A 144,179-nucleotide genomic window follows, 5' to 3' on the forward strand; every position below is an offset into this window, starting at 1 on the left:
AATACATTATGCAGCAAACCCTGAGCTATTTGAAATCAATTGGAAAGACTGAATATCTTCTTAGAGTACTTTCTGATAATGAGGTTTATGCTATCTTCTTTGGACTGTTAGTGAGAATCTCCAAGTTAAATTTGAGGAAACTCATAGGAAAAAGTGTCTATATCCTGTTTGGGTTGTTTATTCAACTCCTCCTAAATTTCCTGGTTCTGCATTCTTTTTTTTTTAGGAAAGAAACCAAACACTCACTTATTTTTTATTCTATCTGCCTCAGAAAGCAGGAACCACAGACACGCTGCCCAGCTGGGTGGAACACACGAGGGCACCAAGACGACTCATTTAAGTTTCTTCCTCTTCCTCATCCTCTTCATCCTCCTTGGAGCTGAAGGTGCCATCAGGCAAGCTGTAGACTCGGATGACCTGCTTGTTGGGGTCCTTGAAGATGAGGTACTTGCCCTCCTCCAGCTTCATGCAGATGTCAATGACACAGTGTAGGATGCCCCAGGCGTTTTCTACGCTCAGGTTGATCTGGCTGGCAAACTCATTGGGCATAAACTGCTGGGTGCCCAGGATGACATGGCGCGAGGAATCTTTTACATGGTACCGGGACACATACCCGAGCTTCAAGTACTCAGATCCGGCCAGCAAAGCACAGCAGGTCCGGCGGGCCAGCTTGTAACTGTTGTTCTTCAGTTCAGTGGCGATGACAGCTCCGCACTGAGAGTCCAACTTCTGCCGCCAGTCAACGCCATTACAATGCCTGGAGTCCCACTCATTGAGCGTCTTGATGTTGATGAAGGACACTTCCCCATTGGCTCCAGTCATGACACCATCATGTTCACAGCGGACGATAAGGTCAATGTCCTCTCCAAGTTTCCACCTGCGGTAACGGTAAGCAACGGAGGCGATCTCATTCTTATCCATGTCATCCTCCACAAATGGGTTTGGGTTGGGGAAATTGTACCTTTCTCTCCCTATTCTCAGGCATTGCTGGGAGAAGTTGTGGTTGATGTAGGTGGCCTCCATGGCCAGGTTGCGGGGTGAGTTGAAGGAATTGCCTTCATCTTGAGGGGGTTCATTGGCTGTCTCACTCACAGTCAGCAGGTCGAAATCAGAGTTGTCCCTCTTGTCAAAGAAGAGTTTAGACCCAACTCTCTGCACAACAATGTCCCAGGAGTACACAGAGCGCGTGCAGCTCATCAGTGTGGCCAGGATGGCGTCAGTGGCAAACACATTGCCCTGCGTTTTCGCCAGCTTCTGGATGACAGGGTCGTCTGTGGTGGTGACGATGTGGAAGATGCGCTTGATGCTCCACAGAGGTTTCTCACTCCGCGTAGTGATGCGGTCAAAGGCTTTGTCATAGTACTCCAGCGCGCCAAAGCACTCAATGTGTTGAGGCTCTGACACTTCCAAGTAGCGCATCTTCATTAGCTGAGGTAAGTCCATCTCCTCTTTCACCTCCCAGTCACTGCGAACTTCAACCGAAGAGTCTCGGGGTTTCTGTGACTTCTGGTCCCACTTCTGTCGCACTCCAAATTGCTTCTGGAACTTTTTCTGCAAGCGAATTCGTTCTCTTTCTTTCTGCTTGACACTCTTGGGCAGTGTCTGTAGATTGAACTGTACCATATTCCGGCGGTCTTTGTCTCTGCGGAGGTTCCGTTGGTAGGCAGTCTTCTGTGTGCGTGCCGTGTCTACCAGCTGGAAGCTTGTCTCGTCCTCCTCATGGAAATAAGCATACTGATTTCCCCCACCAAACTGAGAGGAGTACTTGTTTGTGTACCTCTTGTCCTAGTATGTGGCCCCTGTCCAGTCGGCAACCTTCCCCAGCCGATCTCCTTTGCTGAACGGCTGATAGGGCATATCCCTAAACTGCTCAGGAACGGCACAGGGACCCCAGCCTGAGGGGTTGTCCTGAATCACAGGAGTCATGAATTTTGCCATCTTCTAAAACCTGCAATGGGCTCCGCGGGCCCGGATGGCGACAGATGGCACGGGAAGAGATTCCGAGATCCTCGGGACTCCGAACCTGGTTCTGCATTCTTGATGGAATGATGATGCCAATGTTCTCAACTCAATTTTACATAAGGAAATTAATAAATATGTGTAATGTGCCTGCATCTAAAATACTAAGAATTTTCTTGTACACTGCTAATTTTGGAAATTTTAAGTAGAGGTATGGTTCTAATAAATTTTAAGTTAATCAGAATGCACTTGCTGGCGATATTTGACAGAGACGTATAAGAAACACATAAGGAATTTGCTTTATTATATTCCTTGTATATTAAAACCTTCATTGATGAACTTAGAAAAAGCAGATTAATACTATCAATTTAGAATTCTTTGCTCTCATAGATTGTTGGGAAATAGTCATGTGACATCTGCCTCTGACAGATCACCTAGTTTATTCTTGAGGTGATAATATTTGGGGATATATATATATATATATATATATATATATATATATATATATATATGACAGTATCCCACTTCTCATTGGTCCTTATTGAGACATAGTGAAGACCCCTTCATAATGTTGGCATTGTTATGTACTGAACAACCAAGCAGTTAAAAGAACTCACTGTGTGCTCCATTTGGTTTTAGGCACTGAAGGTATATAAATGACTAAGACAGAGTTACAAGCAGACCACAGCTGTGTGCCTTTGAGCCATCATGTGAAATAGTAAAATGAGCATTACTCATGTTGTTGTGAAGAAATAAGCCTGTGGTTTTAGACTTTCTGCCATATTGTGATGGTATAGGGAGAAAGGGAATTGGAAATGCAAACGGTATTGGGTAAGGAGAGCTGCATATTTAGACTGAAGTGATTTCTTTAGATTAGCAATCTCCTTTGGACTGAGGGCATACTTTATTTTTAATGTTAGACCTGCTGGTGAACAGATGAGCCTACTTAGCTATTCATGGATGCATTTTGCAGTTTAAATATTTGTGTTGACCAGTGGCAGTGTTCACAATAAGAAGTAGTAAACAAAGATGCTCCACTGCACTTCCATTGCGTTGAAAGAAAGGGGTAAATGAATTCAACAAATTAAAAACATTTCAGGCTCAGGTCATGCTGTTCCTTATCACATGATAGGGATGATTTAAGAATACAGTTATCACAACTGCTAGAAAAGTTAAATGTTAGCAATTACTGAAAATTTAAAAGTATAAAGTTTATTCTGCATAAAGGTGCATGCTCCCTGTTCTGAAGTAGATAGCTGTCTTGATGTATTTACAATCAGTGGGAAAGGCAAACACCGAAACAATGTGCATATTGGGGTCTTGATTCAGTTAAAATATGTAATACATAGAATTATGTAAATAAAGGATGAATTTTAACATTGAGCAAGATTTCAAATTTCGCTGTTTATAAAATTGACTGGAAATATGTTTCTCTCTTTTCTGTATGTGTGTGTGTGTGCCATATTGAAACTGTAGTGAAATCTATACATCAAACTAAGTTTAATCAAGGTGGCATAATTGTTGCCGCTCATGCTTATGCATCTTTTCATTTATCAAATTTTGAATAATAAAGAAGTACTGGTTTTCAATATGAAAAAAAATTAGTCATCTATTTTTTATATGATGGTATGTTCATTTAATGAAAAACCATCAACCAGGCAGTGGTGGTTTATGCCTTTAATCCCAGTATTCAGGAGGCAGAGGCAAGGAGATCTCTGTGAGCTCAAGGCAGAGGAAAATAGGCCTGTGGTTCATAGGTCGTCAGCAGTTCATTTAAAGACAGCACAAAGTTATCAGCTGGAGGACAATACTGAAGCCTGGACCAGTGAAAGGATTGCAGTGGATACAGAATGACCCAGAGTCCTGGAGCTGGCATGAATGAATGCGTTGCATTGCTGATATGTAGCAACAAGCGCATGTCATGTTAGGCAATGTATAGCCAAGAGATTTTTCAATTTACACGTTCCGTCGTTTTCCTCTACTCTGTTGTGGTCGGTAAGAGGATCAAGTCAGGGAAGTGTGATATTTTCTGACCATCTTAAAATAGTTGTCACTTAATTAAGCACTTCAATTTCAAGGGTCCTTGCACAATGTGCCAGACAGTGTAAATAGTATTCTGGAGCCTATTTAGAATCAGCATTTAAAACGGTGACAGCACAGTATCATCCATCTGTGTTATGCTTTCCCAGACCTAGGAAGTGACTAGGAAGTGCTTTCTGTCGCAGACTTGAACCCTTGTGATTAAAATATTGCAATGGTGAAGACGATAAAAATTTTTCGGATGTGTTCTTGGAAACCATTGAGGAGATTTTTATTGTCAAAGTTTATTTAACACCGCTTGTTCAAAAATTAGGTAACACAGTCTCGCTGGTGGTGAGTGAGGTAGGAGCTGCTATTTGGGGAACCGGTGAGGGACAAATCCAAGGTCAGCTTGCTTTTCCTATTGATCAGGTATTCTTGGGCACCCTGGCAAGAAGCCAAGCTCATCTTGAATTTCAGCCAGCCAACTAGGGAGGGGCCGTGTGCCCAGGAGCAGGGTAGTATTTCTAGCAGGTGGGGCTAGCAGGCATGTTCGAAGTTCAGGAAAAGCTGACACATGGAAGCCTCCTCCCTCACGACAGCGAGTGCTCTGTTGTTCGACAGACTACAGGCAGGCTTTTAGCTCACCTCACGCCTCTCACAAAGATTTTATGTGCACTGAGATACTTTCCCTCGCATCCAGCTGCCGAACTCTGCCAAGAGAGAAGGGATTGAAACATAAATCTCATCTTATTACCAAACCTAATTTGTTCCCTCTCATTCTGTCTGAATGCCTGATTCTCGCCGTGTTCCCCTGGCATAATGAATTTCTTAACCTAGAGTTTCGATAAAAAGTCCTCCATAATTTACTTTTATCTTCGCATTTGTCATAAAAATGCAGTGACGAGGCCCAGCCCAAGGTGGCGGGGAGTGAGTTGCCTTGATCTGTTTGTATAGATGGAGAAGCACTTCAGCTCTCCGGTGGGAATGCTGACTGGCCTCTTTGTTCCCCCAAAAGAGCATCTATCAGTTCCAGCAAGGTTTCAGAGTCGGGAAATGCATAGAAGTCTTTTTGCACATAGCAGCTGAGAAATTCTGCCATTTGAAAATTTACTCATCTCGGTTAGTCTGCCTGTTTATTTCATTTGGTGGAAGCTTGACGCTAACATTTAAACAACTAAGGAAATCATGGAGGAGAGGAGGCGCTCACATATGTTCTTCTGAGATGGCACAGCGCGAATACTATTTTTAGAATAATAAGCTCAGTGGTTAAAGTGTCATGCACTGAAGATTAAGTACTGGAGGAAATTAATCGGGAGATGAGCAGAGGGTTATGAGGAAGAAATCTCAGTCTCTCATTAGTGGAGTCAATCAAGAATTTTCAAGGAACGGTTTTTATCCCTGGCATAATCTTGGGGTCCCTATCTTAAACTTCAGGGGATTTTTTAACATTTGTTATATTTATATCCTTTCTTAATTAAAGATCTCAATTCTTGAAGGATACAAAATTAGAAGCATCTCCGAGGTTTTTGGCACCCACGGGAAGTTTTGGTGTTTCAACTGGGTCTGAGGGCTTTCACCCTCGAGGACCCCTTGACATGGAGTCTGTCAAGTGAGACAGATCAGCGACTGTCGCTCGGTGTGTGCTTTAGTAAGAACGAAGGCAAAAGGGAAGAGAAAAAAATAAAATGGACATACAACCAGCACAAGGATGGCTGTTAAGCAAAGGCCAAGGTGGGAGGGTGTGGAGAGGAGTCGCGGGCAACAGATGATGATGCGGGCCCAGAGGACTTTCTTTTCTTCGTTGTCTACAGTAGTTCGTTCTTTATTCTGCCTGACTTCCTTTCTTTGCAATGAACGTTTCTAAACTATTCCTGGGGACTTCAAAGCAGATTAAATTTGTTTGTCACTGAGAAACACATGGGTGATTGTGAAGAAACTGCTGAACCACCCTGAGTAAATTATGCTGTGTTTACTTAAAATGGTTTCAAGACTTCCCTGCTGTATTTATATCATTGCTACCCCTCTGTCAACCCATCCAGCTCCTTCCAAGTCTCTCCTTAAAATTCATGACCTCTTCTTCAGTTATAACACACACACACACACACACACACACACACACACACACACACACACATTTATAAACACAGCCTGCTGAATCCATCCAGTGTTTCTCATAAGTCTATGTGTGTGAGGTTGATGGCTTCAGATTGGATAACCCATCAGGGTTCATCCCTAGGGAAGACTGTTTCACTCTCTTTCATCACCATTGATTGACCATAGCTCTTCATCTAGGGTGGACTTAGCTGTGAGATTTCCCTTACTCCTGTTGTCCATTAATGGTGTCATCATGAATCCTATTTAGATAAGTCTATTTTTGAGATGTAATGGATGAGCCTTCCCTGTCACAAATAGAAGACATTTTCTTATAGTGGACATCCTGGTTCTCTGCCTCTTAACATACCCTCAAGGGTTCAATAGTGACATTTACAACTTGAGGGTAACCAGCAGCCACCTAATTAGACTTTAGACCCACTTAATAGGAGGAGTGAATTCGAGCCTGGGTCTGTAAACTCAGTCAGTTACGACAAGTGAGGTCATAGAACTGAAAGGGAAGCTTACTGCTGTCTCTTTCCTAAATTAGCAGGACTTCCATCTGGGTCTGAATACTTATCCTCATACCCACAGATTAGTGAAGCACTCACTCCTCATCAGTGAGGCGACCATTGCATAAAGCCGCAACTTTTCAAAATAAATAGAAACCCTGATTGTGAGGGTGCCCAAAGCCAGCTGATACATCTGCAACACAACCCCTACAACAAAGGCTCAGGAACATCCCAGGAGAGGAGGTGGGGAGACATCTCTGTGTTTACCTATGTGACTCATTCAAATCAATTCTGTCTTTCAGAAGTCACCAAAGGAACCCAGGGTGAGAAAAATATGAAAGCTAATTAAAAGTAAGGGTAGTTCTGGGCAGGAGAAGGATAGAACGGTGAGGATGGTTGACCTGCCTTTGCCTCGCACTGTTCTCCGGCTCATCCATCCACCAAACAGAAAACCCTCCTCTCTATTGTCATGAAAGAAGACCGTGAACACAGAGCATGCACTAGGCTTAGCTGTTCTTTTTGAGCCTGGCATTATTTGCAATTTTTCCTTTCAGGCAGGTACTCTTGATTTTCTCACCGAAAATTAATAGCTACTATTCCTAATGCCTGCGGGCCAAGTTTTCTCTGTACAGTACTACAATTTCTCAGCATTTCACAGCCAATTCCCCATTACTTGAAAATTCATAGCAATGTGTCTTTCAGTTTTCTTCTGTCTGAGGTAAAATAGCCATTATAGACCGTCAGGAAAATTATCTGAAATAGAGAACTAAGCAAAGGAGAATATTGGGAGTCCTCTCTGAGTAGAGAGGAGCATTGCTTTTCACTTTGAGGGATTGTTAAATGTGCTGGCAGAGGTTAAACTGTATGTTTGAGTTGATCAGATAAGCCCCTGGTTTATATTCGGGGCTCTGGTGAACAATAGTCAGTTTTGTGTCTAAGTCAACAAACTAATATAGTGTATGTATCCATGTATTTGTTCGTGAAGGCAATCTTCTTAAGTAAATTTGGGGCTGGTTTTATCTGCTCGCTGGTTTCATTGTCTGCTTGTCCAAATGATATGATTTTACCAGATTGAAAATTACTCTTTGACAATAGATAGCAGAAAACAAGTAGTCTTTTTGAGAATCAGAAATTTATATGTCAAATTGTTAATCTGATGCTGTAGAGTTTTAAACATATTTGTTTGTTTACATTTTAATTTATTTATGGCGGTTATACTGGAAGAGACTTAGTTTCCTTATATGAAGATTGCAGCGGGGGTCCTAGGATTCAACAAAGACTTAATGTCATTTGAAAGCAATCGGAATAGAATTATTATCATTTATTATAAAGTGGAATAGAAATTATGCCATAGAGTGACTAGTCTTATTTCTTGTCAAATTTTGTGGATTTTTAGCCCACTGAGCTATCATAACCATAGGAAAACAACAAAATTAGGCGAACCAAACTTAGAATAACTGGACAGAAATTGAACAAACTTTTGTAGACATGAGAGAACCAATGTCTATTCTCATAGCCAAAGAAACACACAAGTCATTTAAACAAGCCAAGTGCTGTGCATAAACTCCCTGGTATTTGTTTTCATCAAAAGTCTACCTGCAGCGGGACCGGATATTCGCGTGGCAACAGACCCTGGAGGGGCCCATTGTCAGCAGCAATCAACCTGGTCCTGAAAGTGAGCACTTGCGGGCTTCGCGGAGCTCTGGCCACATTCCAAACACAGACTTAAAAACTGCTGTGGTGAGAGCTGTTCGGAAGAAAGGGTTGAGTGTGCACAGCAATTAAAGGCCGTCACCAGAGGCTCTCCATTCAGGTGGCAGGAACTCAGGCAAGCATTCCTCCATGGCCACGCGAAAGACGCTAAGGGTCTCCATTGATGTCATTGCCTGCATGGGTATTTGTTCTTGCCTAGAATGTCTGAATGATGGCTCATAAAAGAGTGAAGGAACCTATTTTTCTTAATGGAAATCAATGCAGTTTTTAATTTTTTACAATAGCCAGAATATATTTGAAGATGTGATTATTTTAGTTTTGAAAGCCATATTACTGAGAGCAGCAGTGACAACTTCTACTCTCACATTGCTGGGAGCAATACAGTGTTGCTCTGATGTACCCTCTAGTACAATCAACTCGCTAGGCCAAATCCACTTTCTAGCAATAACCAGGGGGAATTCAGTATTTTTTAGTCTATCTCTTTTATCTACATTGCATGTGGTTTGTCTACTATAAATTAAGTACAAACTTCACCTAATCTATCACTTATCTAATTCTCTTCGAATCCCTCCAGCATTCCCCTCTCCACCTGCCCCCTCCCTACCTGCAAAATCAATTTCCCCTTCCCAGGGAAATCCATGCGTTCCTTCTTCAGCCCTCCTTGTTACTTAACTTCTCTGAATCTGTGAATTGTAGCATCATTAATCTTTACTTAACAGCTAGTACCCACTTTTAAGTGAATATATGCCTTGTTTTTCTTTCTGGCTCTGGGTTACCTCACTTGGGATCAGGCACAGGGGTGGTGGAGGGAAAGAGTACTGGGAGAAATGACTGGAACTGGGGGACATTTGGGGGGGGGGTGATGTGGAAATCTTGTGTAATAGAAACTCCCTAGAATCTACAAGGATGATCCTAGTGAAGACTTATTGTAACGGAGAATATGCAGCCTGAATTGGCCATCTTCTATAACCAGGCAAGGTTTTCAATGATGGGACTGGGGCATCAACCCAGCCGTAAAACCTTCAACCTACAGTTTGTCCTGCCTGCAAGATGTGCTGGGGTAATGTGCAGAACTTGTAGGAGTGGTCAACCAATGAATGGCCCAATTTGAGGCCCATGGCATGACAGGGAACCCATGTCTGGCACTGCCTAGATGGCCAGGAACCAGAGGCCAAAGACCTAGGGTAGAACCAAACATGACTGGCAAAAAAAGAAGTAAACAAAATGGTCCCTAATGATATTCTGCTATACTCATAGATGGATACCTAGCCCAAACATCATCAGAGAGGCTTCATCTAGCAACTGTTGGAAGCAGATGCAGAGACCCACAGCCAAACATTAGGCAGAGCTTGGAAAATCCATGGGAGAGGGGGGAGGAAAAATTGTAGGAGCCAGAGGTTTAGAGGATCCCAGAAGAACACGGTCCACAAAATCAACTAAGCAGGGACCATAGGGGCTCACAGAGACTGAAGCAACAATCAAGAAGCCATTATGGGTCTGAGGTAGATCCTATGCATAAATGTTACAGTTGTGAATCTTGTTGTTCTTGTGGTGGTGTGGATGAGGGTGTCTCTGACTCTTTTGCCTGCCCTGGAGACCCTTTTCCTCCTACTGGGTTGTCCCATTCAGCTTTGATATGAGGATATTTTCCTAGTCCTATTGTAAATTGTTATACTGTGATTATTTTATATCACTGGGAGGCTTGGGGAACTAGATGAGTGGGTCTCAGGGAGAGGAAGGGTTGGGGAGAGCGACTGGGAAGAATGGCGGGAAGGGAGGCTGGAGTTGAGATGCAATATACGAGAAAAATTTACAAAAAGAATCCCTTCAGCATTAGCATATTTATGCTTCAAGCCCTTCCTCTGCATTCTGGATAGGCAGGAATCTTACCACCTGTTCCTGATATAAAGCAGACGCACTAATGAACCCTGTACGAGGAGACATGGACTCTAAGCATCACGCTGTGCTGTGGTGACTGTGTATTCAATAGAGCAATGTGAACTGTAGTGGGGGTGACTCGGGGCAGTTAGTTCCTGGGGGTGAGGTGGAGGACAGCTCACCGGTCACAGAAAGAGATGGCCTGAAGTGTGGCTCCTTTCAGTCAATTCTGAGTGAAGAGCAGCTGGACAGCCGGCACCAATTAGTACCTGGTGCATGAAGTCTCCAAGATGAGGAGCTGGCTCATAATTTAGGGGATGGAGTCCCTGAAATCTAATCAACATGGGGTCATCTGGGCCGAGACCAAGTTGCTCAGAATCATGTAAAAGCGGCTTCCAGGTGCTGCCTGTCCCCTCACAGCAGGAAAGGGGAGGAGAATGTCATTTTTTTTTCTGTCTTTGTTGGTGTCCCAAAGCCACAGGTACTAGGTCGTCTACTTAGATTCAGTAGGGTTCTCAGCTTCCCTCCAGAAATCTTTAAATCATGCTCATTCTGTAGATCAAGGGCTCACCATGGATTCTGCAGTGGTCAAGAGTGGCAGATGTCAGGTTGTCTGTAACAACAGCAGAAGCAACCCTCCTTCCCAGCTGGGCTCTGCCACAGTTGAGACTTCTTGCTCTCTCTATTTGATCTTCTAGAACTTTCTATGAGGGCCTGTAGCCAGCTGATTCCAGTTCAGCGCGCTAATACTTGGTCTTCCATGCTGGTCTTTCCTAATTTGTTCTTGTTGATTAGTATCAAAAGTGTGGCTGGAGACCCCTTTCCCCACCTAAGACAGTGACTGACTTTGGGTCAGTGGTTCTCGACGTTCCTAAAGCTGGGACCCTTTAATACAGTTCCACATGTTGTGGTGACCGCCAACCATAAAATTATCTTCATTGTTCCTTCATAGCGGTAATTTTGCTACCGTTGTGAATCGTAATGTTTTCTGATGTTCTTGGGTGACCCCTGGGAAAAGGTCATTCCACTCCCCCCTCAAAGGGTGTAGTAACCTACAGGTGGAGAAGCATTTCTTTAGGCACTGACTGCTTTCAGTCTTCTCCCCACCCAGCCACAGTGTAACTGACACAGACCCTCACTGGGGTTAGGGAAATGTTACTTGGTTCACATTGTAAGCCCCACTCAGCACAATTTCCTAAGTTTCTGTGGAGTATTTACCCTTCAAATGTGAAAAGGAAATACAAGCAACTTCGAAACTCCTTTAAAGCCAAATTGGAGAGGCTCTTTCCAGCCATTAAAAGGATGTCATTCTGTGATTTGAGTAATCAAGGTGACAGGCAAAATAAGCAGGGACGTCTCGTATTTTCTTTCCACAATTACGTGATTTAAAAAAATTGTCTGCTAAATTTTCCAAGGTCACACAGGAGTTTGATTTTAAAATATTGTGGGTTATGCCAGTGGAGTCCTCCCCTGATGGACGGAGAAGAGTGTGTAAACGGAGAGACTGAAGCCAGGCAGATTATTAAGCATAAAATGTGATCCTGCCTTCCTTTGGAGATTCGCAGCGCCAAGCAGCGGTGCCAGGAGCCTTTCGTGAGAAAAGACAGACATTCCCATCAGGTGACACGCCAGCACAATTCACCTTGCTGTTCCCACTTTCATTTTCTGTAAGGCAGAATTCCCAACAAGGACTTGGTGACGTGTGTCCCCGGAGACAAGGTCAAGCCCATCTACTTTGATTTCCAGTGGTGAACAAATAAGCCAGTGTTTCCAAGCAATTAACACCGGTCTGCTTTGATTCCGACGTGCGAGCTGAGCAGCGGTGAGATTAGGTCAAAGTTCCGTGTTGTGTGTCTAAAGGTACGGGAACCTCAGAACTCCCCTTTTAAAACTGGGGCAAATGTTGATAACAAAGACTGAAAATAAATGAGAACGTGTTTCCGTAATGAAGGGAGGAGGACTCCAAGGCACTCTTCCCACAAAGGAACTGGAAAGTATTCCAAAGACATTGAATAAACAGTGGGCAGGATAGGGCTTTTGTCTCCCCAGCAAGTTGGCACCTTTTTTTTTTTTTTTTTGATTTTCAAGACAGGGTTTCTCCGTAGTTTTTGGTGCCTGTCCTGGAACTAGCTCTTGTAGACCAGGCTGGCCTCGAACTCACAGGGATCCACCTGGCTCTGCCTCCCGAGTGCTGGGATTAAAGGCGTGCGCCACCACCGCCCGGCTAAGTTGGCACCTTTTGTTCTTAAGTCATGGTACTGCAGAGTTTGAGGGGATTTCTGGCTTTCCTTTGGATTTCACGAAGCTTTCCCAATTACTAACACATTTCTGGATCAGGTACAGCGTAGGCAGGTGTCAATGAGGAAAATCTGAGCTCAATAAAAGATACTGACAGAGGGAGAGATTCTTTCATATGCATGAAACAATTAGACAAACCAGTGAGTAAATTTGAGAAAATTTCCTCCCTAATTTTGCCCAATCAAAAGCATGAGTAGGTTTGTCTCCAGGACAAGTTGAAGCTGGGGAGAGGAGTGGACAGAGACAGTGATAGTGAAGAGGGGCAGAGAGATAGTATGGAGGAATTTGAGCGTATAATAGACTTGACTGCCAGCATTGCTGTTAGCCATGGGGGACCCCTCAGCTGGGCTGTTTCATGCATCAAACCACACTCCATGCACGGCTGAAATAAAGAAAGAATAGTTCCTAACTTACAAGGATTTTTGAAGACGGACTGAAATAACACTAAGAATTCCCAGAGCCCATTGCCTTGCAAGGGCTGGATAGCGGTTGATGTTATAACTGAGTTTACTGCCATCCTCGTCATAGCAGAGACGGTCTCTGATGAATTTAAACCCAGTTCTTGTTCGTCTCTTGGTTGTGAGTCTGAAGTGCTTGCTGGAACTGCAGGTTAAGATTTGGGCTGCACGGCAAGGATGTGAGAAGTTGTCTGAAAGGTAAATTTGTCCCGCTGAGCTCACAGCCTCAAGGTCCTCAGCTTCGCCAGTTCATCAGCTGGGCTGCTGTACAGCCGAGGTCTGTCTTTGGAAACAAGGTTTCACATCTTCCCAGCTTTCTTTAGCTTTCTATCCGGGGTAAGCCCCACAGGATAGTTGCTTTATTAGAAACACAGGGGTCATTTGATAAATTCTGAGCCCTGATGCTTCTAGCAAGTTGCACTGCCATGTGGTGAGCCAGCTTCCTAATGTAAGAGGAATATTGCCTTCTCTTTGCCTGGCTCAATGAGGATAAAGTGCTCTAATGGACGTGAAGCACAGGACCCAAGTGCTAATCACATGTCAGCTTCCTGTGTCTTCTACAGGCCAGAACAAACAGCAGCCATGGACCCTAACATGGGCCGAGCAAATTCTCAAGAATTCATGTCATTCGGGAGCTTGTCCTGACAGATAGTTTAGGAGGAAAAACATGTCAACATTTGCTCATGTCTATTTTCTCTTAAAAATGTATACCTGCCAGGCTTAAGGGTAAATAGCTTTGCTGACAGAAAAAAAAAATCACTCTGGCTTTAAGGATGAACAATACTTAAATCTCATGAAAAATAATACAAAATGTGATATGGGAATCTGTTTTATTCTAATTAAATTGGAGAAACCACCAGATTATTATATTAAACACTACCCTTAGAAGCCAAGAAGAATATAAATCCTAAAAGCAATTTAGAGGTTTCACAAGGTTGACCGTTTTCTGGCTTCTTTCTAGTTCTCTTCCTAGTAGCGGTGGGAGCGGCTTGCAGAATCAACACTGTGGCTTGATTAGCAGCAGACAGCTTGGCTGCCTCTCTGGGCATCTGCAGCTTTGACGGAATTCTTGACCTACTTCTGAATTCATGCTTTTTCCCCTAGTAAGTTCAACCTTCAGCGATTATCTTAGCCACAGATATTTACTCCAATAACTGCTCAAAGATGAAATGTGTTTGGACCAAACCTAATACACTCCAGCCACATGGTTGCTTTCACCTTTTAGGACCACATCAGTTACAGAAAGCCAAAAATGATAATGGTCTTAAAAATTAGGTGATGGTTTGTTTGTGTTTTAATTGGCGTTTGTATTTTGGGGGAAGTATGCTAAATAATTCTTCTATTGTTTCCTCATTAGCATTTCTTCAAATTAGATTTTCTACCAGACTACCAAAATATGACAGGATGTAATTACTCATAAATTAAATGCTTTTTAAAAATTCATGTGTGTATACTTAAGAACAAAATATGCCCATGATTAATAGAGCTATGTTTCAAGATTTAACACCCTTCTCAAGGGCTTTACTCTTAATTGGGCTCCCTTTGAAAGCTTTAACTTTAACACATACACATGTAAGAACCTACAAAAGGGATATTTGGGCTGAAAAAGATCATAGAGCTCAAGTTTTAATATCTGCCGCTATACACTCTGAGCAACAATCAACCTCGCCCAAGGATACCATTCAGAAATAGAATCTTTCGGAAGTTGTGCTTTATATGAAATACAGAAAAGGAAAAGAAGTGACTGTTACTGAGAGCATGGCATGTCTTGGACAGAATATTTTGTGCTGCTTTCTGCTTTAGCACAGTGAAGATATTTTGCAGTTTAGGTGTCTAGACTTGGTTTAAGTCTCAGTGCGATGCAATGGAACATGGAGGATCATGAAAGCTAGGAAGTGGTGGCTGGCGGTCTAGGCCTATGTAACTTCACAGGCACATGCTGTCCTGGCACATGAGGAAGGCGAAAAAACTGTTTTTGTGAGCTGATCATTTTGTTCTCGTCTGCAAAGGAGTGTCGGTAAACTGAAATACTCTTAATGCGGTTTCATCCTTTTCTGCCTGTGAAAACCTGCATTCACCGATCTGTTTTCTTACCAAATGTTTACCGAGTGCTTACTGTCTCTGTGTGTGTTTACAGGTGACTGTCCCTCACAAACCCATGCAATGAGCTTGCTAGGTGGTGGATATGCTTGCGGAAGCGATTGCATCCTGACCACCCTGATCAAACGATGGCTTTATCTCTTGAATAGTCATAATATGATGACACTATGGAGAGAGGATGAAAATTGAAAGAAGGACTTGGATGTAGAAAATAGGTCATTGGGGATGTGCCATGGGCAAGCTGTATCCTGTCTCCTGACTTCCTTCTGCTGCTCCCTGACGACCTCAGCTCATACATTCTTGCCACCCTGATATTCTGCCTCAGAATATCAGTGCTTTCATGTGAAAGCACGGGATTCAGCTGAGCCAGGCCTGGGACCTCTGAGATTATGAACATAAATAAATCTTTCTTCCTTTCAAATGTCTTCCTCTGGAACCACTCACAACAGTAGGAAAGTCTCACTACCATTGTATCCTTCAGGAGCGATTTCACAATGTGGGATTTAGTGAACAGCATAGATAATATTCTGGTCAGACCTTCTAAATTTTGCTGCGGGTGTTCAGCAGAACATTAGGGTAATGTTGAGTTTCTTATTCTAGCATTTCACTTCTTAGGATCCTCAAAGTTTATTTGACACAAAGCTACAAAGAATAAAAACTACAAGTCCCAGCATGCCTGGCAACTTGACTGAGAGAACAAGGACATCTGGCTTAGTGTGACTGCTTCAAGGAAATGTCTTCCAAATGATGCTATCGAATGCTTTGCTGTCTTTCCTCTCTCCTGCTTTGTGTTGCTCAGGATTCAGGTACAATGGCCAGGACTGTCTCTTGGAAAACTGGACCAGGAGAAGGCCACGACAGCAGAGTAGAAAGTTGGAAGGTTAACGGATGGCAGAAGACTTCCCAAACCAACTTTGGATTACCAGTCAAAACTATTTAGGCAAAGAGAGGCCAAGCTCTCCCCAGTGCAGCAAGCTGTGACAAACAGGGGATGGCTGAGATTGAACTTGTAGTTGGTTTGCTTGTTTCTCTTTGTTCACAGTGCCTGTGTATGTTCTCCTCTCACCAGCACTGCCCCCCCACCTCCCCACCCCCCACCCCCGGCTTCTAGATGTCGACACAGTTTTCTCAGGAAACGTGCCTTGACTCCTAATCCAATGGTGCTTGAACTGCCTTCTATCAAAGCTATGGTTCCCGCACATTTCATGTGCTGTTGTGTAAACCATTTCCAGCCCATGAAGAACTCGTTTTTACTAAATAGTGTGCATATATATGTTCTTTCTTATGCTCATGTTTGATCGATGTCCTGAACAATATCAAATGTGGGTTAACAGAAGACCCTAGTGTGGGGGGGCACTACATCTCATTCTCCCATTTCACAGCAGATCATCTGAACTGCAGGGAAGCTACATGATTTCTTTGCCCAAGCCTTAAGTTCTAGTCAACTGCAAATTAAATTACACTTCTTTCCTCTAAGTCATCTTACTAACTGCACATCTAAGCTGACAATTATGTAATCAAGTATGCCTTTCATTGCATTAATCATACTAGAATACTTACCCTTTAGTGGAAAAAAATAAGATATATAAGTATATATCTTATTTTAATAAGCAATTTGTTATATATATATAAGAATACAAAGAATTTGAATAACCTTCTTTAAAGTCTTATCAGATAATACAACAGTAAAGGATGCCACACCAGAGTTCAGTTTCTCTGTGTGGGACGGACTCCTTGAAGATCCTTTCTTACATGTTATCCAGCCTGGGTTTAAAAGTCCCGAATGTGGAGGCCTTTAGCCTCCTTTGGAAGGTTATGTTGCACCTAGCAGATTGGCATGCACCAGTTAACTGCTGACACCTGGGATCTCAGTAGTGACTGTCCTTTGTAAGACCAGTTCTCTCTCTCTCTCTCTCTCTCTCTCTCTCTCTCTCTCTCTCTCTCTCTCCAGACAGTAGTTTTCTCTTTTTCGTGAGCACCCTCCATGGCTTTCCTTTTTATTTTTGCTCTTACCCTTGAATATTTTGTCAGTTGCTATCGGTATGTATTATATGAATTGCCTCTTGGTAAATACATTTGACTCACATTGAATTCTAAACACTTTGTAAGCAGTTGTGAAATATTTGATTTGAATATTTCATACTTTGGAGTTAGAAACACTTTTGTTTCTTTGTATAGGTAAAAATTTGATGCCTGGGGATTACCCATCTAATTACAATAACCAATTATGTAATATACTCAACACACACATGTGTGTGTATACATATAATCTATTATGTATGTTTATATAATAGATTTTTTCATACAGTATATCCTGATTATGGTTTCCCTCCCTCTACTTCTCCTAATTGCTCCCCACATCCCCTCCAATTCAGATCCATCTCATCTCTGTCTCTACTTAGAAAGCCAATAGACTTCCAAGAAGAATCTAGCAGGAAGGGTGAGAGGACAGGAAGGGAAAGGAGGCAGTATGGAGACAACTAAAATTAAGGGTCTTTTGAGGGGTGTTATAGAAATTTAACACAATAGAAACTTTCTAAAACATATACATATATGAAATCACCAAATAATGTGGGAGACAGAGCCCCAATTGGCCATCTATTGTCACCAAATGAAGGTTTCAGGATCAGGATTAGGTTACATATAATTGAGCTATCACCAAGGGGTTCCCATGGAAGTCCCCAAACAACCCAGGGTGTTGTCAAGATTATAAGTTGCTCTACATAAACTGATAGCAAAGTCCCATTGCTGAAGACAATTTGCACACAATTCATTAAATATGGAGAAGTTAAGTGGAACCTACATAGAGCCTTCACCCATACCTCTGGTGCCTTTGCTATATGAAGATAGTCTATATGCTACCCAAAGAGAAATATAAACACCCACGAAGCCAATAAATCCTTTGCTCTATAATTATGTCCTTCCTTCAAGATGTGCTAGGGCATTGGTAGCAAAAAAAGTCTTGTGGGAGTAACCAGCCAATATCTGGCTTGACCTAAGGCTCACCCCACAAGGTGGAACCCATATACAACACTGCCTGGTTGATCAAGAACCTGAGACTAGATAGTTCAGAGATATATGGTAAAACCAAATAATACTTCATTTATATTGCCTTCATCTGTGTATATATTTAGGAAGTTCATTATTGTATTATATTTCCATATTACTACTCAAATGACCTTAAGTTTTAGCTGTCTTTCTCAGTATTCCTTCCTAATTCTCCTCTTCCATCCCTCTATCTGCTTGACCATCCCATTCCAGCATAACTATCTATTCTATTTCCACTTTTATCTCCCCCAATCCACTATTCTTTACCTAACTTCTGTGATCCTATGGATTTCAACCTGGTTATCATTGACTTAAACAGACAATATCCATCTATAAATAAAAACATACTCTCTTTGTCTTTCTCAGTCTAGGTTACATTACTCGAAATTTTTTTTTGTTTCATCCATTTACACATGAATTTCATGATTTAATTTTTTATTGCTAAATAATATTCCATTGCATAATACTTTACTCATCCATTTATCTGATGACAGACATCTAGATTGTTTTCAATTTCTGGCTATTATGAATAGAGTTTTGATTAATATTGTTGAGCAAATATCTCCGTAGTAGGATGAAGCATCATTTTGGTATACTGTCAAGAGTGGTATAGCATGATCTTGAGGTGGATCAATTTCCATTTTCCTGAGGAAATGTGACACTGATTTCCATAGTGGTTATACAAGCCTGTAGTCCTGCCAGCAATGGACAAGCGTTCCCCTTCCTCCACCTCTTTACTAGCATGAACTGTGAAGATGTAATTTTAAAGTTGTTTTGCATTTCCTTGATCAATAGGTGTGTTGAACATTTTCTTTAATGGTTTGTCAGTCTTTTGAGTGTCTTCTTTTGAAAATTCTGTTTTGATATGTATCACATTTTTAAATTGGATTGTTTCCTTAATATGCAGAATTTTGAGTTCTTTGTATATTTTGGATATTAGCCCTCTGTCTGATGTGAAGTTGGTAAATATCGTTTCCCATTCTGTAGGCTGATGCTTTGTTCAAATCATGGTGTCCTTTTCCACATAGATTTTTAATTCCTTGAGGTCCTATGTATTGATTTTTGCTCCTAGTGACAGTGCTAATTGCATTCTCTTCAAAATGTCTCTTCCTGTGTTAGTGAGTTCAAGATTATTCTCCAATTCCCCTTCTCTCATGTTCAGTGTATCTATCTTTTTGTTGATATCTTTGATCCAATTCGAGTTGAGCTTTGTGCCAGGTGACACATATGGAATTATTTAGATTCTTATACATACAGCCATCTAGTTTCACCAGAATCATTTGTTGACGATGCTGTCTTTTTATTCTGTGTGTATCTATGCCTTCTTTACTCAAAAATTAGGTGCTCATACGTGTGTGGACTTATGTCTGGGTCTTCAACTAAATTTAATTGATCAGTCTATCTGTTTTTGTGCCATGAACATGCTGTTTTTATTACTCTGTAGTACAATTTGAAGTTAGGAGTGGTGTTACCTCCAACAGTCCTTTTATTGATCAGGATTGTTTTAGCTATTCTGAGGTTTTTGTGTTTCCATATAAAGCTGAAAATTGTTTTTTCAAGATCTGTGACGAATTGTGCTAGAGTTATGGTGCGGATTGCATTGAACCTATAGATTGCTTTTGATAGTATTTTTATCATATTAATCCTACTGATCCAGGATCATGGGAGATCTTTCCATCTTCTTAAGTCATTTTCAGTACTTTATTTTATTTTTTATCACAGTCTTTCACATGCTTGGTTAGAGTTACCCAAGATATATTACATTTTTGAGGCTATTATAAAGGGTGTTGTTTTCTTTTTTCTTTTTTTTATTACTTATACTGTTTTTTAAAATTTATTTATTTATAAAAATTTCAACTTCCTCCCCTCCTCCCAATACCCTCCCATTCCCCCCACTCCCTCTCCTCCTCCCTCTCCAGTCCTAAGAGTAGTCAGGGTTTCCTGCCCTGTGGGAAGTTCAAGTTCCTTCCCCCTCCCTCCAGGTCTAGGAAGGTGAGCATCCAAACAGACTAGGATCCCAAAAAGCCAGTCCATGCAGACGAAACAAGACCCAGTGCCATTGTCAATGGCTTCTCAGTCAGCCCCCATGTCAGCCACATTCAGAGAATCCGGTTTGATCACATGCTCGTTCAGTCCCAGTCCAGCTGGCCTTGGTGAGCTCTCATTAGATCAGTCCCCTTGTATCAGTGGGTGAACGCACCCCTCGTGGTCCTGACTTCCTTTTTCATGTTCTCCCTCCTTCTGCTTCTCATTTGGACCTAGGGAACTCAGTCCAGTGCTCCAATGTGTGTCTCCGTCTCTATCTTCATCCATCGTCGGATGAGGGTTCCCTCTGATCCTGCCTTCCTTGCTTGTTCTCCCTCTATCTGCTTCTCATTTGGATCTAGGGAGTTAAGTCCAGTGTTCCAATGTGTGTCTCTGTCTCTATCTCCATCCATCACCAGATGAAGGTTCTATGGTGATATGCAAAATATTCATCAGTATGGTTATGGACCAAGTCCAGTTCAGGCACCCTCTCCTCTGCTGTCCAGGGAACAATCTGGGGACCTCTCCTTGGGCCTGGGAACCCCTCCAGAATCAAGTCTCATGCAAATCCTAAAATGGCTCCCTTAGTTGAGATATATACCTCCCTGCTCCCACAACCATCCTTCCTCCCTCCTCCCATCCCATTCCCCCAAGCTACCCCCAATCCTCCTCTTCTCCCTTCTCTCTAGCCCTCTCCCCTTACTTCCACCCCTCCCCCCTCCCCCCGTGCACCCAAGTTTGCCTGGCAATCTTGTCTACTTCCAATATCCAGGAGGATAGCTATATGATTTTCTTCAGGTTCACCTTCTTATTTAGCTTCTCTAGGATCACGAATTATAGGCTCAAAGACCTTTAAGGCTAGAATCCACTTATGAGTGAGTACATACCATATTCCTCTTTTTGGGTCTGGGTTACCTCACTCAGTAAAGCGTTTTCTATTTCCATCCATTTGCATGCAAAATTCAAAATGTCATTGTTTTTTACCGCTGAGTAAAACTCTAATGTGTATATGTTCCACACCTTCTTTAACCATTCTTCTATTGAGGGGCACCTAGGTTGTTTTCAGGTTCTGGCTATTACAAATAGTGCAGCTATGAACATAGTTGAACAAATGCTTTTGTAGTATGATAAGGCATTTCTTGGGTATATTTCCAAGAGTGGAATTGCTGGGTCCTGAGGGAGGTTGACTCCCAGTTTCCTGAGAAACCGCCACACTGATTTCCACAGTGGCTGCACAAGTTTGCATTCCCACCAACAACGAATGAGTGTTCCCCTCACTCCACATCCTCTCCAGCATAGGCTATCATTGGTGTTTTTGAGTTTAGCTATTCTGACAGATGTAAGATGGTATCTCAAAGTTGTTTTGCTTTGCATTTCCCTGATCGCTAAGGAGGTTGAGCATGACCTTAAGTGTCTTTTGGCCATTCAAAGTTCATCTGTTGTGAATTCTCTGTTCAGATCAGTACCCCATTTTTTAATTGGGTTAATTAGAGTTTTAGTGTCCATTTCTACTTTGTGTATACAAAGGCAATTGCTTTTTGTAACTTAGTTTTGTATCCAGTTTCCTTACCGAATGTGGTTGTGAGCTGTAGGCATTTCCTGGTGAAATTTATGGTCACGTATGTATACCATCTTATTTTTTAAATGTGTTTATAAAAGTTTTATTTAAACATTAGTAGCCCTGAATCTTTCCTGTGCCTAATGTTTTCATTGAAAAATTTAAATTATCCTTGTCAAGGTCAAAAATTATAATGATAATAGCTGATTAAATTTTCCAACATTTTTCCCATTCTTTTAAAACAAACCCAGCTCCTTGCTATAGGCTATGCGTTTTAACTTATGAGCTAGCTTGTTCTAACCATGCCTGTTTTTACAGTATGATGTCTTCCTCCATTTTCACAAAGAGGATATCCTAAAAGTTATGACGTTACTCTTTTCCTCTCCCAGCCTCCCAATCACTTTCCCACTGAGTACTTTTCAGGCTTTTTTTCCAGCCTCTTCTTGTCCACTCCTACCCATTTGCCACGATGAATGTTCTTTTCCGGTTTTACTGCTGAGCTGAACTTTGGTATGGGATTACATGCAGTTTCTTTTTTAAACAATTGATATTACTATACCTCTGTCATTCTGTTTACTTCACATTGTGTTCTCATAAATGAAAAATTAATACACAGAAGGCATTACACGAGCTTCGAATAAAAGAAAATAGATGTTTGTCAAAAATCCATGTTATGTGAAATTCCATTATGATAACTAGTTTTTATATGGTCTCAAAGAACCATAGATTATTGGATCAAGTAACTCACATTAGCTTGATCCATTAATTTTTTTTTCTGCATGAAAAGCTGAGCTGTAAAAAAGACTCAACTTGTCAAAGGCCACGGAACACCTATCACTAACACTGATCAGTCTGCTGAGTGACCTTTTATGGCCTATTGATGCCTATGCATGTCCCAATATGCTAACTTTTGAGTTCTTCACTGTTAGTTACTGCATTATATATATCTTAAAAATAATCATAGGCTTAACAAGAAGCTTTAATTTTTCACTGTGTCTCTACCTCCCAATCTTTCCAGGCTTTAATGTCATAACATGATGAGTTGCACACCCCTTGCATATAGTTTTTTGTTAAATATGATTTGGTGAAAAAATATTTTTCTCACAATAAGCTGCATTTTTAAAGTTGACCTTGGCATTGAAAAAGCCTTCCTTCTTTAAGTACTATTCTGAGACCTTGTCTCCCGTTCCTCTACTTCCATTCACACCTCCTTCAGACATGGTGTAGCTCCCACTATAGAGGGAAACAAACCAAAAAGAAAGTTATCAAAGCTTTGTGTATCCCTAAGTGAAATAAAGCATTGTAGGTGTGGCCAGTAGAAGAGGAAGGAATGCTTGCAGAATGTCTAATGCCTGGAAACTCCTTAGACGGGACATATAGCATTTCACGCTGTAGACAACTCGTGAAACCATTTATTGTTTAAAACCACTTTGAGCCTGGGAGAGTAACTTGTAAAGTTCGATAAAGTGATTATATTTACTCTGAGAAATAAAAGTGGACTAAGGATGATTTGGAGAGAGTGCTGTGTCTTAGAGACAGAGTATCCTCCAACATGGAAGAGTTTAAATAATGTCAAAATATGTGTAAAATAGTAAAGTGTCTAGAGCTATTTAATTGCTTTTAAACTTTTAATAAGTCCATTCTGGTTTTATTTAATGACCAGTTAGGGAAACCACTCTTACTGAAACATTAGGACAAAGACTCATAAAATAAAGCCCAGCTTCTTGGTGGATATAGCAATATTGCAAGGCTTGATGAGGATAAAGAGAGTCTAAATTAAACAATAATAATTGGGGAGCAGGATGTTTCCTGGGGATTAATGACGGGCTGGATGGAGTTGATGGGCCATGGTTGTTCTGTGGTCCATTACCCTCTGTTGATCATTAACTCCCAAGAAATACCTGATGGTGAGGTCATTACAACAATTATCACCTTATAGAAGAGAAGGATTGTAGACTCCAGAGTCATGAAGTCAAAAGGGTGGTAACTATTCCATATAATGTGAGTGTTTCACAAACCAGAGGGTTGGTATGAGCATTTCACAAATCAAGGTGCTCTAAGGTCATTTGGATTCTCAGTTCCGAAAGAAGAACTTGCCATTCTTTCTATAGATGTTTCAGGGATTGTAGGGCAAAGAGTTATGGCAGAAATGCACATAGTAATAGCAAGGGTGTGGTTTGCTTATACAGTATTTGTTTAACATGTATAAGGCCCTAAGATGAAGATGTGCGCACGCGTACACACACACACACACACACACACACACACACACCACTAAAAACAGAAAAAAAATAGTAAAGACAGTTTGTCTAAACTTGTCCTTCCTCTTGAAGAACAATTTATGTGTTGAAAATATTTCTACTCATGAAATATTTCCAACAATGGAGGGGTTTGCGTTTGGCATAGGTACTGTCTCATTTACACCAGTTTTATTGAGTCAAACTAAATACATAGGACAACCCGAAGCAGGCTAGGAAGAGCCTGAGATGTCTTGAGCGCTTACATTCTCCAATTTTCCTTGACTATCGTGATGTGGGCATCAGTATCTCTCAGTTCCAGTGGAGCCCTGGGGGTGAGGTAATAGATACTTAAGGAACCAAATATCTTAAAGTGAAGTCCTCCCATAAATTGTGAGAAAGCTTCTTAGGAAGATATGCAGCTGTTTTTGTGGGTGTAAGTGGGGCTTCCTAACTCAAATTATTGATGCTATTTATTTTGAGACTGACTCATTCTTGGTTCTGGGATTTGAGTAAAACAAAAATTATTTAAATGGCAATCTTCCACTGTTTTAATTGAAAATTGACTTAAGGAAATCCTACAGGCGTCTGGTTCCCTGCTGTCCTGCTGTGAGAGCCAGCGGTGCCAGAGGGTGGCTAGGATGCTGGTGATATTTCAAAGCCCAAAGTGTCTATGCCTAGATGGAATTTGAACTGAGAGACTAAAGCTTAGACACAAGGGCTGAAAATTGCATTCTTGAGTTTTCCATGTTGACTCATGTTCTAAATCGTAAACTCTTGTGCTAATTTCAAATTTCTTAGCCACTTAGAACTGTCACATTCTTTAGTTCAATTATCTCTTCTTCCAACATTTGTCAGCCACTTCCCACGTGCCAGGAACTGTGCTCTGTGTTGGTAGTCTAACAATAAATAAGACATCGTTCTTGACTTCTAAGAATCACTCTCTCAGGGACATTGACATGAAAGAAGAGATGAAAGCCTGTGAGCAACTGAGATAAAAGAGGCAGATGCACAAAAGGGAAGTGGTCCATCCCCATGAGAGATATCAAGAGAGCCAGGCAAGGCACCCTGAAAATCCTTGATCTGAAGGTAAAACGATGAATGGGGGTTGTGTTGTGATCCATACAGGATGTAGCTTTCTCCTTAAGAGCACTAGAGAACTGAGCACATATGTGAAGGGCAATTAATTCAATATGAACAGGAAAAAGAAAAGGTGACTGGAGATGAGACTCAGTGTCAAAAGCTTTGGATCATAAAAGGCTTTTTATAGATAATGACAGTGACTTTGGACTTCATGGTAGATTTACTGTAACATTACATATTTAGTATGTCATGAGAGTAATTATTGATCAGATCAGAGTGATTGTAACACAGAGTCACTTGCTAAGAATGAACTAAAATGTGTTAAGCGGGAAGTGCTGTGCACATATGTATGTATTTAGGACTGAGCACTTGGGTGGAATAATTTATCAGAGGGCTTCTCCTTAGAGAGTACTAATTCTCTCATGCTCAGTAGCTATTAATTACAAGGAGCTCTTCATCAAGAGTGGGTCCATATGATCTCGAACCCATCCATATGCACACACCAATTGATGTTGTTTGTGCGTGTCTCATTTAGGTACCTATACTGCTGAGACGTGAAGGGTGTAACTTCTTTCATGTCTAAGCAGCACTGTTACTTAAACTTTCATGTTTAGCAGATGCCCTAGTACCCTGGTTTGTTTCCTATTTCTTCATGGCTCCTGATTTTTAGACATAGTAGTTACGTTGTAGTTGTATCATTTGGGGTTGTGCACCCCAAAGTCAAGTCTCTGGATTTTGACCAATTGTGAATCTCTGTAGTAGACTTCATATGCGATTAAAAGAAACTTAGTTGATGATTGGAGAGAGTTAAGTTTATTGTGTGCATACGAGTAGTCGTTAAAGATCACAATTAGAGATTATATTGGTTGGGAAAGGGAAAGCAATAGCTTTTTGTCTGACATGGTTTCTCGAGCCTTGAGTAGACACAGTGCCAGGCATCAATTCCCTCCTATTAAGAGGATCTAAGTCCAATTAGACAATTTTTAGTAAGTCTTATAATATAAGTGACACTTTTACAACCATGGGTCTTCCTTACTAGGCCAGTCATCATTATGGTTGTTAGGTATTACATCAAGGAGGACTATTGACTGCTTTTATCTCTTGGCAGCTTGCGTAACAACTTCTAATACTATGAGGGCCTAGTCCTCAGAGGAGGTTTCTGATCAATTACAGATTGATTCCACCAATTCTGAGTCCAAAGTACTTCAGCAATAGGCTCTTACCTTCAAGATCTGGAAGCAACGAAGGGCAATAGCAGTAACATATCATTTTTGAAGTCTTTCGGATTTTCTGCATCAACCGTTTGAAGGGATGTTTCCAACACCTGGCACTAGGTTTTTTTGTTTGTTTGTTTTTATTTGTTTTCAGATGGTCTATAGTTCTTGGGAGGAGCCTTGGAGCCTTATTACCACAGTGACATTATGTCACGTGAGTGTGTGTGTGTGTGTGTGTGTGTAGGGGATTTTGGAAGCTGACCTGGGAAGCAGTTAGCACAGGAGAAAGCAATCACTAGAACAGAAGATCAAGGAAGATGGAGGGCCTGGGACCACTGCTGGTTTGAGCAGCAGGAATATGCCATTTGACAAAATTGAGAAGGGAGAAGAGGGTGCAGCTGCAAGCTGAGGTAGAGGGAGAACATGAAGAGAACATGTGTTTTCTATTATCTATATTGTTTCTTGGGTATGGGTGAATAAAAATACATACATGTGGAAATATTTGGTAGGATGCTGAATGTGTCCATGCTACAATTTGAATATTTAAAGCAATGTGGTAGACAAAAATCAATGGGAAACTAGACAAAACAAAAAAGAAGGTTGAGGAAAAGGTTCTGTAGGACAACATTTGGAAGGAAAATTATCATAATGAGGTGCAAAGGAGAGTTTGGAGAGAAAATACAAGAAGGGGTTCAGGAGACAAGTCCAAATACACAGAGAGAACCATGTAAGCTGACATCAAGAAATAAAATTGTCCTCCACTTTTGAAAGTTGGCTGGTCACTGGTGACTTAGTATATTCTCAAGAAAGTGGATAGAGAATGGTAGTGTGGCATAGTGCTGTGGGACAATGGTCTTGTACCCTGTAAAGATTTGTCATTTGTATTGGATTAATAAAACACTGCCTGGCCAGTAGTCAGGCAAGAAGTATAGGCGGGAAGATCAGGTCACAAGTATAGGCAGGGAAACAAGAACAAGAGAATTCTGGGAAGAGGAAAGGCTCAGTCTATAGTTGTCACCCCGACCAAGAGGAAGCAAGATGAGAATGCCTCACTGATAAATGGTACCAAGCCAGGTGGCTAACATAGACAAGAATTATGGATAAATTTAAGATGTAAGAATTAGTTAATAAGAAAGCCTGAGCTACTAGGCCAACCAGTTTATAATTAATGTAGACTTCTTTGAGTTTCTTTGGGACTCAATGACTGCAGGACTGGGCAGGACAAAAACCTCTGTCAACACCATAGTCTGGTACTGCTCAGTCTAACTTCCTGTCTAACAGTGTAGTCATCTTTGTATTGCTCAATCTAACTTCCTGGCTAACAGTGTAATCAAAACTAGAACCCAAAGCCTCCGGCTCCAAGTCCTACTATATAACACATTTTTCTTCCACATCACACTTTCTGCTCATTGCATCACTGTCTCACCACCTCCCAGTGCCCAGTGAAGTCCTGACTGATGATGTGTTCTCTCCTAGCCTATGGCTCTTCCTTCTCCTATGGAGGTGTCCTTGTTACACTGAGTATTGAGAATTCCCTTTGCAGGGTCTCACTGCAGTCTTCAGGGCCCAGCAAAGCTGAGCAGAGCCTTCCCAAGACTCTGACTCTCTCAGCCTGTATCATGTTTTAGTAATTCTTCTAGTAAATACTTTGAGCACTTATTGTGTGTGCTAAATGCTAAGCAACGGAATAGTCCTTGATCTCAAGAGAACAGTAACCTCACATTCCCATTTGGAAATCATTTTTGCTCTAATTTTGTTGCTATGATTAAGAAAACTAAAGACCAAAACCAACAGCCCTATATAAGGCATTTACTTAATAATTAATTGAAACTGGAAAAAAGTAGTTATCATAACATTTGTAAATTGTCTTATAGTTTCAGTTGTAAATGTAAAAGAACCATGTCAGCTTTGGAATGTACAAGCACTATCTTGTATTAAGTGGTGTAGGAAGTTCTTCTGTTTGTGTGTTGTTTTCATTGGTTGAATAAAGAGACTGCCTTGGCCTTTTGATAGGGCAGCCATTAGGTGGGCAGAGTAGACAAAACAGAATGCTGAAAAGAAGGGCAGTGTGGCAGACGCCATGAAGCTCTGACCCAAGACGGACATAGGTTAGAATCTTTCCCGGTAAGCCACGACCTTGAGGTGATATACAGATTATTAAAAATGGGTTAAACTAATATGTGAAAGTTAGCCAATAAGAGGCTAAAAATAAAAAAATAATAAAAAATAAAAAAGAGACTAAAAATAATGGGTCAGGCAGTGTTTAAATTAATAAGTTTCTGTGTAACTATTTCGGGACTAAGCTAGCTGGGTGGCGGGACGCAGCCCACCGCTCCTTCTACTACAAGTAAGATTGTCTCAAATTTAATAATTCCTATATTTAACTATTCTGTAAATATTTGGTGATGTTGCCTTTAATGGTCATCAAAAAAAAAATTGATACAAAAGTGGCAGGACTACAAACTGGAAAACAGAAAGATCTTGTTTTATCTCCTACTTCCTTTGGGAAGAGCCTCCATGGTTTCTTTGTCTCTCGTCAATAAAATGACAGTGTTGAACTTTATAACCCGTAAAAATATCTCCTTGCTGTGAGATGTACTGATTCAATTGCAGCCTAATGTCCACAGCAGAGAATAGGAATCAATACATGTATTTATTCTCCTGCGGTTCATCTACTGTTAACCTTCACTGACGATAATTGCTCTTGCATGCTTTACAACACAGGATCTACCAGATTCCAAATAAACATTTCTTTTTCTTCAATGAATGGATGGAGATGTCAGAACTCCATTTTATGTACATGCTAAGAATCAGCCACAGTTGCATCTCCTTTGACACTGTGTGTACCTTGTTGGCTAACATCCAACTCAACTCATGGTCAAACTAGCCACTTGCTTTCCTTACTTTTACTTCCAGAATAAACTGTGCATCCCATTTGCTTGTGGTTTATTTTTTCTTTTTGTAGTTTTAAAACTCAGTCAAGCTTTTACCAGAACCTGACAAAATTTTTCTTACCTAATTACTCTGTTTTAAGTTTCTAACTTTCCTCTACAATTCCTGGCACATTTTAGCACATTGATTGACTTCTCTTTTCAATTTCTCATCTCTGATAATTTATCGATTTTTCTTCTTTAGAAGGCAAATGTCTTACGCACCCTGTGTTGCTATAAAGAGACACCATGACTAGGATAACTTAGAAAACATTTAACCTGGGTCACTAGTTTACAGCTTCAGAGAACTCATTCATTGTCATTATGGCAGGGAGTGTGGCAGTGGGTAGACACGGTGCTATGGCACTAGCTGAGAGGTTTGCATCCTATCCACTGGCAGGTGACCGAAAAGACACACACACACACACACACACACACACACACACACACACACACACACGAGGGGGGGAGAAGGAAGGAGGGAAAGAGAGATTGGGGTTGGAGCTGACTTTTGAACGTTCAATCCCACCTCCAGTGACACACCTTTTCTAACAGAGCCACACCTCCTAGTCCTTTCCATTAACTTCCATTCCCTGATAACTAAGTATCCAAATGTGTAAGAGGGTCATTCTCATTCAAACAGCCATAGCAAGCCCCCTTCCATGAGACATCTCCATCTATATATCTTTAGTTCTGTTTCACTGTCTGCTTAGAACTTTACACATCTGGCTTTTAATTCTTTTCTTTAGCTCCTCAGTGTGCTCAGTGACTGATGCTTCCCTTCAGTCTTCAAACATACTCAAATACCCACAACCCAGAAAACCCTGCCTGAGCCTCTCAGAGTCATGGATCTCATTCTTCATTTTCACTTTTTCTCATTTCTCTTAAAGTTTCTTTCTAGGACTGTTTATCTCTTGAGCCATTTTTAACATGTCTTCACCCTCTGATTAAATTATTTTCTTGAAAATTATCAGGGCCTGACATCTGGATGGCATATTTATTTGTTTTTCTTTTGGTGTTCTGAATAAGGTCAGAAACTGACTTCCTTGACAGTTTATGGGAAAGTCATTTCCAATCCAAATTTTATTCAAATTGTAGACTTACTAAATTCTATTTTATTATTATTGGTTTATATATGTGAGTGGTGTATGTGGGTGTATGTCTTTTTCAGTAAGCATATGTGTATGGGAGTACATTTACACACATATGCATATTGTATGAAAGCCAGAGATTCGCAGAGGTATTTCAGTTGTTCTTTATCTTGCTTTTTGAGACAATATCTTTCACTGAGCATGGAGCTCACTGATTGACTTAGACTGACTGCCAGCAAGCTTTGGGGATCCGTCTGTCTCTCTGCTCCCAGAATTGGGGTTATAGATACACACTGTTCTGTCCAGCTTTTATGTGGGGACTTGGGAAGTGACTCCAGATTTTTAAATTTATGTAGTAAGCACCCTACTGACTGAGCAATCCTGTGATATCTTAAAAGACAAAACAAAAACACCACAACTTTCTCTGGGGGCAGCAAGTTGGCTCAGTGACCACTGTAGCTTGATACCTAAATTTGATCCCTAAAAATGACATTGAGGGGAGAGCATACACCTAATGTTTGGCCTTGATTTCAATGCATGCCTCATATACTCATTCAGACAGACAGACAGACAGACAGACAGACAGACAGACAGACACACACACACACACACACACACACATACACACCCCATACTGTCACCACACCCATACCATACATACTGTCACCACACCCATACCATACAAATACATGCACACCATCACCACAAAATAAAATACAAATATGTGCACATCATCACCATAAACATACCATACAAATACATATATACCATCACCACACACATACCATACAAATACACACATGCAAACACAACATACAAACAAGACACACACCATAAACACAAATACCACATACACAAAACATACAAATACACCCACATAGACAACACACACACACACACACACACACACACACACACACACATGCTGTATGTCTATAAGAAAAAGTTCTTGAGGTAATACTGATAAGCTGTACATGTAAAAGATTTACCACACACTGTTTGGATATACATTAAGTTATGAAAATATCCAGAATAGGTAAATAATATTTCCATTTCACCACATCTCAATGGTTCCTTGATGCTCTTCGCCTTCCCCTTCCTTTTCTCCATCACCAACAATCACTGACGTGCTTTTTGTGACCCTGTAAAAATTTTATATAATTGACATATGTATCTCCTTCTAATCTGGTTTCTTTTAGTCAGCTTAATTACTTTGAGTTTGATCTGTATTGTGTGTATTGGAACAAGTTTCCTTTTCATTAACTTTCTCCATTGGTTTCTGCATGAATAGTTGCTATTCTTTACTGTATCTTTGTCAACACTGATTGCTTTAATTTCCCCTTTTTAATGTTTTATAAATTGTTTTCTTATTGTGTATGTGTGTGACAGGCTTTTTTTTGTGGACTATCAACCAGTTCCTAAATCATGACACAAAGACTTATTAGTTATGAATGTTTGGTTTTAGATTAAGCTTGTCCCACTAGCTTTTATAACTTAAACTAGCCCGTTTTTCTTCATCTACATTTGCCTTGAGCCTTTTTACCATTCTTTCACTTCAAATATCCTACTCCATGTCAGGGTATCTTGCTGACTTGCCCCAAATGTCTTCCTTTCTTTCTCCCTCATTCTCTCCTCCTGGAGTCTAGACTCCTCCTCCTAGTTAAGTTCACCAATCCCATCTATCTCTCTACTGCCTAGCCGTTGGCCATTCAGCTTTTTATTAGCTCAATCAGGTGCCTTAGGCAGGCAAGCTAAAACAGCAACACATCTTCATATGGTTAAACAAGTGCAATACACCTCTGCATAGTTAAGGTAATATTACACAATATATGTGTATGAATATATGTTTGTTCTCTCCCCACTCCGCCACAATGTGTGTAATATGTGTGCTGATAAGTATGCGAATGTGCATGCCACTGCGGTGTAGAAGCCTCTGGGAGTTGGATTTTTTTCTTCTACTGTAGGTTAGAGGATTAAATTTAGGTTTTCAGTCTTATACAGCAAGGAATTTTTTTTCTGGGCCTATGTTTAATTGTTTATCCAGGTTTTGCTGTTGTTGTTATCGTTACTGTTGTTGGTTCATTTGTTTCTTTTTGTTTTGTTTTGTTTCGTGAGATAAGATCTCACTATGTGGCTCAATCTATCCAGGAATAGATTTCAGTTCTATGTAGCCCAGATATATGTGGTTATCCTCCTGCCTCAACCTTCCAAATGAACTGCAGTCTGATGGCACCATTTTTTGGTTCCTTTCTTTTTTAATATTTATTTTTTCTTCTATATTTGTGAGTAATTTGCCTGTTTGTATGCACGTGTGTATGTGTGCTGTGTGTTCATTTTATTCACTGTATGCTATTTTTCATTTTTATTTCACTTTGACGTATACATATTTCATAATTATACCATACAGTTTCCAAACCCTTTGAGGTTTTCTGGGTCCTTTTTGTTACTTATTTTAATTTATTTAGAGTATAGTCCAAGAAAAAAAACACAACTTCTGATTGATTCAAGTTACTTAGAAATATTAACATTTGTTATCTGGCCCAGAATGTGAGTTTATTTTGGTAGGTGCTACACATTCACAGGAAAACAATGTGTGTCACAAGTATTGACCATTCTATAACTTTCAATCATTATCAGATTGGCTTACAGTATTTTTTAAAAATGTCTGCCTTCCCTGAGCCTCCCCCTTGCTATTTCTAACATTGCTGCTTGAGGAAAGGAACTTTGACATATTTTTGCACATCCTTTGGTCAGATTTGGGAATTTCTCAACCAATATCTTCCGGGCAATAAAAGATTTTTTGCCCCGTGCTTCTCTCATCGTGGGAGATGTAGTCACTCTCAGCTCTCCCGTCAGTGAGCATTGTCCTACGTTCCGCTGATGCTGGCCTCATTTTTGATCAGTAATTTCTCATGCTCCATTTGGATCGTTTTTATTGCTATGCCTTCAAGTTCAGCGTTCCCTTCTTCTGAAGTGTCACACTTCATTATTGCAGCCCGAGTCTTTACAAAGCAGACATTATAATTTCTATTCTAGCAATTCAAATGGACGCCTTTTAAGTCTTTTATTTAGGATTCTCAGTCTTTCCCCTGCATTTGGCATGTATCAACTCAGGCTGTAATGGCGGTTTTCACACTGCCTGTGTCATATCTGGATTCGTTTTGATTAGCCAACTTACCTTTTTGCATACTTAAGAATTTTTAATTTATACCGGACACTGTGAATTCCGATCTGTTGTTTTCTAGAATTGTTCTTGAGTTTTATACTCGAACACAGTTAGATGGTGTGGCTGAAGTTAACCTCAGGTCCCTGCTCTTTAGCTCTACCACGTGCACTAGAGGGTGCCTTTGAAGCAATGCCTTTTGGAGGTCTGTCACCCAAGCAGGGAACTACGACACTCTCACTGTAACTACTGAGGGTATGATTCCTGCCCACGCATGAGCTCTGTGAACTGTCCTTTCCACCCTTCTGAGAGGCTCCTTGGTTTTCTTCAGTCCTTTGTACTCAGCGGAGAGCACTGCATCCTTGCTCTGTGTGTCTGCTTGTATACTCTGCATCCTTGCTCTGTGCGTATGTCTGCTTGTATACTCTGCATCCTTGCTCTGTGTGTGTGTGTGTCTGCTTGTGTACTCTGCATCCTTGCTCTGTGTGTGTGTCTGCTTGTATACTCTGCATTCTTGCTCTGTGTGTGTGTCTGCTTGTGTACTCTGCATTCTTGCTCTTTGTGTATGTCTGATTGTATACTCTGCCCTGCAGATATCATGGCTCCTGACTTTTTTGGATTCTTTGCTTCATTTCATCATCTCAAGCAGTTCATATGTTTTGCTTAGATTTTCCTTCTCTGGGCACAACCCAAAAACACTGTCCAGAAAATAATCTCTGGCAAGCAGCAGTAAGGCTTGCCTCATGTGTTCTGTTTCTCACAGCATGTTTATCTTCATTTCTGAAATTTATATGTTCTGTGTGACATTTTAGTGACTTAAAAGGGAAGAAAAATTTGGACCCTGTTTTTAGATCTTGGCTGTTTTATTTTTCTTTTGTTGACTTGATGCTAGAGATGCTTATGGGTTTTGAATAGTCCTCATAATTATATTTATTTATTTAACTTTGCTTCTTTCCTCAGATGTTCAACTCTTAAGGGCCCACAGATTTTACTGTTTTTATTAATATTTTTAGTAGCAATTCACAAAGGCTAAAATCTAAATACGGTAAGGGTATACACACACACACAAACACATATGTGTGTGTATATATGTATATGCAATATATATGTGTATATATATAATGTGTAAATCTCCTATGTTGCATTTATAACTCTGTAATCCTCTATTTTATATAGCCAAGAGATGCTTGGTAAGAGAGTTTTTATAGTAACAAAAGGTTGATTAGGTTTTATTTCAACAAAATGAGCAACAAGGTTGATGCTTAAAATGTAAAGGTGTTACCTGACCAGCCTTTACTCGCGCTGAATATTAATAAGCCTGTAAGTATGGTTGCTGAATATTAAAGAAGGAACACTGATTCCAAAACCCTGAAGGGAAAACTCCATAGCACATAAAAATATCTCATGTATAATTTTTATAATTTCGTTGCAAAGCTAAAGTAGTATTTTGTGATTGCATTGCCAAATAAATGTGAACATTTACATTTCATAGTAAATATCCATGTCTTTCCTCCTCACAACAGGAAGTCTCTCCCATCAGCTCTGGCTGCTTGCCCCAGCTTCTAGAAAGGTAAGGCTGAGAGAGTAAGCGTAAACTTTGCTGACCTTAGTCCTGACCTCTAATCTGCTAAACAGCAAAATAGAGGATTTCTCAGAACGTTAGCATTAACAGTGGCCGGGCTCTTTCCATGGCTTTAATAACATTGTGTCTGTGTTTTTCTGCTTGATGTGATGATAGCTTAGGGAAGGAGAATTAATTCTACATATTATCTACATAAAGGATAACGAGCAAAATTGGTTCCCCCTAGGAAGTTTCATTAAATTTGGGTATAAGCCAATTGACTTCAGATCGGTCCCCGGCTTTTGGATGACTTTCAAACCTGGAGGACCTCAGAGGACAAGAAAGGGCACATCTGACTCTCAGGGCAGCAGATGCAGAAGGTTTCTGAGGGTCCCTGTCACAGGAAGCCCCTTTCCTTCTGGAAAAACAAACTGCTAGTGTGTTGACCATCAGGTGCCACATGGAATTTTTCCCATAGCACAGCAATATGTGCACTGAGGTGGTTTTAATTCAAGTAATTTATGCCTAAATCATTTGTTCTGTAGTTTTAATTCAAGTAATTTATGCCTAAATCATTTGTTCTGTAGATCTGACGGTTCCTGGGGGGGTTTCAAGTAACGAAATTTACAAACAAGCCAATAAATAGTGAATTAATAGAAATTCAGTTCTATAAGGAGAGATGTGTCTCTTTTTTTTTTTCACAAGAAGGTTAAAGCAATGTCTTCCAAGTTGATGGTCAGCCTTGAAAAGCTGTCCTTGTTAAAGTCGCAGTAGGAGTTGGCACTAAAGTCTTAGTGACTTATTCAGAAACATTTAGAATACACAGCTTTCATATTGGTTTAGAATGTAATTAATTATAGTAAGCTTCTAAGAAAATCATTTGAAAGCTAGGAGTAGTAGTGTACATTTTCTATCCCAGCACTTGAGAGTCAGAGGCAGGCAAATCTCATGGGTTTGAGGCATGGCTGGTCTACATGAGGAGTTTCAGGCAATCCCCGGCTACATACTCAGATCCTGTCTCCAAAACCCAACCCAAAACTGAAATGGATAAAAAGGGAAACCGTTTCAATTTTTTTTTTTTAAGACAGGATCTCAGGATGTTGCTCTATCTGGGCTCAAACTTTCTATGTAGACCAGGCTAGCCTTAAACAAACAGAAATCTCCCTGCCTCTGTCTCCTAATGCTGAGATTAAAGGCATGTGATACCATTCTTGGCTAACTTGCTTCATTTTGAAGATACCAGTTTATCAAAAGTAAGTAGCAACTAAATTGTTTCACTGCGGAGCTGCTAATAGTTCTTGAAGCATGCATGAACACATGTAGAGTTGTTATGTAATGTGCTAACAGCCCAGACAGATGGGGAAATGCAAGAGTAAAATAATGTTGAATTAGAAATTATCTCATTGCTGTCTGAATGCCCTTGCCCTGTAGTCAGACTGATGATTATCTTAAATATCACCATAGAACCTTTGTTCAACAACAGATGGAAACAGAGGCAGAGAACCACATCGGAGCACTGGACTGAGCTCCCAAAGTGCAGCTGAAGAGTGGAAGGAGTGAGAATATGAGCAAGGAGGTCAAGACCATGAGGGGTTCACCCACTGAGACAGTTTGCCTGAGCTAATGGGAGCTCACCAACTCCAAATGGACTGGGAATGAAGGAACATGGTATCAAACTAGTCCCTCTGAATGTGGTTGACAGTTGGGGCAGACTGAGGGGACACCAACAGTGGCACTGGAATTTTTCTCTACTACATGTACTGGCTTTTTGGGATCCTATTCTCTTTGGATGTACACCTTGCTCAACCTACATATAGAAGGGAGGGCCTTGGATTTGCCACAGGGCAGGGTGATTTGTCCTCTCTTAGGATTGGAGGGGGAGGGGAAAGAGGGTGTGGGAAGAGAGTAGGAGGAGGGGACGGAGTGGGAAATTGAATTGGTATTTTTTAAAGTAATAAAATAAAAAAAGAGAGAAAGAAATGATCTCATTGCTGTCTGAATATTGGTGTCTTTCTAGAATCCCCACATTAAAATCCTCACTCCCAAAGGTAATCATTTTAGATAAAGAAATGGGTTGTTTCCACACTGAAGGTTAAAGGAGCTGCCATCCCCCTTCCCCGAGCTCAGCCTCAAAACATCTTCACTAGATACCGAATCTGCTAGCCGCTTGATCTGTCTCACCTACAACGGTGAACTAAATTTCTGTTCGGAGCTACCTAGTTGATGATACGTATTTCCCTTTCTACAAAGATCTATTTATTTTTATTTTATGTGTTTGAGGGTTTTGCCTGCATGTATGTTCATGTATCACTTGCATGCGTGGTGCCTATGGAAGTCCGAAGAAGGCATAGGATATCCAGAAACTGAAGTTACAAATGGTTGTGTTTGTTTTGTTAGGTCAATAGTAAGGCAGTTTGTTTGTCCTAAGCTATCAACAATACTCTTGTAAGTCAGTGTAAGCGACAGCATTAGGGCTCAGAGGAAGGCTTTAAAAAAATGAAACAACAAAATAAAAACATAGAGGGTTTATAACTATTAAAAATAAGTTGAAAAGGCATTGCTATGAGGAAAATTGGATGATGAAGCAACTGAACAAAGATTTAAGTACTTTTTATCTTTAGACTTCTACCTTTCTAGTCAGTGGGACAAAAATACCTGAGAGCACAATGTAAATGGAGAAATTGCACACAGTAGCTCACAGTTTCAGAGGATTTGGTCTGTGTTTGGTTGGCCCAATACACTTGGCAGACTATGCTAGTATTAGCACCATGCGGAAGAGTTTCTAGGGAAGCCTAGAGAAGCAGGCAGGAAGAAACCTGGAACAAAATGGACCAGGAGCTCATCCCAGTGCTTTCTTTCTCTCCGAAAGTTTTCACTTACCAAGTCTTCTATGAACTCCCCAATAATGCCAATTGGGGGGCACCAAATAGTTGACACATGAGCCTAATGAGAGCATTTCATATCTAAATCATAACAATATTAAATTAAAAGAAACAAAATGGAAAAATCAACCACATATCCATAAAGTATGTTCTTAATATTTCCAAAGTTTCTTCCAAATTATTATTCTTAATATATTTCTTTTAGTTACAAGATTAATAGGAATCAATTAAGGGAAAAGATCATCTTAATCAATGACATTCTCCAGACTTCATCCTGTCTTCAAATTCCAAATTGGTGAAGCCAATATGAATGAAGTCTTGTTGAATGTGTAATTGCAAAATAAATAACACAGTGTTATTTATTAGAGTGTGAGTTTCTATGGACACTAGAATTAGTCAAAGAAATGAGTACTTGAGCTAATATCCCATAATGGTTTTCAATTTAACATTATCATGTGCTTAGTCCTTTATGGTGATGTGGGATGAGACAGAATTTAGAAGCAGGACTTCAGGAAGATGAAATATGAGGAAGAGGATATGGAATGATTAGGAAATAATTCCCACCTAATAGATGATAAGTGTCGATTGATGCTGAAAATATTTGTCTAGATCTTACACGTGATCAGCATGACAGGAGACAAAGGTGAGCCAGAGCAAGGATACTACCTTTATTAGTCAAGAATCTTTAGGAAAACAGAATTAACAGAACGACTCTCTCTATATATATGTGTAGAGAAAGGGAGTCCTTTAGAATGGTTTAAGACTGTAGTCCAGCTCATCTGACAGTAGCTGGTTATGAATGGAAAGTCTGATAGAATCCAGAATATCTCTGTCCACAAGGCTGGATGTCTCAGTTGGTCTTCAGTATTTGCCAAAATCAGAAGGAAGTAGGCTCTAATGCCAATGAAGGGATGGACTTGCTGGCCAGGGCAACAGCAGAGAGACAAGGAGAGCAGCTTCCTTCTTCCAGGTCTTTCTACAGTATTGGTTCTCAACATGTGGGCCATGACCCTTTTAGGTCACCCAAGACAGTGAGAAAACACACATATTTACATTATGAGTCATAACAATAGAAAAATTATAGTTCTGAAGTAGGAATGAAAATAATTTTATGGTTAAAGGGTCATAGCATTAGGAAGGTTGGGAACCACTGTTATAGAGGCTACCAGCAGAAGCTATGGTCCAGATTAGCTATGGGTCTTCCCATCTCAAAAGAGCTGAATAAAAGGTCTGCCTTTACATGTCAAAAGTCTGGATTAGGTGTGTATCTTCTCATTTGAAATAATTTAAATCCCGCAAATTGTGCCCCATCATTTTTAGGTTTTAGTTAATTCCATATATAGTCAAGGTGACAACCAAGAGCAGTCATCACAATACTTCCTGCTCTTAAGTGCCCTTTTTCTGGTTAGGAACACCACAAAAAATAGCTACTATTTTGTTGCAGAATTATATTTTGGGTTAAATATTTTAATTTCAACACTTTTAGGTTAAAGAAACCACTGGAGATTAAATGACAAGCCTCATTTTGCATGTGTGTATATGTGTGTGCAGGCGAATGCGTGTATGAATATATGTTGGTGCATTTACAGCAATCTTTGAGCTCCACATCCTCATGTTTTGAGAAAGAGAATTTCACTAAACCTGGAGCTCACAGACTTGGAAAGTGCGTGTGGATGTGGAGCTCACAGATTGCTGTACGGTGTCTTCCTCTATCATCCTCCCCCTCATGTTTTGAGAAAGAGAATTTCATTAAACCTGGATCCCCAGGGATCTTCCTGTTTTAGCATCTCCAGTGCTGGGATTAAATATGTGTACCATTTGGCCCAGCTTTTGTATGGGTGCTGGGGTTCTAAGCTCAGGCCTCTTTGTTTGTGTGTCATTTTCGTGTTATAGCCTCACTGCGCAGTACTGTCCTTGATTTTCCTCAAGTTTTCTCAGACCAACGTTGGAAAGGGGTGTGGTGACTCTTTTATGATGAGAGAACTTACTCTGGCCTAGCTACCTAAAGCAATGGGTTATATATAAACCTAGCGGCGCTTAGAGGGAGCCGGGATTCATGTTACTGAAGTGACTGTACAGCAGTCATGCAAACACACACCTCTCCTGCCGAAACCCTGAGGTACAGTCTTGGGAGATAGTGGTGAGGAGAAAAACAGGGTTGAAAATGATGGAACAGTTGCTGTGATGTCTTCATAGTGTTTTCTAGAATGCCTGTTAAGGTTCCAAGCATACTTTACATTCTTTTGAAGGTAAAGATACATCAATCATGCTTACTAATGATAAAGTTTGCGAAGAAAGAAGATGGATATGACACATGGAGCCATGGCTTACGTGGAGAATAATTAGGCAAGGTCTCCCTGATCACATCTGTGAGACTCACTTTGTTGACAAAGTAAGGAGGAAGTTGGGGAGGTGGTGTTTCCACCCAGAAGGTTGGTACAAAAAAATCCAAGGGTGAAGTGTGCTTGACATGCTGCGAGGACAACAGTAATGTCCATGTAATTGCAGAGAGATGGATGAGGAGAGATGAGGCCAGAGAGACCAGAAAAGGTGGTGGTGGGGTGCTAGGTTATGGGCTTTCATATGCCACTAAAATGACTTCAGCGTCTTGAACAGAAGATGATAAGGCTGGGTTGAACTTTTAACAATATCACCTTGACTCTGTGGAGATCAGAGAGAAGCAGAGAAATGCTTTGGAAGGTTTTGTCATAACGAAGGCTAGCACTCATGGTTGGGTGCTAGTCATCAAGAAAGAGTGAAATGGGACCCTGGAATGAGAGCCAACACGATCTGCTGATGGATAGAGCTTGCGACGGGGGAGCGGCTCGGAGGCAATGCGAAGGCATTGGGTCTGTGCCCGCGGAGAGCGCACAGCTGCCGTGGACAGGCATAAGGATGGGAAAGACAGTAAGAGATTAAGATTGTATGCACAGCAGGCTTGTTAAACATCTGTACAATGTCCAGGAAGATGGAGGAAATGAGGCTGGGTCTAAGGAGATTGAGCTGGCGATGCACATTAAGGAGAAGCAGCAGCTTGTCAATGTCCATTCTAAAATACAGAATGAGATTGTGTAGAGGGGGCATAATGGCAGAAAGAGTTGTGAGGGATGGAGAGTACTGGCAATTTGAACAGAAGGTCAGGAAGATAGAGAAGCAAACAAGACAAAGGAGTGGCTAGTGAAATTAAGGGACAGTATTGAATAAACAGTGACCTTAAGTCAAAGGTCAAGAAAGAGAAACTGACTCGTGAAGTCCTGGCTTCTAGCACCTCTGGCCACAACTTGTCTCTAAACCAGGGATCTATATTCTATAACATTCTATAGTCAGGAGATTCTTAGAGAGATGTCTGGAGAGAATACCAGTCAGGAATGAAACTGCAAGTATGGTCTCTGGGTTGTGCATAAAACAATGCTTGGTCAGTTCCTAAGCCCTCTTCACCAGTGTCTTGAGGACTCATCCCCCTTCTCTCTCCTTCTCCTCTTTCCCCTTCCCTTTCATAACCCACTAAATAAATACTCACTTTCTCTGCATGACATGCCTGTCCGTCTCTGTCTCTCACCTGCTGTGGCTCCTCATAGGCTGACCTGCTGACACCCACAGCAGCTCCCCACCTGAGACACACTGCCCCCTGTGGCTCGCTGCCGGCTGCCACCCCTTGAGGAATGGCGCCATTTTATTTTTACCATTACAGCTAGTCTATGCCAGAGGTCACAGGAAGGATGCTGGAAGAAGGAGGCGTGGGTCCCACATAGCCACATTCCATCCTTCTCACTCCTCTGTGGCTGGGGCTTGTCCTTGAACAGGAGAAAAGAGTGCTTCCTCAACTCCAGCAGATCTGAAACACCTTAAGGGGGCTTTGACCTTCATTCACACTGGCCTGCTTAGGTCTGAGGAGAGGTCTGAGACTCTGAATTTCTGATAGGCTAGTATTCATGCTGTGGGGGACAAATGTGTTGAGAATCAGGGGATTTATTGGCCTGGGAGGCTCTTAAACATTCCAATTAGATTCTAGCTCCACTCACAGTGAAAGGACTAATATAATGTACAACAAAGGAATATTATCATTTAACAGCATTTCCATGGCCTGTCCCCTAGGAACTAGCATAAAACGATTTCATTATATTTATCAAGCCCTCTCTGCAAAACATATTGCTATAAAAAAATCAGTTAAGCATTTGTGACCAAACAGAATAACTAAAGTGCCATAATTGTCTAAGGAATGATATACAAGGAACTCACCAGTGCTATCTGGGTGCAAAAGATCTTTTAGTCCCTTTCATCCGTCAAAGGTTTCCCTCTATAGATGTCAGCCAGGAGGTTATCGGTATCATAAACACTATGCAAAGCTTTCTGGATCCTTTCTCTGGGACGGGTTGCCTCCATTGGCTATGTTATCAATCAGGGCATAAACCACAGCCTTAATGTTATCTGAATCTCAGAAGTTCACCCCGACGTAGTAACTGTTGGGGAATTGTGAGTCATGGGATTGCTTGAACACCGAGAGTATTGTGCTATGAAGATTACAGAATCTTATTAGAAAAGGCTCTGGCCCAGATTTGCAGCAGTTAAAATCAGAGGATTTCTTCAGATACCTTAGGGAAGACGAGAAATGCTGGAACCTGTTTCTATTTACTCATGTGCACTCCCAGGATGCAGCGTCAGCCAGCAGGAGCAACAGCAGACCTTACTTATTAGTGCGAATTTCCCCTTTGGGGCATTATTTAAAAATATTTGTACATATTTCAAATCCCTCAATCTGGTTTGTGGCAAATGGTTGCTTAAGCAGCTTCTTAATTATTTTGTTCCAGGTTTTGCAGAAGGAGTGTTGCAGATATTTGGCACAGGGTTTCCAAGCCTTTAACTACCTCCTCAATACATCAGGAGAGGAGAAAAATCAAGGGGTGTTAAATTATGACTCTCTTTGTGCAGTATGCACGAATAGAATTGATTGTGGACCTCAGTGCAGGGGAGAAATACTTGCACAGCTGCCTGGCAATAATTTTTATGTTTGTTAAAATTACATTCTCGCTATTTTGTCATAATACTCCGGAGTGAAGCCTGGGAAAGAATGACATGGTTGTAATAAGAGTGAATGAAGTAACTCTGCCAATCTCAGGTAATAAATTATCTCATGAACATGGAGGTTAAATGTAAGCAGGATCATTTGAAATCAGTGGTAGATAAATAGGAACAAATAAAAACAAGCGTTATTTTATGATGGAGTTAGGCAGAATCATTTAGTCGAGAAGATGAATGGGTTAGCTGCCCGGTTTAGGAAAGATTTTGTAGCATTTTCATTCCCACTCTGCGGCTGAGCTCACAGGCAGTCCAAGAGATGTGCATCCAGTGCGGGGTGATCAGCACTGTCCAGTTTATGGGATGAAGATGTCCATGACCCCAGGTAATCTGGTGCCATCATATAGTCAGTTTATTCCCGTGGTCTTGCTGAAGATTGGATGGCATGGCTTCCTAATTTAAGCTGAGCATCCAAAGACACACCCAAGTCCCTACTCTCTGCTTTCCTAGCTCTCTAACGTGTACCTTGTTGTATTTCCTCCCAGATCATATGCCCATTCACAGACACAAATATGTTTTCAGAGCATAGGAAAGAACAATGAGGATGAGAAGAATGCTCAGCATGGCGGGACTTTCCTCTAAATGAATCAACCCATTAACAGCATTGAGCTTCCCAACCTCTATTTTGTGGGCAAAGAAATAAACAAACGAAATAAGCAAAACACACACACACACAAACCCTACACATTATTTTTCTGGATATCTGTGAACCAGAACTTAGAAAGAAATTCAAAGTTGGAGTGAATGCAGAATTTGCATCTTTCTGAAAACCATGTCCTTGAACGATCCTCCAGAAAGACAGAGTGCTTTGCTTTCTGGTAAATCAAATCACCATAGCAACATAAGATACAAATGCATTGTATGTGCATGTATGTGTGTGTGTGTGTGTGTGTGTGTGTGTGCGTGTCTGTTTGAAACATATGCATACGTATTCCACATCACATGAACACTTTGAAGACTGTCTTACTCAGAACTGTGACTTATGTATTCCATTTCAAGCTCCTTAGATTGGAAAGAAAAGTAACACACCAACAAGGTTAAGTTGAAACAACATCAAGATAAATTTTTGCAATAAAATTGATACTCTTCACTTAGTTCATATCATTTTACAGGCACTGATTTGGCAATGAAAACAATAGAAGTCAAGACAGTTCAAACTGCTTGAATCCACAGACTTCAGCTTCAGATAGGCGATCAAATGGTTCCTCAGAGATTGGTGGTCACCTACAATTTGATAGGAAGGAGTTGTAATTCGCCATTCTAAACTATGGACAACACCTTTCTAGGCACAGCCGTTCTTACAGTCTAATGACTAATGTGTTGAAACCGTCATCAAACAAAACATGCTATAAAACAAAAACTCGAAACAAAGAAGAGATTCTGTGGTGCAAATTGCTCAGTTCTATCAAGAAGAAACTCCTGGAAGAGTTGAAATGCCCAGAGTCACACAGCTGGCAGGTGGCAGAGCTGAGATGAGACTCCTCGGTCCAGGGTAGGATAGCCTCGTCACAGAGGTTGCCACCCAAGGGAAGTTTCTTTTACATTTCTCTTAACAGTCTGTTGTTCCTGCCCTTCAGAAGTCAGTTACCCAGGGGGTGTTTCCTTTGCATGATGACAGACACTAGGAGGAATAATAGAGGATAAAAAATGTGCAAGAGTCAGCAGGTCCAAGCCAGGTCAGGATAAGGAAGGGGTTCTTGATGAAGCAGAATTTGAGCTTGTCCTGGAGGGTGACAGGTGAGAGAGGAGCAGAAGGGAGTCCTGGGAATGTCCAGAAGAACGGAGCAAGGTTGTCCCTAGGCTGGACTGACATCTGAACAAGAGTAGGCCCTTTATCATTCCATACATGCAGTGGTTGACACTGAACTGTTTCCAGCTTGGGACAAATAAGAATAACACTATTATAAAAATTCAAATGTAGTTTTTGTATGGAATAAAGAAAGAAAGAGAGCCCCAGTAGCCGAAGAGGGAGTATGACCCGAGACATGGGGGCCAGGAAGAAAGGGAATGGGTAAGATCCCCAAGGCCTACAGGGTCTGGTGTGTACTCCAAAGAACTACCTTGACACTTACTAAAGTATCTGTTTATCTGTTTCTTTATTTTGGTTTTTTGAGACAGGGTTTCTCTGTAGCTTTGCAGCCTGTACTAGAACTAACTCTTGTACCCAGGCTGGCCTCGAACTCGTAGAGATCCACCTACCTCAGCCTCTCAAGTGCTGGAATGAAAGCTGTACGCCACCAACCACCTAGCCGAAATATCTGTTCTTATCATGAATAAAAACAATATTGACAGAGGAAGAAACCTGAAGTTTTGGTATCAGTTTTCCCTTAGGATTTGGACTGAGGATTTCATATCTATGGCGCTGGTCGCAGAAGGGACTCTCGGTAGCTTTACACTGGACAGGGGGGCAGGCACTCATCGTCGATCAGGTCTTATTCTCTAGGCCACCAGGGGCCCCCTTGCCGCCTGTTGCCTGGGAACAGTAGTTGGACCCATCCCATCTCACTTTAAGTCTTGCTTAACAGATTTGCTTGCTGACAGTCTTTGCTCTTGATTTTTAAGTGATGTAGTCAGTTCCTACACAGGAGAAGTCCTTGGCTCATAACCTTTCATTTTTGCAGTTTAGATATCTGAAGACAGGACCCTTGCTGCTGCAGACAGATTAGTGTTGGGTTCTGGTTACTGTTCAGTTAGGATTACTGTTCGGTTTGGGTTCGGTGAGAACCCCTTTAAGCATCAGCTAGGTTGGCTTTCCCTGGTGTCTTGGTTTGTGCTCCAGGCATTGGTATTCTTCGGTGCGTTACAACTGGCAGTTCTCTTCCTGGGCAAGCCTGCAGTTGCATTAACTAACTGGCCTCTGAACAGGGCGAAATGCAACCAGGCATCTCAGAAGAGAAGAGAGGAGGAGGAGGAGGACAAATTTGTTCCCTCTCTTCCGACTGTGATTTTTGAAAAAGCCATTTTTTTTTTTTGGTCAAATTAGAGTGTCAAGAGAAAGCTGTGTGGATGGGGGCAGAAGAACTGCAAGGAGATACATTAGCTGTTACTAAATCACTGAAGAGCGTCCCCAGAGTAAGCCCTCTGAGGCATGTTGGGAGCATGGGCGGGGTGCAGGGGCTGGCTCCAGTCACTGTCGCCTAGTACTGCAAACTCTGTGAGACCAAGACTGAGTGACAATTCCTTTGTCTTCTTGCTTTCCAGAATAGATAGTAGATAGATACTTATTACTGCTATTTCTCTCATAGTACATTTCTCTCCTCCCTCCTCTCTCTCTCTCTCTCTTTCTCTCTTTCTCTCTTTCTCTCTCTCTCTCTCTCCTTTCTTGTTTATTTTTGTAAAAGTTGGAGAGGAGAAATAACCTTGATCATCTCTCGATCAGTCTGTGCTGAAGTGACCTTTACCAAAGACAGCCCCAGCAGCCCCAGTCCCACTTGGTGACAAAGCCAGCACAGAGGTGGCAGCTGTGGATGTGCTGAAAGCCACAAGAAAATGCAAAAGAGTCTGTCCAGGGCCCCCTCAGAGCTGCAGGGGTGGAGAACCCCATTCTTGGTCTCCCATCCTTCCTGTCAGAGAAACCAGGTCACTAAGCAGATAAGAGAAATCCCCAAGATAAGAATCTAAGCATTTTTGGGAGCAGGAACCAGGGACTTGGTGAATTCTCAAAGCCTGTGCTGACTTTGGTGGGGGCAGGGGCACAGGATGCATCCTTAACAGCTGGTGGTAAAGAAGCAGACCTTAAAGACAGGAGGCCACAACAGGATGCTAGCACCGAGGCAGGAAGTTTTGAAGCATGTGCCACAGTTGAAGCCTAATCAGAGGTTGTCTTACCTTTCCCGGGGACTGCAAGAGCTCAGTTGCTCCAGCTGACGCAGCTAGCCAGGGGCTAGAAACCTTCTTCCGTTTTTCTGGAAAATTGCAATGGAGATTCATGTCCTTCGAATTAATTTATTTTGGAAGTGTTGCATATCATGATTTCGAGTGACTAGTGTTACTTGGTGGACTGGAACAGCTCGTTTGGATACATCGTTTTAAGCAGTGTATTATTAGGCCGCCAGGGTTTGCACTAAGCAGTGCTCAGGCTGGGGTCTCCCACTGCATGGTCATGATCACTAGTCCTAATGGTTCTGCCCTCGAGAAGGGGAGGAAGGACTGTTGCCCCGGATCTGGGGAAAGGAAAGGATGGAGACGCTTTTCAGACACCCACGCCTAAACATACAAAGCTCTGGATTCCCGTGAGAAGGAAGGTGTGTGCTTTTTTGGCTCAGTGTCTCCTGGCCTTGAGGGAACAATGATCCCCAGTGCTGTTACCGTGGTAGATCTGAAATCGCATTTTCCATCCATCGAAAGCGCAGCTGCTGTGATCCCTCGCAGGGTTCTCAAGGCCCTCTGGAACACAGGCCGTGCAGCAAGTCTCCCATTTCATTTTGGGTCTAGCTCTAAAATAACAGTAAACCTGATTTAAACACCTATGGGGCGGCGGCGGGGGTGGGTGGCCTTTTATTGAACAAAAGCTGATTTCTCATGTTTTTCTGCACACCCCGCCCCCCACTGTGTTCCTTTTTTCGTGAGGTTTTCAGAGGTCGAAAGGTGTCTCTTACCCAGCAAAGCTTGACTAGGTGCATTTCCTATGTGCACGTGAAACCCTTATTTGCTACCCTTTTAGGGACAACACTTGCAGAGAAGCCAGGACATTCTCTGCAGTTGTGGGTTCAGAAAGCAGTGTCCAGGGACGCGGATTGTTGGGTTTCAGGTGGTTGAGGTCTTTTGCCCCTCTAAAATGGGTCGTTGTACATCCAGCTCACGGCATAGGAATTTGGCAGAAGAGGAACACAGCTGAGCTCCCTCTGACTGCACCTCTGCTCCAGCTGGGCGGGCTGGTTTGTGGTTTGTCAGTAGGTTTTTATTTGAAGTAGATGGTAACATTTAACCACTAGGTGGCGCTACATCCCTTGTTCTCTTGTCTAAAAATGCTTGTCTAAAAAAATGCTTAGTATTTTTTTGGGTGCGAACTTGTTAAAAAGAGTAGATGGCCTTCTTTGCCCTTCCCTTGCTGTGGGAGGTATGGACTTAGGATGAAAAGTGTATGGGGAAGGGGCAGGCTGTCAGGATGGGAATCTGAGGGGTGACACTCTAGGATTCTAGGATGTCTCTTCAACTCCCCAGAAAGCTGAAGGTGGTTAGAATGACTTTGGACTAGGTTGGCTTGCTAAAGGCATAGAAAATGGGACTTTATTAATCCTGTTTTTAAATTTTATTAGTTTCGTTATATGTTAAATAGCCACTTATTTTGTGTATGTTTGTGTGTGTGTGTGTGTGTGTGAGAGAGAGAGAGAGAGAGAGAGAGAGAGAGAGAGAGAGCAAGCGCAGTGGTAGTGGTAGTGGAAGGAAGTACTTAGCTAACAACTTGGAAGAGGTTGATTTCCTCACAAAGTATCACTTGTTCTTACTGTCTGTGACTTTATTTTTCATATTTTATTTAACTCAGACAATGCCGCCTTAGAGGTAACTTAATATTTTCATATTGAATGTGAAGTCTTCTTGCCTTTGTTTCCTTTAATTTTTGACCTGCCTGCCCTTTGGGTCCATGCATACCTCAGCCTCCTCCACCCTTGGCGTGGCAGGATATTTCCCGGAAGCAGTGTCCCTCATTCTCTACTATGGGTCCCAATACAGGTGGGTTTAATACCTACGCAGGTTAGTTTTGTCAACTTGACCTAAATAAGTCTCTCCTGGGAAGAAAGGCCTTGCGTTAGGAATTGCCTTGAGCAGTTTGCCCTGTGAGAAAGCCTGGGAGTATTTTCTTGGCTAATGATTGGTGTAGGAGGGCTTAGCACTCTGTGGGGAGTGCATGCCTGGGTAGACGATTCTGGGGTGTGTAGGAAAGCAGGCTGAGAAAGTCATGAGGAACAAGCCAGTAAGCAGCGGTCCTCCACGGCAGACTTCAGTTCCTGCCTTCAGGGTTCTGCCTCGAGTCCTTGTCTAGGCTTCCCTTGTTGATGGGCCTGCCTGTAAGCTAAATACAGATGGCTTTAGTTGCTCATTTATCACATCGATGGAAAGCAAATGAGATCATAACCTCCAACAGCACCAGAAAGGGTGGGGAAACCTAGCTGAGAAACTTCTTCCCAGGCTGGGCAAGACACAATGGGTGATACAGCCATGGTGAAAATGACCTTCTGCTCACTATGCCCACACGCCAACGCACTGTGAGTGGTCCCACATTTGCTGAATAGTACGTGCTCTGGGGGAGACACTTACAGCCTGGTTGAACCGAGCCGCTGTGGGCAGAAAGCATTCCATCACCAGCGGTGTGACTATGGGAGGAGCATTATTTCATGAATCAAGGACATCTCACAGTGCTGACTTTCATTGATTGCTATGACTTCTTCTTTTGGGCTGAATCAAGGGAAGCTGAGTCTATTTGGCCATTTTGTAAATTAGAAATCTGACAATTGTACATGGTCCAAGCTAATAAAGCTTCTGTATTTTTAACTGGGCACAGGCTTAATGAAACTATTTTCATTCCAATATGTTTTTAATTCCAAGGAGCTTCTTTCCTGATTCTCTTGTTCACACACTGCACATCCCTCCAAATGGTGGGGATATATATATATATATATATATATATATATATATATATATATACATACATGCCTGATGTTGGCACTGTTAAAAATCTCAGTTTTATTCCCAGTCTGAGACGATCCTTCATCTCTGCTTTCTCATTGGAAGAGTGACTCTCCTTCATTAGAAACAACTGGCAGATGTTCCCCACTGAACTGGCTCTCCGCTTCTGCTGGGGTGCTATGCTGTGGTGTGCATATTCCACCTGCAGGACTGACTTGCCCACCCCCACTCCAGATCCAGAAACAGCTTCCACTCCCTGGCATCCTCGGTCAGAGTGCCCAGGGTCTCTCGCAACGTCACCTGCCTTAGCCCAGGCGGATGAGGTGGCTTTGTCACCGGTACCTGACTCTCAAGTTAATATTTCCGCTGTGTGAGGAACAATGTGAAAGTCTTAGGAGAGCTTTTGGTTTAAGACAAAAATGAAGATCCATCTTAATGACACGACATAATGAGAAGGACGATCCTTTAGCGTTTAAGAGTCACTCAGCCAGCTCTTCCTGAATGTTGGCTCTTTACTGGGATCCTCTGACCACTGACTCTTCACAGAATGTGTTCCTCAAACCATTCCTCACAGCTAGCATGTGCTTTTGTTGTGGAGGAAAATTAGGAAAGGTGGGAGGACTGTGGCAGAGCATGCAAAGGAGGCTCCAGAGATGGCCTCTGCTCAGAGTGAGGTGCTTGGCCAATTTCATCGGCTTCACCATTCAGCCTCATTGACTATGTAACGCCAGTTACTGAAGGGTGAGCTGGGCATATAAACATTTATACCAATATATCTGATTCATATTACTTTTATTTGTGTGTGTGTGTATGTGTGTTTATATGTGCATAAACCCATGCCTGCACACACATGCAGTGAGAAAGGTCAAAGGACAGATTTTTGGAGCCAGTAGTCTGTTTAATATGTAAATCCTGGGGCTGGAACTTAGGTCATCAGCCGTGGTTGCCAGTACCCTTATTTTCTGGGCCCCTATTGCCCAGCCCCAGGCCAAGATATTTCTGGAAATTTCTAAACAAGAGGAGACCAGTGCCATGGTCATGGCCACAGGTCCAATCCTCTGCTCAAGGGCTGAAGTCTGGACATTCCCCTGGGCTGTTTAAAGCCTCAGTTTTCCCATCTACAAAACAGAGACTGATAGAAATTACTTTGTGATATGTTTGCAGGAAGGAAGAAATGGATATAAATGTGTAAAGTGTGTAAAATAACGTCTGACAGGCAATGAAATCTATGTGAGCATTAGCCACTTCTAGTTTCAGAGAATGTCTCAGAGTCTGTGATTGTTCACGAACTCCGTCCTCGGGTACTGTGGTCACCTCGGTGGATTCCTGAGGTCACCTGCCATCCTTATCCATATTTAGTTTTGAATGTGAGACGGTTATTGTGTTTAACCATCCTTCAGTACTCGAATGCAGTAGGGCAGCAGCAGCAGCAGGCTCCTGTCTCATGCCTTGCTGTTTAACTGAAACCTCTCCATTACTTCCAGCCCATCTTTCCTCATCAACATGTTTTTGCTCCTTGACTGTGGTTTTCTTTCTCTGTGTTCACCTCTTCCTGATATTTACTGAAGCACAGGCTCAGTAAGGCAAACTCTCCCCGTGAGAACTCCCCTGGGCTCCCTTACAGAACCCGGTCTCTTAGTGACACTAGCTCTAGGAAGTGTGGACCTGCTGCCCTGGGCTTCCCCAGGAACTTTGTGTGAATTCAAACCAAGGCAAAACGAAGAATACCCTTTCTGAATGAGAAAGAGTTGCTTTGCCCTTGCTTTTGAATTTTCCCAAGGGCTTTAACTTACAACAGACAAACTCTCAACACATCACACACTCTTCAGCATTTAGGGAATACATGTTAGGATGTGGAGGTTGGTTACCCACTTGGTTCGCAGCGGGACTGTAGAGGTTCAGCACTCTCCCTGAAGTTTGGTTGTGCCTCCATCCTAGAAATGTGTCTCTTGCTTTAGCATCTCATGATCTTTTCCCTTTGGTTTGCTGTGTTGGTCATGCTGACGCTTTTCTCCTGTGTCACCCCATCCTCCACCTCAGGAATCTTTTAAACCCCCCGAAGATAGCCAGATGTTAGTGCTGAGTTTTATGAGACAAATTCCTTTTAGGTTCACTGGTTTTCACAGTTTTTCCATGTATCATATTTGCTTAATGGGTTATTTTTATCAGCGTATTATATGTACGGCATAGCCAAGCTGACTTTTAGTGTGTTAAGAAATTATGTTTCACTTAACTTTTCCTTAAACAAAATCTAGTGATACGCTGTGTTTTGCTCCTAGCTGTGCTTACTTGTTTTATACCAACTTGACACAAGCTAAAGTCATCTGAGAGGAGGGGCCCTCAACTGGGAAAATGGTTTCATAAGATTGGGTTGTAAGCAAGCCTGTAGGCATTTTCTTAATTAGTGATTGGTAGGGGGAGGCTCAGCCCATTGAGGGTTGTGCCATCCCTGGGCAGGTGCTCCTGGGTGTTAGAAAAAAGCAGGCTGAGGTAGCCATAGGGAGCAAGTCACTAAGCAGCACCCGTCCATGGCCTCTGCCTCAGTTCCTGCCTCCAGGTTCCTGCCCTGTTTGAGTTTCTCTCCTGACTTCCTTCAGGGATGCGGAAGTATAAGTCAAATAAACCTTTCCTTTCCCAAGTTGATTTTGATATGGTGCTTGATCAGAGCGATAGTAACTCTAACTAGGATCCTGGGGTACAGGGGGGATTTAGCACCATTTTTATCCTTTCATAAAACATATCAGTAATATAAATTTTGGAGGAATCCCGGTGCTGAGGGATAATATAAGAATTGAGTGGTGGAGTGGCAGGAGATCTGCATGCTGATTTATGCAAATCAAGCATTAGCTTAAACAATGGAGTGCTATTCTTTATAGACTTCTTTTCATTCCAGCTGTCCAGTTATATTTCATCCTTCCGTGTGTCTCAGATGGTACATATTATGACACCGAGATGCTATCAAGTGGAAGGCTAAGTCAGTAGACTCTTCCTTGGTCTCTCTTTTTCTGCTTGCTCACATGACAACCCTAAGCCAAACTGTCACTGCTGTGGGAGGCAGTAGTGGTGCTGATGGTGGAAGCGGTATTGGTCCTTCAAGTAATAGGTGCTGAGCCTAGTGAGTCCATGCCTCTGTGTTCCTGATGATGTAGTCGCTCAGGGTGTGAGAGTGTGGATCAGCAGATTCCAGCTATGTCCACTCATGTGCACATAGACGTTTGGAAGGAGGTGGCTTTGTCATCTTCCTGTTACCTTAGCCCTCACTTACACGGTCAGAGTCTAAGATCATTGTACTGATAGTCGCCAGCAGCTAATTTAGAATGTGCTGAGAGACCTAAAGCAAGGATATAATGTTTGCTCTTGCCCAGTTCAGTGCACTTCTGATCTCTTGAACAGAGGGATTAGGCTCGGGTAGGCAATAGTTGACGGGGCTTTGCAATTCTTTTCCTAGTGAGATCGTTTATTCATTTACTGCCTTTGGTGAAATGCTGAACACGGACTCAGATTCTATCACATCTAAGCTGCCGTGCTGCCATTCCTACACAAGGGAAACTGAGTCTGAGGCCTTAGGCATGTGACTTAGCCTCACCACAAGTAGCAAAGGCCACACTCATAAAGTTCTTGGACCCTGTTTTTCCATCCACTTTCCTACTCTGCGCACGTCACATTCCCCGCGTGCTAAACCATCCCCTGAATTTACAATGAGTTTGAAACAAGCTTGGTCATCTAATCCTTTTCCCTCTTAGAGATGATTTCCAGCATTAGGAAGGACGTGGAGAATGTCTAAATTCTAAATCTGAAGCATTAATGTTGAAGACTGGTATTTAGCCTCAGGAAATTCTTACTTTGGGTGCCAAATTAAACTAATTTACACTTACTAACTAACTAAACATTTTCTTAGCATGGCTCAATGCTTACATTTTCACCATAATATTAGACTTGACAGCCTTCTTACTATTTTATAAAACTGTGTAAGGAATGAAATCTATGGAGCTTCGCACCCTGATTCTTCAGGGCCTCCTGCAGGTTCCCGATGCCAACGTTCTAAATATACTGATGGTAACTGTCAGCAGATGTTATAAACCGTCCCCATAGATGGCGTATCCTGCTGAGCAGAATGTCATTATCACGAGGCACATCCTTAAACACGGTGATGCCGGTCTGATTTTCCTTGAGCATTCTTCTGTGTCTGTTATCCCTCATCCCTCAACCTAGCAAGATGCTGCGGGTAGAAGTCTCTCAACAAAACACATGGACAAATTAAGCCAATTATATATGCCAGGAAGAGACGTATTTTGTAAGCTTCTTTGAGGGGGTCCACCCCAAGTCTATTTTTGTTTCTCCACGTTCTCTTTACTCTCACCCACGTTTGAACTGCAGTCATGTTTAGTCACAGACTGGCTTCTGTCCAGACCACCTATTGAATCTCAGACCTTTGGTGCTTGTGTAAGCATCAGGAAGTTCATTCAGGTAAACCTGGAGGTGAGACATTAATTGTGTGTTTGTCCTCAGCTGTTACCCTGGAAATGTCTTGATCAGGAGTTTGGAAGACAAAGAGGACATTTTAGGATGAGGATTTACCTGGATGGCAATGAGCCATCCCGTGCTGGACCTGGGGCTTGGGATTTTTCATCATCTGTGGGAAGTGTAGCACGATTTCTGACACCTGTGTCCCCTAGACATCAGACACCATGTCCCTCACGCCTTGCTCCACACCTCTGCCTGCTTTGTTAATCTGGGCCGGTGCCATTTCTATCATAACGGCAGTGGGGAGTGTCTCACCTCTATTGGTAATTTGAGTTTTTGTCCCATTTTCTAGGCAAGATTTCAAACTTTTAATTATCCACTTAGCAAAACCCAGATGTCCTATTTTAAAGACCTATTCCCATTAGGGAATTTTCATTTCCAAGCAACAGTTGGATGAAATCCTAGCATTTTACTTCATCCCATTTCAAGTACTTTAGCTTTGCTTTTTTTTTTTCCTGAGTAAATAGGACTATAAACTTTTAATTCTGAAAACCTATTTTCAGTAGAACCGGAAGTCTACCACAACCTTCTCTACGGAAGCTTTCTGTCGAAACTCTGAGTGGCTCTTTCAAAATACCTCTTAGCATGCATTTGGTTCATAAACCTTCTTGGGGTGCTAAGAGGATAAGTGACTTTCAATTTGCAAACACATTACAAAGTGTTCCATCTCTCATAGTTTAAGGAACACCCTGCTCAAGGTCTCACAACATTTACCTGACAGTGATTTTGATAAACGGATTCATCACTGGGTTGGAAAAAGGCCAGAGCGAGATGGCTCTTGGATCAGTTTACTGTGGGCATGTGTATTGGCAGAGAGTGTGGGTCTTGTCTGACCTTGTTTACGCAGGATGTTTCCCCAGCTGTGCTAGCTCAGAGTCTACACTTCAATTGCTTATCTCCACTGACCAAACTGGAAGCTCTAATTACTCCTTGATGGTGGTCTGCATCAGAAAGCCATTTTCCAATTTTGAGAGAAAATGCCTAGGAATTGGTGTGCATTATATCGTGGAACGTGAAATTAGCTTTATTTAAATAATATAATGTATTATAATCACTTGCTTATATATCTCATTGTATTTGAGCATACAAAAATGGGGGTAGAAGGAATTATTTCAGAACTAATGATATGCAGAAAATATAAAGTCAGGTGTTATGTCATGGGCCTAATATGTAAGTATGTGTAGAACAAAATAAGAAAAAAAAAAAAAGAAAACCATTTTCCAATTTTGAGAGAAAATGCCTAGGAATTGGTGTGCATTATATCGTGGAATGTGAAATTAGCTTTAATAATCGCAATTCAGCTTAAGACAAAGACGAGATCATTAAAGCCACTATTTCAAGATGACCTTTAGATGACCTAGGGGTGAGGCGGCCTGCTTGAGAAGGTCAGTTTTCGGGCGGGATATAAATGTTGACTCCTTCTCAGCTAGAGATAGTGTCATTAGCAATTCCTACCCTTCCAAGAGCTATCATAGCCATGTGGGATCACAGTGTGTTTTCCTCCACATGGAACTACGTTCAAACATGGAAATCTTATGCTATTGAATCATAGACTTCTTAAGCCTGTGTGAGCGACATCCACGCAAGCGCACTGGTGTAGGAAGCTGGAGGTGGAACTGCATAATGCTTTATGGTGTAAGATTTGGCCCCATGTCTGGGCTTCCATTCTGACATCACATTTCTCAAATCTCCTTTAGCCTCAGCTACTTTAACCTTCTGATTGGTGACACACTCACACACTTTGTCCTTGGTGACTGTGAGCTGGCTGTTTCCCTGTGTAACTCCACATTTCTTCCCATATCTCCTGCCCTTCCCCCTTAATTTCCCTGTCATTTGTTACTGTTTCACAAGGTATATAGACTTGTATCTTTCTGACTTTTTTTTTTACTGTTCCTTAACTTACATGTGTGGTGATGTCAGACTTGTCTTTGTGTGTGTGTGTGTGTGTGTCCAGAGCTTGATATACAGTACATTATTCACAAATCTTTTAGGAATAAATTGCTAAGATGAAAATTTAATATTCATAACCAAAGGCAGATGAGAGTTATTAGCACACTGTGCACTCCCAACTCTTCTTACATACACTGTATTTAAAAGAGAAGGGATATTGGAAGATTTTGCTCATTTTTATGGTATGGGAAGGAACATATTCAGCACCAGAAAAGTAGGGATCTTTTGGAATTGAAGATTCTACCTGTGTGGACTGAACCTAAGAGAAACTTGTAGAAAACTGAAAGCCTTTTTGCTATGTTTTCAGGTGTCGAGGCTTTTCCGTGTGGATGCTTGAACCCAGAGTAGCCTCCGCTGGCGTGGCAGCCTTAGAGTCAACAGCCTCATGCTACAGCTTTTATGAAAAATGAGCTTGAACACTGGAAGCAATGGCCGATTTTTCATTTATGTCATAGACAAAGCCATCTTGATTCCTCTGATCCCAGGCTTTGCCAGCCTGCTTCTGCACGTGTGTCTGTACATGCTTGCCTTACCCAATGCCTTTGCTCTCGTCTCTTACATCTCTTGTGTGAAAGCAACGCCGGAGTCGCCATTCTGCCCTGCTGAAGATACACCACTTGTTGGGCTAGATTTTCAAGGAATTCATGATTTGTCAGGCAAATGCACTTATTCGGAAGCATGTTTGTTTTCATGGTATTTCATCTATAGTGTGTGTTTTCTGTTAAGTCTATTTCAAATGGTTGGCAATACGTGGGAGTTAAATATAATTTCAGAAGTGTGTTCTGTATATCTTTGTTGTAAATATCTAAATATTTGTTCTAGAGGCATGACTTTTATTGATTGTTAAATATTGGGCTTATATTTCAAGCTATGTACATATAGCTTGGCAGTTATGCAGGAAATGCAAAGCATATGAAGAATACGATTCCGTGTGCACGATGTACCTGCTCCTGAAAGTGGCACGTGGACTTTTCCTTCTCCCCTGCTGTGAAGAGGAGCACCCGTCTGATTAGGTGCTGTGAGGATGTTCTTACTGACAGACTCCCTAGCACTCAGGCATGGGCTTCCATCCCAACGCGTTCCTTTCATTGTCCCATTTGTTTTAATGTTACCAGGTGGTTTTGATTAATGATCCCAAACAAGTGAATCTGTGTAAAGAAGACAGAAAGAATTATAACCCAGAGGGTTGCTTTTAGGTCAGAGCAACTTACAATGGAAATGCATAATCTTGTTACCGATGCCACGTTAATTTCTTCCGCATTGAGAGGGAAGAAGCGCCTAATTAAAATTCTAACACTTCCTCCCCCCTTTAATCTGCCTTCATACGAGCAAATATCTACAGTGCCACGAGCAAAATCTCTTCGTCTCCTGACAGGTGGATATTCATAGACATAGCCTGCATGCTCGCGAGGGATGTGACGAGCAAGGCGCACCCTGTCTCCTGGATCTTCCCTAGTCTCAAGACAGCAAGTGTCCCTGCCCAGGCATGCATCAGCAGGGCAGAAGCCTCAGATCTGTGTCCCTTCCATTTCCTCTGTGTTAAAGGTATTTTACTTATAGACTTTGTTTCCTTAACACAGACAGTGCGCTTAATATGTGACAAGAGCATTCTAGGTATTTTACAAATATTGCCTCTTTTCTGTCCCTCCCCTTTCTGTCACAGAATTTCTGTTGCTGTGAAGAGACATGACCACTGCAACTCTTATAAAAGAAAACATTTAACTGGGGCATGTCTTAGTTGGGGTGTCTCTTGCTAAGAAGAAACACCATGTTCGTGGCAGCTCTTATAAAGGAACACAGTTAACTGCAGCTGGCTTACACTTTCAGAGATTTGGTCATTATCATCATGGTGGGAAGCATGGCAGCACACGGGCAGGCGTGGGGCTGCAGAATGAACTGAGAGTTCTACATCTTGATCCACAAACAGGAATTGAACTGTACCACTGGGCATGGTCTGATGTATATGAGACTCCAAAGCCTGCCTCCATAGTGACAGGCTTCCAGGAAACAAGGCTGCCCCTATCCCAGAAAGGCCACACCTTCTATTAGTACCAATCCCTATTGGCCAAACATTCAACAGGTGAATCTACGGGAGCCCATACATATTTAAACTATCACAAGGCCTACATACCATTTCAGAGGGCTAGTCTATTACCATAATGGCAGGGAACTTCCTCCAACAAGGCCACACCTACTCCAACAAAGCCACACCTACTCCAACAGGGCGTGTCCTGATTGCTCTAATCCTTCTCAAACAGTGCTACTCCCTGAGAACTTAGCATTGAATTATATGAAACTAAGGACACCATTCGTCTTCAAATCATTGTACCCTCGAATTAATTTTGTTGCTGTTCTCTGTTTAATCCACTCAAATATTACAATTTTCCAATGATGGCCCTATTCCCAATCATTATACAAACTCAAATAGTGACTAGATTTGTCATCACAAATCATGAAGGGTCTGCCTGGGTAGCTGGGGAAATCCCTGAGGCTGCAGCTAAGACAGAGCCACTGGCGTGTGCTGGCCTGTTGGTGGTCCTCACGGGGCCACAAGCTTCCTGACCTTTTCACTCTTCCTAGGGAGAGCTGAAGCAGAGTCCTCAAACCCAGGAGACAAGAATACAGTGCTTTGTAGTCAGACCTGAGAACAGAAGGTGTCTGTGATCGCCGAAATAAAGCATTCAGTGTGTGCTAGTCCTGCAACCAATGAGTGAAGATTGCCTGGTCTCTATGCGGATATTGTGATTGAGTGGTGGTTACAGGAAAACATTATTAAGTCCGAAACAGTGGAAAAATGATATTCATGCCAAGTCTGTTATTAGGATGGGAATAGTAGACAGCAACAGTAGACTCTGACTGTATAAATGAGGTTCGATGAGGGGTCTTTACCCCTTTGGACCAGTGCTTCATGAAATACTGAGTATACAGTAGGTGCACACAATGTGTTTGTTGAACAAATGGATCAGCCATTGAATTGGTTTCTGCGGGTGCAGAACTATTAGCATCAGAGAACCGAGCTGCACTAGAATACGTGTCCTACATGCACTTTAATATTTTCCCTGGTGTCTAGGAGTTAGGGAAGGGATCACAGGGCGTAAAGAGTGCTGGCACTCAGGGGAGGGAGGGATGGTTTATTGTGCTTCCACAAAGGTCACTGCTGGGAGTATTCATTGTAAGGGAGTCTGAAGAACATTTGGGCTGAATGTCAGGGGAAGGTTTTGAAGAGAAAAGTGTGTTAAACTACAGAACAGAACCAGAGGCAGAGGCCCTAGGGACTGCATGGAAGTCTCGATGGGCAAACAATTTACAAGAAAACAGGACAAAGTCCTGAAGACGTGGAAATGGACTCGCGTGCCTTGCGGGCTGGTGCACTAGGAGTGCTGGGGGATTTTTATCGTGGTCTCTATTTTGCACAGTTGCCCTGGGATTGTCCTCAGCTGCAAAGTCTGCATGTGTGTGGTTTGAGAGACGGTATCTTTACAATTTGGAGGCTATTACAATGACACAGCATGCTGAAAGGGTTAGTGTATTGGGGAAATTGGGCTCCACCCAGGCAAGGTTCTGGGAGGGCAACCAGGAGGCAGATGACTCACACTGACATGCTTTGAAATGGTGCACTTATCAACTATTCATATGATTAAATATAAATGTCTACAACAAAGGACCGCAATGCAACTCTAATTAGAAAAGTGAATTAGTAAATTCCTTTCAGGTCTATGATTCTCAGAAAATTAAATTTGTGGCCATTGATGCTACATAGCTTAAAAGTACTCACAATCTCCAGTGTCCCCTGGAGCTACAAACCCTCTAAAATCAGCTTACATAATGAAGCCTTTGTTACAGCTCAGACGCGTTTATATTATATAGAGTGCTTTGTACTGTGTGTTTTGTAAGTTAATTTTAAAAGTTGGGCTATTCTCATCTAGGAACTGAAACAGCAGGTCACGGCATAGAACTGGTTTAGGAAATGAAAATAGTTTCAACTAAGTCCCCAGTACAAATCTGGAAAATTTTTTGGAAATTTTTTTAAAGGTTAACTCAACCCTGGGACAAGTCTGGTGCCTTCAACTTCCCAGGGCCGCCAAATTCATTCTTTACTAAGAGAAGTAGCTCTCTTCCCAGTGCTGCCTTGTGAACTGGAGACAGACTTGTGATTCATTTTGGAGAACAATGGAATTTGTGGAAAAAAAAAACAGATGTCATTGATTTAATAGATTTGGAAGTGTGGAGGGGAAAATGGCAGGTGGGAGAGGAGAGGACAGATAAAGAAAGGGAGAAGGGAAGGAAGGAGGGAAAGGAAGAGAAGAGAGAGAATTCTTGATTGTCATTTTGAATACGTAGTATTTTTCAGTTGGTTTTAAGAAGTTTGAATTTGCTGTGGCACCAGCTCAGTGTATATACGTGTGTTTCTTATGTTTTAGTATGAAAGGAAGCAGGAAAGCTGACTATTATACATTGCAGTTCAGATGGCCTGACTTGAAACACAGGTTACACGGAAGATCCAAACTAGGGCCCTTGTGTATTCCCAGGGCGGATCTTAGAGGAATTAGAGAAAATGATTCCGGGGGAGAAGTTAGAGGAAAGTCAAGAATGGACAACCCTTGGGCTCAGACTGCCTGTGTACAGTTCCCAGGGGACATCTCAGCATTAGGGCTGTTCCTCATTGCACCAGGCATTGCTAACTGTACCTCCCAGGGGCCTGACCAAAACTGAAGGCCAAAGGAGAGCAGTGTCCCTGACCTCTTGGAGACTCTGCAGCACTGTTGCAGAAGGCACAGCCGAGGAAGGAGCTGTCTGCCTAGATCCCAGCTCTAACAACTGAGAAATGCTGACATGAAGGAAAACGGATTGAATGGGATAGTGGCTCATACCTTTAATTCCCGTACTCCGGAGTTCAAGGCCAGCCTGGTCTACATAGCAAGTTCCAGGCGAACCAAGGAGACATATTAAGACTTTGTCTCAAAAAACAAGACAAACAAACAAACAAGAAGTAAAGAAAAATGTCTGCCTTAACAGACATACAAATGGTACTTACAGGAAAAGAATTCTATCGCATAGAAAAAATTTGTGTTTTCCTCTGAATCAAAGCCGATTTACCTTGGATAATTTAAGGATTAGGATTACGAAAAAGAATCATAAACATGTTGACTTTCATGAGTTTTGACTTTGTTCTCATCTTTATAATATTCAGTTAATGTACAGATTCTGCCGAGTGAAGAGTGGTGGCCAGTCTGGGATAGACCCTCATTTCTTGCTTGATTTTGACCCCGTGGACAAGAAGTTTTGAGGTTGTAACTATAGGTAAGTTCTCTGTTTGTGTCCCTTCTGGTCTTTCTATGACTTCTGCTGAAGGGGTGGCTTCCAATAAACTCCACTTATTCTTAAATTTATCAATAGGCTTTACCAGTAACTATAAATCATGAGAGTAGGGACGTCCAACCATCTCCAAGACTGCTCATTCTTTTTCATTTGGAAGGATTAGGTGACCTGGTTTCCATCCTAAATTATATTTTAGAGGTTATTGTTTAAGTGTTCAAGGACTGTCAAGTTCCCTGGAAATGTCATTTTTATGTGATAAGATTGGGATACATAAGATCTAATAAACTCTGAAAACATTGGTTTTATGAGAACCTGTTTAAAAATGTCTAGCACCTAAAATTCCTCAATAATATAGAATAATGGTGCTCCATATGCGTTTTCTTATTCCATGGATGCAAGGGAATGCATCTCATGAGAGAATCTTATTCACATTTTTTTTTCATAAAAAAAAAAATAAGGAGTGAGTTAAAGAGATACTTCCTGACCTAGTGAAATGAAATGTCCTTTGGAGAAGAAAGAGCAATATGTCTCTAGCACAGGTAAAATATTTGAGTGTTTTGAGGGTGTAGAGATGGTTCTTCTAAACCTCATCTAAGAGTGTGAGATGGTAACCATCCCACCTAACCTGGCTGGCCACCAGCTTCTTTTCTGGGTATCTGAAAGGGATCTCTGGGTAAACTGAAGATTCCTCCATACTTACTCTTTGGCTGAAAATAGTTTGTTTGCTGAGAACATGAATAAGGAAACAGAAGCAAAGAAAAATCAGAGAAAACAGGGAATGCAGGCTAAAATACGGCTGGGAAGTCATCACCCTGCGCAGTGCTTTGGAAGCATATCACCCTGATTCCACTGGCTCAAAAAGTTTAAGGGTCATCTTTCCAACCCGGCTCTCTGGCTGGCATGGTATATCACTGTGGCACCACTGTCTGGCTTCTGGGAGGGCAGTCGTACGTCTCTCCAAAACTCAGCAGAGCCATGAGAGTTCTCCAGAAAACTAAGTGGCTCAGGGATGCTTGACGGTCACAAAAGGTTCTTTGTGCCACCCTGAAGTGTGGCTTCTGTGCGTCTTGCCTTCACATCTCCTGGAGCTCTGCAAGGATGCCTCGGTTTGAGGAAGATGCTGACAGCCCCTCCCATTGGCTGTGGCTCCAAGCCTGTCTTCACTCAAAGCCCTGTCTGTACACCGCCGCCCGCCTGCAATTAGCTCTTGTCAGCTCTGTGGAATTTCTCTCTCCAGATTTTTGTAGCAGTAATTATGGCTTCTGGTTTACAGGGGGAACCTACACTCTTTTTGGAGCTACTTCACCAAGTTGGCAGGCTCCTGAGGTGATCGCGCGTCTCGTCTTGTTCCTTTGTGTCTTTCTTTCAAAACCAGGACAGGTCTTTGTTTTTGCTGAAGCTTGCCATTTCCCCTTGTTACTGATATGCAGCCTTCTTTGTGCTGACAGCCAAGAAAGTTCTGGACTGTTGCCCCGTTTGCCTCCAGAGACTGATGCAAAGTCTTCAAAGTGAAGTCCATGGGTTTTCTCAAAGCACTTTACCGGAGACAAGACATATTCATGCTTAGGAGTCCATTAGTCTCCACTGCAAAGCTTCAGAGTGACAGACAGGCCTTGGTGGCTCTGAGGGCTGCAAACATCCTTGGAACCACTTGAAGCAACAACAGCAACAGGTTCACCAAGGACAATGATCAGTTAAAGTCTCAATTTCATTGTAGCTATTTCCAGTTTCTCTTTTGATACCTACTGAAAATATTTCAGCATACTTTCAGCTGGATGTCCTTGGTGGGGAACATGGAGCGGACTCTGTAAGTGCCCAGCAGAGTCCAGTCAAGGACAATCGGCTTAGCAAAGATTGCCCCTGACCTCTGTGTGCGGTGGCTGTCATGGTCAAGAATGTGATGGAGTGGAGGGTTCTGACTGTCTGGATTCTTCTAGCATCATCTACGTTCACTGCAAAGTAGTCGTGTGGGGCTTCTTGACATCTACACACACCAGCCCGGAACAATTTACCCGGGGAACTGATCTACCTAATCTCTGAGAAAGAAGCAAACATATCGCTGCTCCTCTCCTCCGGGCCATTTGAATACATTATCCATTTATTTGGTGTTTGGCTCAGGTTGAAATGAGTCATTTAATTCGCCCTGCTCCCTGCTCACAGCGAGTTAACTCGCGAACAGCTGGCATTCATGACTCATGGCGTTGTTAACAGCGGACCAGGATCAGCCACCACACTCCAGCCTTCCTGCAGGGCACTACGCAGCCTTGTGCCAGTGATCATGGCAGGGCTTCAAGCAAATCGGGGCCTTAGGTAACAAAATGGCCTTAAAAACTGCGACAGTTTCATAAAACAGAGGCACTGCCTATTGTAATGACTGGAAGGGCTGTTGATAAAGCTGTTTGAGGCTGATTATCATTACAGATAGGGAGGCTCCATTTCACTCCTGAGCACCTCTGGGGCCCCACAGAAAGCACAGCAGCCTTAATCCAAATAAAGGTCATTTTTTTTTTTTTTTTGGTAAGGAAGGTCAGAAGCACCGAAGCAGGGAGCGAGGAAGAAGGTGACTCAAAGGAAGACAGAAACTCACTTAGAAAATGGAGCTATGTGCTTTGAAGAACGATTACTTCAGGATCTCACTGTTTAGTTCCCTTCCCTGTTTTCAAAAATCCCACAAATGATGTTCCAGAATACAGACTTCACTATTTGTTACTCTTTTTGTTTTGTTTTGTTTTTTATCCATTTGTCTACCACCTTTTTCTCTGCCTAGAATTCCCAGCCCCCATTTTCTGTCTTCATCAACCCTCCTTGCATAAGATAGGCACCTGAGGAAGGCAATGTTTCTTCATATTTCGCATATTAGTAGTGTTTCCTTGTTTCTGAGAAACAGAAAGAATGGCATCGCATAAAAACAGTCCGGAGAAATCCCTTTCCTCGGGAGGTTGTGGTGAATGTTATGGGACTCCACTGATGTCTAGACTCAGACAAAGTTGTGTATCCATGCACGTTAGGACCCACGGGTGCTGTGGGAACTTCTTCCACTCCTTCAGCCAATAACCGCTGAGATACCAGCCCACTGGGGTGTGGTCTCTCTTTAAAAAGCAGCGGCAGCCCTCTGCTTGCTCTCTTGCTCCAGCAACTAGACTCCTTTCCTGGCCGTCGTGTAGGATGGTGTTCTGTAAGTTTTTCCCCTCAAATAAATAACTCTTTGAATCCAAACTGGTGTGGGATTGTTTTATGCATTACACCAAAGTCCCCCTTGCGGCGCCATTCAGCCCTGTACCCGGAAACTGTTTTGTCTCCGAAACATCCCCGAGATAATACACAGCTCCCACTCTCAGCAGCAGCTTCCTCCTGATGATTGGACCATGTCAGCCTTTTTCAGCCAGGGTTGGTCAGCCAATGAGGTGTCCTCATCCTGCCTGGCACTTGGCAACATCTGTAGACACTTTGTCGGAACTGGGGTGAGAGTACTGTAGACACCCAATAGGCAGATGCTGCGAAACACCTGTAATTAATTGTTCAGCCTCCAAAGCCAGCGGTGCTGAATGTGAGAAAGGTGTCCATCAGAGCCTTCCAGTGATGTCTCTTTTTACTGTCTGTCTGCTCACTAGATCTGACCAATGTCCCTCAGCGCCCCCCCATCTGTAGATAGTGGATTCTGTGCTGACATTGTCCCTAACCCTAAGTGCCCCTGCCTAGTCTCTGTGCCCAACACGAGCACCATGACCCAAAGATGGCTGTGCTTGTACCCCAAGCCTCTGAATAACATCATGCATTGTTCAGTTTCACCTAGTTGATAATGAAAGAGTTTTTGTTCTCATTTCTCTAAATAAAATGGGCCAAACTGAGGTTAGACACCAGTTCAAAAGCCCTTTTATTTACTAACATTTTCCTTCTCTTGGTCCCAACCTGAGATCTTTTGTTCCTCCCCAACTGCTCTTGGCAACAGTGGGAGTTAGGGGATGCTGAAGAGAAGTCACAGGGAGCTGGAGAGTTGTCTGCTACCCAGCTCTGGCTTGTCCGGGCAAAAATGCCCAGGTATTTCTTTTATTTTTGCTTCTTTAAATGATAATCCAGGCTTTCCATATTTTTAAGGTATATCAAAAAGGCTAATAATCTTTGTTGACTCAAGTTCCCCTCTGAATCCTTCTATAATCTTATGTTATTTAGTTGATATAAGTTCCTTGTGGTCTTAAGTAATGGTATTCATGACAGTTTTGTGACCTATGCTGCTATTATGATTGACTTTAAAAATTCTATCTTTAAATATTTTGATGATTGTAATAATCTATTTCTAACCAGAAATGTGAATAGCTGTGTACTTTCTTTGTGATCATTTTAAATGATTTTTTTAATGACTCTCCTTCTCCAGTATGTGACTGACCTCCTGTTGATACTATGTAATGTTGCGTTCACACATCATCTAATGATGGGGATGTTCTGAGCCACGTAGTGGTAAATGGTATTTTTTAAATGTGAATTCTGTAGTGTGAATTTATATAAACTAACATGGCTATGGTGCCACTCACTGATAGACTCTTAGTGAACTAAATTAGTTCCTTAGTTCCTTGTTCATACAAATGTCATTATACAGCTCCAGTCTGGAATCTGTGTTCTCTTTGCTATTGCTGTGCTATGTGGCAAGTCATCATGGGGGACTGAGCTACATTATTTTACTTCCTATTGTCTGTCCAGACACATACAGTCATGCCTACACAGTTGGAGGCCAGGGATCACCAACATTGTCTCTCCTCCTCTATTGTTTTCCACATTGCTATTTTGATGCAGTGTCTCCATTGAACCTGGCATTCAGCAGTGGAATGGGACGGGTAACCAGAGAGATGCTAAGATCCTGTGTGTGTTTCTCTACTGTTAGAACCACACCTGATGTTCTCATGCCTGGAGTTTTGTTTCGTTTTGTTTTCCTTTGTATATAAGTACTGTGGAACCGAACGCGGGCTCTCCCGCTTGACCTATGAGGCCTTACTGAGACCTTTCTCCAGCCCCCAAATAGAATCTTAAAGTGTCTTATCTGGGCAGATGTTTCAGCAGGACTGACTGGCTGGAGGCTTTTGTGAGAATGTGAACACAGTGCCTTCTTCAGGGTAGATGGAGTCTTCTCTGGAGCAGTGTTCCCAGCAGAACCCCAGCTAGTTCTAGCCCTTTCCACTTCTAGCCTGAAGGCAAAGACAAGAAACACCTCACTCAGATGTGGGAAGTGGTCTATTCAGAAATTTCATTTGTACTTCCTTTGTTATCACTTTGGTAATAACTTACTGAACACGTTCAATGTAACCATAAAGGTAATAGCTAGTTTTTTTCCTTACGTATAGAGAACGCATCTAGTTCTTACCATTCATTAGGAGATGGATATATAGTTATTTACTAGATGTTTGAATCAGAATTCATTTACATAAATAAACCGATGTTTTTGTTTTCCAATAGTGACCAGTTACAAAATGGAAAATAGATCTCATTAATGATAATAGAATCCCTGTTAACTAGAAATACATGTAATTAAAATGTGCATACATACAGAGAATATAAAACTTCAGTGCCCAGAACTGAAATGGGCTTTTAGTAGTGGGACAACATACTAATTTCAAGTTAAAAGGACTCAGAATTGCAAACATAATCAATTCTCCATAAATTAATATAGAAGTTCAATGCACCGCAAATAAACGTCCCCAGAGGACTTTTGTGTAAACTGATAAGCTGATTCCGAAGTTCTGCTGCTGGAGAAAGTGCTCGAGTATAATTTATAGTTAAAACACTTCAGAAGGAGGTACTTGCCCTGTGAAGAGCTAGTGTGGACCAATGAGAGCCGTTTTAAAATGTTCCACTCTGCAGAAACGCAAACAGGCCAGTACTGCTGAGAAAGGACCTTATGTTTAACTGCATGAGGGTGCTTTAGAAAAGTCTTCTAAATACAAACACAAACACACAAACTTTATATACATATATGTATATATATATAATCTTGTCTGTATTAATGTTTGCTCTCTAGATCTCTGAGAAAATACATACAGTGATGGGCTAATCATTTAGGAAATCTAAGATAAAGCTGACACGGCTGGCTCATTTCAGGCGCATACAAAATGTCAAATAGGTTTCAAGCTGAAATGCAGCGAAGTAAGTTAGGAAGGGAGAGTCACACGTGCGTCTCACTCAGAACACGTTGTTCCTTCACCAAGAACAGTGGAGAAGTCAGAAGTCAGTGTGCAGAGACTGATACTAGGAATGTGACACAAAATTCAAAGTGCAAGTTAAGTCATACTTAGTAAATACTCAGAATGGAAAATGTCAGTAACATGCATGCAGATGTGTGTGGGCACATGCACACATATGAAGCTCTCCTACTAAGCAAATTCCAATTGCATCATAAAAGACATTTTATGAACAATTTAAAGAGCAATCATAAGGAAGGATTGATGCACAGACAGGTCACATGACTTGTTCACAGTCTTGGTTACTTTATTTGAGACCAATTAGTCTTTGCCTGTGTGTGTGTGTGTGTGTGTGTATACGTGTGTTGTGTACACACAAGTATGTAAATACATGTTCCAGTGCCTATATATCTATCTATATCTATATCTATATCTATATCTATATCTATATCTATATCTATATCTATATCTATATCTATATCTATATCTATACAAAGTCCAGAGACAGAGAGGGAGTCTTCCTGTATCACTCTGCCTTATTTCCTTGAGAAGGCTTCTCTCACTGAAGCAGAAGTTTGCTGTTTCGACAAAGTTGGCTGGCTGACCAGTGAGCCCCTGGGGTTCACATATCTCGACCACTCCATGCTGCTGTTGCAGGCATATACTAGACTTTGTTCTATTTTATTTTTTCCACCTAAGTGCTTAGGGTATTTATTCAATGCCTCTGCAGCAAGTACTACCCACTGAGCCATCTCTCTAGGCCCTTCCTTCTAGGTGGTTTCTGAAAACCCATAGTTTTAAGATACAAAGGCTGAAGCTGATTAGTGCTGATGAGGTTGGCAAGAAATGCCGTTTTCACATAATGTATGTAGGAGAATAAATTGACACAATCTTTTTGAAAAAAAAGTTAAAAGTAGTTGGAGACATTCAACGCAAAGTGTGTCTACTCTTTGAATCAGCAATTTACCTTACTCTCACCCACGTGCAATGACATTCTGTTCCATGTTATTATTTGTGATGCAGTTAGTGGACAACGGGAAGCTCTTCTTTCTCTGTAATTGTATATATAATTTTATTTGTATAAAAGAATCATACCACAGCATACTGTAGTCTTTGTAAGTACTTGTAGTCCATAGTAATACACACATATGTATAAATTTACATGAAATAATTCTATGCACTAAAGTGCCAGGGCTCACTTTGGGGGAAATGGTGAGTTGAGGAGGTTAGTATGTCAGAAATGAGGCCATCTTCTTTGGACATATAGATTTTAACTTTTTATTTATTTATTTATTTGGATTTTCAAGAAAGTGTTTCTTTGTGTAGCCCCGGCTATCCTGCAACTTGTTCTTAGACCGACCTATACTTAAATTCAGAGATCCACCTGCTTTTGCCTCCTGAGTGCTGGGATTAAGGGATGTGCCACCACTGGCCTGGCTTTTTTTTTTTTAATACTGAGCTTATGGCAAATAAAATTAATTTTAAAGAACTTCTTTTCTACTTACAGTTTTCCCCTTTTTATGTTATCAACATAAAGTAAGTTTGCAAAACAGTGGGCTTTCCTGTGACATTGCCATACCCAGGATGAAATCATGTTATTTTCAAGAAAATTGTGGCAATTGGAGAACATGGTGTTACATAAAATAAGCGAGGTTCAGGAAGACAAATACTGCAAATTCACTCATGTGCAGAATTGATAGCAACAAAATGAGATGTAAAACTAGTCAAAGGTTTTGGAAGAGTCTTTTATTGGTGAGGAATGTAATTTATTACTTTTCTATTTTCATGAAAAATTATTTTCTTACTTGACTTAAGATGTTATAGTAATAGATTTTTCCATTGTAGAGGAAAGATTTTCCTTGTATTTATAACAGTTTTTTTTGTTTTTTTTTAAAAGAGTTCCATGTTGTTTTAGTATATGCTTAAATGTTATGGTTAATATTTATTCAGAATTTAAGATCTATATTCTTACATACATGCATCTATATATTTTTAATGATTTTTAATATTTTTGTTGAATTATTATTCTGGCTTTATTAGATGAACTTGGAGCTGAGTATGGTGACACAAGCCTGTAATCCCAGGTGCTCAGGAGACTGAGGCAGGGGGATCACAGATCTGAGTCTTGCTTGAGTTATATAGCAAGTTCTAGTCCAGTCTGTGCAATCTACTGAGATCCTACAGCAAAATAAAAAAAAATTGGTTTTAGAGACCTGGGGATATAATTCAATGCGACTGTCTAACATACAAAAAGTCTTGGATTAAGTCCTCATTATGATAAATACATAAATAAAACAACTTGGTAGGATTCCAAAATCCACGTGGTTATTAAATTAACTTTTACTTGCAAAGTTGGAAAGACTTATTAGTTGAATGAACTTTTTAAAGGAGTATTTATATTATATGATTTTGTCTACAGTGCTTCTCCATTTTCTGAGTTATTGGTTCTTTTTTTAAGGAAATTAAATTTAATTCAAGCTTACCACTTCTGTCAGGTGTTACATATAGCATAGATCTCCAATATCCATTAGTTATCTCATATTTATTTATTTATGTTCTTTTGTTCATTAGAATATAATAGAGATTTGCTCATCTTTCTATTATTTTCCCTTAAGAACCAACTCTTATTAGTTTAGGAATTAAAATTAAAGTATTTGCTTTAATTTACATCTTGAAACATTTACTTTGAACAATACTCATTACTTTCCTTCCTTGAAACTTTCAAAGGAAAAAAGCCCTGTGCTTTCTTTTTCTTCCTTAGATTTACTACATAGACACAAAATTGATAATTTTATTCTGTTCATGCAAAACTGACCATCCACAAAGTTAACACTGTGCCATTAGCTACTGGCCCCTTGTCACGTAGATTGGCAAATTTAGTGAGCATGCAAATATGGTGATTACTTTAGACTAAAACACATGTAAGTTCACAGAGAAACAGCTCACTTTGTTGCTCTTTCAGAATTATGGGGGTGTTAAATGGAACTGATTGCAGAGTTGATAGATGGAGGAGCTTACTCAAAGAGAAAAAAGCATCTTAAAATACAGCTGGGCAGGTGGGGATAGGAGTCTAGCACCAGTACAGACAGACAGGAGGAGGCAGGCTATGCCTTTCCATGGGGCTGGAGAGAAAGGTGCTCTGAGCTCCTATACACTTCCTCAAGGCAGAAGCTGTCCTATGCAGTAGTGCAGAATGATCTTGCTACTGTTTCCAGTTTGTCTAGAGAGATTTGGAGTGCAATTTGGAAAATGCTGTCCTCTGGAAAGAGCATGGATTCTGGCTGAGGGACATGCATACCAGGTTCCTAAGAAGTCAGTGGATTCCTACAGGGCTATAGCAAGGCTGTCAGCCTGGAGTGGGTGAGGGCAGGTTTACTGCTGATTCCATGACTCCAGGATGCAGCCCGAGTCTCGCCACTTTCATCTGTCAATGGGAATGCCGCTATGTGCCTTTTGGAGTTCCCGTGACAATTAAGTGTAAACTGTGTGTAAAACATTTCTAGAACTTTCTACAAAATCTTTAAGACACAGTTGAACATGCGGTGAATCTAATTTTAGGAGAATGATGATGTGACTATCATTTCATAAAAGATCCTGTGTCTTCTGTGATTTCCAACTGAAGGCATCCCTGACATTCCTCAGTTACATCCTTGGCACACGTCTGTCACTCAGCAATGTAATTACTTTTACCACACAGGTAATTCAGCTCCACAAACATTTCCCAAGCCCCTGCTCTGCTGAAGATGACGCTAGATGACAGGGCTGCTTGGAAGAAATGAGGCCAATCCCTTCATGTGTGTGGGTTCCATCCAGGCATCTACAACATCAGGACCCACACAGCTCTGATTAGCAAACACCAGCATTGCCTACAGATTATGGCGCAAGAGGTAGCTTTCCTCGAGTACCGTGGGAGGTGACTGAAGTCATCCATTTAACTTGTCTTGCTTTTATGTGACTCTGCTGTGAGAACAGGAAGAGCCAAAGAGCCCTTGGCCCTTGGATAGTCCAAAGTGGAAATAGTTGTACTTTATTGCAAATGAAGGAGTTTGGCAAGTGGTTTTAAAATAGAAATTATGTATAAAGTCAGCAGGTCATGGAAAGCCTTCAGAAGAATTTGTTGGAGCCGCTCTTCAGGGGTAAAGATCAAAGGACAGCCACCCACGGGATAAAGGGTGCAGTGATTTCACCTTCCAGCCTACAGGGCCATCAATAAACAGGGATAGTGTGTGCACAGACTGGATGTGGCTTCAGCATTTGAGAAGTGAAGAAATATCTAATTCTTCCCTTAAGAGTCAGGGCTAGGCTAACACAGCAAGCTTTGGGTTGAAGTTTGGGCACACAATTTCTGTCCAGTATTTGTGCGAGCATGCCAAAACACCATGGCTCTTTACTCCTTTCTAGTCTAAAAAAAATTTGTTTGATTTAAAGCAAATAGAAGTTCATCTGTGTGAAGGAAAATTTATTATCATTATTTTCTTTTCTCTGCCCCAAGAGGGTTTAACTATGATTTCTTTAAATTCATCTAATGTCCCTACAATATAACTTGTAGCTTTAATGTAAAACAATTTTGTGAAGACAATTTGGACCAGAATATATTTATTGTCTTTCGTGGATGAAAGAAGAATAAAATACTAGTCACAAAAGTCATAAACTTCCGTAGTCTTTCTGACTGAGCTCTGTGAGAGGCAAAGCTGTGCCATGCACAAGAACTCAGCACCTTGATGTGCCTTTTTGGGGGAATTTTTGGACTTGTAACTATTTGGATAGAGCGGTCATAAATAGAGTTGAAAAGTGGGTGTCTGAAAACTTAGAAAGTCTATATATTCTTTTGTATGCAAATATTGTGTGCACCGATACTGGGCAAAGTTCTCAGAATATCTACTTTTTGGGAGGTCAATCGGTATTAAATATCTGTGCTGATTGATATCGATCAATAACTTCACAGGCTATATAATCACTTAGGACAAACATACCTGGCCATGTCTGTGAGGGAGCTTCTAGATGAACTTAATTCAGATAGGAAACACAGCCTAGATATGGGGAGCATCATTTTATGGGCTTAGGTCCAGAGCTGAATCAAATGGAGAGACTGAGCTGAATGCCACACGTGTTTCTTTTTGGTTCTTGACCACAAATGCCACGTGACCAGCGTCTTCCAAACTGTGAGACACAATGAACCCTTCCTTCTTAAGTTGCTTTTGTTGAACATTTCATTATATCGATGGGGAAATTAACTTCCTATCTATTAGGTATCATCAGCCAGAACACCCACTACAGAAGAAATCATGGACTTTCAAGGAATACATTTGATATCCCCATTATGAAATTTGTTAATGCAGATTTATCACTAGAAAATGTTTCTACATTGTTTTCCCAGGACTGTACTACACAAAGGCACAATATCATAGACACAATTCTCAAACACTAGGCTTTAATAGCGTCCTTTGTCTTACTATTTGGACTGCTAAGCTTTGTCCTAGATAAAGTCACAGAGTAGAGGCACACTGTGTCTGCAGACATTGTTTCACACAGCCAGTAGGAAACACTGCCATTCTCAGAGTGGATGTATAGAAATACTCTACTCGGTCCTATTTATATCTGTATGATCTGAGGAGTGGATCTTAAAAGATTGGTGTCAGCTCAATGTGAAAACTGGGTAGAAAACTACGTCATGGTGAAGGGACAATTGTTTCCCTTCTTATGAAGCTGTGACCAGACTTGAAAACTTTAACCTAGATACGAGAAGATTAATTAAAAACAAGGGAGGATGGCATTTAGGAGAATAATTACATATGGGCCGTGATAGACGCCGTCTGATTTAGTATTCAGACAGAACCAGGTTGCAGACTTTTTGGTTCAGCAGAAGGAGGCTGCTTCCCTGCAGTCAGGAGCATGTGAGAAGGGCTGCAGTTCCTTAAGCATTGGCAGGGTTTGGTTTAGAGTGAAGCAGTACCTACGAACACTGAGGGGAAGTGAAGCAGACTTAGAAAATTCACAGAATGCAATGACACAAGAAATAAAGAGATTTTGTGAACTCTATTCCCAATTAATTATATTAAATATATTAGAATAACCTACAAAAACAAGTTTCTGTGTCTGAACTCAGAGGATTGCTATTTCAAGCACTATATTAGTATATTGTATATTATAAGACTATTTCAATAGAGATATTTGAAGGTCTTTAGAACTAGTGTGTGTGTTTGTAATTAACTTAAACAGTGGTAATCTGGTGGGTGTGGTGCATATCTATCTGTCACCCTGGAACTGGGGAGCCTGAGGGACAAGAAGGAGTTGAGCTTCAGAGTCAAAGTCCAGGCATGATAACATAGTGAGACACAGTCTCAAAATAAAGTAAAATGAGAGAAAGCATTGATTCTGAACTTGAATTTAAAATAGAAATGCATTACAAATAAATGTCTTCTAATTTAATAAGTTTTTTTTTTCAGTGACAGGGCAGGAAGAACTGTGACTAAATCCAGACTATACAGCCGTAATGTTAGCACACAGAGATATCGTTCTATTGTTTTTACCTAAGAATCTCTGCTTATAATAGTAATCATTATTATAAGTATATCATAATTATAATAAATAATATTACAATCTCTGTTATAATAGTGTTAGTATATTCTCCCTGGCATAGCATTGGAAATGATGGTTGTCCTTCTTAAAGCATGTTCCTCCAGGTCAGATATGTTTATGTCTCACGATGGTCCTGTGGAGTCATGGGTGTCACCAAGGCAACAATCGCTGTTGCACGTGACAAGACAGAGAACAGAAACAGCTCCTGTTCATGAAATTCTACTTTCCCCTGTTTGGGGCAAAAGCTATTTCACATTTCCCAATTTCCATTTTAGTTAACTATAGATTCAGAACATAAGGTTCCAGTCTCTTAACGTGGGACGTCTTGGTGAAGTGTCAGGCATGTGCTTTTTACCTGCCTTGCAATCGTAGAATTCTGACATCATAGTCCTAGCTGACTGAACAAGAATGCTTCTGACCGAGGGGAAGCGAGCCTAGCCCAGTCAGTCCTCTGCGCATGTTAAAGACTTCTTCCCTAAGCTGGGCAGCCTCTGGGCAAAACAGTGGGGGTCTCCCTTAACCACATGGAATACGAGATAGACAGAGAACGGCTCTGAAAACAGGAGGGCAACAAGCTGCATGCCCAGACGCTATTAGCACACAGAGCCTTAGAGAGGAAAAAGTCACTTTTGACTGGGTTCTGATTGCTATGCTTTCATTCCTCATTCCCTCAAGAAATGTGTATGAAAAGTCACTGCCCATTAGTTAAATGTATCAGTTTTACATTCTTATTGTACCAAATTATCACCATCATAGCAGTTTTAAACCGTACATGCTTATCTTACCTTTGGAGGTCAGAGTCTGAAAGGGTCTTCTTGAGTAAAAACCAAGCTGTCAAAAGCCTCTGCTCCCGGGTGGCTACACTGGCAGATCCCTTCCCTTCCCTTTGTCGTGCTCCAGAGGCTATCTTAACCTCTTGGTTCACAGCCTCATACCATCTTCAAAGCTATCAGTGGCCAGGAAATTCTTTCGTTCAATGTCATCTCTCCAGTTTGGTTTCTTTTGCCTCCTCTACGCAAAGATACTTGCAACTCCAGTAGGTCAGTCCTGACAGCTACAATGCTCCTTTTACTCCAACATAGTCAAAGAACAACTTTAATTACACCCATAACCTTAACTCTGCTTTTTTCATATCAGAAATAACACATTTTTGTGCCCCAGGGTTTAGACAACTTTGGGGGTCACTAATGGTCATTAACAAAACACTTACTTTTGTAAGACTTCAAACTGAAAATATCGAAGTCAAATAATTGTTGGTTGCGCCATTTACCACCAGAACGCAGCAACGATACTAATGGATCTGATTGTTAGTCTTGGTTTTGAGACAGGGTGTCCTGTAACCCATACTGACCTCAAACCTGCTGTGTATTTAGAATGACTTGAGCCCCTTGGTCCTGCACTGGGATTGAGAAAACACACGAGACTGAACTGTTTAAAGTTGCTAAAAATGCTCCTAAGAAATCAAATAACTACTTATCAGTTACCGACAGATCCAGCTCTAAGGAAACTCAAGATAATTAGGATAGAATATATGCTCTCTATTTTCTCTGTAATTGAAATAGCATCACTTTAATCACTGGTACACTGTCCCTACTGTGTCATCTTGTCAGGACTATGACAGCAAAGGCGGGGAAAGGTTGGTATTAAACTGTTTAGTTTTTGACATTCTGGGCATTATTGACTCCCAAAGAAAGTTTTCCGAAATGTACTAGAGTGTTAGGCAGAATGTGAGAGAGCACTCACTCCTCTGCTAAGCACTACATAACTGCCATGAAAACCTGTGCTGTGCGTAGAGGAGAATAAAGTCTCTGAGATAATGCTACCCTCCTGCTAACTAACTCCTGCTTTGCTCTACCCCATTTGCCTGCATTTATGAGATTTTAGAATCATAAAGAGTCAGTGAGAAATGAAGGGGTAGCTTCTAAAGGAGACCAACACTCGTGGCCCACTGGAGAGAAGAGGCAAGGTTGTAAGTTCATGCCAGCAGTGTTTCTTCACAAGATGAAGCCAAGGGAAATGATCTAACTTTCAAAGGGATGTTGTTTGCATAGTAGAGATGCTGGATGGGCTCATGGACAAGCGGGATGTTGGCGAGACTGGCTCCTAATTAATTTTGTCAGTTCATCTGTGTTGGTCCAGGCTTATAAAGTGTCAATAATAATTGAATCTTCCCAGTATTCCAGTACAGAAAAATGTTAAGAATACTACAACAATGTATACTTTTATATGTTTATTGTATTAATTCTGTCAATTATAATGCATTCACTCTTTTTTATTTTGAGGACTATAATTTATTACATCTGTCCTTTGCTCTTATGTACCTCTCCTTGCTTGCTATCATAGTCATGACCTCTTTTTTCGCTAATTATTATTGCATTCCTTAATATAACCTGTCCAGTCCATATAGTTCTACCTGCATGAATGTTTTCAGGACTGATGGTTTGGCCTATGGACAACCGATTGGTGTGCTTTTCCCTGGGAAAGGCTACCTCTCCCATTTCCAGCAGTCCTCAGTATCTCACATTCTTTGTATAAGGTTGGGATCTCATGAACTTTTCTCCATCCAGTTTGGCCTGTGTAATTCTTGTTCAGATCACATTTGGGCAATCATACCAGGGGGCTTTTTGGGTGTAGCTTCTGATATTGCTAGGAGACTCCCTGATCCTAGAACTCTTAGAATCTTTACAACCTCCTCTTCCACAATGTTCCCCCAGCTCTAGATTCAGGAGCATTTTGTAGATGTATACATTAGGGGTGAGCTCCGCAACTCTTTTGTTTGGTTGAGGTTTTCTGTACGAGTTTCCACCTATTGCAAGAAGTTTCCTAGATGAGGGGTGACATCTACATTTATCTATATAGGACAAATATTCATAGATTTTCGCTGGTTTAGTTAGTGGTTGTAGATTCTCCTCTAGTAACTAGGATTTCATTAGCACTGAGTAGTTAGTTAGATTTTCAGTGCTAGGCATGGTCTTTGTCTTATTGGACAGATCTTAAGTTTTTGGAAGGTTGTGTGTGAAGTGGGAGAGTGCTGCCATTCTGAGGATTGGTGGGGATGATCCTGGCTAAGCCTAGAATATGTTTGCAGCGAAGGCAGCGAATACCAAGCTATGCTGGTGCACCGGCTGTGGAGAGCAGGCTAAACCTGGTGGATGGAGGAAAAGGTGTGGATGAGGTCAGGGCACTCCCTGGACTAGACCTTTGAGGCAGGCCGGAGAAGTCTAAGCATGAAGTGTGGTGGTGGAGACAGTGGAGAGGGGCATGTGAGTGAATTTATATTCATTTTGGGGAATATTACTGCTGGTATTTTACAAACTCAGAGTTTAGTTTCAACTCTAGTGACCAACTATGCCAATTTCTCAGGAACTTTCCAGTGTTAGCATTGAAAGTGCTATAATGCAGGGAATTTTAGGGTCTCAAGAAAACTAAAAGTGTGCCATTCTGAGGTACACTCTCGGACCTCAGCATTAGTAGGACCATAAATAGAGAGATGGTAAGCTATATGGAATTCAAGATCTTGTATTTGTCCATCTAGAGCAGTGGTTCACAGCCTTCCTAATGCTGTGATCCTTTAGCACAGTTCCTTATGTAGTTACCCCAACCATAAAGTTGGTTTTATTGCTACTTCTTAACTGTAATTTTCTTCCGTTATGAATCATGATGTAAATATCTGTGTTTTCTGATGGTCTTAGGTAACCCCCATGAAAGGGTCATTTCAGCCCCCCCAGGGGGATCATGACTCAGTAGTTGAGAACCATATTCTAAGAGATCATTTCCATTTTAGTTACCGGTACTAAACTCTTGCCACACCAAGAATCTGAAACAAAGACTGTTTCAGCACAAAGGTTAATATCCAATATATTTCAAATTATTCTTTCTCAGATATTCTCCTTCTAAAATCAAGAGGTTAAAATAAAGATGCATGTATAAAGACATTCTTTACAAGTTTATCTATAATATCAAAAGTTGACAATCAATTCAAATATCTAAATTTAGCAGAAGAAACTATATTAATAGAATACCATATTGCTATTTCAATTGTCGTTTTATAATAAAAAGATTTATTTATTTTTATCATATATATATATATATGTGAATATTTTGATTGCATGTATCTCTATGAACCATGTGAGAGCATTGTCCAATGTCCTGGGACTATAGTTGCCAACAGTATTAGCCGCCAGTTGGGTGTTGGGTATTGAACCTGGGTCCTCAGGAGAAACCGCTGGAGCTCTTAAGTGCCGACCCATCTCTCCAGTTCCCATTCCAATTATCTTTCTGAAAATACCTATTTTTAAATCCAAATACATGTAAAAGTTTTCTAAATTAGTTATAAAATGATAATAAATTTAATATTGTCATACTTCATAGCAAAAAGACAGGAAAGAAATATACCACATACCAAAAATAGGTCATTACTGGATTAGACTGAGTGATGCCCTCATTTGTTTTGTGTTATTATACAGTTATAATTTATGAATGTAAACATGATTGAGAAAAACGTTGTCTTAATTTATTTTATGCACCCATGACAAATTAAAACAAACGGGTAATTCATTAAGAAGTAAAGATTGATTTTGAATAGTTTCAGTGGTTGGAAAGCTCAAAGTGAAGAAGCCTGAATGTCGCAAGGCCCTTCTTGCATCACCATAGTGACAGAGATCACGTTCAGAAGAGGATGGTGAGTTCATCTTCTTGTTCAGAGCACAACCTGTTCACAGGGCAGACTCTCTCATTAACTGATCGTCTCTTAGAGGTCTCACCTTCCGACACTGCAAACACAGCAACCATAGCCCAATTAGTGCTCCATAGGCTTGGAGGAACATCTAGCAAGTTTGCAAGCTAGATTCTGAATTAGGTCTGATTGTGGTTTGAAAACTCTGGTTAGACGAAACAAAATAAAACACCAAATGAAATTCTAAAAGATCTTAATGCTTATGACACGAGTACTTGAAGATGCTCTTTCTGGGAGTCAGTTTGTCTCTCTTTTGTCTAGTGACTCTGTTTGACATGCAGGCAGAGGAGGAGGTCCCACATCAGGAAGATGCCAAGGCACCATCAGCCCCACAGCCAGCATTATGTCAACCTGTGAGTAAGGATTGATCTTTACACTGGATCTTCATTCTTTTATCTTGCAAATGACCAACAGAGGGATTGCATGGAAATCACTTTAGAACCATTGTGAAAACCTGTACGTACGTATTTCCACAGGTTTCCATGTCCAAAGTTCTGCTATCAGAACCTTGGAGTAGAAGGTTGAAAGTATCTCTGTAGTTGGTTCTGCTTCCAGTTGCTCTAACAACTACCACAGTGGGAAGAGACTAAGACTCTTCTTAAAATCCACTGTCCCTGAAAGGTAAAGGTTTGAAGCTGTTACCACTTATAATCGTGTCAGTGAAACCGAGTTTGTCAGATCTTTTGCTGGAGGCAGATGCTAATGAAGATAAAGGGCAGAAGCCTGATGACCTGGGTGTGTGAAGAATAACGCGAACCAGGTTTAAAAATGACAACAGCAACAGCAAGCAGCCACACAACTGAATATCCAAGAGAATAATTGCCAACGGTGACATTTTGGATCGTCACCAACAAGGTTAGTTTTGGGAACTCTGAAACAGAATTAGGTGATAGCAGTGAATATCATTTCAGGTTAAGTTGGTCATGTTCTAATAGTGGCCGGACTGTTGGTGCTGGGCCAGCAGCCGTTTCATTAGCACTTCTGACAAGACCAGGAGCTGACTCTTTGTCAAGGATGCAGCCAGCCCTTCTGCACATCTGCTTAGACTCTTACAATCACGACATCGTTGTTCGTGCTTCTTCATTTTCTCCTGGAATTGAATGGCAGGTCTTCGGATCTGTGCCTGTAATGTTTCCTCTTCCCAACACGGCAGGTCAGTTCAAATGGGAGCAAAGTGATTTCTGCCATGTAAATATATATATATATTAGTGGAATGTATTTTAACTTCTTACCTGCTAAGTTTCAAAGCTGGCTCATTCTTTTGAAGAAGAGGTGAGGAAATAGGTAAGTTTTCTAATGCCAAGGCAGAGGTCATGGGAGCCTTTCATCAGAGAATAATGGTTGCCTCAGAACTGGCCTGATATTCCCTTGAATACCCGGAGCTGTGGAAGCTCTGTCTGCTGGAACTGGTGTGTTTGGAAACTTCATCTATTCTTTTTTTCTTCTTCCGTTTATTAAAGACTGAGGGGGAGCGTTTTTCTTAAGGAGGATATATAAAACAAAGTCACTTTGATATAAAAAGGCAGAGGAGATGGCTAATTGTTCCGGGGAGCGCGTTCACTCTTAAAAGGAATTGTAATAATGAGACGAGAGAAAGGTCAGCTGGAAAGATAGCACGCGATTAAGCAAAGAATTAATCAGTGCTAGCCAAACTCTCCCCTTCCACCTTCTTGGTGTAGGCAGCGAAGTGACTTGTGTTAATGAAGCTAGTTAACAAAGGCAAGATCATTTGGGAAAGTCAGAGACTCATTAAGCGGGGTTATGTCTGAGGTATTTGAAGAGCCAGCCCTCACCTGAATGCATTCTGGAAATGTATATATGTACTTGATCCTGCTGCCTTGGGCTTCTGGAGCTTGCCACCCTCAGCTGCTCGTGCTGGCTGCAGCCGTTCCCTGGTCTATAGCGCAGAACACCTGGAGTCTTGCCGCCGCAGTGCTTCTCCCGAGGGCTCTCGTTTTGAATGAGTCTGTGGATAGACCACAAACACCGCGAACCTTCGGTGTAGTCTCCAGCTAAGTGCACGGTGAACGGAAGAGCAAGTCCATTGAACCTCCCTGAACAACTTCTTCCACGAGAGCCTCGTACACATAAAACACTCAGGAAGGCTGAACACTTAGAGATGACCTGGCAGAGTGCCACAGAAAGTGAGCGCCGCTGGAAAGGAACGTGCGGGCTGCCGCCTTCGCAGATGAGAAATTGTAGTCCTGAGACATTAATACAATGTTGCGGGTACCTGGCTTGCAGCCTGAAAGAGGACGCACACTTTTCTAGATAGTTGTCTGTGTTACCCTTTGCTCACAGAAACTTCCTGAACTGGGTAAATTGATTGTGGCCGTCATTACCACTAATAAATTGGAACTCAGAGAGATTAAGCAACTTTAAAACATGCTTCATTAACATGTATTAATCACACATAATAATGGCTTTCATTAGGACGTTTCCATACACGCACCTAGATATATTTCAATCCCATTCCCTCCGTCACCCTTTGTTCCCCTTCCACTGCTGTTAGTGAGAATCTCCTTCTGAATCTCTCTCCCCCCCAAGCAATTAACTACATATAAATCCTCCAGAAGAGTAACCCCCATGCGCCATTCTGTCTCCTATGACAGGGTGTGGATGGACCCACTCGTGGTCAGAGCTTGTACAGGTGCCAGCATTCAGCATAGCCCCTCTTCCCTCCTCCACCTCACATAACTCTTACATTTTTTACATCACTTCTTTCTTCTTTAGCTACATTCTTTATGCACTGGAGGGGTCACATCAGGTCCCAGTCGTGCCCTGACATCTGACAGTCATTGATCCTCCATACTTTGAAGAGTTATGTGTCTCTGGAGTTACTACTGACCTCCGTGGAGGTGGGGGGAGAGACCCTTCGGCGATGAAACCAGCTCTAATGTATGGGGATAGAGGTAGTCATTTACAAGGCAGCTGAAGATACACACTTGGTATTTAGCAAAAACAAAACAACAAAACAGAGGCTTCCTTACTAGTGCCTGGGAACTCCCCAGCCACGGGCTTCTAATTGAGGTTACAGTATTAGCTATGAATCAAATTAAAAAGTAGCTGGGCCTCTAACAGACTGGCCACTCTCACACCAGCGGGCTCGTTTGAGTCGTAGCTGGTCAGTGTTGTAGCACACAAGGCTCCAGGGCTGGGTTAGACAGGCGATGACTTTTCTCCCCCAGTGGTCTACAGAACACTTTCTAGAAGGCACCATGAGGGCTATCCAGTTGGGGGAAGCTTCCAAAGTGGATCCAACCTGATTTCTGTACATTCTGGGTGCAAGGTATATTTTGCTCTGTAATTTTAGTGTGCAGATCAACAGCAACGACAACTTCCTGTATACTTGTGGGGACGTAGGAGGCTTCCCAAGTCAACAACTCATAGAGAGACAGCACATCCCACTACTGAGACTTTTATTTAATACCTTGTGCCTCCTGAAAGTAGTTGTTTACACCCAATCTGGTTACCACCTACATTCAAACTTTTTTTAAAAGTATTTTTGATTAACTTATTGTGTACCAAATTTCCTTAGGAATTTTTCATACATTATTAATTCTAGTTAACCGTTCCCTCTCAACTCTTTCTACCATTGCTCTGCTCCCCTCCCTGTTTAAATTTTTTTCATTTTCAATGTTCTATTTCTACTTTGGATTTTGTGTCTTCTGCTGCCCTCCAGATTAGCAAGGTTTGAAAATCAACCAAGAACTGATAACACTGGAAACTAAGTACCAACTAATTGAAGCCAAGTAGTGTTTTCTTTATTTGTAACTCTTCCACAGGGCCAGCTGACAGGCAGAAGCCCCAAGAATATGAAGTTACCTTTGTAAACACTGGTCTCCGCTGTCCTGACCTACAAGATCTGCCCTGGTTCTGGAGTCTGTGAAGGAGCCAGACCTGGTACACACAAGCTATGACACCCTTCCATTCTGTGGCTTCATGCTGTGGATCCTGATTCATCAGACTGTAAACCCAGAGTCTCCCAGCCTCAGTGCTGTTGTGACCAGTATCTGCCTGAGGCAACTACCTGCTTTCTGCCCACAGACTTATTTCTCTTTTGGACTTTTAAATAAATAAAGTCATATACTTTTCTGATCTTACTTAACATTTTTGAAATTTATTCTTTGTTTGCTTTAGGTCTTATTATTTGCTCTGACTGTCCTAGAACTCACAATATAGACCCTGCTGGCCTTGAATTCACAGAGATGTGTCTGCCTCTTCTTCCCATCTTCTGGAATTAAATGTTTGTGCCACTACATCTGTCTTGAGGTTCATTCTTAATCTAGCAAGACTCAGCAGTTTGTTCCTTCTTGTTTCTAATTAATAATAATTCCTTGACTATGTCTTCTCACAGCAAGGGTGATCAAACACTATAGCCTATTGTACACAGCTTTCAGACAACATCAGCCTCCTTCTCCTGCCACCTCCCCATGTCCCCCAGCATGACGCTTGCCTGTAGCAATACTAACTACTTGGAGGTTCTGAGTCTACTGCATTCTCCTCTCTCATGCATTTTTTTTCTGACCCCATAGCAGCCGTGTCCCTCTTCATCTGCTTACATACCCACTATTTCTACTCCTGCTCAGGTTGTGTGACATCTCTGGGCTTGGAGTCACTTCCTGAAAGCTCACATCAAAAGCTATGTGCTTTAACAATTATTCGACTACACAGAATCCAGCATTGTATTCTAATAATAGTCGTGTGTCCCAGCAGTCCACTTTTTCCTCTTCATGTCCCATGATCTAATAAACAGTTTTCCCCAGCTGAGTCCCTTGGACTTATTAGATGACAGGTCCTTGAAGAAAAACCTATGCTCTTCTGTCTTTAGTAACCAGTATAAGACGATCTGGAATGAAATGTATTGTGTTTGAAATATGAAATGTCTACTCATTGCTTGCCATGGGCATAAGCATTCTAAATGGTTCTGAGATAAATGGAGGAAGAATCTGTGCACCAGGAACAAGCAACAAGGGTAAGTGCAGGAAATTATTGCCAAGTGCCCTTGTTGTGTGTAATATTGGTAGAGTTGTCGCAGCCTAGGGCACACATTATTATAAGTACATAAGAGAGTGTATGTTTTCATGAGCTGGTTACTGCTTAACTTGTAGAGTTTAAACCAAAGAGTTCTTATGCACTACATAATTCATTTTTATTTTCTCTATGATAAGTATTGCTGAGGTCAAGACTGAAATATTACTGAATCCCTCCACTCTCAATTGCCCTGGAAACTAATCTGGGTTCTCCTCGTTCCATTACTACAGGCTCTATCCCAAAAGATGGAAGGGAATAAGAGCAGGAACTCTAATGTCAGCCTGCCTGTCTTTGAATCCCAGCTTTCTCTCTTAGATGTTGTGCAGTCTTGTGCAAGACCTTTGTGGGTGACCAGTTATACCCAACGAGTCTCTGGCTTGACAATTGTCAATTAACGTCACAACTCTCTACTCTGCTTCAGGATACTGTTTCTTGGATCCATCTCCTTTGTTGTTTATTCCTCTGTGAAGATGTTCCGAGATGGTGCCAGACAGACTAGGGATATAAGAAAAGGCATACCTCTTTATTCCTGCTCCGTTTTTGAACTGCTCCACACAAATAATTTTCTTCAAACTGAAATTGGCACCTCATCCAATTCCCCTCCCCCACCCCTTTTACAACATAGCAGACATGACCTCATTGAATCATACCAGGAAGCACTACTGTGTCTCCCTGTTTAGAAGCCTTAGTTTAATTCTATAAGGTCCCTTCTTCAAGTTTCTAAATTTTCATAACTGCAAAATTTCCATCTTTTCCTGTAGCTTTAACGGGATAGCTTATATCTGTAGTTATTCTCGCTCCTGTTCCTTCACTGTCTTTTCAGCTCCTCAGGACATTCTTATTCTCCATCAAGGAGGTGAAGTGATGTCTGCCTTTGCCTAGATCTTGACTAATATGTTTTTTTTATAGAACTAAAGAAACAAACAATTGTTCACACTGTCAGCTGTGTCTGCTGAATGGAGGGGTCCAATAAATGTCGGCTGTTGGTATTACTAATTAATATTCCCTATAGATGAATTGTCTTTCTCATACAAATATGAATATTTGATTTTCTTTATTTTCTACCTAAGCAGCCAAAATGAAACGGTTAGCCACGCAGGGTTCCTGCTCTTTATTTCTCTGTGGTCATATACCCTTTAGCATTTGTTTACGTTCTACAAAAGGTACAAAAATCTTGGTCGCATGATCAGCGTTATAGATGTGACTTATTTACCATGATAGTCTTTCTCCATCTACTTAGAGTAACAACAATCATGACAAGCACTAACAGCAACAGCAGCAGTAACACACACACACACACACACACACACACACACAGGTGTGTGTACGCACTGTTAGAGAAAGAATTTTGCCTGTGAATTATCAATAGCGGTCTTCAAAGCAAATAGTAGATCAGCTCTGGAGAAATGACTCTCTCTCGATTTGAGTTTTCCTGAATTCACCATTGAGCAATATTTCCCTATCTTCATGTGAGTATTTCTCTGTTATTCCTTTTGGAAATAGTCCCTTTTTTCAATGGGATTTCCCGTTTTATTTTCTGTCTGTTGCCTAGGCATGTGCTGTTTGGTTCTTTGTGGAAGTGTGCCAAGTCACTCCCTCTGTCTGTTAGTATTTAATTATCCGACTACCTTATAATTAAAATCCCTCCAGCTGCTAAGTAATTGCTGTCTGGCACTTGTCAGTTCTTTCCTTATGTGTACATTACATTTGATTAACCTCTGGAGTTTTCTTGATAAGCAATATTTAATTCTGTTTCTCAAGAAAATGGGGACAGTGTACACAAATGCATAGTTATGGTTTAGTTTTGGGAAACTGGAAAGAATTGGCAAAGAAGAAAGGGATCTGGGAATCTAGAAGTCCAATTTATAGTCTGATATCTGGGACTGTTAATTGCAATGCTGGTTAAACAGGAGGTGTCTCATTATTACACAGCAGAAAACTGGTCTATGGGGGTGAGAGCATTAAAATATTAGGAAATTTAATTTATCGTATGTTTTTTTCTTGGCACTATGTGCATGTACAATTGAAATCTCTTTCTATTCTGTCCATGTCTTGGTTGACATTTTCAGTACCTCTGATGTTTCATTGTGATAGCTGTCATCCTTCCAAAATTTTAATGATATCCCCCCTAGAGCTCATCTGTGAACCATTTTAGTCAGATGGGAGGGCCAAAAGTGAGCAACATGTTACAGAGGACATGCATAAAGCATCCCTTCTTCTACGGTTGAGCTCACCTTCTTGTGTTTCTCTCGTCTGTCCTGGTTTCAGCACTACATCTGAAGGCTATCCCTTCATCCTTTTTGAGCAGTTCGGACATCTTCAGACTATGACCTCTCAGTACAGAGACTGAGTGTTTGTCCCAAGACTCTGCTGTCCATGTAGAGCATCCCCAAGTCCAATCGTTCCTCCCCTTTCACATATACCTGGTGAATGTAGAGCTGATATTAAAAATACTGGATATTAAAGAAGTCTTCTGCAAGTTTGCACTTCATGGGGAACTGGACAATTGCAGTACTAAACATCCCAGAGTGTCTCCTTCTAACAGGATGTTGTAGAAGTCTGCTTCCCATTCCTAAGCACACATTCTTTAGACCCTTAAAGAGATCCTCCTGCAAATTAAGATAATATTTCCTTAAACTAATTCTTGTCTTAAGAGATACTTATTTTGTTGTTAAAAATGAACACAAACAATTAAGTACTATAAATTGTGAAGAAGAAGAAATAAGTGTTCTATGTTGCTTATTCAGTGGTTAAAATGGTTTAAATATTTTTTCTAAATTGATTACAGATGAAAATCCTTTTAAGTATTGATGTAGGAGAGTCTTCTATCTATCTGTTGCTTTCATTGGTTAATTAATAAAGAAAACTGCCTGGCCTGATAGGTCAGAACATAGGTAGATGGGGAAGACAGAACTGAATGCTGGGAGGAAGAAGGCAGTGAGGCAGATGCCATGATTCCCTTTCCCGAGACAGACACTGGCTAGAGACTCCTGCTGATAAGCCACAACCTCATGGTGGCATACAGATTATTAGATATGTGTTAGTCAAGATGTGAGAGTTAGCCAACAAGAGGCTACAGATAATGGGCCAGGCAGTGTTTGAAAGAATACAGTTTCCGTGTAATTATTTGGGGTAAGCTAGCCAGGATTCGGGCAGGAACACAACCGCCGCTTCTTTTGCAACAAAGTATATTTCTCGCATTGTCATCTGTTGTGTTTAATGATAATTTTGAGGGGTAATTGCATTTCAGTGTAGATCACTTGAAACCACGGGTCAGGCATTGCATGACAGCTATCACTATATAGGAAGTAAAAAGGAATGTTGTGCATAGATACTGGAGACCTGTCTCGTGGAAACTGGTTGACAAGGACAAAGAGCAGGTTAAGATTAGCAAGGTGTTTGAGAAGGTACTCTAGGCATGAACAGCAAATGGCAGTTAATCACAATGCTACCGCATTGTTGAAAAGAAATTTCAAGGTTTCCAGACTTAAGTCATTTGTCTTGGCCAACAATGAAAATATTCAGTTAGATTCTCATTGAATTGATATTTATGAAGAATATGAAATATAGTGCTTATATTTCTAAATATCTTGGAAACTTATTCCTCCTCCTGTTCCCTCTACCTTCCTCCCACCCATCCACTCCTCAGAGAAGGTAAGACACATTGCTTTGAGGCAGGGCCAAGGTCATCCCCACTATATCTAGGCTGAGTAAGGTATCCCTCCAGAGAGAATGGGTTCCAAAAGCCAGAACAAACAGTAGAGATAAATCTTGGTCTCACTGCCAGTGGCCCCACAGCCACTAGAGAAATTCCCAGGAATCCATAAATTCGACTTAATATAAGAACTCTAAATACATCTACAAATCCCTCCCACCTCTAAGGCTCAGGGAACATTGAGGAAGTGGGAGCTGACAGATTGTAAGATCCAGAGGCTCAGGGACTGAGATTGCATCTCCTAGTAACATTAGAATAAATTCTTACCAACATGGCCTCCCAAATGTGAGCTGAACAAGGATGACATCACTGAACACCCCAAACTGGACAGAGAAGAGCTGGGAAAGAGAGAGCTGGTTCTCCCTGGAGCAGAGCTCACTAACTGGCCAGTGTCAAACGGGCAGTACTGCAAACATACATACAGAGAGCCTTATACAGAGAGAACTGGTGTTGTTGTGAATGTATATGTAAATAAATGCACTCATATACAGGCAATAGCAATGAGTTTACAAAAAAAGAGGCCGTGAATTTGAAGGAAAGCAGGGAGGGTTTGGAGCAAAGAAAAGGAAGGGAGAGATGCTGTAATCAGTTTTAATGTTAGAGCTTTTTTTAATGAAAAAAGCAAAATATCTGCTTGTAATAATAATCTGCTCCCTCGGTAACAGCAGAAGACTGGTGTTGTAATTAAATTTAAAAAAAGCGGGGCAAGAGAGATAGATTCTATGTGACAGAACTCAGGTGGAGATGCTTGAAAGTGAATCGGAAAGAGGGAGAAGGAAGACTGGCTTCTGGGGACAGGAGCAACAGAAAAAAAGGAGAGAAAAGAAGGAAAGAGAGAGAGAGAGAGGGAGAGGGAGATGACAGACCGATGGAATCAGAGAGAGAGAGAGAGAGAGAGAGAGATGGGAGGTAGCCTGTCCCCTGAACATAGGGAATGTGCACAGGAGGTGCTCATAATGGCTGCAGCCGAGGACATACACCCCAAGATCAGACCAGTACAGATGCTTGGATACTAACACCTAGAATGCTACAATTTCCTGCTACCATGACTTTTGGTAAACTTGGGGTAACAAAGAAGAATATGAGCCCCTTGAATGTTGAGCGGCCAGGGGGATAACCTATCAACATACATTCTTTACATTGTTGTAATGCTTACACAATCATCAAATCCCAGTTTTCCTGGGCTTTTGGAGATGGTTTTATGTTTGCACGTATAGAGGACAGAAGATAACTTCCGGGAGTTGGCTCTCTCTTTCTCCTATACGGAACCCAGTAATCAAATTGAAGTCATTATATGCTCAGTATCCACTGAGCTTGCTAGTCCTTTACTGTATTTCAGCTAAGTTAACACTGCTTGAGATCCCTTCAAGTAATTCAGAGCTAGTCTTCTTAACTGAATGCTTTATAGCTCATTAGTGCCCTAATTAGCCTCTGTCTTGTGTATTAGGACTCTGTGAACCAGTCGTCCCATGATTTTACCATGTTTTAATTGTAAGAGGCCTTGGACTTTATTATGGTATGCCCATCTATATGTGTGAGGTAGTGGGATCCTCCCAGCCCTTTCCTCTTCTGCTTTCTTGCCAGATCTCTTTGTGAAAAGAAGTATTTTTTTCTACTAAGTTTTTTTTTTTTTAAAAAAAGCTTTCCTGATATTTTTTTATAACTTTAAAGTCTTCATAATACTTTACATATCCCAGACCACAGGACCATTTTCTTCAAGAACATATGCATGATGTAATGTCTTCATGACATGTTAGGATGTTGAACTCATTTAATATCTGTAACACTTTAGACCGGTGGTTCTCAACTTCCCTAATGCTGTGACCTTTCTCTACAGTTCCTCGTGTTGTGGTGGCCCTCACTCATAAAATTATTTTCATTACTAATTCCTAATTGTAATTTTGCTACTGTTAGGAATTCTACTATAAATATCTATTTTCTGATTTTTCTAGGTCACTCCCGTGAAAGGGTCATTTGACCCCTCAAAGTGACCATGACCCTCAGGTTGAGAACTGTTGCTTAAGATGGTGATTCAGAGAGGAAGTTGTGTATCTCTTAGAAAAGGTGTAGAGAGAGTGTAAGTGTAGCGGTGGGGTGGGCTTTATCTTTTTTGATTTATTATACAATTTATAATACAATATTATACACTATTCTGTCTGGTTGTATGCCTGCAGGCCAGAAGAGGGCACCAGACCTCATTACAGATGATTGTGCGCCACCATGTGGTTGTTAGGAATTGAACTCAGGACCTTTGGAAGAGCAGGCATCAAGTCCATTACATAATAGCAGCTATACTAAATGCTGTTTAGCACGTAGGAAAGCAAACGATACAGTAGGACACCCTGGAGGGACGCAAATACACAGAGAATATGCAGCTGCTTCAGGGCAAGGAGTGAGTTGCTAACTGAAATAGAAAGAATGGCTTATGGGAGCTGAATCCGATTGTATAGTGTCATTAAGTTGTTATCTTTATAACTGTCATAAATAGGACATATTTATAAATATGTATCTGTGCGCACGCCATTGGGGAAACTGAAATATGGTCCAAATGGGTTAGGCTGTCATAGTTATTCTGTGACTGTGGAAGCAATTGATTCTCAATATGCAGATTTTTGGTGTCTCTGGACTGGCATCACATTTTTAGGTCATCTTGAGCCAGCTACTGTGTATTATTCAAAGGACGTACATCACGGTTCTTAAGAGAGAACATGGTAGGAAGATAAATCTTTTAAAAGTAAGGAAAGGTCATTTGATCACACAAACATTTTTTTTTACCCAAGAAAGGAGAGAAATCAATGCGCAGTCAAAGCTTCCCGCTTCTCCTGGCTTCTTTTCAACCCCAGAGCTGACTATCACGGCATGTCCTTCTTCCGAGAAAGAGTTCTGCTCTGACTGGAGTCTTTAGGATTCCAAGCATCACCAGCCCCTACTGACCAGAGGTCACAGAGTGGAGGAACAGGACTTGAAATTTGGATGGTAAACAGCTACATCTTAAAAGACCTTAGGTTTCTTGTTTGAAGAAAAAAACTTTTTTTTTTGATGAAAAAACTTGGAAGGATTTTTAAAAGTGGCGTTTTTATTAGTTGTTGAAATCTGTTCCCTTCCTTGTTATTTTGTGCAATACACAGGTGAAACTCGTCACTGAGATCTCTGAAATGGGGAAGCATGTCTTTTTACTTCATTGTTGAATTCAATTTTTACACTTAACATTATTTCTAAATGTACATGATCTACATCGAAATAGAAGATTATCCTCAATGTATTTCTGTTCTAGTTTACTTTTTTTGTGGAAATGATAAAATACTGACCAAAACCACTTGGATAAGAAAGGCTTTATTTGGCTTGTAGGTTATAGCCCATCATTGAAGGAACCTAAGGCAGAACTCAAGGAACACAAAGAGGCTCTATAGCAGAGACCATGAAGGAGAAACTGCTTACTGATTGGTCCACAAGCTAATGTACTAATGTTCTTATTCAGCCCAGGACCACCTGCCCAGAGGTAGCACCACCCTGAATGGGTTGAGTCTTCCTACATCAATTAGTAGTCAAGAAAATGTCTCACAGACTTTCGTACAGGGCAATCCGATAGAGGTAACTCTTTGATTGAGGTCCGCTCTTCCCAGATGTGCTAAGTTAGCAATGAAATGAATCAAAAATAAATATGCATTTATATAGAAGACTATATGAAAGATAACTTGGTAAAGTACTTGCACGAACACCTGAGTTTGATCCCTAAAGCCAAGACCAGCCTGGTCTATAAGAGCTAGTTCCAGGATAGGCTCCAAAGCTACAGAGAAACCCTGTTTCGAAAAACCAAAAAACAACAACAACAACAACAAAAAAAACCCAAATATACAAATATACACATATTCTCTTTTATATGTGGATTGTAACTTCAGATTTTGGATTTGTCTGTTTAATTTGGAATGCCTATAGAAATGGAAGGACGACAGAGACTGTAGTGCAGGAGTGTAGAGAGGCCTTAGAAAGCATGTGAATAATGGAATATAATACTACTTAAACAGGAGGGAGGCTGGAGATGGTTTAAACAAGGAGCGGGTGGGGGTAGAGAAGGAGATGTGGTTGCAGAAGTTATCTCAAACTAAATGCGTAGGCAGAAGCCACACAGATGTCCATTGCTTTATAATCTAATTTCAAGTCATAATAAAAAAAATGGTTAGAATTGCCTTGAATGGGTGGAGAGCGCTGATTCCAGGAACCATATGTTATCGAATAAAAGTCCTAGTGCCAGAGTTGTCCAGCATGGCTCCAGGGGCCATCAAAACCTCACAAGTATGGTCACTGATTACCCACCAGAAATGGCTAGTAAGACCCTGTTGTTGACAAAGTTCCAGATTTGCTCACAGAATATTGAGAAGCTATTACAGAGTTGAGCTGGAAACTTCCTCCCAGTCGACCAGTTTCCAGAGTGCCAGAAGTTTCCATGTAGGTGGTTGAGTGAGAAAAGGCAGCAACAGTCTTGCGGAGCTTTGTGTGTGTGTGTGTGTGTGTGTGTGTGTGTGTGTGTGTTGTACGCTGTAATACCAACTTGCCAGGTAAAATGGGCTTAGTGATGAAAAACTGGCACAACAGATAATGGGGTAACGAGTTTCTGATCAGACCAGAGGTCATAGCTCTTCAGCCCTGCTGGCGGAGAGAATGTCATTATTGTCGGCGATGTAGGCACTGATGAGATCCTCATGCTGTACGGAAGGGGTTTACACTCGTGTCCATGTGAACAACTCTCATTACACCCTACAGATTCAAATAAAGTACAAAACAAGAAGATGTGAGAGTGAGAAACATCATTGAAAGAGAGGGGGCTGTTGAGGATGGGGGAGTACAAGAGACAGCAGAAGGTTGAGCGTAACAAGAATGTATTATACACCTGTATGAAACTGCCAAAAAATCCAAGTATTGTGGTGAACATTTGTGATCCCAGTGGTGGGGAAACAGAGAAGTGGGGCTCCCTGGGGCTTTCTCATTAGTCAGCCTAGTCAGTGAGCTTTAGACCAAGTATGAGATTCAGTCTAAAAAAAACAACAAAAACAAGGTAGATGAGATCTGAGGAACCACGTTCTAGGTTGTCCTCTGGTCTGCCTCACACATACATACATGTCCATATGCACAAACACACACATGCACACACAAAAAAATCTGTACATCATAAACCTCCCAAATGTACATATTTAAACAAAATTTATAAATATGTAAATATATTCTGTTATCATGGCCCAATTTGGCATTTTTGTGGAAGTGTGTTTATTTCTAAATTTTCTCATTTTAGATTCGCTTGATTACCCACATGTATTAAAACATATTTATTTAGGGTCAGTAAAAAGACATTTAGCAGACAAATGATCTGCCATCGTCTCTGGTGTGGGCTCTCTCTCTTCTTAGCAAATATAATGTCTCCATGGGTATCAGTTTCTAGCTTCTCACGAAAGCCGTGATGAACAGCATCTTCTGAGACCCGGGCCTGGACCAAGGATGGAAGTATCTGATCTAAGTTTACTTTCCTCGTAAGTAAGACTCGGAGAGAATGAGATGATTCCACAGCATTAGTCTTGGCACTTGAGAGGTAGAGGCAGAAGGATCAGAAGTTCAAAGTCTCTTGTTTGCAATGGAAACTTGAAGCCACCCTGGGATACGTGAGACTCTGTCTCAAAATAAAGAAGGTAAGGTAGGAAGAAAGAAACAAGCAAGCAATGCCCAAAGCTGACAGTCAGGGAGAACTGAAAGGAACTGTGTGGTACAGAGAGTAACAGGGGATTTTGTCTTCAATGTGCCGGTTTTCTACGGAAGAATTCTTCAGCTCTGAAAACCGGGCAAACTTATTCCTACACAATTTGAAGGCTACATTCAAATGGGTTTTGGTAGCCTGCATCCAAGTCTGTGAATTCATACTCCCTTTGAAGGTTGTAGATGGAGTCTGTTTCCTTTATTTCTCAGATTTTTGGATGGCATCCCCACCATCCATTGGCTCATGGCCCCTTCTTCCATCTTCAAATCTCACTTCCATCCTTTGCTTTTCTGAGCTTCTGCTATCCTCTTATGAGAATTCCTATGGTCATTTGGACCCAATTGGATAATCCCAGGCAATTCACTTGTCACGGTACTCTTACACCGATGACACTGGACCAATCTCAGTTGCCACACACTAGGGTGGTGGGCATTTTGAAGGGCCATCACTCGCTCTACTACTTTAGATATTGTGAAAATTGAAGTTGTGAGCAAAGTCAAGATTGTGAGTTTGCAGAACATCTGATGTGCATGACACATGTTGAGGAGTAGAGGTACCCAGGATAAGACAGGGTTCCCCAGATTGATGGAGGCCAGTGAGCTCTTGTGACTATAACGTCTGCTGCTATAGAACATACCCCAACTGCTGCAGAGGACTGAATGTCATCTGATCTCTTGTGAGAATCCTGGAAATCAACAGAGCTGGAGGCACTGTCCAGTGTCGATATCTTACCGACAAGAGGAAGAAGCCTGTTTATAAACTTTCCCTTGAAAATTGGTGGCATGAAAAATTATTTGTTGATGTCCTGGGTACATTATTGAACTATTATTTTCTAGGAAATTGTATTTTTGTGTTTTGAGTTTTAAATGTGAACTGACATCATATTTTAAGAAGAGTCCTGGCTACATAAAAGAAAACTTGCTACCACCTAGATCTCAGACCTTTCTGGATAGCTGTGAGAAATAAAATGCCTTGGAACTCGGGAAAGGTCTGGAATCTGATTCTGCCTTCTGTTGGCTTGTAGGTTGACAGAGGTGCCTGAGCATCTTCCTGGATCCAGATGAACTTGACACAATCAGAGGCTCTTCGCGATAACTGACACTGAAGCCTGGCAGACAGAGTTTTCCGAACGTTAGCGCATGGGAAGATGCGCTGATCAAATCAAGCATCTCTTCTGATAAATGACAGGAGTTCCCTTGGAGATACTGCAGTTCTACAAAAGAACTCAGGGTTTTGGACAGACGAACTCACAGATTAAAGTAAAAAAGAAATGATTAAAGGGGCCAGACATGGCAGGCAAATTTAACTTATACCGTTCAGTCACTTGTGTGTGGGATTTGTAGATGCCGCCTTTGTTTGGGTTACAGTCTTAAGGTTCCTTTGCTGGTGGCTGGAATAATGAGTGTTGTCAGTTGTCTCCAGCGAGTGAGTTAAAATACACTTAAGCTATGGCTTTTTATAGCTAACAAAATGCTTTAGCTCCCAATGACTCTCATTTGCCTGTATTTTCAACATGAAAGAGAGTGAGAGACGTCAAGAAGATGACACGAATGTGCTCTCTCCAAACTGGAAAGGAGAGCGGCACCTGAAGATGAACAGGACAATCCCCTTCTCCTCCAGGCAGAAGAAAGCCCTCTGTCTTTCCCTGCTTGAGCAAACAGGCATCTGGGAATCCCTGCAAGCCTGAAGACAGAGAGCTGAAGGCATCAGGCAAAATTAGGCTAAGCACAGAAAAATCTGTGATGAGAATTCTAGGATTTGCATAAAAACTCCTGACAGAATCTTGGCATTAAGCAAAATGTCCAGCTGAGTAAAGGCAGCAGGCACAGGGCTCTTCGGTAGAAAGCAAAGCCTGGGAGTCTAACGTTCTTCGAGCAGCCCAAGGTTACCCCTTAGAAGAGAAATCTTCCCTGTACAGATGCTAAGGGGCCTTTGTGGTGGAAACTCGAGTTAGTGAGTTTTATCATTGTTTACTACGAAACACGGATCTTCCTAGGTACTAATGCTGTTAACACAGAAACGCACTCCATCATCCTGTCCTTGGATAGATCTTAGGACATGTGCTTGTCCCACTCTTTTCATATTATTATGGGCTTAGCATTGCGTCTCCTGAAGGTCTTAAGTTAAATCACTTCCACTGTGGCAGTGGGTCCTCTGAGACAGTAATTAAGGTTAAATAAGGTGGGGGTGAAATCTACAGAATAGCCTTATGCGAGGATGGCCCGTTTGCACTGTCTACCCTGAGAGCCCTCTCTGGGCGTGTGCCTTGATACCGCCCAGATCTTGAGTTTCTTGCCTCCATAATGGTAGAATAGTTGTCTTGTGTGAGGCACAGTCCATGGTGTTTGTTGTAGTAGTCTTAGCGCCTTAAGATAGTAAGGACCCTAACTCACTCTCAGATGCAGAGATGCAGAAGTGTGCCCAGTGACCGTGAGTTCACTTTGAATGGGAGTTTCTACATGCTGTTCTTTGCATTTTGTACGCGATTTGCCCTTATACTCACAGATAAGTGCAGTCCTCAGCACCCATCACGGGAAGTTTTCTTAGCAACAGATGGAGACCATCTGCAGTTGCAGCCAATCCACATGCAGGGTTTTAGAGTTCAGACCCAACTGAGGCAAACACAAATCAACGCCTGCACTCATGGCCCACAGATTATTGTGGAAGATGGGTAAAATGATTGTTAAGCGCCCTCTGGATCAGGGACTTCGCTGTGAGGCTGTATCTCTTTGCAATGTCAGAAAATATACTCATGAAGTCTCACCAACGTGACTGTCTAAACATGACCTGAGAAGGGGTATTATCAATGCTAAGGTTGAAGGGAAAAACTCACCACAAACCTAGATGAAGAACTATAGGTAACTAAGAAATGCTGAGAGTAGAAGAAATAGTCTTCCTCAGGGAAGAGCACACACCGATTATCTAATACCAAATGGCCACCCCTGTTAACATACATGTGTAAGTAACATATGGACTGAGAAGGTTATACTTATGTATTTAAAAATACAAACAAGTATAAAAATATAAAGATACATCAGAATGTATATATATATATATATATATATATATATATATATATATATATATACCATCATCTTAAGAAAAAGTGGCCATGAACTTTAAAAAAAGCAGTGTGTGTGGTGGTGGGAGGGCTAACATGGGAGGGTTTGGATGGAGAAAGGGAAAGGAGTAAATAATATAATTGTGTTATAATTTCAAAAAACAGAAATAGTCGAATCTAAATAAGATTGATTAATTTAAAATAAAGACACAATAAACATCAGTGGTTTGGAAAATATAATAGAAGTGGTAGTAGATCTGTTTGTGCGTACGACTTACTTAAGCTTGAAACTGAAGACTTACTTTCTGACCCATTTTTCTTATCACAATTCATAAGTAAGAAGAATCCACGTCCACATGCTGAGTCTCCTTTCAAGTTTATGGGATGTCTCTGAGAACAGGGTGTCGAAAAATCTGCGGATTCTTTCAGCTGAGAATGTTCAGAGAAAAAGACCTCAATGCAGGAACACAAGTCACCTGAGCAGTATTTTTTTTCTTTCTCTGCGATGTGCATGAGATGAGTGCATAGCCGCGTAATAAACAGGCAGCCCTGAGGCATGAGCCTTGTTTAGAATCCTTCAGTAACTTTGATAAATTATTTCAAGCATTCCAGGCACTAGCAAGGAGGTATTTTGATAAGCTGATAACCTGTGTCTGCTAGGGATCACCAGTAATGTGGACAGCCTTCAAGAAAATCCCTTTCTAGTTTCAGCCAGATGTTTCTGAGTTGGTCTGAAATCACTAATATTGATGGAACCTGCCCTTGTGTTTTTGGCACCTTCTTTTATTTCTTGCAGTCTAGATGACGCTTCATTGGCATATCCTGCTGCCCCTCCAGCGCACGCATTGCACTGGTTGCTATTAAGTTACCTGCCACCCTTCCGTCAGGTCTCTATTTCTCCCCTTTCCCTCTAGTCTGTTTCTGCCAACTGTCTATACACCCATGACAGGCCTGGCATTGTTGGAGTTGCTTAGTGTGCTGGTATAAGACTGAATCCCAGTCTACAGTCTTGAGAAATACAATCTGTCAGTGATGGTCTGTAGATTCTAAAGCCAGTCTAGAAGGCTGTCATTCTTACCCAGCTGTGTAGCTGGCAGTTGTTCCACGCCTCATGATGCCCCTCAGAGCCACCTTTGAGAAAGTTAGTGTCACCTCTCATAGTAAGGCTTCGTTAGCTTTAGGTTTAAGTGTAACCAGAATGTAGGTCCCTCAGCCCCCCTTTTAGCCTAAAAACCATTAGCCTGCATTGATGGGCTAAGCCTGGGAACATGTCCTGTAATGATGATTAGAAGTTGTCCGAGTTGAGTAAAACATGGCTTGATTCTTGGCGAAAGTATCCTTTCTGACCAAAAGGCCAGGTAATTTCCAGAAAGATTAAACTATCCCTGTATTCATGAATGCCTGAAATTCACCGGCCATCTGGGGTCCCTGTACGCTCACACGAGAGACCCCCAGATGGGTTGTAAATCCACCCCTGTGGGTTCTATAATGCGGTTGCTCCCCGGTCCTCCTGTTTCTCCCGGAAGCGTCTGATACTATGGCCATGATGAGGTTAATTTATGTGGCTTGATGCATTTTATCATCTGTCACTGGTGCAGCTCTCGCTGTGCCATCTGGTGTCTCAGAGGCAGTTTCAGGAGGCAGCATGCATAACAAGGTATCTGCATTTGTGAATTCTTTCAAGCAGTTGTAGGTAATAGCTAAAAGATATTTTGAGAAGCCAGCGCCTGCGTCTGCCATGGATCACTACTAACGTGGACAATCTGACATGAGGTTCACACAAAGCCTGCTGTATTTTGCAGGAAAACATTTCAGAATTAGTCTGCAATCACCAATATTGATGAAACCTATTTATTTCAAGACCCTGAATATCTCCATCAGGCTAAGAATATCTTACTGGGCTCTTGTGCAAATCAGAAAAAGGCAGAGACAATGGCTTTACTCTCAAACATGATGGATGATGAGACAGAACAGCACATACTAGCACGAAAAATTGTTTGAATCAAAAATCCTGCAGCAGGAAGCCTAAGTACCCCTATTATAATGATTTCATATCCATGTCTCATTTCCAGAAATGTGTTAGGGCCTCAAGAGTGCACAACAAAACATTAGATAGATAAAACCGTGAGGACAGATGGAAAATATACTCAGAGGAAGGAGAATTTTACTGTGATCCAGTATGGGCAGTGTGTCTGTCAGAGAGAAACTCATGTCTCTGCTTAGAATCATCAGAGCTCGGGATGGGGACGGGCCAGATAACAAAGGCTCCTGCCTTTTTAGACATCACAATTTATTACAAAAGAGCAAGAATTTCTGAATGTATATCTTAGTAAATATGTAAACAGAAAATAGGAAAAGCGGGGCATTTAAAAAATGAACACTTGTCGTACATAACAAGGCAAGGTCCTCGAAAGAAATCAGTGTTAAATGGGTTTCTGGAAGGGTGAAGACTGGCCCGTAGGAAGAAGCCGTTCAGAAATCCAGAGGAAGAACCAGACTTTCCCACATTGCAAACTCTCAGACTTTAGCTTGAGCCAAGCATGGAAGTCCATGTTAAATACAGAATCTGCAAGACAGGAGAGAGCCAGAATTGCTGGTTAATGTATTAAGCTTTGATTTGGAAATTTAATAGTATAGGCACTATAACCCCATTTGCTTTCCAGGGAGGTAGAGAATGGTGCTAATGTATGAGGAGAAGGTCATTTTAACATGAGTATGGCTTGGACTGTCCAACATGAGCAGGACAATAGTAGAGACCCCTTTAAGACCCCCACCTTTTACTAAAGGCTGGAGTGCGGCTGGAATATAGAGGTCACGCTAGAGTGTGGGAGTACTGCAGATGGCCACTGTTCATGACAGTCCAATGCTGAACTTATAATACTCTGGAGCCTTGTTATTCCCCCATTCACCCCATTCCCATGTCTTTCTCATCTTAGCATTTCTCTCTAAATTAAAAGTCTAGAGACATCAAGGAAACAGACATATTCTACATTCCCAGATCATCTGGCAAGTTGTCCTATAAAGACAAGAAACAAAATTAGTAAGCCTAGAGAGTAAGACATTACATTATAGAATAAGGTATAGAAACTACCAGTTCCGTGTAGGGTGGTGGTTTGGTGTTTTTTAGAAAAGAGAATCTAGATTTCATTCTTACGTGATGTCCCATGATGAGAAGTCTAGCTGAGCCAGAGGTCTATCTCAGACAATGGTGAGAATAGAGATGTTTTTCAGAAAGAGGGTGGGATCATGGACTTGGCATTGGTTCCTAAGGGACTGGATAAATGGCCTGAACAGGCATCTGCAGTACCTTCACAAACTCGGGCAGCAGGTCCTCGGTAAAGTTTTGTGTTTTTCAGTCCATTTTCCTGGGAAACAAACAACGTTACTCTTACCTCTCATAGGGCAGTCTGGTCCTCAGCACTGAGTCTTGCTCCTCCATGCTAATGCCTTCTCCTGCTAGTTTATATCCCACCAACTATGAGTAGTACACCTTTCTTTTTGTTTTGTGGCTGTAAATTGCTTAACTCATGTCTTCATTTGGCGCAAAGCTATTCTTGATGATAAGATGGCAATGGTCTTATCCTTTCCATGCCTCGTGGTTCATAACGGTCACATAACTGCTTTGGCCGGGGAAAAGCCGCTCTACACGAAACTAAATCCTAGCTGGAGCGGTGTTCTGATTAGGCTTTATTCTCAAAAGGAGCAGTGTTCAGATTGAGCCTTCCCGTTTTTCTTTAAAGAAACAAAAATATGAGAAGACGTGCACTGAGAGTCTCCCTGGTGTCAGGAAAGTCGGTGACCATTGAGCTGTTTCCCAAGAATGCCCAAAGGCCCCTGAGAGACGTCTATCAAGTTATGTCAGTGGTAGTGTAGTTATACAGCAGCTATGCCTTTCGTTACTGTCGAGACATCGGAGGATGAGAGAACCTGGCGGCTTCGCTGTGTGACGGAAGTGTCTCAACCTGGAAGAAAATGAGGTTAAGGGTTTTCTCAAGACTCAGCTTTGAGACAAGATCCTTGACTACTTCCTGGGGAGTTCCAAAAATCAACACACACTTGCTTTGTGTACCTCTTCTTTCTGTGCTTGGGCAATGATTCTGTTGCCTTTTGAAGCGAGTCTATTTTTAGCACTGCCCGACTCATATACTAAAAGAAAGCTTATTAAGATGCAAAATACTGTTCCCAAAGCAATAGGAGCTTTATTGCCTGAGATACATAAAAATAGGTTGATTAAAAAGTAAAGAAATAAAATGTGAGGAAAAATTGTACTCTCTTCTTCACATTAGGGACAAATAAATTTCAGCTTTAATTGTTGGGATTCTCACTCAGTGAGTGGTCATCTTAGCTGGAATAAATAAGAAATAACCAAAAATCCCCAGTGAATGCAAAGCCAAGAAAGTTATCTATTTCCAGTGACCACACTCTGAACAAAGGATTTAGAGCTGCATGTTTTTACCCCAACTTAGTTTCCACCTTTTAAAACCTCTGGACCTTACTCATTTAATGTTTGTTTGTTTGTTAGCCAGGAATCTCGCATACATTTGCTGAGGAAGAAATCAGGAATCCTAGGTCTGTGGTCTTTCTCAAAGAGGTATGTTCTCCCACAAGGCTCGCAAATTCTGACAGTTCTGAGAATATAGTGTAAAATAATAGATTCGGAGATAACATAGGGCATTCCCCAATTCAGTAACATTTAAAACAGATTAAGGACATGCGATAAATGGTATTTATCAGGATCTAGGCTACAAGTTGATGGGAGAAGTGTATTGTAGGAAAGACATCCTGCTTTTCAGAGAGGTGAGGATGGGGAAGGGACATAAAATTCCCAAGTCTGAAATAGGAGCACTGTTCCATTGAGGATGTAGAAAAAAAGATCTTGCAGAAAATTAAAGAGGTTCTACATCTGATAGAGATGGTATCATAAAAAATAAAATAAAATCAACATTTGGGTGGGGAAGAACGGACAAGAACTGTGGTAATCTTCCTGCTGTTGCTCTTAGCCATTGAGAAAATGCAAAATAAATAGAGCAGTGTGTCCATGGGAGGCTTTCTGCGGTCTGGGCACTCTGCAGACTTCATCAAAAAGAGCTACTTGTACACAGAAGTGAGGTAGTATTGCTTCTACAATTCTTAAAGTGAAGAAGGGAGGCTCGCTTTTGTTTTTCCTTTTTGCATCAAGAAAGAGAGTCAACGTCAATGGCACATCCCCAGACAACTGTCTGCAGAGCAGGATGGGGTTGTGACATGATCTGATCTTTCTCCAGCTCCATTCACCTGTGCTGGAAGGGACAGGACATGCAACTCATGTTGATAGAGGAGAAAAGGCTTGGACATTTTGTTGACAGGCAATTTCATGTATGACCTCAACAAACACATATGTGCTATTTCTAAATCATAGTTCAGGATCCATGTTCAACGTCAGTGCTGTGGTGCCAGCACTCTGCAACATGTGTGCTGCAATGTGTGTGCTGCGATGTGTGTGTTGTGATGTGTGTTCTGCAATATGTGTGCTGTGATGTGTGTGCTGATGTGTGTGCTATACTGTGTGGGCTGCATTGTGTGTGCTGTGATGTGAGTGCTGCATTGTGTGTGCTGTGATGTGTGTGCTGCGATGTGTGTCCTACGTTGTGTAGGCTGCATTGTGTAGGCTGCAATGTGTGTGCTATATTGTGTGGGCTGCGATGTGTGTGCTGTGATGTGTGTGTGTTGGGATGTGTGTGCTGTGATGTGTGTGCTATGCTGTATGAACTGCAATGTGTGTGCTGCGATGTGTGTGCTGATGTGTGTGTAGGCTGTGAGGGCTGCGTTGTGTGTGCCGTGATGTGTGGGCTGCACAGAAAAAGGAGCCCCTTCAAGGCTGCTTCTGTGAAGCACGATTGGAAATGACAGGCAATGAAATTTCTGGGGACCTGAATTACATGGTCTGATTTGATTTGACTAAGCCCATATTCCATGTACTCAGCAAAGATGCACATATTTCAGAGAAGAAATGTTTAGCCAGTTAATGACAACCCCTTCCACGTGTTTTTCTTAGTAAAATAAGCTTATTGAACACTTACTATAGCACGATATTTCTTTCTTCCTGACCTCCTTTGATTGACAATAGTGACCAGAAATAAAGCTAATCACTTTATATTTATTCTATGAAGATTAATAGTTATTCTGTTATTTCACCTTCTAGTTCAGGCAAGGTAATGCACCAAAAAGTTTATGAAGGGTGGAATTGCAATTCCAGTCAGTCCTCTCTGTAATGGGCCTGTGTGTCTTTGAAACATTACATGCTTTTTCCTCCCCAGTATTTGAAGTTATGCTGAGGTTTTTACATCATAAGTGGTTTACTATTTTATCAAAGTAGCACCTATACACTTACCTCTTGAAAAAAAAAATCCTTTTGTCTTTATGATGCTACCAATGCATAAGGTTTAACCAACCAAGCATGATGGAACTCTGCCATCCCATTTCCCTCCCTTTCCCCACATTTCTTTGTTAGGTCTGGAAGCTGGAGAAGTCAGGTTGGCTAAAACACTGAAGGTGTATTACTGCAGTGAGGATCGTATGAATGATCAGAAGGCCTTGACAAAGACAGACAGATGGATGCTTCAGCGTCCTCAACAGTGTCAGTCCCATAGCTGGGGAAGCTACCATTTTGGAGTCAACCCAGGAATTTACGTATTTGATTCTTCATACCTTTTTTGTTGTTGCTTTTTGTTTTTGTTTGTTTGTTTGTTTAAGACAGGGTTCCTCTGTGTAACTGCTCTGGCTGTGCTGAAACTTACTCTATAGACTAGCCTGTCCTTAAATTCAGAGAACCACCTGCCTCAGTCTCCTGTGTGCTGAGATTACAGGCTAGGGCCACCACTGTCTGGCTGATTCTTAGGACTGAAAGAGCTTGATAACATAGCCACCTTAGCATGCCAACATTTGGGAAGTCAGACTTCTCTCCTTTCCCTGGCTTGCTTTTCCCTGCTCTCTGTGAAGAAGCTTTATACTGTTTAGAGGGAGAATTTGTGCAGGGCACTCGCTACAGTCAAGGTCCTTTGGCTTCTGGACTCTCTCCAAAGCCATGGTGAGTAGCATCTTCTGAGACCTGGACCTGTACTAAGGATGGAAGTATCTGAGCTAAGTTTACTTCCCTAGTAAGTGTTGATGACTCAGATTCGGGAAAAGAATGAGACCATTGTGGGTGTAGGGAGTTTAAAACTTTAAGAAAGACTGCCTGGAAGGAAAGACAGAGGGACAGAGAAGTATCTTTATTCCTGCAGAGAGGCAGTGAATTGGCTACTGGTTCAGACAGCCATAATTCTGGACAGAGCCTCCTCCGTGTGTGATCTCTTATCAGAAACAGAAATTAACTTTGTATTTCCCATTGTCCCCCCAAAAGCCATTTTCCCCTGCTAAACTCCTGCTACCTCTCTTTTTCTTCTCACTTTTGCACTTTATAAAACCTACAGGTCACTATTTTCTACTATACTGATCCCCCCAAGGTAGGAAATATACCTGGTCATTGGGATGGGACAGCACAATTCCAAAATGCTGGTGGCATCTACAAATCTCGGCATCTTTCTGCTGACATTGAGCTACCCAAGGACCCACCTTTATTTACACACTTGTTGCTTGCTTGCCAGAAGGACATTTTGTCCCATAAATCCGCACATCACCTGCCCTGTAGATGCGTTTCCAATTCATTGATTAAAAAAGTACCTAACAATGCTATTGATAAGTGTACTATAAAGCTGCTTTCTTAGCTCTTAGAGTATATTCACTGTCTTTAAATGGAGGAAAATTAGAAAAGTATTCCTAATATTTTCCAATACATCTAATTTTCCAATAATTTTGTAAAATAATAGGATATATGTAACAAGATATATACATAATGTTTTAAAAAATGCAATCCATTTTAAGGAACTGTTTAGACTTGCCAGATCTTCATATTAACTGCTGAAGCACAATTGTGATCTTTCATACAAAACCACCCTTTCTTAGGTTACAGCAACTGTTGGGCAATAGGAAATATCTCTGCTGCATGTATTTGGTAGACTTTGCTTATGTCCTACATATAACTTTATTGTACCAGAAGAATGAATCTCCTGTTCTGCAAGTTGAAATCTATAAGGATGGGTTTGGTTTGTCTTAGTAAGGAAACTTTCAAAACACAGAATCTGTTCTAACTTTAGGTTGTTGTGAACACTAGAGACTGTTTTGAATGCAAACATATTTTCTCTCCACTATGGTAGGGACTGTCTCCGCTGGGCTGAAGTTTTATTAGTTATTATATTAAACTGGAGTCATGTTTCTTTCTGAACCTGTCTCATTTAGAACAACATGCAATAAAACTACAAATGTTAGCAGCTCACTGCCTCAGACTAGACAATGGAAAAGGTTTTACAACTGGGAAAAAAGTAAGCTTCTTTAGAAGAGAGTTTATTTCCTCTAATTTCTGCATTTTATCTCTTTTCTGTGCATTTTTCACTTTTTCAGATTAACTGTTTTACTAATCTCTCTATTTTAATGATGTAGGAATTTTTGGGTACATACCTGATATAGAATGATGACAGGCATATATTAACGAAGAAATAAGATTTATAAGAAAATGTGAGAAAATCGTTAACTATTTAATTTAATATTGGCCTAAAGAGCAGTCCTAGGAGCCTTGGATTGATTTTTACTTTGAATGTTGAAAGAAAGCGAGTGATGAGGAGAAACACCAAGATACCAGGCACTGGTCACAAGTTCCCACTGTAATCTTTGGTTTCATCCAATGCCGACATAATGGTAGATACAGTAAGGAGTCTGGACAGGAAGCAAGACACAAGCCCAATAGTGATGTGCACACTTACTAAAGCCTGTTTTTACTGTCTTAATTTTGTGTGACATTTATAATTTATTTACTTTAACTTTTGTGTGTGTAATATCTCTGAGATAGATTTTCTTTCTGTTCTTTGAGATATCACACATTGTATATTTATCAAGGCCATCCTCTCCCCGTCCCCTTCCAGATTTACTCAGCTTTCCTTACTCACCCGACTTTGTATTTTTACCAAAAAGAATAAGAACCTATAGTCCTATTCATGTTGCCTTTATACTGTTAGGCATGGGATCATTCTAACTCCTTAGACCTGCTTGGAGCCACACTCTCACAGAAAGCTAATTATTTCCTTCCAGTAAGCTATCAGTTACCAATAACTCACCAGCTAAGGTGTCACAACTGTTGCAGTCAATATTGTGTAACTGTTTTATTGTGTCCAGAAAACACTATTTCCTGGGACTCATTGATCCGCTATTTACTTTATCTTTCTGCACTCTCTTCCAAATGAACTCTGAGCCTGTATAGGAGGGGGTATAATATAGATACCCCAATCTAGGGATGATCATTTTATAATTTCTTATTCTCTGTGTTTTAAGCACTCGTGAATCTCTAGAATAATTACCATAACACACACACACACACACACACACGCACACACACACACACACACACACACTGATGAGAATTGAGAGATGTATTAATCAAGAGGTACAATTGAGACATAAATATGAGCTGATTTAATAGCAGTAGGTTCTGGTCAACTTGGGTTGTCTTTGTTATTTTTATCATATGTGGAACTAATAAATTAAAAATCATTTATAATTGATAGCTGTATATATTTACAATCATTATTACAACAAACAAACAATTGTTATAGTTAATGATGAATAGTAAATAAGTAATATATATTATTTCTTTGAGAATTTCATATTGCCTGTTTTGATCATGTTCACCCCTCCACAGTTCTTCCTAGACTCACACTTCCTTTCCTATTCACCCAGTTTTGGGTCTGTTTTTCTTTTTCCCCATCAGTGCCAAATTGTGTTGTCCAAATGCTCTTGATTGTATGGCTTTGCACTGGAGCATGGTGGACTCAATAGGGGCCATATCCTTAGAAAACTGACGCCCCACCCTCCCAGAAGCTAACAGTCCCCAATCGCTCCTTGGTTAGTTGTGGGACTTTATACCATACTCCTCTGTTCAGGAATGAGGTTGTCTGATTGGGTTTGCACAGGACATGTGTATGTTGTCACAACTACTGTGAGCTCAAATGTATAGCTGCCCTGCTATGTCCAATACACTGTTTCCTTGTAGTTCTCCACCACCTGGCTCTTATAACTTTACTTCTCCCACTTTTGCAATGGCTTAAAATCATACTATAAATCTATAGCAATCAGAATATTATGATATGGCACTCAATGGTTAATAGAATGTGATGTAAGAGGATCTTCTATCTATCTGTTGCTTTCATTGGTTAATTAATAAAGAAAACTGCTTGGCCTGATAGGTCAGAACATAGGTAGGTGGGGAAGACAGAACAGAATTGTGGGAGAAAGAAAGCAGAGGCAGAGAGCCACCTGCCATGAAGCTGCCAGGTCAGACATGCTGAATCTTTCTCATTAAGTCACGACCTCGTGGTGACATACAGATAATTAGAAATGGGTTGAGTCAAGATGTGAGACTTAGCTAATAAGAGGCTAGAACTAATGAACCAGGCAGTGTTTAAAAGAATGCAGTTTCCGTGTAATTATTTCGGGGATAAGTTAGCCGAGATTTGGGCAGGAATGCAGCCCGCTGTTCCTTCTACAAGAATGTAACTTAGAACTCACATACCTACCCTCCTACTGCAACCCTGTTTTCAATAAAGAAGCAAACAGTGAACACAGAGAAAATGAGTATCGACAACAAATGTTGCTGGTCAAACTGGGCAGCTCTATGTAGAAGAATAAAATTCACTTCTCACCTCTCACCATGTGTATAACTCAACTCCAAACTCCACAAACCTCAAAATAAAACATAATGCTCTGCATTGGCCAAAGGAAAAGGTAGAAAATAGGCTTGAATTCACTGGAGAGGAAAGAACTATCCAAACAGGACCCCAGTCCTACAACCATCAAGATCAGCAATTAATAAATTGGCTTCATGTTAGTGAAATATCTGTACAAAAAAGGGCTACACAGAATAGGTATAAATCGTTATACACTGTATATCTGAGAGGGTAAGTACCTAGAACATATAAAGAACTAAAAAACTAAGCATCAAGAAAAACAACCCAAGATAAAGTAGGAAGGGCCTTGGATCTTCCTCAAAGCAATGTACCTTACCCTCTCTGAGAAGAGGATGGGGGGGGAGGGGGGAGGGAATGGGAGGAGGGGAGAGAGTGGGAACTGGGATTGGTGTGTAAAATGAGAAAAGATAGTTTGCTTTCGTTTTTAAAAAAATAAAATAAAATAAAAAGGTAAAAACAACCCAATTAAAATTGTGTCAGAGAACAGAGAGTTTTCAGAAGATAAAATACAAATGGTTGTGACTTTTTTTTAAACATTCAACATCCTGAGCTATCATAGAAATTCAAATTAAAACTCTTTTAAGATTTCATCTTCCACCATTCGGAATGGCTAAGTTAAAATGAATGAAAGCAGATGCTGGTGTGAATGTAGAAAAAGAAGAACACTTATTTACTGTCAATGGGAGTGAAAACTGTCTCATCTATTGGGTAAACTAATGTGTAGAATTTTCAATCATTGGAAATAGATTCACTACATGATCCAGCTACCACTTCTGGACATATATATCTCTCATGAATTCTATCTCTTCATTGAATGCTAATTTAGTATCCGGTGTTCCCTTCCTCATTTCACTGAACTGTTTCTGTTCTCTTGGAATTCATTTATGAGTTTATTTTTATGCTCTGATTTGTTTTAAACAAATACAGTGATCCTTATTTTGAATTGTTTGTCTGCTATTTCATGCAATTCAATCTCATTGGAGACAATTACTAAAGGATTAGTAGTTTTTGAAGAAGGCATATTTTTTACTTTTTTGATGCTATAGTATTTTGTATTGATATTTATATATTTGAGTATAAGTCGTTGTAGGCATCAATATTTTAATAAAATAAAAACTATTTTATTATTTCTTTCACTTATTTTCATGCCTTATATTTTTATCATATCCACCCCCCTTCCTAACCTCTTCCAGATGATTGCCTTTCATATCCATCCAGCACCATGCCCGCATTTATTTCTACACTCAGCAAGTATAGTGTAGTTTGTCCATCTCAGATGTGTGGCCATTCACTAGAGTATGATCAAGTTACAAGGGGCCACACCATTAAATAAAAATAAGTCTCCTTCTCCCAGAACTATTAGTTACAAATAGCTACTCACGTTGGGGTGGGAGTGAGAACTGGTATAGCAGCTATAGAAATCATTACCATTTCCTCAAACAGCTAGGAATGGGTCTATCACACTGGGTTTTAGCATATGTCTATGGCACTCCGTATCCTCCCACAGATGTAGTTGCTCACTGATGTTCATTGCTGCTCTATTCACAATAGCCAGGAAATGGAAACAGCCTAGCTGTCTATCAGTGGATGAATATAACGGATATGAATAGATGAATGGGTTCACAAATAAGTGCATGAAGCTGGAGGCAGTCATTCTGCGTGAGGCAACTCACACCACAGACAGATGTTATATAGTCTCTCTTATCTGTGGGTATTAGAATTGACTGGACTTTTAAAAAATGTCCCTATTATTTTGATAGAAGGGTTTTCAATATTCAAGAGGGGTTATATTGTCGTAGTGTGGAGGTATCATTTATCACCTTTTGAGTAACATTTAGAGCACCAGGCTCAATCTCCAGTATGCACCTGAAATTAGAATATGCAAAAAAAATTTCTATCAACATAGTGGCCTACTGTGAACATATTGCAACAGTCAAATAAAAAGCAACTACCCTTTAAACAGTTATTATGTATGAAGTAACAGAATACCAATAGTATTGTGGGAATTACTGTATTTGTTACTTTGAGTGTAGGTGAAGAAAGGAAAATATAACGTAAAACTGGAGGCTATATTCAGGTTGCAAATAAAAAGAAAAAAGGAAACAAAATCAAGGAGAAATAGTGGGGACAAAGGGAGACAAGGGGAGAGAGATGAGCCACTTTGGGCAAAGGATAAAATGAGAAAAGATAACCTTATATAAATGCAAAGAGATATTTTAGAACAATGCCACCTCTTGTGGGAGTGAGACAGAGACCCCAGAAACCGGTCTACCTATTTTGTTTTGTAAATATTGTAGAAAATAAAATGATAATGTAGGAATAGAAAAATAGAAAATAGAAGAAAAGAAAAGAAGGTTATGGATAAGAACCGAGCAGCACAGTGCTAGCGTGCTAAGTTGATGCTACTCATAAATGAGGATTAGCAGATATGAAGAGGAAGTTGCCCAATGAAGGTACAGAATATTAGAGCTGTTTTGAGTTTCCATGTTCCTCTACAAACTCACAAGCCTGTCACATTCTTCTGTAGTCCTTTGGGAAGTTGGCTCTCAGATACTGGCCACACCTCTTGAGTCTGTCAGTGGCCAAATTGAAAATACTGTTCTGACCTCTGAGATTAGTTATAAATTCTATCTCCACCCCAGATTGGTTCTTTGCAAAGTTGGGTTACGATTCTGAGGCCCGTCTTAATGGCTTAGCTGATGAGTGTTGCCCCTGCCCCGTTCTACCTTCCAGTGATTAGAAGTAGCACCATGTCCTCCAAAGGCTCAGAATCTGATTGCTTTCTAGTCTGCTGAGTACTTTGCATTCACAAATATTTGCCTGTGGTACAGAGGCATTTTGATGGCCAGATTTTCACATATGACCTTATGACCCTCACTCTGGAGTCCCCAAGAGTGCACTTCACAGAGCATCTGAGACATTGAACACTGTATTCCACAGACATCTTTTACAAGGGACTTTTCATGGCTTGCTCATTCAAGCACTGAGAAGGGAGGGTTTTCCTAACTCTCTTTTCCTCTGCCAATGTGCCGAGCATCTTCATCTGGTTTCCCCAGGCCCCCTTTCCTGCCCTCTAAGAGAACCGCTGTTCTCCTGATAGCTCTAATTCACCTTTCTTCACATCTCCTGAAGGTCCAGCGACCCTACCTGCTTGCTACCTGCCTTCTTGGATCCTTACATGTTTAAAAGATAGTTTGTTGCCAGAGCATGTAAGACATTAAATATTAAACTTACAAGGCTTTGTTATATTTGATGAGCCCTGAAGAAGTCTTGCAGGCCTGAGAAAAGGCAGTAAGAAGCTGGAGTAAAGCTTGGAAGAGAGAGAAGATGCTAATAGCCCGTGTCAGAACAAGGGATAATGGGACTGAGGGTTGTATGTTAAAGAGTATTAGAAGATTAGCACAGTTGTTCAAGAGAAAGATAAAATGTGAACCAGATTAAGGATTGTAGCATTAAAAATACAAATCGGGGATAGATGCACAGCATCCTGTGGCAAGAGAATTTAGACTGAGTTAAGGAGTGAAGAATAAAGAAAAAACCATCAGCTTTGATGTTTCAGACTCCAGCGTTCAGGACACAGGCTAGGGAATTCGGAAGATGTGGCTGTGCACTTACTGAAGAAGAAAACGTAGTGTAACCTTGTTGACTCTGAGGAACTGCTGGGAAGCCGACTGGAGATGACACGCAGACATTCAGAAACGTTAAATAAAGACAGTGGTGTGATCAAAAGAAAAGTTGGTCATAGAGTTATTTACCAACCTACAATGTTAGTAGGTTTGAGAAAGGCACTCTTGGCTGAAACAAACATAATGACGGGGGACTTGGGTTCTCATATTAATAGCACAGTGCATGAGGCTGAAGAAAGGGGACGAATGGGCCAATGGAGGAGCTAACATGTCCAAAGAACATGCCAAATGGATGCCAGCCACGGAATAAGTTAGGTGCTTTTGTTAATATGGTCTGTTCAGTAGTTTCAGATAATTTATCAGAGATCAAGATGGAAGAGGAGTTGAATAAATGAGAAGTGCCAACTGTAAGGATTTTGATTCAAAATAGAAAGTAGAATATGCCTGCTTCTTTCTTTCTTTTGTCATGATAGCCTTGCATAATGAGAAATTCTGTGGATGAGTGATGAAAACAAGCCCGTGTTTCTTCCATATGGGAGCTGTTCAGGGAGTATTAAGATGAGGGAAAATAGACTGATTTTCTAGGGAATTTATAATGCTTTGAAAACATACATACGTGACTGCTGATAATAGCTCAGCGCTACTGTTGCTTATTATGATTTCATTTTGTTTCTTTCAAAATCATATAAGGGAGGATAGTATTAGTTCTATTCCACTGTTTAGGAAGTGAAAGAATGGAGTGATCAGTAAATGAGAAAAGATTATGTTATTGGCTATAGAAGCAATCGGAAATGTTTGAGCACCATCACCTATCTACTTCAAATTCCCTAATGGTGTTTATATTGGATCCACAGGATTTTCTACTGTGTCTGTCAGACTCAAGTATGTTGTATTTCTGCTGGTGGATACATTGTGATGTAGATAGACTCAAATTCCTTGCCCAAGATCACACTGTTAATTTCAGTGTTGGAGATGGTTAGATGCAGGCGCTGAATCCAGAGCTCCTGACCCACTGTCACGGCGATGCCTCAAGTTATCTTATGTCATTTGTCACTCTATTGCTTAGGGAAGTCAGCCATTACCGAGCACTATGGGAAATATACTCAGAGGTGAGAAACTGGGACAAGAATGAACTGTCAGACCAGGATCTATCTAGTGCTTGAACTGGTGTCTCGGATCACATTCTCTTCGGAGGGATACCTTGCCCAGCCTAAATATAGGGAGGAGGACCTTTGTCTTGCCTTGAAGTGAAGTGTTAGACTTGGTTGACTCCCCACAGGAAGCCTTACCCTTTCTGAGGAGTGGATGAGGGAGTCGGATGGAGGGAAGAGTGGAGTGGGAGGAGAGAAGGTAACAGGAATTGGGATAACTATGTAAAATGAGAGAAGATTGTATTAAAACATGCTTAATAAAAAAAAGAATAAAGAAGAGACAGAGATTTGATAATGAACAGTTGAGACCTGTACCAAGGTGGGAGGGTTGGTAGATGAGGTAGCTTGCTTTCGGGGATGATTGTGACTGGAACTGAGATCTGAGCAATTATAACTGCCCTGGGTAGTCACTAATGTCGCTTTATTGATATATGATACCGGAGAATTGAACCACTGATTGAAATTAGTCTTGGCAAACAAACTTAGACAAAAGAGAATTTCAGACAGTGTCTCGGAATTATTGGAGATAAACACTTTCTATACCAGTGGCAGACAGTTGGTGACCTGTAATCCCCTTGGATTTCATCCCCGGAAAACGCTAAGCTCATGCTGATATCTTCCAGGTTTAGAGATATTATTCATTTACATCTGTTCTTCTAGTTGTAACTTTGTAGTTGGTTGCTTCAAATAGTCTTCTAAATTACTACTTCAAAGCTTTTGGCATGTAGTAAACATACACTATTTGCATGTAAAATGAATATTCTGCCCAGAAGAAAGGGTTCCACTCTCCTTTTAAGAAAATATTGAACAGATACTTACATAAAGTAATACTTTCATAATGACATTGGTGCACACTGTGCTTTAGGGAAGCCATGTGAGGAACACATACTGAGCTTGGGAGCAGGACTTTCTAGCGTTCTCATAGCCACTGTGAAGCACAGTTCAGATGTAAATAGGAGAACCAGAACGTCTTCCATTAGCTGCAGAATGTCTTCCTGTGCTTTATTGGGGAAACAAATTCATCTATAGGGATGACCAGTTTGTCAGCTTTAGGGAGAAATGCATCAAGGAGTTTAATAGCTTTCCTTGGAAAGACAGAGTCTCACTCTAAGGAAAAAGCTGCCTCGGGGAAGCATTATTCTTCCAATCTAAGTATTTCCTCCTCCACCCACCCAGGCACGCATAGCCATACCTCCCTCCTCAGTGAACCTGCTCCTCCTTAAAACCTTGACATTTTTCTGTGGTAGGGACCTAGCAAGGTATAAAACATATTTTCTCTTTCACAGGAGACATTTTCTTTAGATTCCGGCTCATTCCTGGCTCAGGAAGTTATGGAAAGAGGCAATAAAAGACAAAAAGGAGCCGCATTTTCATGCAGCAGAGAGTCAACTTCCATTAACTTTTGTGTCCTTCTTCAGAGACTTCTTCCATCCCTGTGGGAAACTTTTCTGCACACAGCTTTAACTACACGGCATTCGCCTCGGTGGTCACCCGGCAAGGGTCAGTCTGTAACTGCCTGTGGATCTCGGAGAACAGAAGTTAGAATAGAGCTAACAGCACACAGGGAACTCAGTGCACTTGGTGCCTTGAACCCTGTATTTTTTTTCCCCTTAAAATACACACATACGTATCCCGCCTTCAGTTCTCTGGCTGACTGATTAATGTGATTCTTCTCCTCCAGGCTAACACATGCCATATTCATCTTCATCTTATCTGTGGCAGCCTAGACCCTCTGTGTTGCCTGGATCCTACCTGGTTCTTTCCTATATATATATATATATATATATATATATATATATATATATGTGTGTGTGTGTGTGTGTGTGTGTGTGTGTGTGTGTGTGTGTGTGTGTGTGTATGTATATATATATATGTATATGTGTGTGTGTATGTATTGGATTCCAAACCTCATGTCAGACAATAGAGGGGGAAGTGAGGGGCTGCAGATAGCTATTCCATATCAATGCCCTGAGTTCAAATAAAATGTCAGGATGACTAAGTACAAGGGATTTGTGGAATGCTTTAATGTTGCCCCATTTCAAATCACTTCATAAGCAGCCTGGTAATGAGCTCAATAAATTCTGTTGGAGGATGGAAAAAAAAAAAAGAAAGAAAAAGAAGCCCCATATTCGCTGCAGAAAAAGTAGGTTGCTATTTTATAATTAGGCCTCTGGGCTGGTGGGAAGGAGTCTTATTTCCTGTTTGAAATCCACTTTGTTAGCTCTGTGATGTGGAGATGGCTAAATGAGTATGAAATATTATAATTAAGGACATCACAAGCTGTTTATCTTATCAGCAGTGTTTTTCCTTCAAGGCTGCCTCATTGACCACTTGTGTATTAGAACTGCCTTGTGTGTGTGGATGCTCTGCCAGTTGTAACCGACAGAAGTTTATCTGGCTCTAAGGGGGGAAAAAAGCCAGCTATGAACAGCAGCCCAGCTAGCAGAAGTCATGTAAGGGACCCAAAGCACATTGATGCTGCCTGGACCGGGCATTCCCTTCATTAGCTAGATAAATTGTTTGCTGACAGAAATAAGTGAGGTTATAGAATTTGAGTAAATCTGATGTGAGCGTGTTATACACACCATTCGTGGCTGGGATATGTGTGGGGTGCTGCCTTAGACGTACTGCCAAGCAGCAGGCTTTTGTTTTGAGGTTGGCACAGAAAACCAATCCTGCTTTGGAAAATGAGAACTGGTTTATTATTGATTGGGTGGAAAGCAAATGGCCAGATCTGTAATCTCCACTGTGATTTGAAAGCCTCTATGTTATGATAATCTTTCGACCTGCCAACTTCCTTGATTTTACTCAATCCTGAGAGGGTGAGTCCTGCTCTTTATAGAGTACTGAGAATAGGGTCTGCATCAGGTGCTGCCTCCAGGGCCCAGATAGCAGTGACATGCCTGGCAAGTTATTTGGCTGAAAGATCAGATCGCACATCCAGAATGCCTGGTCGAGATGTAGGTTTCTGAACGGTAGTTCTCATGACAGCGAATCTGCATGTGTTCGCCCAATATACTCAATATGTCTGGGTAGACAGTGGGGGCTACTCTTGGTACGATAGTGGAGCTTGAAAAATTTCTATTCTGTGTTCCACCCACAAACCTGAAACTGTCCTTGGTACACAGTTTGTCTGCAAGTTTCTCCATTCAGATATATTTAAGGAAACACACAGGAACATATGGAGCTAAGGCCTACTGACAAGGCTGTATGGGGTGCTCAGAGCTGGTGTTGCAGTAACAATCTTTGCATGCTGCTCCACATGCACCAGACTGAGGGGTGAGTGAGGAGTGCAATGGATTGGCTCCCTTTGTGCAGCCACACACCATGGGGAAGGATAAAAATACTCACTCAGGACTGTGGGTGGCTCTTCCCAAGTCACCGTCTACAGGAGATGCATCGGCTTCATTTGCACAAAAGGACTTCAGGAGTTAGAACTGGGCCCCATATTTTATTCCAATAAAAAAACTTATAATTAAAGATTTTCTGCTACAGACAAACATCAAATGCTAAGGCTGAAGAAAATAAAACCCTCATGCAGACAGAATCTGACTTTTCCCATATGCAGGGTATTTAAATAAGTATTTAGATCACTTGTACAAAGCACCAATTGTTAGTCACAGGATAATTGGCATGTTCTGCAGCAAAGGGTGTCCAGCTGTTCCTATAAAGAATCAAGACATAACCATTGGGAGCTTTGCAGGTCATGTAGGATGAATTGTAGCTGTAGTTCTGTAGGTGGGTGCAGAAGCAACTTGAGACTATTATAAAGGCTGGGTGTGGCTTTGTTCCTACAGAACTCTTGTCTGTGAATACTGCTGAGGTGTGAACTTGCTGAGTCATCCCTGGATCGCTGCTGCTAACTACCAAAGCTCAAGACTCATGGGCAGGAAGGCTGCAGGAGGGGTGTGTGTAGTGCAAATTCTAATTAATAAAACCCGGAGTCAGATATTGGAGGGGGGGTGGAAGCCAAAAGATCAGAGAAGTAAAGCAGCCAGCCACTAGTTCTTACCTCTGTGAAATCCTCAGTCCGAATGGGGTATTGTGTCTCTACAAGTCCTGAGATGTAGTGCCCTGAGTTCCTGTTTCCTCCTAACGTATATTCCTCGCCCCACTCAGGCCTATCCCTTCCTGCCTCCACCTCCTAGTGCTGGGATTAAAGGCTTGTGAGGCCCAAGTACTGGGACTAAAGGTGTGAGCCACCCTGCCTGGCCTTGATTCTCTTTTAGACTGGAGCGATCATGATCTTGTGTAGCCCAGAGTTGCCTTGAACACACAGAGATGTGTCTACCTCTACCTTCCGAGTGCTGGAATTAAAGGTGTGTGCCACCAGTGCCTGGCCTCCATGGCTAACTATTAGCGCGCTCCACTCTCTGATCCTCAGGCAAGCTTTGTTTGTTATAGCACAAGCAAAATATCACCACAGGTGTGGTGTGTGGATAGCAGCCTGCTCCTTCCTGTCCTGTGGTAACTTTCAGTAAAGACTCATTTTCTGGAGGTGTCAGAGGTCTAACGGTGACCGGGTTTTCACTAAGTGAGCAGCACAGCTCGATGACAAGAGCTCTGACCCTGACAACTTATCTAAAGAGGAGAAATGCAAAGAGGCAGTCTTTAAAATCTCCCTGGGTCCTTTACATTTTCACTTTTTAAATTTTTATTATTTATTTATTATTTATTAAAAATTTCCACCCCATCCCCTCCTCCCAATTTCCTCTCCCCCTCCAACTCCCTCTCTAGTCCTAAGAACAATCAGGGTACTCTGCCCTGTGGGAAGTCCAAGGTCCTCGTTCCTCCATCCAGGTCTAGAAAGGTGAGCATCCAAACAGACTAGGCTCCCACAAACCATGCAGTAGAATCAAAACCCAGTGCCATTGTCCTTGACTTCTCAGTCAACCCTCATTGTCAGTCACATTCAGAGAGTCCAGTTTGATCACATGCTCCATCAGTCCCATTCCAACTGGCCTTGGTGAGCTCCCATTAAATCAGCCCCACTGTCTCCGTGGGTGGACGTACCCCTCGCGGTCCTAACTTCCTTGCTCATGTTCTCCCTCCTTCAGCTCCTCATTTGGACCTTGGGAGCTCAGTCCAGTGCTCCAATGTGGGTCTCTGTCTCTATCTTCACCCATCGCAAGATGAAGGTTCTTTGGTGATATGCAAGATAATCATCACTGTGGCTATGAGATAAGGCCAGTTCAGGCACCCTCTCCTCTGCTGCACAAGGAACAAGCTGGGGACATCTCCTTGGATACCTGGGAACTCCTCTAGAGTCAAGTCTCTTGCCAACCCTAAAAGGACTCCCTTAATTAAGATATTTACTTCCCTGCTCACATATCCACCTTTCCTCCATCCCACCCATCCCATTCCCCCTAGCTTTCCCCAATCCTCCCCTTCTCCCCTCTCTCTACCCATCTCCCATTACATCCACTCCTCCACCTCCCACCCCCGTGCTCCCAACTTTTATCTGGCAATCTTGTCTACTTCCAATATCCAAGGGGATAATTATATGTTTTTCTTTGGATTCACCTTCTTATTTAGCTTCTCTAGGATCACGAATTATAGGCTCAATGTCCTTTATTTATGGCTAGAGTCCACTTATGAGTGAGTACATACCATATTCATGTTTTTGGGTCTGGGTTATCTCACTCAGTAAAGTGTTTTCTATTTCCATCTATTTGCATGCAAAATTCAAGATGTCATTGTTTTTTTACTGCTGAGTAAAACTTTAAAGTGTATATGTTCCACACCTTCTTTATTCATTCTTCTATTGAGGGGCACCTAGGTTGTTTCCAGATTCTGGCCATTACAAATAGTGCTGCTATGAACATAGTTGAACAAATGCTTTTGTAGTATGATTGGGCATCTCTTGGGTATATTCCCAAGAGTGGAATTGCTGGGTCCTGAGAAACCACCGCACTGATTTCCACAGGAGGTGGTGAATGGTGAAAATTTAAGTCACATGTGACTAGTATTAGCCTTTCAGAAGTCCTCAAAGTGAAGCACTCCAGAGGCACAGTAGGACAGCTTCAGAAGACTGGGAGCAGCCACTAACAGATGCCTTGGTTTATAGGTTTGCTCACAAGCAAACTTAAGATGCACCTTAGGAGGAGAGGAGGAGGGGCTCCCAGTGACAGCAGAGTGTCAGCAGCAATTCAGAGCCACCCACTCAGCATAGTTTTCAAGTGTGCACATGAGGCTTTTAGCCACAGACACTGAGAGCTCGGCCTCCCAGTCTCCCAGGATGAAGGACAGTTCTGTTTTATATGCATATGTTTTGATAAACATGGACTCAGATCTTTCTTCCTGAGATTCTTGTGTTTTTAATAACTACCACTTTTCAACTGTGATCATTCCATTGCTTTCTCTGTCACACCTGCTAAGAGTCTCTCTTTCTTTCAGGGTGGTTCTTCTGAAGTACGACCCATATCCACACCTCCTTGTCACTGCCAGCAACTCACAATTGGGTTGGGTTTCCTCAAAGAGAAGTTTACAATTGCAGCTTGATTTTTCTAGTGGAAACATTAATTAAGCTGAAAAAGAGAAGAGTTAAACTGTCTTATAGTAATCCAAATTTTAGCAATCCTCACAGAAAGAAAGCACGGTGAAAGGCTGAAAAATTATTCAGTCTTCACAGTGCCAAGAGAGTTTACTTAAGTCGAACCATGAAAAGTGCAGTCAACTGTCCAGATACAGTGTCAGCAGACTGAGGGGCTGGCCCAGTAGCTCAACTCATCTGTCCTAAGAACAACACTAAAATCTCCCCAGAGCAAGTCGGGGACCTTAGTGTGTTAATTATGTGTGACAGTTGAAGAGCTCACTGCAGTTTCAGTTTTTTTTTTTCTTCACATACTGTGTTTTACTAAACTCATACAACTGTCCAGTGCGCTGTTCAGATCAAGTCAGCCTTACTGAAGGGATTTCTGGGAATGGAGATTTGTAGGGACCTGACCCAGTTCAGCTGACATAAGCTTAGGTGGGGACCGCTATTTCAGTCCAAGAAGGCAGATTTCTTTCACAATAGCACATTATCTTTCTGTTTGATGAATCTCACTAAGGCTACCTTTAGTGCCTCACTCTGCAAAGAAACTAGTCTGGTCAAACCACAGCCTTTGATGAATTGCTATTATTTACAGAGCCCTTATTACCCCTGTCTTTAAATTTTGAAATTATGGGCTAATATTTTGTCTCTATTCCATGGTGCTTATTCCTGAGAATTTGACTGGTGTAGAATGTTGTTTAACAATTCACAATATCAAAACATTTTGAAAAGTCGAGTGTCTTAAATGGTGTTAGGCAAATCTACCCGTTGAATTGAATGTATTAATCCATCATCGTAGGGAGATGTGCAATTACCATTACCACTAATGAGACAGATATGAACTTCAAGCCTAATGAGATTCTGCCAATAATTTGACATGGTGCAGCTAAGAAGTTGCATGAACCATTTATTGGGTTAGAGTCCTGTGAGAGAAACCAGCCAATGTGATCTCAACCCAGTGAAGACAGCACGTGTGCAGTTTAAGGCAGTGCTGTATTTGTCCTGGAGAATAAGGTGACTCTTGGTTGCTTTCTAAATTTTGATGTAACACTTACCTAGAGAAAAGTTCTCCCAGGCATTAAAATAACCATTCTCTCTAAGCCAAAAAAAATTACCCATTGGTGTAGTTGGACTTTTCTTTGTGTTGCCATCCACAAATAATGACACAGAGACTTATTATTAATTATAAAAGCTTTTCTTTAGCTTAGATTTTTTTCTAATTAGCTCTTACAACTTAATTATCCTGTTTCTATTAATATGCACTCTATCATGTAGCTTGGTTACTTTTCCTCTGTCCTGTATGTCCAATTTATTCTGTTCATATCTCCCATATTCCTTGATAATCTTCTCTTCCTTTCTCTGCCCAGAATGTCCACCTATCTCTCCTGCTTAGTTACTGGCTCGTCAGCTTTTCATTACACCAATCATAGCAACACATCTTCACACAGTATACAAATATTCCACAACATTTCCCCTTTTTGTCTAAATAAAAAGGGAAGGTTTTAACTCTAACACAGTAAAACTATATACAATGAGAACAATTACAAACTAATAAATACATTCACAATATCTAGTCCATTAGTATTTGGCAAATTCAAAGACATTATGTCTTTGATGAATCCAAAGTTTTGTACCTGATTTACTTTCTATCAAAACTACAGAAAAATGTAAATATACCTATTTAATCTTAAAACCTATCAGAGACCTAAGAAGAAAACAACATTACCTGATTAAATATTGACTGAGATGAATCTAGCAGATAGGTTATACCATGAAAGATCTGATTAACAGCGCCCCTGTAAAGCAGGAAGAAGTTTGGAGAGGAATAACTACGCCCATATTCCCAAATATTGTTTATAAATATTCTTTTACATTTAAAGGGGGATAGGATATAGATATGAATAATTTGCATTGGTATGGATTTTAAGGTCAATTTTGTTAATATGTTAAAATGAAAGCTTTTCTTTTTTATTTAAACAGAAAAAGGGGAAATGATGGAGGAAGGTTATCTGTCTACTGTATTATTTTCATTGGTTAATAAAGAGACTGCCTTGGCCCTTTGATAGGACAGAAAATTAGATAGGCAGAGTAAACAGAACAGAATGCTGGGAAGAAGGGAAGTGAGGCAGATGCCATGGAGCCAGCCACCAGGTCAGACATGCTGAATCTTTTCCGGTAAGCTACCACCTCGTGGTGCTACACAAATTATTAGAAATGGGTTAATCAAGATGTGAGAGTTAGTCAATGACTAACTCTCTAGAGATAATGGGCCAGGCAGTGTTTAAATGAATACAATTTGTGTGTTGTTATTTCCGGGGCTAAGCTAGCCATGCAGGAGCCGGGCGGGATGAAAAGCAGGCCTGCCTGCCCGCAGCCCCTCATGCTACACTATAGGTTTTTGAAATGTATGAAGATCACCTGTCTATTTAAATGTCTCTGCTTGACCTAACATGAAAAGAGGTTTGATCACTATAGATGACTAAGTACTAACCTATGTATCTTAACTATACATTGCATTTTTAAATGAGCTGCATGGGTACAATACATTAAACAAGAGTAGAAACATATATACAGTATAACAAAAATAACTTTAAATTTGTATCAATACACAAAAATCCATACCAATGTAAAATATTTGAGACAAGTGATTGTTCAAAAATAGACTCAACAATCAACCTTTTATCCTATCATTTATATAATATGCTCTCCTTTTCCCATTAGAAAGAGATCCCCAAATTTAATATCCTTTGTTCACAGCCAATAAAACCTTGTAACTATCCCCCTCAAACAATGACAAGCATCTATAACCCACTGAATGATCAGAAACCACCCATCCCACCTCTTGGGAATGTGAGTGCTGTGTTCTCTATACTCTTTTCTGTTGTCTGGACTTGACAACATCTTTAGGGGACCTGAAAAAATTAGGATAATTGTCAAATCCTTGGAGAGCTAGCTGAATCACTTGTCTAATTTCTGTGTAATGAGAAAATACAGGACTTATCTGAAGTCTTGAATAATCTCTAAAGCTGAACCATTTTAGCTCGTAGTTTTGCAGTTGTTTTGGGTGCAAAATTTTGAAGAAACTGTTACAGAGGCATTCTGAGAAGCTGGATCAATGGGGTTACTTGTCTTCATTGGTGTTTGGTTTTTTTTTCTTTCTGAAAATATACAAACTTTTAAAGGTAACATATCTGCATTAACACAAGTGTGAAATGTGTGGTGTGTACAAGTCATTTCAACATAGATGATTTTTTTCTATGTTGGAGCTGGTAAAAGGCTTCTGTTAACTTTATAAGTCTGTTTGGACTGCATAACCAAACCTCGATCCCATGCTATGTGAAAGAATGGCATGTAATGATAAGTAATGAGGACTTTGTAGCCAACAAGGTTTATTATATCTCATCTAGTCTCAGAGCTGTTCCCAAAATAAAGGGATAAGCTTATATGTCACCTGTCCTGTAGTCTTTTGTGGTTTCTTGTCTTTCTTGGTTTCTTTTTATGTCTGTAGCCCATATTTTCATGGGGCTTCCCTCAATCAAATCTGATCAGTTGGTGGCTGACTCTACCCTCTTTGTGTACACCTAACCATGCCAGCTGAACCTAACTGCTCCAGTTCTGGAAAGCTGTTCTGTCTGTGCTTCAGCAGGCATTTCTATCAAGCATGCTGGCTGCTCAAGTGCTCTGCTACACAGCATTGCCTCTTATAAAAAGCCATGCCTCTGTGTGCTGCTTCTACTTGAGAGACCACTTTCTCATGCCCTATGTGGATATCAGAGTCTCCATTTTGAACACCGTACTGCCAGGTGTTGCCTGCCAGAGGTGTTGATGATTGACAGAGGTACTTCCAGGAACCTTCTGGACACTTTCTTGTCACTATTTGAATAACACCTCCCAGGCTTCTGTCTCTTCCCTTTCAAACTTCAAAACTAATAAGACAAAAAAATTTAAGAAAGAAAGAAGGGAAGGAAGGAATAAAGAATAACAAATCTTATAATAGAGAAATGCAGTATAAGATTTTTTCTCAGTTTCTCTTCTGTTTCCTAAGCCTGGACCCCCATTGTAGCTATAGAAAAGTCTAAAGTATTTTACCTGGTAACGACATGCGGTTGGATAAATTAAAGTTCTGTGTACATAAAGGTAATTTTCACATTTGTGGTTTTGCTCCTTGAGCTGCTATGAATTCAATAAATATTTGTCTGCTTGTTCTTTCTTTTTCTTTGTTCCTTCCTTCCTTTCTGCTTTCTTTCCTTCCTTTATCCCCTTCTTCTTCCTCTTCTTCTTTAGTTAATTTTTTTCATTTCTTTTTTAAAAAAACATTTTTTTTTTCATTTTACATACCATTTCCAGTACCCACTCCCTTTCTTTCTCCCATTTCTTTCATTTTCCTCCCCCTTTCATCCACTCCTCAGAGAGGGTAAGGCTCATTGCTTTGGGGACGGTCCAAGGCCTTCCCTACTATATCTAGACTGAGCAAGGTATCCATCCAAAGAGAGTAGGTTCCAAAAAAGCCAGTACAAGCAGCAAGGATAAATCTGTTGCTAGTCGTCCCACAATCTGCCCCAGCCATGCAACTGTCAACCACATTCAGAAGGTCTAGTTTGGTCCTATGATATCTGTAGAGGTTTGGGGAGTCCACTGGAGAGCATAAGTTTTGAATCAAAATGCACTGTAGACACGTATGGAGGTTTCAAAGAATAAGTAAAAATATATCACACTTTTCAAAGATGAGACATGGAACAAAAAGGAACAAAGTGTAGAATGGAAAGATAAGGATGCCTAGGCAGAGAGGAGGGTCCCAAACTGCTGTCAATGCAGCTTCATCTTCCCATCATCCCCAGGGTTCTAGCCTAGCTTCCAAAAGATACAACAGCAACTTCCGGGGGAAACCTTAGGTTTGGGCGCTACCATTCCTTACACGGTTAAGGAACTCAGGTGAGTCTACCTTTAACTGCCTTAACCAAAGAACATAAACATGAAAGAGCTGGCCAAAACATTGCTGTTCTTGTTAAGATGATGTTCTATAGGTTTAATTCTCAGTGCCCAGTGCCTGTTATCTTGGTGTCCCAATCTCCTTCCTTCTTTTCCTCCCCCTTATTCATCACCTTTCCATCTTCCGTTTCCTTTCTTTCAACTTTGGAGTGTATGGCATAACCTGAACTAATAAACTGTTTAGAAAACCCCCATATTATCTAGGACTTTTTTAAGTTAGGCAAAAAGCACGTAATTAGACACCAGTGACTGCTGTCACATAAAGATGTAGCTGTAACACTTCTGAGGGCTTGTGTTGTTAAATATCTAGACTATCGAGCTTGAATGGCCTCTCATTTTCAAGTTGATCTCTTTAGAATTCCTCTGAACACACCTAGGCACATTTTAGATGCACAGTATGCATTTGTTAAATTGTATTGAATACAATTTGGAATTGTATCTGTTACTTACCTTAAAGCCTCAGACTTCTGAAGAATGCGTATTTGTAACTCAGCAATATTTTAACTATAAAAGAAAGAAAATCCAGACTGGACACTGTTGCTCTCCTTTTAAATGTTTTTCATCCTATGCTTTTCTTATGCGGTTGGTTATCTTATTAGTCCTCCCTGCAGGGAAATATTTTCTTTTGCTTAGTATCTTAATAACCATCAAGGTGGCTTCTGCAGGATTTCCTAGTGCTCAGCATGCCTGAGAACTCTAATGTGGTAAACATCACCCTGTAATGAGGCAAAGCAACTGCATTTTAAAAGTCAGCCAGAGACTGCAGTATTTTCCTTTAACTGAAGAATATTGTGATAGTAGTGTCCCTTGGGAAGCAAGGCATGATTTTGGTAAAAGAGAAAGTTTTCCTTGTAGAAGAAGGTCCTCTAAAAATGCATCGCTAAGCCTGGAAGGCGTTGCTTTCTCATTTTGCAGCCATTGGTTCATTGTCATCAGCACCCTGTTTGATTGAACTCATTAGCCTGGGTCTAGAAGCAAGCTGTTATAACTGGATTAATACTATAGAAACATGCATTGTTTCTTCCTAGCTTTCCACGCATTGAGCTCTCCTCACTACTAAGGAACAAATGCAAGCATGGTCAGCCTTGTTTAGTGATAGGCTTCACATTTTTTTCTGTGCTTTTTATTTATGTAGTCATTATTAAACAATGAGTACCCATGTTCATTAATTTCAACATTGCTCATCTTACAAAAGTTTTGAAACAGCTTACAGTAAAACAGATGAGGACTTGGGGTGCACTTATTTTGATTCTGTCAAAGTAAGGAGTGACTTTTGGAAAGATAATAAATTCTTTTTGTATTTGAGAATTTCTGTCATTATCGTTTTGCTTTTCAGTCACTAAATTATTGTGTTATCTCCTATGCTTTTGTCTTTTGTTGTTATTTTGTTTTCAATTGTTTGTTTTTCTTTCTTTGTGTGTGTGTGTGTGTGTGTATGTGTGTGTGTATGTGTCTCTGTGTGTGTGAGGGCCATTAGATAAGGAATCACAATGGCAGGTAAGAGATTTGCAAATGGATAATTATACTCAATTTCTGATGACACTTGGGGGAGTCATTGGCAATTATCTTCTGCAAATCTTGCTTTCAAGTTCCACTGATATTCAAGCAGAATGGGCGATAAAGCCATTTGTGTTTATTACTCAAAACCTTGTCTCTAATTTCCCTTTCCTTTGTAGCCTATCACCCAGCAGGAGTTCTGTGTCAGAACACTTAATTACCTTCCTCCCTCAAATCAATATAGGTTAAAATAAAACAAAACAACCAGAAAAAAATGGCATATTTATAGTCTTTCACCCTGGTTCATGATTTGTTTTTAACTGTTTGATTTGAAGCTACTGATAGAACACAGTGAAACGCCAAAGAGGATGCTTTGAAGGCAGAAAAATCTAACATATTATCTCTTCCAGAAGCTACTCTGTGTGGGGCATAGGAGTCACAGTACCACAAATTTGGAAATGGAAATTCCATAACCGCCCAGTTTTTCAGGAGACTTTGATGTACGATATAATATGTGTGAGTGGACATATGTCTTGCTTTCCCCCAACCTCTCCCTCATCCTTCTCTCCATGTAAGAGCATTAGAGACAATGAATATCATATTTGCATACCTATAGATATGTATGCTTTGTTTGAAAGTATGTGTACAGAGGAAACACAAATGAATAAGACAGTTCAGTTAAATACAAAGTGTGGCATCTTTGTGTAAATGATGGAGACTTAGCCCATTCTCCTTCTCCACTATATTATGCGCATGTCTCTGTAGACCCAAAGCCCACTGGATATTTGCAAATCCCCATTTCCCAAGATCAGACTATTTTTCCTCAAGTAAATTCTATTTTTCTCCTTGTGGCTGTGAAAGTTTTCTGGATGTGGGTCAAGGGCACGCTCAGAATTAAAAGGTAAGCATTTTATTCTTCTTTTTTCCAGCAAATATTTGCATATTAGACAGACTTATGAGAAAAATCAACTTGCTTTGTGTCTTTGTTACATAATTGCACATAGTGAATTTCATACAAGCAAGAGAATCCCTCCCTTGTTCATCAAGGTATCTCCTAGTCAGATTAGATACTGGCTTTGCTGCCGACTTTCTCTTCTGACTTTAGAAGTCGCATATGACCCTAGACAGGCATAGGTGAAGTGAGATTCTCCTTCACCTGGGAGGAGATCTGATGTATTTCATCATTAGACTCCTGTGGAAATATACAATAAAAGAAGGGGTCTGGTTATCGCCAGAGGCAAAGTACTACTAACTCATCCCCAAAGATTGCTTTTTGATTAAGGGGCTCTGTACGGTGCGCAGCCCATCTTGCAGCTGATATGAACTGCTATTCTTGGCTGTATCACCGAAGTTGAACATCAGATTTTCTTTTTTTTTTTTTAAAGAAACAGCAATTACATTAAGGAGCCCTCATGTGGGGTGTAATTCTTGACAATATCAAGTGCAATTCAATAAGCCGACAGAACTCTGTGCCATAGGGTTAGATGGAAATTTGTAAAGGAGAGACAGTGGTGACTGTACATCAACTGTTTCATGGGCAAATGCAAATATGTCGAATCCAGCTCCAACTGTCCTACTTCTAAAAATGAGAGGGAGTCTGATGCATTGCCAAACTTAGAAAATGGATTGTGGTGGTTTTTTTTCTCACATACTGGCAAGGGTTAAAATAGTTTGCCCTTAATTTTGCTAGGAGAGGAGGAAAGAAGGGAAGGGGGCGTGGAGGTCAACCCAGAAAAAATATGTATAATTTATTTTCCAAACTGGGACACATTGGGCACAAATGGTACTCTAATAATAATTACATCAGATAAAAGTATAAATTGAGTCTCTCACAGGCAAAATGGGAATATGTGGTGACCCCTGGGAGGGTCAATTAATAGGGCTTTATGTCTTGGTCATTTAGACTTGCTGTGACCATGAGCTCTCAGTAGAAACATCATTTCAGTTGAGTTTTTGTTTCTCCATCCAAAGTTTCTGATCATAAGCCTGTGGTGGAGGCAGTCTCAGTTACACTTTGTGGGGAGATAGATTTTCTGTTGTTGGAACTTTGCTTTTAGATTAATAAGCATTTCATTGTTTCTTTTGTATATGACCTTTTCATATTTGTTCCAATTGGAGCGGGAGAGGAGAAAAGGTACTTATTAGGGTGGCTACAGAGAACATCTAAGCCCACTACTTGAATTATCTCTAATTCCTAGCTGCCTTTTGTTCTTCAGAGTTCATCTATGAACCTGGCCTCTTTTCTTTATATAAAAATATTGGGATTTTTGTGGGGATTTTTTTGTTCATTTTTACCAGGACATAAAGAGGCAAAAAATATTCGTTTTGACTGTTTCACAAATAACCTACTGATTTTTCCCTTTGTAACTGATCTTTTTTAAAAATAGACTATATGATAATTTCTCTCTCCCCTTCCCCATATCCGTGGTCTCTCTCTCTCTCTCTCTCTCTCTCTCTCTCTCTCTCTCTCTCTCTGTGTGTGTGTGTGTGTGTGTGTGTGTGTGCAGGTAGCCTCATGTGCCTGTGCATGCACTATATTGCTCCTCAACTTGTGTACATTTTGATTTCTTATTGAGTTTTATTGTTTGCATACGCATGGGGAGCCAGCAGTATTGGAGATCATTCCTCAATGGTTGCTTACTTCTTTTCCTGAGAAGCAATCTCTCAGTAGTTTGGAACTCACCAGGTTCACTCTAGACTGTCTGGTCAGGAAGCTCCAGGATCTACCTGTCTTTGTGTCCTCTGTGCTTGGATTGCAAATGTGTAGCACCACACCCAACTTTTTTTTTTAAAAAAAGGGGGTTCTAGAGACCACAGAGACAACTATATTGCTGGCTGAGCTATATTCCCATTATAATATTGAATGCTGAAAGAATAATTTTATTACTGGAGTGTTTTCAGCCATTTAAAGCATCATTAAGACAGTGAAAAAGAAAGGAAGTATCATTTAAAATGAAACTTACAATTCATTCTTTGGTTTTAGCAATCTCTTCTCCTGTCCTGTACTTGTGTTACTGTAAGGAAAAAAAATAGTGGTATTGAGAGACCATGTTTAACAATGCACTATGTCTCAGTTCATTCTCTTCTACACAACGACAGCTCAAGCCTCATCTTTCCAGCCATCTGTCTTCTTCTTAAAAGATCCTGAGAACTTCTCCTCCTTTAGAGACCCATCAGTTTGGTAACATCCATCAGTAAATGAGTGTCGAATTCAATTGACTGGGCTGAATGACATCTCTCCAGACAGTAGTCTAACAACTGACATAGCCATCGCCTACAGCTTGTTTGCTCTGCTTGAAAGAAAACTGGAGAGAAAAGAAAAAAAAAAAAAACCTGTCTGATAAATTTCTGAAAAACATCAGTGAGCATAGTCCAAAAGCATTGACTATGACTTTGGTCCATCTGTGGGCAGGACACGTGGACAGCAAGAACATGCACCCACTGAGGCATGGAGCACGGCTTTCCCAGGCAAGATGAGGCAGATGTCTTTGCATCATCTCTGTTCAGTGTGGGGAGACTGAGCAGAGTCACGTGTGTGTGTCGTTGAGCATCCCTGTCAGAGTGCCGGCAGCGGTGAGAGCAGTTTTGGCTTTTTTGTATTGCAAAGGGGGTAAGAAGGAGAACACTGTGCTTGGAGACCAAATAATGTTAATTTGTAAAGTCATTTGTCAAGCTATTCCTGTTTGGGGGACAATGATACTAAGTAGTTAAAAACTGCTGCACACATTAGCGATAGGCACAGATTTCTAGGTCAGTCAGATTCGTGCCCTTCTCAGCTGTGTGACCCGAGCTGTGGAAACGTCACTGGCCATATTTTACCCCTCTGGCAATGCAATAATAAGTTTCCATCCCCCGGTTCTACACAAATATTAAGACCAGGAAACTGATTTTTTTTTGGCGTGAAGTTGAGAATTTATTTACTTTTTTTCAAGAATGAAACAGGCCTAATGTCTGGCTAATTTTAAGGGTACACTTAGATTGAACATATCAATAGGTGCAACTAAGATAAGATTGAAAATATTAACTATTTAGTAAAGTTGGTAAAAGTACTCTAAATTCTAGTGTGAGAGCGGTGGCCTATAACACTGTATGATTTGTTTCATTTTTTGTCCTGCAGAGATGAAAAATGCGAGCACTAATATTTCTTCATGATGAATGCAGTTCATAGCCCTTCATCATCTTTGGAGCAAAGGTGGGAAGTGTTCCATGAATCAGAGCCGAACTTCACATGTCAGTAATGCTTATTCAATAAAAAGGACTCTTTCAATAAATAACGCTAATGGGGATTGTGTTTTAGATGTAAAGCTATTAGAACATTTGCTATGCAATCTGTTTTTTTTTTCCTTTGAAGTCAAATTCTATCCATTTGTGATAAGTACTTTATTTGGTTTCTGTCACATTTTTCTTGCAGAAATGCCTTGCATTGACTCATGGAGCTAAAGACACAGCCAAATTATATGCACAGCTAAGTAATAGGAAATATTTCTTAAAGACTGCTTTTAAGAAATTGCTAATAAGTTCATGCCCCATTTCCATTAATGTTCTGAAAAGTAAGCAAAGCCTATGGCATTTCAAACAAAGTCATTAATTACAGAATTTGTTTTCTACAATTTCTTTTCAGTTATATATCTATGATTGAAATAGGTACATGTGCACTGTATAGGTGTAAATTATTGTTAGAAATATTTCTAAACATACTTCTAAAGTTCAGATATTTAAACTATCATATGACTCTCTTTATATAAATGACATTTTTCGCCCTGCTCTAAGTTAACAGTGAAATTCTTTCTGTTGGCAGCATCATTTTCATTTGGGGCAATTGTGAGTCAGCACTTTGAATATTAACATTTTTCTCTTCTCATCATTCATGAATCTCACATAAATGGTGGATAATTCCAAAAAATAAAAGATAATTCTGGGTCCTCAGGATTCGGTCCTAGAATTAGACTTGCCTGAAAGCTGGCTTGCAGACCTGGCCTTGGGTCTCTGCAGCAAGGCTTACCACTCACAGGCTCTGTCCTTAGGATTGCAGTGCTTTTTCAGGTTGTCTGATAAGAGACTTTTAACTCAGAATGTCTTGCTGCTGCAATGCCACCTCCTCGTCACGGCTGCTAAAAACACGCAGTCTTTTGTCAGGCTACAGAATGTTCTAATTCCCAATGCAAATCTGGGTGACATGTTTGCTACGCTAGTGGCTATACCTGACAGATCCTATTCTGTGTTTTCCGGGAATAAACACACCGCAGCACTTTTGTGAATTATCAGTTCTTTTATGTGAGCGTGTCCTTTTGTAATTGGAAGAACTATTTCAAACCGGAGTGGATTTGATAGAAAAATAATGTGCAAGGTGGGTTTGTGCAGTTGCTAGGGAAAGATCCCTTTGGCTTCTGCAGATGTTTTGGTCGGTTGCATGGTGCAGTAAATAAGAGTAAGTGAATTAATTAAAGCTTTCTGCACACTTTACGTTGGCATTTGTGCGGCACTAGGCTGTCTAGGTTCTTACACCTATGAATACCAACGTGAGAACAGTTATGTCACCAGCATTCAAATAGTTTATAAAGCTGAACAATTGAAGATTTGTTTTCTGAATTGTACATCATGCATATTCATAAAAATATTTAGAAGCATAGTCACTATTCAATACCAAAGTCGATATCAAAATACAAAAGTTTTCCTGGAGATTTTATTCTCTATACTTTACTTACAATGAGATACACTGCCTTTAGTTACTAGAACAGAGGTTTAAATTTAAGTTAGTTGGGTGTGAGGAAACCTACCTGAAATGAATTATTGGTCACAATATTTAACAGTGTTGTGTGCTTGACTGTGCACACAGTGTCTCTAGGTAACAAGGTTTCTTGGACCTTGGAGCAGATTTTGGGTCATAATACAGTGTGTCCCAAATTCTTTTTGTTTCTTTGTTTTTTTAGAGGTAAAGGATGGAAAATGTGTGTTAAGCTGATTTCACAACTTTTTGCTAGTTTTGCCTTCTATCACTACCAAGAAGGATAGTTTCAAAGGCAGACCATTAGCATTTTCAAAACTTCAGCAGCGTCTTTAACCACTCTCTTTCAAACATTACATTTCCCCCACACTTTTATATTATCCCTATGGTCTTTACTTTGAGTTGATCATTCTTCGTGATCATACAAACCTATGATATAAATGTAAATGTGAGAAAAGATGATAATGCACAGAGAGAACCAAGTGTGTGTCTTCTCAGTGTTTTCCCTGAAAATGTAAAAACACAGAGAGCATGTTAATCTTTATTGGAATAACTCGTGCTGGTTCAGTTACTACATTTGAATTCCCTTGCTCAGTAGCAAAATTGTGGTAAACATTTACATTTCTATTTTCAGGGGCTAGAGCGATAGTTCCGTGGTTAAAAGTGCTTGCTGCTCTTGCAGAGGACCCAAGTTTGGTTTCCAGCACTCATGTGGTGACTAACAGCTGCTTATAGATCCTACTCTACAGGAGCTGATGCCTTTTAATAGCCTCCTAAGGCACTCATACATAGGGCCTACAATCTCCCTTTCCCCATCTCTCTTTCTTGTTCTTTCACTCTCTCTCACACACAGATAAAACAACAACAATAATAAATATTTTAAAAATAAAATGCATTTTATGTTTGCATTTTTTACTATGTGGCTTGTTAAAAGTAGTTTACTGTGTTTCAATTTGGAAATAACTGGAGTATTTCTTCCTAGCAACATAACTATCAGGAAGGATAAGCTTATTGACCAGGGATAAGTGAGGATACTTTTACATCTCACGGATATTGAAAGATTACACAAATTGATTAGGGAAGTTCAGCTTGAATATTTTCACTGCCTTGTAAGGTATTAAGATATACAAGCACTAGTCGGTAGTACTGTGTACTACTGTGAAGATGTTTGCTTTGTTATACAGTATCTCTTAACGTGCTAAGGAATACCTAGGCTAACTCTTTTCTATTTCACTACTCAAGGAATAGCAACAGAACCCTGGCAAGGGTGGCATTGACACGAAGCTTGACAACAGTCATACTTGCCAAAGGTGTGTGCACATGTGCAGTGGTTGTGCACGGGAGTGGGGGATGACTTTGTACAAAGGCTCCAACTGTAAGGGAAGCCAGTTTTCCTCTGGGAAATTACTCGGAGTGCAATACAAGCATATTTTTCTAATTAAATAGATTAGTTTATGCCTTTGGCACTTAAAGGAAGTCCTCAGATTCACAGCCTCCTGAGTTGTAAGAATTTCCCAGGTTAATTCTCTGAAAATTAAATCTAGCCTTGTTCCCAACCCCCCCTTCGGCATTTTGCCCTCCCCCCGCCACCTTTTTTTATTTCCTTTTCCAGTTTTACACACATGGCTCATTTCTTTCTCTTCCTTTATATCCTTTAGCATCTTTTCTCTTCCCTCATCTCTTCTGCCTGCTATAATGAGAACAGCTCTCCTGTTTCCCCTCCATCTTTATCATTGGTGACAGCCTACACCATAATCCTATTTCCCCAAGGAGCTCGCTCCTACCCATCTCCTCTGTGCAGTTACCCTTTATCTTCCCACCTCGAGTAAGGTCTTCTTCACACCTCCCCATCCATATGACTGTGCTGTGGACATCTCAAGGCCAAAGTGCTTCCTGTCCTCCCATGCCTGACATGATATTACATGTAGTAGCCAGTCAAAGGAGGTGAGTTTAATACTTTTACTATTATTAACGAAATAAACCATTTACTTTTCTTGTACATTACTTCCCAGAAGAAGTTTCCCATCTCTTTACCCCTCCCAGCACCCCCAATATCTCTTCTCTCTCAGATCCATTCCTCCTCCACTTCCCTTCAGAAAGAGAGGGTATTCAAAGGATATTAACTAAACATGGCATAACAAGATGCAATAAATCCATGCACAAATCCTCATATCAAGACTGAGTGAGGCAACCTAGTAGGAGAGGAAGGTCCCAAGAGCAGGCAAAAGAGTCAGAGATATCTCTCGCCCCCACTCTTAGGAGTCCCACAAGAAAACCAAACTACACGATTGTAACATTTGTGCAGAGGACCTCGTGCAGACCCATGTAGGCTTCATGGTTGTCGCTTCAGTCTCTGTGAGCCCCTATGGAACCTGCTTAGCTGATTCTGTAGACCATGGTCTCATGCTGTCCTTGGCCCCTTTGGCTCTCCTACAATCCTTGCTCCCTCTTTCACAGGATGCCTCAAGCTCCACCTTATGTTTGGCTGTGGGTCTCTGCATTTGCTTCCATCAGTTGCTGGATGAGGCCTCCCTGATAACAATTGGGCTAGGCACCAATCTATGAGTATAGCAGAATATTGTTAAGTATCATTACATTGACATTTTTTTTTGTTCAGAGTTGTTTGGTTCTATCCTAGGCTGCTGGGTGATCCAGCTTTCAGTTTCTGGTCTAAGGACTAAAATTAGAGGTGCAGAATTCCAACAGCACCTTTCCATGCACATATCATGCAGAAACATGGTTTTTGCTTTTGCTTTGTGTGATGGATTAGAATACAAACACATGACAGACTGCTTTGACTATTGCCACATTCAGCTCTAAGGTTTCCTGCCTTTAGGTCAAAGCTTAGGTAAGTGCTTTCAATGCGCCTTTCTGGACAGGAGTTTATCTATGACCTCCTGATGCTGAATTTTTTATTGTTGCTTTTTATATTTAAAACATTTTTGAGATTATACTGTAATTATATAATTGATGAGCTGATTATCAGTTCGCAATGTTTTTGAGATTTCAGTGTCAAAACAGAGCTTTGCCAACTCTAATTTTTAAAACAGAAAATTGTTTTGAGGAAAAAAACTGTAGTCAAGGTTAGATGAGAAAAACTAATGCCTTTGTAATTCCGTCTTCTATATTTCTTACACCAATCAAAATGAGCACTGAGTTATTTTATAATACTTAAAGTTTAAACTTGAAGGAAAATATACCAAGAGAGGTAAGTGGAAGTGCTGGATATCTGAGAAATACAGTTTGAAGAAAGACTAATATTATTCATTAGAGGTCCAGAGTGGTAGGGTGTGAAGTCAAGCTTGGGATTTACCCCTAGTGTTTTCTGTGACCATGTTTTATGACCAATATAGCCACAAAAAGTTAGGGTTACATGCCCCAGCCTTACAACCTGGGAGAAAATTCTGGGTGGCTTTTGTCAGAACATGCTCAAGAGAATATATGGTGAACAATGCTGTGGGGGAACTGTGAGAGGCTCCAGAAAAAAATGCAGAGGACATTTTACCTCATATGCATTTTGTTCTATGCATTTTGTTCCCTGAATTGTTCTTGGATGTGATTTCGTGCCCCTATGACAAACACTTACATTTAGTTTATAGGACATGTTTATTCTTGCTGGATGTCTGAAGATAGTTGTAGAACTCAATGTGGTCAGAGGACCCTGAATCTGGGTATGGTCTTCCGCCTTGCTTTCTTGCTTTCCTAGATATAATCTTTAGTGAGTGCCAGGCAATTGTGTTTCACTTGGTCTTTCCTGAGAAAGTTCCGGGAAAACACTGCTCAGTTAATATTGTCTTAGTCTGTGTTTATTAACATTTATTTGCATATTTTTCTGAACTCAAACAACCTTCGTCGAATCATTGCTTCCTTTGTAACATTCATGTATGAAAGAAAACTGAAGTAAGGTTGTCTACAACATTAGACTGCAGTCTGCCCCATTCCTCCAGGTCCTCAGATCCTAGGTCCAACAGACAATGCCCACATAGGTCAGCCAAAGAGCCAACAGCTTAGGGTTGGGGTTCAGAGTTCTTTCCCTCCCCTATTAGGCACCAGGGGCAGTCAAGCCCAACTTTACACAACCCCAAGGTCCTTTCCTTCGACAAGGTATTTTCTTTATATGTATCTGTTTCACCTTGTGTCTAAGCAAACCTGGGAACCCCGCTGCAGCTCCTCTGTACGCCTAAAAGAAAAAGCTAAGACAAGAAATGTAAACACGTAGACTTGTTGCTTATGTCTAACAGAACAACAGAGGAATATATCTTCCCAGGATAAACACGATTACTTTATGTAAGCTCAACAAACACCCCATTTGCTACTGGGGCTGCTCCAGAGAGCTATGTGCATCAAACGGAAACAGCCTTCAAGTCCCACATCTCCACGAAAGACTTCCCTGGCTGCTTGGCTTTCATGAGATTTCTTGCCATCCTAAAAATCCTGGTGTGAAATATTTGCTTTCTGTCACGAGCAGTTAATAATAAATAATCAAGTCTTTTATGCAGAGACTGAAGTCACCATTATGCAGCTGCTTAATTTCAGGGGAGAAATGTATCGTTGCATAAAAGTCATGACCACACGTTATGTAAACAGACATTTATTAAGTACCTACTGCATCCCACACCATGAATTAATTGCAGGGCATGGGAAAGTGGATAAGACCTTTAAGGAGTCTATATTCTAGTAGGCATAACAAATCCTTAGCAAAGATACTATCTCCTATGGGATGGTCTGATGAATCACAACTCTATTTACCCAAATTGGAGTCACACAGAACGTGCAATAAATAGTATCTGGAGACTTTTTTGAAGATTCTGATATTGAATTTTGACTTAATAAACGATAAGAAAACTCATTGAACTCATTGTTTTAAAGAAGATATAAAATGTTATTCTAACATACAGCTGCAGAAGTATTAAGTATCGTATTGCAACTAAAAGAAGGCCCTCTAAATTACTGCAAGGAAATTCTAGAAATGAAATTTATTCAAAGAAGAAGAACAGGAGATGAATCTGAACAAACAAGACAAAGACACAGTCAAGGAAGGCCTGCACATCATGTTAGAAGAGCTGTCCCATAAGTATCAAAGTCTGCCTGAGTGTGCAGATAAGACATCTCCCTAACAGGACTGCACTCTATGAGATGAGTAGGGAAATGTCAGCGGCCTGAGAAGCCCAAAAGCTCAGGGTCACTATGGGTCACAGATGGCTTCCCAGGATTCAACAGCTCCTGGAGACACCACAGAACTCCAACTGAAAGTTAAGGTGCCAGTTATTAGTCAACAAATAAAAAAGAAATGTGGTATCAGCTAGATTTGTGAATCAGGGAATCGTGTAGAAGAGTTTGGATTGTTATCAGTGAACACCAAGAAAAATCCTGGTGAATGCTTACAGATGTGTTAGTTTGTAAATGTGTGAATCCTTTTGCTTCCAGCATGGCAAAACTGTACTAGGCATCATTATATTGTAGTATGTTTTCATGTCTGTGTGGTGCTGAGGGGTGAGGACGCGGGTCAAAGAATCCCAGGATAATTCCAAAAAATATTCCAATTAGACTTTCTTTATTATAAAGGGTAAACTTATGAAACAGGAATGAGAAGTCCAACCTCAGCTGTGTAGTGCGGGAATCACAGAAAGAGAGTGAACCCTGGGTGGGCCAGTGGTTTTCTCCAGGTACTGAAAGGTCATGCCTAACCCGGTCCAACCTCTTAAAGATCATTGGCTAACAGAGATTCCCCATAAAGGTGGTGTTTGTTTTACCTTGCAGAACTTAATCCTTGTTCACAAGGATTTTCTTCTTAGAATCAATTCCAGAAATACATTAGGTATCTAGTGAGCATTTGATGGCATTTCTAGACTATGGCTCAATGCCTCTGTGTTGCCTCCTTGCCTTTATTAAATAATCAGTAGGTTTATTCATGGTAATCATTGAAAGTTTCAGGAGATTATTGCTCAGAGAATAAATCCATTAACTGTATCCTATTTTACATAACACTTGGTTCCTTAGGGAAGCCAACTAAGGAAGGTGTCATGGTAATAAGAAAGGAGGAAGAATGAATGCCTGCCGGGGACTCTAAGAGTCCCAGGTCTCAGTGTCACCGCTCACTGGGGCATGGACTCAGGTATGGACTCAGCTTCCATGAGCACTGTTTGCTCGTCATGGAAAAGTCAGACTTCTGGACTTTGTGGCTCGCTAACAGATAATAGTGCTTGTTGTAAATTATGCGGAATGTGGTCAGGTACAAAATTGGCATTTGATACATAAAATAATGGTTATTAATAATTCAAAGACAAGCCTCCACAATTTTTACTAACATTCCTGAAAGGCATGTAAAACCCTTTGGATAAAGGAGACACAAGGGCAAAAACTTCTCTCAAATACAAACCGGTGTGATCTCTACTTTTCCCTGTTGTTCTAACGTGGGCCCCAATGACCTTTCACTTTGCTCTAAGCAGGTCAACAGCCCCTGCAGTCGTCTGAACTAGGATAACATTGAAAATATTTCAGCGTCGTTTCTTGGAACATATCTAAATATGACAGACCTTAAGTAAAGAGAGGAACTAAAGCAAAGGTAGCAAAACAGCTATATAAAGTATAGCAAGGAGTCGCCAGGAAGGACGTACCCCAGCGGGGATGCTCCTGGGCTGGATGCTCTGCCATGGCACGCATGGAGGTGCTGACTATAGGATCAACTTTGAAGACATACATTCTATAACAACAAATATTTAAAACATGCTTTTCATTTTCATTTAAAATTCTTACTGCAAACTCCCATCTCGTGATCACAACCGTTCTGTTTCTACCTCGCTGTTTTTCCCTCTGTGAGCACGAGATACCACTATGGACAATGCACAGTCCTCTTTTTGCTGATCCTCTCTGTTTAAGGGCATTTTTATGTCCATTTTTTGGTCATGGATGATTGAAAAATGGTGAAATGACACCTGGGTATTTTTCCCTTTCTGCTCAAAACAGAAAGTGCTAATTAGTAGTAACTGCCTATCCTAAAGTCCCCCTCTGCTTTGTCTGTTGAACTGTCTGTAGTCATCAGAGTGGAAAATAGCGTTCTAAGTTGGGGCACAGTGGGGAAAGGAGCCTCAGTGCCTTCGTATGGCCAAAGGGCTGGCAGTTGCAGAGCGAGTGGGTCGTTGAGACAGAAGTTTCTGACCTGGTGTTGTGAAGTTCTACAGATGTGCAGACACACGGTGTCAGTCCCAACTGAGACTGGACTGCTCAGCATTAAGTTTTAGAAAGGAAAAGAGATCAGAGAACTAGGAGAGAAAGAGAGAGAAAGAGAGAGAGAGAGAAAGAGAGAGAGAGAGAGGAGTGAAGGAGTGAGGGAGGGGGAGAGAAGGAGAGAAAGAACAAAAGAGAGGAGAGAAGAAAAACAAACGGAGGGGAAAAGAGGAGAGGGGAAGAGAGAGGAGTTTTAACTTCAGACTTCAGACCAAAGGACTAACTGGCTTGCCTTAGCTGGCCTCTATTTTGGGGAGGATCTCAGTCTGTCTACATAGTTCATCCGTACTTTCCGTGTATGAAAAAGGTACTGACTGTTTTCCCGGGCTTACCTCTCTTTAGTTTGCCTGCATAGTGTTCTTTCTCCCATCTGTGGTAGACATTGCCAAAAGGCCTTAACATTCCTCACAGGCTTGGAAGCATTTTTTTTCCCTTTAATCTGTTGAACTTAATCTGCTCCAGCTTTCTTTTTTCTCTGTTGAGGTTGTATGGAGGTGTCAGTTACTTTTCTTTTCCTCTCCCTGCCTGCTGTTACATTTGGAGACACACTGTCTCCTCAGTCTCTGAGATGTGATGTATTATGCATGTCTTTTCTAGTGGATTAGGGTGAGATGAGCAGAGAATGCGATGGTGAGATCGGAGAGGTCGCAGGGTTTGAGGACCACCCATCGATGACAGCGTTGACTGGCTGCCGGACTGGAGGTGGCAGGGTGCACTGCAAAGGAGAGCATTCATTTTTCTTCCACCCAGAAGCCTGAATGAAGAGCAATCTTTCTGTTTGTTGCCGTGATGGGTAATTTGGAGCACTTCCCTTTTGCATGAAGAAATTTGCTATTCTAATCAAAATCTCGTCCCTTTCAACAAACCATTATAAGATACTTATGAAAATAGGCAGCTTCAGATTTCCTGTTTGAATCTGCGTCAGCTTTGACTTTTATGCTCATTTGCAGAATCACATAACTATGAAAGGCCAATTAGTTCTAAGTCCCCAGAAAGTGACAGAATAAATTGCTTTCTTTCTAACAAATGGAGAATAATATTGTGGATGCAGTACAAAAGTGCCCACCCAGAGACTTGAGTTCATTGTTATCAATCTAATAGAGAGCCCCGGGCCTGTCTCCGAGACTCCCATGCATCGTCCACTTTGCTGCCATGGCTCTGCTTCTGTGATCAGCTTCTGTGTTTAGGAAATAAGTTTGATCAGTGTTGTGGTCAAGTTGGTTGGTACGGAAGGCATCTCCTACCCTGATCAAGCTGTGCAAAGGTCAGATCAGACAATCCACAGAAGCCCCTTTTGCAGGGTCTGTGCTCACGGTGTTCCAGCATCTGAGTGAAGTACAGTGGACTCTCGGGCAGTTCCCTGTAGACATTGGCCAAGATGCCGCCACCACATGCATGTCAGTAGCTGGGTACATGTGGCTGAAGACCATGGAACACCTGCAGCTTCCAAACCCCAGGGTCTTGAGGATGCAGTGCAGCTTCTTTGAGATGCTGGATATGCACCTCTTATTTCCCCCTCTCTCTCCTCTCCTCCTTCATTAATTTCTTTCATAACCCCCCCCCCCCACACACACAAATGGCTCAGAGCATTTCCACCATGCTTAGGAAGCTCAGTGGCCCAGGGGAATAAAACAATGCTTTCCAGCTGTGAGGGAAGCCAAGGGACAGGATGAAAGCAGCCCTGAAAGAGACCATGCCCTTCACTCCCAGGACTAGGAGGCAAGGTAGGTTTACTCCTCAGGAGAAAGGTCTTCTTGGAGTTTTCTTGTAGGACTCTGGCTGTCCGTTTGTCCCTGTGCTGTCAGTGATAGTGTTTTAGAAATGAGGGGAGAGGAATAAGCGACTTGACTGATAAGCAGTGATCTTATTTTGTTTGCTTCAATACATCAGCTCTGACAGAGAGAGAAATGCCGATTCTCTCTTGCACTCACCACACCTACACCCATATCTGGTGTACATGGATTGTGTTCAATCAGTCCTTTCCAAATTAGCACATTTCTTCACGATAGCTGGGTTCTTAAGCTCTGACCTGATTTTCGTTGTATAGGAGAATGCTCACAAGGTATTTGAGAACTTTTATTCTGGACTCCCGTGGAGTTACATACCGTGTTTATATTAATACCCAATGCCTTCGACATGATTAGTGTCATTACAATACCTTCCAAAAGGATTAATGAGGATTTCTTACACACTAGGAAACTGTGGCTCTGCAGAGTCTGTCTCTGAACAATTCCAGGGTGGCCTCGTTTTGTCGGAACTTTTGGATTAGAGATACTCAATAAAAACATCTGTAAAGTGTTAGGAGATTTCCATCCTTCCCCTAGTTAGAGATGACATTGCTTATTCTACTGCACTACTGGGGCTCATTGAATCTAGCCATCATTTCAACAAGCACTTCATAAAAGACAATTATTGAATTAATTGTGATATTTCCAGTCCAGTATTCGTTTATGATATCCCCTCCACCTGTAAACTCCTCTCCCAGTTGCCCTGTAGAAGTAAAGCAAAATAATTTCACAGCCTATAAAATATGTGTTCCTTTGTTATTATGAAATCTATGACAGAAACTCCATTGACAGAGAGCAGAACAGTCTGGGGTCACTTTGCCCTGCTTTGGGGAAATTAAACCTTGTCAGTTTAGCAGGATGTGAGTTTATTCCCACTCCGTGTCTTCCTTTCAGCTGTCTGTCTTGAAAAAGCCGCTTTATATACTAGCCAACACAAACTTAAAACTTTACCAAATGTGTCCTTGAGTTATTTTTAACCTCAAAATGAAAAACGACTACACTGAAGCCTGAACATATTTATGATAGGAGAAAAATGTTCCGTCTCCTGAAGTTCTCACTCCCTATTTTTTTTTTTGGAATGAGAAATCTGTTATATTTTTATCTGCATTGTATGAGCTATTTTCCCCAACTTCATAAGGAAGAGTTAGTCATCTTCATTTCTAAAGTTTATAATCAAGCAGCTCCCTAAAATGTGCACTTTGTGTGACGAGAGAAGAGGGACAGGGTACCCAGCCTGGTAGGTACAAGCCGCATACCTATCTGTGTAAATGGGGTACACTGTGTGAAGAGCAGAGTTACAGTACTCCCCCAAGAACTGCCGTCCAATTACCACCACATTTGTGTTTCTCCATAGGACGTGGACACTTAGGTAAGACTTGATTTCATATCAAATTTTAAATAATTGATAGCCTCATATAAAGAAACATTAGGAAATGGCTTAGCCAAGGTAAAAGAACAGGGGTCACATGCATGCCAGTCAGCAGTGGCTGTCAGTTCTGAGTGGAGTAAGAGCTTGCATTGCTGGGCTGCAGAGGAGAACACAGAGCTAGTGAGTGACTCTCTACTCATGTACAGTTAGCAGCAGAGCACACCAGGAGAGGCTTCACCTGGGGATGACCCTGCTTTGCATAGTCATCAGATGGTGATTATACCAATACATGTATGCCGCAAAGGAATCCACATGTCTGCACTGAAAAGTAGAGGGACATAGAGTTAATTTAGAGTTTTGCATAGTTCTGTGACATGTCCAGAAAAATAAGAGTAGTGACTTTGGTGACAGATCAAAACAGCAACCTTAAAGCTGAGAGAAACAAACCATCTAACAATATATTGTTGAAATAGCTGTATTTTTAAGGATGTGTTAAAACAAAAATTGAGTGTACAATTATTTGAAAGGATGTTCTATCAGCATGAAAGCTGACTGGGAATTCAGACTTTTAGAAATACACTCTCAAGTCACCTTATAGACTGCAAGACTTCTTTCTGCATATAATCCACAGTCCTGCATTCTCAAAAGGAAGAAAGTTGCTCGTTTTTCTTTGTGTTATTTGGAGGCAACTGCTGATGTGGGAGTCTCCTCTGTGTGTTGCTTGTATTGGTTAATGAATAAAGAAACTGCCTTGGCCTAATAGGGCAGAACTTAGGTAGGCAGAGAAGACAGAACTAAATTATGGGAGGAAGAAAGCAGAGTCAGAGAGATGCCAAGGATCCACCCAAGACAGATGCTGGGAATTTTTCCTGGTAAGCTGTAGTGAGGAGCTGTGGGCAGGCCTGCTTTTCATCCCACACAGCTCCCGCATGGCTAGCTTAGCCCCGGAAATAACAACACACAAATTGTATTCATTAAAACACTGCCTGGCCCATTATCTATAGAGAGTTAGTTACTGGCTAATGCTCACATCTTAATAATCTGTGTAGCACCACGAGTTGGTGGCTTACCGGGAAAGATTCAGCATGTCTGACCTGGTGGCTGGCTCCATGGCGTCTGCCTCATTGGCCTCTTCCCAGCATTCTGTTCTGTTTACTCCACCTACCTAACTTTCTGTCCTATCAAAGGGCCAAGGCAGTGTCTTTATTAACCAATGAAAATAACACATAGACAGAAAGCCCACCTACATCATTTCCCCTTTTTCTATTTAAACAAAAAGAAAGGCTTTCACTTTAACATAGTAAAATTACATATGACAAAACAGTTATCGAGTAAGAATTGCAGTTGCAATATTTATATCAATTTTATCTTTATCATAATAATGGAAAACTATAACTATAACTAACCATTCTTCAACTCCATTAAAGACTCCAGAAGGATATAATATTACCTAAGTAAACAAGAAGCAAGCAACTTCCAAAACTCTAGAAATGACAGAGACATCTTGCTGCCTGGACAGTTACCCAAAGTTCCTCTGTACCGTTGGGGCATCCATCTTCACTCTACAGGCCCATAGTATCCAGAGACACTTCCATGAAGAAGGAAATTTCAAAGGCAGTTCAGTCACTATCTGCTGTGTCCTACAGAATGTCTCGCAGACTCTTTAATGAATCAGGAATCCCGAAAGATCATCTCACCTTTAGGCAAATTCGGCAGTCCTCTCTCTACGGGTTCTCTGTGTCCAGTTTATACAACAGTCCAGGTAAGAGCAGTTTCTTGCCCAAAATGACTAACCAACTCCATAAGGAGCCTCTTCGATGCCCATCTTTCTCTTGAAGTAGATTGGTGCTGCCAGGAGCAGACGTGTCTCATTATCATGAAAAGTCCTAAGTTATTAAAACCTTAAATGCCATGTTCTGTAGTCTTTGAAAGATATGAAGAATGCCTATCTGAAATATATCTATGCACATCTAGATAATCAAACTAACATTACTACAAAGTTGTACTATTATTGATGATTATCCATTAACAATCTATATTTTTAGTTGTACATTGCATTTTTAAATGAACTACACAATCACAATACCTCAAACAATATCAGAAATATATATACATATAACAAAATTGACCTTAAAATCCATACCAATGCAAATTATTCATATCTATATCCTATCCCACTTTAAATGTAAAAGAACATTTATAAACAATATTTGGGAATATGGACGTAGTTATTTCTCTCCAAACTTCTTCCTGCTGTATAGAAGCTGTTAATCAGGTCTTTCATGGTATAAGCTGTGTGCTAGATTCATCTCAGTCGACATTTGAGCAAAGTAGTTTCTTGAGGGTGTTCATAGCAACCTTTCAGGAGGACGTGGTCTATCATACCATATTGGGATAGAAGCAATCCACAGAGTCTCATCCTCTGTGAAAACAAAAGAACTTTTCCAAAGCATCATAACCTTAGATACAAATTTTGGAGTCAAGGTATTTTCAACATATCTATCTTGGATTAGTTCAGCAGCATTTATAAACAAATATCTTTTAGTAGCTGTTGCTCCTTCCTCAGCATTCAAACAATTCAAAGAGAGCATAATAGCATACAGTATCAAGATTCTCTGTGTATTTTCCATCTTTATGTGGCTTTATTTTAACCTCTATTTCTTTTATTTTTACTTTTACTTTTTGAGACAGGTTCTCTGTATATCTTTGTCCTGGAATAACTCTGTAGACCAGGCTGTCCTTGAACTCACAGAGATCCACCAGTCTCTGCCTCCACAGTGCTAGGATTAAAGGTGTGTGCTACTACACCTTGAAGTCTCAGAGGTCAATCTACCTCTGCCTCCCAAGTGTTGGAATTAAAGGCATGTGTTACCACACCTTGAACTGGTGGAGATCTGTCTGCCTCTGCCTCCCAGGCATTGGGATTAAAGGTGTATACCACCATGTCCAACTACTCTCTCTTTTTTCTTCACTTTAAGAACTTTAACCTTTAGCCTGCATGTATTTTTAACACACTGTAAACCATTTAGTGGTTTTTTTTTAATCTCTCTCTACTGTATCTCTCTCTCATTTTCTGACTACATGAGTCTTTAAGGAAAGTATTAAA

At 41.1% G+C, this 144,179-nt stretch overlaps 2 long non-coding RNA genes and 1 pseudogene across 3 annotated transcripts; 1 reads left to right on the forward strand and 2 right to left on the reverse strand.

The window, feature by feature from the left end:
* Positions 1–336: 336 nt before the first annotated feature.
* LOC148119574 (eukaryotic translation initiation factor 3 subunit D pseudogene) lies at positions 337–2,015 on the reverse strand (annotated as a pseudogene).
* A 44,704-nt stretch (positions 2,016–46,719) lies between these two features.
* Positions 46,720–96,319, forward strand: LOC125391346 (uncharacterized). 2 transcript variants are annotated; one of them, XR_014997356.2, is made up of 4 exons: positions 46,720–47,143; positions 56,308–57,545; positions 61,192–61,301; positions 94,317–96,319. It is a non-coding gene; the product is annotated as an uncharacterized LOC125391346 (long non-coding RNA). The 2 variants fall into 2 exon arrangements; XR_014997355.2 differs by lacking the exon at positions 94,317–96,319 and adding an exon at positions 62,593–64,626.
* Positions 78,392–80,975, reverse strand: LOC146891464 (uncharacterized). The gene is made up of 2 exons (XR_015735183.1): positions 80,033–80,975; positions 78,392–79,981 (listed from the first exon to the last, which is right to left on the reverse strand). It is a non-coding gene; the product is annotated as an uncharacterized LOC146891464 (long non-coding RNA).
* Positions 96,320–144,179: the final 47,860 nt, after the last annotated feature.

The sequence above is a fragment of the Myodes glareolus genome, chromosome 16 (assembly GCF_982192425.1).
Source record: "Myodes glareolus chromosome 16, mMyoGla1.1, whole genome shotgun sequence".
NCBI lineage: Eukaryota > Metazoa > Chordata > Mammalia > Rodentia > Cricetidae > Myodes > Myodes glareolus.